The sequence below is a fragment of the Muscardinus avellanarius genome, assembly GCF_963383645.1.
Source record: "Muscardinus avellanarius genome assembly, chromosome: 13".
NCBI classification, from domain to species: Eukaryota; Metazoa; Chordata; class Mammalia; order Rodentia; family Gliridae; genus Muscardinus; species Muscardinus avellanarius.
In genome coordinates this window covers 26,742,494-26,886,672 of record NC_137799.1, presented here as the reverse complement: position 1 = coordinate 26,886,672, position 144,179 = coordinate 26,742,494, and the positions used below count along the sequence as shown (strand labels likewise).

Genomic DNA, 144,179 nt, shown 5'->3' with positions numbered 1-144,179 from the left:
TGCTGGTGTGAACTTGGGGCTCCTCAAAATAGAAAAATAAATGTGCAGGTCTAGACGAAGCGGCAATTTTGGTTTCAGGGAAAGCTGATACCCAGCAGGATGAGAATAACCTTGAGAAAGTTTGTGTTCAGTAATTTGGGCTCAATTAGGCAGGAAAAGTGCCTATGAAGGCACAGAAACCAAAACCAGGAGTAGGCTTCGGGGCATTTGTGAGGAGACTCCGGCAGATTCCCAGACTGCCAATACCAGCAACACACTGAGGGAAAGAGAGGCAGCCTTAACTCTCTTAGAAGACGCCATCTCTGCGCCCTATCCCACTCCAAGCCCCAGGGAAATCCAGTCTGGACCTGCATATCACCTCCCACCTGCCTCTTCCACTCTTCCCCACTGTTCATCACAAGGAAAACTAAAGAAAACCCGGGGGAGGGGGGGCTGCATCTTTACTCAATTCCCAGCTTCCTACTCCAGATAGCACAAGATGCTGGGGTGATTGACAAAAGACGCCAGCATAGACAAAGGGACCCTTGAACTAACTCTGGAAGGAATAGGTAGAAAGAGCATCTCTAAAGATGTTTAAGCATATTCATCATGGGAAAACTAAAACTAAAACTACAAGGAGAGCCATGCATTTTGGTGCACGCCTATAATCCCAGTATTGGGAGTCTGAGGCAGGAGGATTGTAGGTTCGAGGCCAGCCTCAGCAGCTCGGTGAGCTCCTCAACAATTTAGAGAGACCTTGTTTCAACTTTTTTGTGTGTGTGTGCGTGTGTGGTACTGGAGATTGAACCCAGAGACATTCTACCTCTGAAATACACCCCCAGCCCTTTATTTTCTTTTATTGCGGTACTGGGGGTGGAACCCAGGGGCATTCTACCTCTGAGCTACACCCTCAGCCCTATTTTTTTTCTTTTATCTTTTAAAACAGGGTCTCACTGAGTTGCAAAGGGCCTCACTAAGTAGCTGAGGCTGTCCGCGAACCACTATCATTCTGTCTCAGCCTCCCAAGTGCTGGGATTACAAGTGTGCGCCACCTCTTCCGGCTTTTCTCAACTTTTTAAAAAATTGTTTTAAATGAATAATCAGGGGTTAGAGAAGTAGCCCAGAGGTAGATTGTCCCTGGGTTCAATTTCCAATACCAAAAACTTAGGACTAGGGGTGTAGCTCAGAGCTAAAATGCCCCCAGAATTCAATCCCCAGTTCCAGCGGAGGTGGCGGGGAGGGGAGTGGACAGGGAGAATTAAAAGGCCACACTCTCTGACCCAAACAACAACAAAAAACAATTGACAGAATCCAGACTTCCTTGGAGACCATCAGAGAACCCAGCTAACAAGACAACCGTGACTACATTCCTAAGAGTGACAACCCCCTCCACAAAAAGAGAACACAGGAACTCTTCCACCCTTGCCAGAGGAAGTGGTGGCTGCCATAAGAGAGGATAAAAACTAGCATTATAATAATTTTTAAAAGAAAAGTGTGGGCTGGCATGAGAGTTAAAAAAAAACTCCACAAGTCCCCAACACAGGAAGGTCGGACATTCAGGCTCTTTTCCACAACCTCCTCAGGTGAAAGATGAGGCAGGCAGGAGACCTAGACCCCTTGCTATCCCATTTTCTAGAACCTTTCCTCATAAGAAGCCAAACTTTAATCTCCTAGAGTGAAGCAACTTCCACTCCCAAATTCCAGGCAAAGACCCACCGTTGGAGAAGCGGTAGAAGTCAAGCCATCTGGCTCTGGGGACAGAGGAGAAAAGCTCCCTGTGTCCACGCTGAGCCTTGATGCTGAGCACAGAAGCACAGGCCCCCGCAGTCCCACGGGCCCCACCAGCGTGGCCAGTCATAGATTAACGATGCCTAGGATCAGCAAGGATGAAGAGGGACAGGAAGGCTCAGACACTCCTAGCAGGATGTGGAGTGGTGCCAACACCATGAAAAACATTTGGCAGCACCTGCTAATGCTACACATGAAACATGATCCCAGCCATTCTACTTCTACATATAAATCCAAGTGAGATGGATATATACATGTGCCAAAAAGCGTGTAAAAGAGTGTTCATGGCTGAATGGGAAATGGTCCTGCACTGCAAACAATCCAATATCAATGGTATTTGTGTGGACTATAAAACCGGGCCATCTTCATGCAATAGGGAGCATAGCACACAACAGAGACAGTAGGTACACTGCTGCCACCTGTAACGTGACTAAGTCCAGCCAATGCTCTGTATAAAGAAGCTTGTATTTTATTTAAAAAAAAAAAAAAGAAGAATCTTTGAGTTCATGTATGTGAAGTTCAAGAACAGGCAAGCCGGGCGTGGTGGCGCATGCTTGTCATCCCCGCGCTTGGGGGGCGGAGACAGGAGGATCAGGATCACACAGGTTCGAAGCCAGCTGTGCGCGCTGACTTAGGAGACCCTGTTTCTAAATATAAATATAAAATAGGTCTGGGAGTGTAGCCCGGAGGTAAAAGGGCTTCCAGGAACCCAGCACCACCAAAAAAAAAAAAAAAAAAAAAAAAAACAGGCAAAAGTAATACATGATGATGGAAATCAGACCATAGGAACTGGGAGGGAGGCAATGCTAGGGCCCTAGCAATGTTCTACTCTGTGATCTGGTTCATGTGACAAGTTCATCAAGCTGTGCTTTTATGATCTGAGCCCTTTTATATTTCAGTTATATACTTCAATTAAAGAGATTGTTTCAGCTGGGCATGATGGTGCACACTTGAGAGACTGAGATAGGATTGCAGGTTCGAAGGTTCGAGGACAGTTTCAGTAAGCAGTGAGACTATCATCAATTAAGCAAAACCCTGTTTCAAAATAAAATAAAATAGGGCTGAGGGGTGTATTTTGGAGGTAGAATGCCCCTGAGTTCAATTCCCAGCACCAAAAAAAAATGAAAAAACTTTTCCTTCAAAGAAAAGTACAAGATATGAGGGAAAATTTAGAAGGTTAGCAAAGAAAGAGTAGTAACAGAGAAGACAGAGTGCTGGTAGGGGGCTATTTTACAAAAGATAATTGTAGGTTGGTTTTTTTTTTTTTTTTTGGTGGTACTGGGGATGGAACCCAGGGGCCTTCTACCTCCAGGCTACACTCCCAGACCTATTTTATATTTTATTTGGAAACAGGGTCTCTTAAGCCAGCTGAGGCTGGCTTTGAACCTGCGCGATCCTCCTGTCTCAGCCTTCCAAGTCTGGGGATTACAAGCGTGAGCCACCACGCCTGTACTAATTGTAGATTTATATGCAATTGTAGGAAATAATAGAGAAATCTTTCATCTAGTTTTTTACAACATTCACATTTATAGAACTGGCATCCAAAGTAGAAAATTAACCTTGATACAAGCCATCCACCTTACTCAAATTTCACTTGTTTTACATGTACTCATGTGTATTTGTGTGTGTGTGTGTGTGTGTGTGTGTATACAGTCCTATGCCATTTTAATCATGTGTATAGATTTGTATATCTACCACAGTGATACATGTGTTAGTCAGCTTTTCATTATTGTAACAAATAATGGAGGTAAGTAAACTTAAAAAGAAAAATGTTTATTTTGGCTCACAGATTTTGGAGATTTCAGTGCTTGATTGATTCACTCCATTGCTTGGAGCTTATCGTAACCAAGTACACCATGGCGGGAGAAGATGGTTGAGGAAACCCATTCACCTCAGTGGCAGGTAGGAAAGAGAAAGGAGAGACCAGGGTCCCATAGTCCCCTTCAAGGGTATGACCCCAGTGACTAAGATCTCCCACTAGGACTCACTTAAAGGTTCTCCCACCTCCTAGAGGCTCCACTATCTCCCAATAGTGCCACGGACGGGAACCAAGCCCTTAACATATGGGCTTTTAGAGGCTATTTCAGACCCAAACTATAGTAGCACAGCACAGTGTCATCACAGGGGTCCTCCCTGCCACCCTCTGATGGCAGTGTACCTACAACACAGAATACTACTCAGCAACAAAAAAGAAAGAATGCTGACACACCAAACAACTTAGATGGATCTCAAGGACATGATGCCAAGTGAAAGACCCAAGCTCCAAAAGTCACACTGTTTGATTCCATTTATATAACATTCTTGAAATGACAAAATTAGAGAGATGGGAAGCAGCCTAGGTGGGGGAGGGATGTGGCTATGGCTGTGACAGGCTGGCACCAAAGGCTCTGGAGCAGAGGAGAACCATGAACAATACAAGCCAGGGAATCTGACTTTCCAAGGCTTTAATCTTCCTGCCTTCTCCCACACCACCCCTGCACCACCCACTGCAGCCTAGCAGCTGCCTCTTCTGATTTAACATCTAGGATATGAGCAATGGCCTGGGCCTTGATTAAAAGACCCTATTGATAATGGACCCTCTCCATTGGCAGCCCAACCTGGTCATCTGTCCCCTGGGGAAGGGAGCTGGCCTCTGCACTCTTTGATGCCTGCTAGTTCCCCTGCAGCCCCCTTGAGTTGCTGAGAGCTCGCAGATACCATGCACTATCTTCTTGTGAGCATGGGAGGGTCATTTGATGTTTTGCTTTGTTTTCTTGCCCATTGGTTCTTTTTGGATATAATTCTATAGACTTATAAAAATAAATATGCTGTAGTAGAGGGTTAGGGTGATTTGTATAACATGTCTGTGTTATTTTGAAATTAGACCCATGGGAAGCCTCCAGGCACACAACAAAGTCTGACATAATCCAGTTACAAAGGAAAATTAAGGGGGCTGGGGAGCTCACAAAAACAGTCAACGCCCTGATGTGTTAATGGATGTGCACAGGGCCCCAGGAGCCAAACAAGGAGAGATGGTGTGCACTCTTAGCGGAAACATGACTGCAGGGAGAAAATGCCTCCCTCGCTGCAGGGAGACAATGCCTCCCCTGCCTGGAGAGGCGCATGGTGCCTCTGGAACAACCAGTCCCCGAGAAGCACGTGGAGTCAACATCCACGCTGTGAGCCAGGCTCTGTGCTTCTGTGCAGGATGCCCCCTGTGTGGTACAGATGCTGCCCGAGACAGGAGGAAGCAAGGGCGGCTTAGTGGAGAGGACACTTGAGCTGGGTCGAAAAGAGCAGGACAGGCAGAAAATGGAAAGGGGTATTCTGGGTGAAGAAAATGGCATGAGGAAAGGCACGGGCATCTATCAAGCCTGGAGAAGTCTGGTGTGACTGGGAGCATGATGTGCTGCTGCAGAAAGTAAGGGGAACTGAGGCCAGGAAGGGCCTTGTCTGGCATGATGAAGAACTTGGCCTTTAGGCAGCGAGCAAGCATTGGCAGTTTTGAAAGCAGAGGGGTAACTCATTGTTTTATTTTATTACTTGGTACCTTGTAATTTTGCATCGTATTGGTGTTACAGAGTGCCAAAAAAAAGCACATGCACACAACTTTTGGTGCCCTTCCCCTGGCTTCCCCCACATCCACACACACTCCCTCAACCTCCTTCCCCCATGTCTTTGAGATTAGAATTGTTTATGTTGTATACAGTCATAGCATTGTTTCAACTATTGGATTCCTTGTCCTCCCCTTCCCTCAGCAACTTAGTGAGACCCTGTTTCAAAATAAAAATTAATTAAGCAGGGCTGAGAGTATAGCTCAGAGGTAGAATGTCCCTGGGTTCAATCCCCAGTAGCAAAGAAATGTTGCTGGGGGTCCAGATGGGAGCAGTCAGGGCCAAGTGCAGTGAAGAACTCATGACATGTGCCTGGTGCGAAGGAAGAGTTGCCTCACCAGAAGTTCTCAATCTTCAACTTCAAACAAAAAGTATTAATACTTTTGAGATGGTCTAATGTTTTTTTTTTGTTTTTTATTTTTTGTGTTTTTGCGGCACTGGGGATGGAACCCAGGGGGCTTCTACCTCCGGGCTACACTCCCAGACCTATTTTATATTTTATTTGGAAACAGGGTCTCTTGCCAGGCGTGGTGGCGCACGCTTGTAATCCCAGCATTCGGGAGGCTGAGACCGGAGGATCGCGGTTCGCGGACAGCCTCAGCTACTTAGTGAGTCTCTCTGCAACTTAGTGAAACCCTGTTTCAAGATAAAGAATTAAAAATCAGGGCGGGGGATGTAGCTCGGAGGTCAAATGCCCCTGGGTTCCATCCCTAGACCCGCAAAAAAAAAAAAAAAAGAAAGAAACAGGGTCTCTTAAGCCAGCTGAGGCTGGCTTCGAACCTGTGTGATCCTCCTGTCTCAGCCTCCCAAGCGCAGGGATTACAAGCGTGCGCCACCACGCCCGGCAAGATGGTCTAATGTTAAAGCAAAATCAAAATTTAGTGAGGGGAGGCAGAAAAATTCAACAATGGCACCCTTTTCCACACTTAGAGCATCAAAGTTGGTGTGTGTGTGTGTGTGTGTGTGTGTGTGTGTGTGTGTGTGTGTGTTAGTGGGGATGGAATCCATGGGCATTCTACCTCTGAGATATACCCACAGCCCTATTTTTTATTCTTTATTCTGTAATAGTGTCTCACTGAGTTGCTTAGGGCCTCACCAAGTAGTAGCTGGGCCTGGCCATGAACTGCGATCCTCCTGTCTCAGCCTCCCGAATGCTGGGATTCCAAGCATGCACCACCATGCCCAGCTTGAACATGAAAGTTCTGAGTGGCATACATTTGTGTTATGATTTTCTCTGTTCCTATTGTTCCCACTTAGACAAAGGCTCCCCCCCCCATACCTCTGTTATTTCTTACATTCCTTCTTAGATACCAACTAGCTTGTATGTAAATGTTTAGATAACTTGGGCTTTTCAACATATGGTCATAATTAGTCTTAGAATATCAAATACCAAGATTAAAGCCTTGGAAGAGATAGGAAGAAGGACTTTTTTATTTAGTGGATTGTTCTGGCAATGATAGGTCAATGGAGAAAATGAATCTAGAAATAATCTAGGGAATGTGTGAGACGTTATGAAATCTCCAGGAAAGTCCCCGTGTCTTCGCTGGACGTAGATTGGGATCCTCCCCATCTTCTATTTGGTGGACACTGTGTGATCAACAAAACCGCCTCTGAATTTCCTCCTAAGAGTCCTTGTTACTTCATTCTACTTTGAGATCTTAAGGGCCCAGCTTAATGATGATGGGTCTGGAATAGCAGTTATAACCAAATGATGCTTTTCTTCTAGACCCAATCTGGAGACTGTGTCACAAACACAAAACAAATACCACTGTGCCAACTCAATAGACTGAACAATATTGGCCTTCCTTCCTCTTCTGTAGCATGCCAAGTTCTTCCTCTTGCCTTCTCAACCATCCTCTTCAACAGCAACACTATAAACACAGATTCCTATTTCACTTTCAGCTCTCAACTCAGGCCATGGAGTAGCTCAGGGTATCAACAAGGTTCTGAGTGCATTGTTATCCTGATTATGACAAGTTTGCAAAAGTTCATCCATCTATACATGTGTCCTTTTTTGGTATGTATTTTATACTTCAAAGAAAAAGTTTATTTTACAAAATGTGACCCCCTCAGAGAAGCCTTTCTTGATCACCCATCCCGATCTTCTTTCTCTTGTATCACCCTATTTATTATCTTTATGGCATTATAATTACTTCTCATTAACTTGTCTATATAAATGTTTATTTCTTGTATACTTCACTGGACTATAAGCACCAAGAAAAAACAAACATCTTGCTGTATCTTGTATCCCTAGTATCCACAACAGTGCCTGGCAAAGTGCAGTTAACCAAGAAAGAGTAGATAAATGCCTGGCAGTTTTCCTCCTGTTCTATTCTGAATTATCTGCAAATTTACAAGTCTCTGAATGAAGGATGGAGATGCTCTTTTAGTATGTCACTTAAATCAGGGATTCAAGGTCTGAGACTACAATGCGCTCTGGTCAGTAAGGGACCATCCATCTCTGCTACTCCTGGTATAGAAGCAAACACTCTGCCTAGAGTCCCTCAGCCCTGGGTATGAGAACAGCTGGGTGGGATGTCATTTTTGCGACCTCTCTAGACACCCCCCCCCTTGAGTATAGGGTGGCAAAAGTAATCCCTACTTCAGTGGTGGTTGTAAAATACAAGAAAGAAAATGAAGGGAAAATTGCTTTGAAAGTAATATAAATGCAATATAAAACTTTTAAACTGATTATTAATTTGTTATTATTAGTAGCATAATTCAAGGAACGGCTTTGCCTTTTATAGAACTCATTTACTTCTAGATAGTCTTAAATAAAGATGGAGACAAAAAAGGATTCCATTATTTCTGTGCCTAAAAAATGTTATACTTGCACATCTATCAAACAAACCTACAAAAACCAGTGGTGACTGCCAGGGAGACATGAGGAAGGCTTCTAGGCTACCAGTAAGGCTTCTGTTTCTTAATCTGACTGCTAATGACATGGGTGGGCTCCACTTATGTAAATTCAAGCTATATATTTTATATTTGTATGAATATATATTTAAAGAACTTCGAATTATGTGACAAATCTGGCTATTTCTCTATAAACTACTATTTTTAAGAGCCATGAGAAGGGCTTCTTCAAGGTGTTCCTAACTATTGATATTTCTTAATTAAAGAATAAAAAGGATGTTCCCCAAGCAATAGAACTAACTTGATGGAAATAACCCAGTTTGTCGATTAACAAATTCAAGATTCCATTTTACTGTCATTGTAGAAAATCACTTATATCTCTACTTAAGTAAAAAGTTCCCGATTACAATTCTCTCTGTAAAATAATTTATTAACCTTGGATCCTGCTACAATATATATGATAGAGATATATAAACTGAGTGTAAAAGAAGTCAACTACATCTATGATCTCAGTATTTGGGAGTCTGAGACTGGAGGATCACAGGTTCAAAGTCAGCCTTAGCAAAGTAGCCAAGCTCTCAGCAACTTAGCGAAACTCCCTGTTTCAAAATAAAACAGGCCTGGGGGTGTAGCTCGAAGGTAGAATACTGCTGAGCTCAATCTGTAGCGCCACAGGGGGAAAAAATAAAGTCAACTCTTTTCATTTGTTTATGGGAATTGACTCTAATGCAGGCTAAAAATATCTGCTTATCTGGGCATAATAGCACGTTTGTAATCCCACCATTGTGGGGAGGCTGAGACAGGAGGATAACAGGTTCACTGCCAGCCTCACCCACTTAGTGAAGCCCTAGCAACTTAGTGAGACCCTGTTTCAAAATAAAGAATAAAAAATAGGTACAGAGGTATAGCTCAGAGGAACAATGCCTCTGGGTTCAATCCTCAGTACCGAAAAAAAAAAAAAAAAGCTATAAACAACTAGAGTTGAAAACAATTATGCATGAGAGCTTAATTAATTAACCAGAAATCTGATTCCCCTATAGAATGGCCTAAAGTCTAAATGTTTAGATATGTATGAATTAAATCTACTAGTGAAACTCTTTCTGCTATTGGTGACACTCAATGCAGACACACTGGGCTCTTGATTGCGCTTGTCTCTACACTAGGCACTAAAAGTACTAAGTTTAGGAGCCAGACATGGTGAAGCAACCCTATAATCCCAGCACTTGGGAGGCTGAGACAGGAGGATCATAGGTTCAAGACCAGCCTGAGCATTTTAGTTAGACTTTTAGCAACCTAGTAAGACCCTGTTTCGAAACAAAAATAAATAAATAAGGCTAAGGCTCAAAAGTAGAATGTCCCTGAGTTCCATCCCCAATGCAAAAAGAAAAGAAGAAGAAAAAAGAAATACTAAGATGAGCTTGATACCACAACCCTGCCCTGCAGAGGAAGACTTACAAAAGCAAGCCTGCCCTCCAAAGACCAGACAGCTCAACTTCGAATAATGGTGGGCATTTGTATTAACTGGGCTTCAGCAAAATCACTCATTTCCTGATTTTTATTTTTTTATTTACTTATTTATTTGTTTATTTTTAGTGGTACTGGGGGTGGAACTCAGAGGCTTTCTACCTCTGGACTATCCTCCCAGATCTATTTTATATTTTATTTGGAAACAGGGTCTCACTAAGTTGCCGAGAGCCTCACTAAGTAGCTGAGGCTGGCTTCGAACCTGTGCGATCTTCCTGTCTCAACCTCCCAAGTGCAGGGATTACAAGCGTGTGCCACCACGCCTGGCTCATTTCCTGATTTTTAAAAAAGAATGGATTTCCTATTTTCTTATTTATACATTTTTACCTATTTTCACATTAGGTCTGGTTTTTTTTTTCTGAAATAGTCTCAAATAAGCTAAAATTAAATGTGTACATTCACATTTCCTTTGGAAAACAACTGCAAAAGTCTTTGGAAATTGTCCAAATTTTGCCAATTCCCTCAAAGCCTTCTTTAGAATCAAAAAAGTATCTGGCAAAAAAATAATAGTAACAAATAAAGAGATGGTTTTTTTAAAGAGAAGTATTTTTATTCTAACCACCCTCTCAGATTTCATTTTCAAATAGGCTAAGTATATCAGAAATACCAACAACCACAACACCAAAAATAAAAACCACATGGGCTCACTGGGAAGAAAGGGGGCAGCAGTGAACTCCCACCCCTTCTGTGCCCCGGCTCTAGCAATGAGGTGGGCACAGGCAGCACACTGGTGGGCTGTTGGCACCATTCTACGTAAGGAGCTAAAACCCAAGTCACTTCAAGTTCCAGGCAAACCCAATGTCCGTGACAAGAACACCCACTTCCACCTTTCCCAATGGAAATGTTTTTCTTTCCTGCCAATAAGGTGAAAATGTCTTTAGCTCATGTTTTAAACAGGCCAGGGAACCTGTTGAGACAGGAGGAGCACAGGATGGAAGGGACCTCACCTCAGATGTCAGAGCCATACTTCCAATCTTGGTCAGTGGCTGGGAGTGCCTCAGGTGCAGTGAGGACACCACTCCTGACCTCACAGGAGAATTTCCAGGAGACAAAAGGAGGGACCTTCCTCTGTAGAGGTGTCTGCCAGGTTCCGCATTCAATGTGTAGAGGTCACACACACACATGTGCATTGGGCCAGATTAAAGGAAAAAAGGAATAGAGGGGGCTGGAAAATGTGTGTTTCCTGAAGGTACTTAAAAATCCACATTTCTACAATGCCCTATTTAGAAACTAAATACTAAATTTTCTCCCCAATATCTAAACTCCTCTCCTTCCTTAGCAATAGAACCCAGAGTAAGAGCAGAAATTATCTATTTTAAACACTACATTTCCCAGACTCCCTTGTAGCTAAGTATGGTCATGTGACTGTGTTCTGGGCAATGAGTTGTTGAATTGTTTCCTCTTCCTGTTGGTAAGGAAGAGGAAAACAGTGGCTAAGGGCCAGAAAACCCAAAAGTATCTGCCCAGTTCCCTAGCAGCAGGGAGTCTACATATAGTGAGGGAGATAAGACAAGTCACAGTACATGTCATATTCTATTCTGTACACAAGCTATAGGGAGGCTAAATAGAAATTATCAATTCTAATATTTCCAAATGGATTTTAGTGCAATGCCTAGGTACCAGCTGTGTGACTTTCAGCAAATTGTGCTCTGTGTCTGAGTTTTCTCATATTTGAATATAAAAGTAAATCCCATTCCACAGAACTGACTACGGAGATTCAATGAGGTTATTTAAAACATTCAACCACAGTCCAAACATATGGTAAATCATCTAACATGGCATTCCTTTCCTATATTTTCCATAGGTTGTTCAAGAACTAAAAGTCATTGTCCGGGGACAGAGGTTGAATACTGAGAAAGATAGTGTCCTATAAACCATTTACCTGTTTCCGTTCACGAGACAGTTTGATAAATCACCGATTTGCCCAGGAATCTTCATTTCTACCCTCCCAATGAAACAAAACTTTGAGAAGTGGGAATTTCTTTAACATGACTAGCGTCCTCATCTATTAACATGGCACCAGTCACGTCCATCTGAGATGCCAGAGCTGTCTCCTCTCCACCAGCAGCCCACACACGCCAAGTGGGAGGGATGGGATGGGGAGTGGGGAAGGAGGGCTCAAAGCTTTCAAGTCTATTCTCTGTGCTTGGCCAAAGTCCCACACACTTCACCATCCTGATTTACAAGGCAAACTTAGCCAGGAAAATCCTCTATGTTCTTCGGGGAGACCGATGGTAAGAGAACAAACCCAGATTGTTGAGCGTGGACTAAAGTATCTTTCTCTGTAGCTCTCTCTTAACCCCTCCCCCACATTATAGGCATGCTCTCATAGGAGGAAAAAAAACCCACAGGGCCTCCCTCCAGGACCACCCAGTGTGAAATTCAAGAATTCACCAGGGGACCAATCAGGCCTCGAGGAACAAGCCCCACTTTTGTACATTACACAGTGATCGCCTGAAGCCAGTTTTCCATTTCAGGCTCTTATATATGAGCCCCCGAACATTGCCAATTTCAGGCTATTATACATCAGCTCAAAAACACCACAGTGGCACCCGCTGGCAGCCAACAGTGAATTCAGCAGCATGACCTTTGCCCCACAGAAGGGTATGTGCCTGTGTGAATAGCTCATCTCTGTGACTTAGTGATTTTCCTCAAGGTAAGCTGAAGCTTCCAGTAGATTTCTGCACTCCCTTCCCTCCTGTACATCCACATGGGCCCTGCTCCAGAAACATGTTGCATGATCTGTCTTACTTCCTGGGTTTACACAGCAAGGCTACTTACCCAAAGCTAAACTCTTTTTTAAAAGCATTGTCTCTTTACCCTAACATTTTCAAAAAACGGTAATGAAGAAATGAAGGTATCAATACTATTGATGCAAAACATGAGATGCAAAAACAATATATTTGAGCAATATGATTTAGGGTATTAGGGGTATAAAAAAAACATCAAATGTTAACCCTTACCACTTCGCTTAATTTTTCAACTATGGATATAATAACAAAATTAAAGAACATGAAATGTTGGAAAGGTAGCATCAAAGAGTGGCTAGACAAGAATGTATGATTTAAGATGATAAGACATTCCAGCTGTTGGGTTTACAATCATCACCTCGTCACTGGTGTTGAGTGTGTTGGACTTTCACGTATGCTTTTAGGAATGTACATTCGTAGGAAAGTAAGGGCTTATCTGCAATCCAGCTTTATTGATAGCTATGCCCAACAGTGTCCTGCTGTTTTGCTTGGGTGCCCCCCAAGGAAAGAGCCAAGCCAGCACAGACCCAGATGGAGACTTAACAAGGAACACAGAAGCCAGGCGCGTGTACAGTCAGGTCAGAGCAGGGCCCAAGTCAGCACCCAGGGGCTTCAGGGTAGGAGAGAAAATCCAGAAGCTGCTCCTCCCAGGCCTGCTGCTGGGACCAGGAACAAAGGGGCTCCAGGAAGTCTTCATCCACAAGATCAAAGGAGCCCCAAGTAACACTCATAAGAGAGTCTCTGCTACTTTTGAGGGATCATTAATTAATTGGCACCTAGTAAACTGAATAGGTCGGTCCAGAAATTCCTTCTTTAAAACAAAATGTGAAACTTGAAATGTGATTTGCACTAGTCTGATCTGAAAATCCCTGGGTAAGAAATCACTGCTAATTCTAGAGCAGTGGCTGTCCAAGAGAAATATAAGGTACATACAGAATTTTAAATATCCTAGCAGCCACATTAGCAAAGAGAAAAGCAGATGAAATTAATTTAATACGTTTATTTTATTTAACCCAATATATCCAAAATATTATCATCTCAAAACACATCGACATAAGACAATTACCAGTGGGATATTTTGCATTTGTCATACAGAAACTCAGTGTAAAGCTGGGCTTGGTGGCGCACGCTTATAAATCCCCGCGCTTGGGAGGCTGAGACAGGAGGATCGCACAGGTTCGAAGCCAGCCTCGGCTACTGAGTGAGGCTCTCAGCAACTCAGTGAGACCCTGTTTCCAAATAAAGTATAAAATAGGTCTGGGAGTATAGCCCGGAGGTAGAAAGCCCCTGGTTCCACCCACAGGACCACACACACAAAAAAATTCCAGCTCTGACACGTCCTACTGCACCTTCCACCTTAGCCTTGGCCAACCTCCGTTTTCATGCTGTGTAGACAAGGGCTGGTCATCATGGCTCACCGAGCTAATGGGGTTGATCTGAGGGTCGAATAGAATGATATGTGGGGAAAAATGACTGCAAGTTATAATGTCATTATTATGATGTTATTATTAGTAGTAGTAGTAAAAATTCATGAGGTGAATAAAATTCTTGCTTGCTGTACAGTAAGAAAATTCAGTTTCAGGAATTTAATAGAATAACCCAAAAATGCAACCAGGACCTGACACAGGAGGGAATCAAAATTCTATCTTCTAGAGCCGAGTCAAGTATCTTTTTTACTATCGGGACCACGAATGCCTTACATAAGAGCTAAACAAATCCAGTTTGAAGATACTTAGAGGATAAGGAAAGGAAAGGAATTTGAGTTGGGTGTGGTGGCACGTGCTTGTAATCCCAGTACATGGGAGGCTGAGACAGGAGGATCACAGTTTGTGGACAGCCTCAGCTACTTAGTGAGGCCCTCAATAACTTAGTGAGACACTGTTTCAAGATAAAGAATAAAAAATAAAAAAAATAAGGCTAGGGTGTAGCTCAAAGAAAGAATGCCCCTGGGCTCCATCCCCAGTACCAACCACACAAAAATATTTGAATCAAGAAATTGGAACTCAATATAGCAGAGGATAAATCAAAATGTCCCAGAATGTTCTAAAAATAAATACTGACCATGAAGGAAATTATTCGTTCTACTGGTTTACCAAACTGTTTCTCAGGATTATTAGAAAAATGGCAGTGATTTCTCAAGTATTTTCTGTGGGGGGGGGGTACTGGGAGAGAACTCAGGGGCATTCTACCTCAAAGCTACACCCCTATCCCTATTTTTTATTCTTTATTTTAATAGGTTCTCACTGAGTTGCAAAGGACCTCACTAAGTAGCTAAGGCTTGTCTATGAACCGTGATCCTCCTGTCTCAGCTTCCCAAATGCTGGGATTACAAGTGTGCACCAACCACACCTGGCTTTCTCATGTATTTTCAAATATGGTTATCTGTTTTCCCTGACAGGATATCAGTCATTTCTGGGAAATGCACAGACATTTGGGGATAGGTCAGAAAAAAATATTTCTAAAGCCTCCTACACCTTTAAAGACCAATACTGAACCAGGCATGGTGATGCATGCCTATAATCCCAGTGCCAGGGAGGCTGAGATAGGAGGATCGCAGGTTTGAGGCCAACCTCAGTAATTCAAAGAGATCCTCAACAACTCAGCAAGGCCCTATTCCAAACCAAAAAGTAAATAAAAATAAAAACGAGTAGGGACTTAGTTTAGTTTGGAGATAAAATGTTCCTGGGTTCATCCCCATTAATATATATATATATATATATATATATATATATATATATATATATATATATATATATACATACTGTTTAAATCCTGGGGTTTAAATATAGCAATAGTGAAAACCTTCTTGATTCAGTTTACTGCATTGATTTATATTGGAGCCAAGGGTGATGCTTCATGGGTCAGTCTTCCTGTGAAAGTAGAGAATCGCCCAGTTATCAACAAAATGGCTTTCTCCCGGGGTTCCAAAGCCAAGATGTCTTTCCTGCTGTCTTTTTTCCTCTTTTTATAGGGACACCAGTCAAATTGGATCAGGGTCCAGCTAATGATGCTATCCTAGCATATTACTAGGATGTTATCTCAACTTGATACCCCTGCAAAGACCTTATTTCCAAATACGCTCACATCCACAGATGTCCCGTCTTGGGCCTTCTCCGTACATCCAACCACTTACTGTACATTTCCATTGGATTTCTCGTAGGCATCCCAAACAGAACCACAGCATTGAATTTCCATCACAAAAACCTAGTGAATCACTCCACTATTTACCCCGTTGCTCCGGCCCAACATTTTACGGTCAGAACCATCAAAGTCATGCTCCCTACTTCAACTGTACCTCCCAAATCTCCAGCAAATCTCCAGTGAATGCACGTGACACGTGGAACCTGAATTCCATCTAGAACTCCAGCTACGGGGGAGTCAGGGGCCCTTATTCTTCTACCTACATACAACCCAGAGTAAATGCTGATGGCTGCATCTTCAAAACATTCTGAATCCAACTCCTCATTCCTACCGAGAGACAGCATCCTAGTCCAAGCCACCATAATCTCCACCCCCATGGTAAGCGGCTGCTGACAGGCTTTGGGTCGCAGTTACGCCCCCTTATGATCTATCCCCCACCCGGGAATAGCCAGTGTGGTCTTTCTGGTTAGAGCACATCACGTCAGGCCTCTGCCCTCATCCCCCAGAGGGCTCTCATAGTCTCCTAAGTGGCAGAGATAACTAAGTAAATAGCCATGCTTCCTAGGAGAAATGCAGGAGCAGAGCATTACTCTGCCTCACTTATTCCTTCCAAGACACTGGCGAAGCTACATTGTATCTAGCACTCCAGCTGCAAGGCAGGCTGGGAAAAATGTGGCCATATATTACAGCCACGCCACCATGCACCCACGGTGTTCACTAAAGCAGCACTTAAAGGGGCAACCAGTCAGTAAGAAATGGACTAAATGCCTCAAGGTAAACAGCTGTTAAAATGGAGTAGACTATATCCAGATTTTAAAAAAAGTAACGCCGGGCGTGGTGGCGCACGCTTGTACTCCCCGCGCTTGGGAGGCGGAGACAGGAGGATCGCGCAGGTTCGAAGCCAGCCGCGCTGGCGTAAGAGACCCTGTTTCAAAAATATAAAATAGGTCTGGGAGTGTAGCCCGGAGGAAGGAGGGCTTCCAGGAACCCCAGTACCACCAAAAAAAAAAAGAAAAAAGAAAAAAAAAAGTAACGTACTCTTTTTTTTTTTTTTTTTTTTTTTTTTTGGTGGTACTGGGGTTCCTGGAAGCCCTTCTACCTCCAGGCTACACTCCCAGACCTATTTTTACATTTTTATTTGGAAACAGGGTCTCCTAAGCCAGCGCGCGCAGCTGGCTTGGAACCCGCGCCATCCTCCTGTCTCCGCCTCCCAAGCGCGGGGATTACAAGCGTGCGCCACCACGCCCGGCTTAACGTACTCATTTCTGCAGGACATTTTATTAGTGAAGTGAAAAATGTTATAATGGATCATTTGCCAAAATAAAGTCTAGTCAAAAAGTAGTACATTTAATCTGATCCCGATTTTAGGGCTACCTGGGAAAATCTGAATATGGTTCATATGCTATATGAAAGTTTCAAATTTACATCAATTTTGCAGTATAATGGCATTGTGATGATATAGGAGAAGGTCCTAGATATTAAGAGATGAATGTCAAAGGGTTTTTAATTTGTGCATTACTTTTAAATAATTCAAAACGAAAGTAAAGAGAGAAAAAAATGTCAGCACTTAGCAAATTTAGGGGAATGATACGTAGGCATTGGTGATACTATTCTCTTAACTTTTCTGTTGCTTCAAATTTTCTCAAATTTTCTCAAAAATTTTTCTCAAAATTTTCTCAAATTTTCTCAAATTTTCTCAGAAGGGACAAAACTTCTGGGGAATAGTTACTAGTTTTATTTATTTGGAAAGCTATTTCCTTTGCTCATACCACATCTTAAAAATTATATGCTTTTAGATTGCATGTATACAATGTTGTTTCCAGTAACCCAGTGTGGGTTTCAGCAACTCTTTCTTCCTTTCCCCATTCCTTTAATATATACTGAGAAACAACAGCTGTTCCAGGAAATGATTCTCACACACACACACACACACACACACACACTCACGCACGCAATAATTAAATCAGTGACAGCAAATGCATAGCTAGCTACATGCCACCCGTACCCCTTCTCTACCAGCAACAGTCATCACTAATCAATCGCGGTACTCTTTCCTACCAAACCTCATTATCCCTCAGAATCCTTCTCAACATAGCTTGTTAGGTACCTTTGATCAGTGTGTGGGAGCTGGCATGTAAGATGAAGCTTTGCCATTCCATTATTACATAATATACCTTAGTAAAGTCAAAATTTCTGAGCTGGGCATGATGGCGCACACTTGTAATCCCAGTACTTGGTAGGCTGGATTAGGAGAATCACAGGTTTGAAACCAGCCTCGGCAACTTGACAAAACCCTCGCAACTTGGTGAGACCCTGTTTCAAAATATGAAAATAAGCCGGGCGTGGTGGTGCAGCCTTGCAATCCCCTCGCTTGGGAGGCAGAGACAGGAGGATCGCACAGGTTCGAAACCAGCTGCACTGGCTTAAGAGACCCTGTTTCCAAATTTAAAAATATATAAAATGGTCTGGGAGTGTAGCCCAGAGGTAGAAGGATTTCCAGGAACCCCAGTACCACAAAAAAAAATTATGAAAATAAAATTGGGTTGGGTATGTAGCTTGGAGGTAGAATGCCTCTGGGTTCCATTCCCAGTACAAAAAAAAAAATTGAAAATTCTGATTTTCATCTCTCTGAGACAACCATGAAGAAAAAACAGACGGACAGAACCAAGTTCAAATCCACACTGTGCCTTCTACTTCTGGAACTTTGGAAAAGCCTCTTAAGATTCTTTGGCCCTCAGCTTCCCCATCTGTAATGAACTGTCCTCACAGGGCTTTTTGGTGGTTAAGAAGAGACAAAAGACACTTTGTGAACACCAGAGACATTTACCAAGGAAGAACAGGGTCACATGATGAGCAGCTTCATAAAAAGTGGAAAATTCACTCTCACAAAAGCTGTTAAGAGCATGGATTGTAACTCAGGACAGAAAAGACGTTCAAGGCGCCTGCCGTGGGCCCGGTGCTCCTCTCAGTATCCTCAGGTGGTCCTCATCCCTCCAGATTCCTAAAGCCTCGGGGCTCAGTCCTCGGCCTTCATCCCGTTTGTCCCACGGGCGATGCTCTCTGCTCTCCCGGCTTTAAGTCAGATCCCTGTGCGGCCGACTCCAGACTCCAGAGTGAGACAAGAGAATAAAGAGAGTTTCGTTGAGTCTCCAACACGATATATTATCATATTAAAGTGGGTGACTGATGTGAATGAATATTTTCAAGGTGGATAGCTGAGAACAATTTAAGCTGGGCCCCTATGATAATCAAAGCCAATTATCTAATTACTAGAGATTGAGGGGCAAAAGGAGAACTTGTAAAAGTGTTTCCTTGGAGAAAGCCTTGCTGTGAAAAACTCCTCTCTGTAGAGAATTGAAAGTGTGGCGAAGGGTCCTCCCCTGCCTGGGCTCAGATCTAGCCGCAGAGGTGACTTGGGCAGTTAAATGTGTGCCCTGCAGTTGGGAGAGGGAGATGGAGGAGCTGTCCAGTGAACTGGGCAGAGACTGCCACCTGGGGGAGCTAAGAGTGGCAGGCTATGGTAGGAGTGGCGGCAGCAGACAGGAGACGATTCCCATCAGCCAAGATGCAGGATGCGACGTTCCTGGGGACCAGAGGTGCTCTCGAATGACCCGTCAAGTGTTCTCCTTGGTGTGGGACTAGGAATGAGAGAAGCTACGTAGGGTGAGCTACAGGAAAACCAGCAGCAGCTGGAGGCACAGAATGCATCTCCCAGGCCAGGGATGTGCAGACAGAGGAGCCACCACAGGGGAGCAGCCCTAGAGGCCAGAGAAGTAGCAAGGGAGAGCCAGGTATGGTGGCGCTCACCTGTAATGCCAGTACTTGGGAGGCTGACATGGGAGGATCACAGGGTTGAGGACAGTCTCAGCAACTTAGTGAGGCTGTCAGCAACATAGCAAGACTCTGTTTCAAAATAAAAAGGAAATGGGACTGAAGGGCATAGTTCAGAGCTAGAAGGCCTCTGGGTTTTAATCCCGAGCACCACAGAGAAAAATCAAAAAACAAGGAGACTTAGCATTAATATTAGTCAGACCTAGAGCAAGTGAACTCGTGTCCAGATGGCACCGGCCAAGTAAGAACTTCCTGATCTCCTTCTCTTCAGCCCTCCACAGTCTCCAGCTCTGGAGGATTAAACTGTAGCTCACACGGAGGAAGTAAGAAAGAAAGCAAAAAAGCTGGCCATTAACTCTGTCCATGGCGTGAGTGGCCGGCCTGCTACCAGCACTAGCTTGAGGTTTGCGGTGGTGGAGGGAGCCGGAAGGACCATGACCTCTTAATGATGATGTAAATATTGATTAATAAATTGAAGGACATTTATTTCTGAATCAAAGCTATGGTTTCCTAAGAGGAATGTGGGGCTTTCTGATACATAAGAGTGACTGGAAAACAACCATGGTGCCTGCCAGAGTTTTCATCCAATGGCTAGAAAAACTCTGTCTTCACTGAATAAAGTATTACAGGAACACTAAGACAAAATTCAATTACAGATTGGGACCTCGGAGCCTTGCTTCTTCCTGTTACCTGTTAGAGTGATGCACTAGGCATCACAGAATTATCAGATCCAAAGAGGAATCCTTGACTTCCATCCCAGACACCTGCTCTTCCAGAGTACCCCCCATTTCCTCAAACATATACTCCACCTTTCATTTGGTCAGCCAAAATCCTTAAAGCCATTCTTGAATTCTTTTTTCCTTCTACATACAACCTAGATTCAAACTCTTAGCCAGTCCTACAAGCTCTACTTTCAATGGTTTGTTTGTTTTTTAGTTTTGGGGGATTTTGTTGGGGTTTTTTGTTTAGTTTTGTTTTTATAGTACTGGGGATGGAACCCAGGAGTCTTCTACTTCCATGCTGTACCTCCAGATCTACTTTATATTTTATTTGGAAACAGGGTCTCACTAAGTTGCTAAGAGCCTCACTAAGCTGCTGAGGCTGGCTTCAAACCTGCGATCCTCCTGTCTCAGCCTCCCAAGTACTGGGATTGCAAGTGTGTGCCACCACACCCAGCTCAGTTTTTTGTTTTTGTTTTTGTTTGTTTTTTTTAATCAGTAGGAATCTAGGCATGATGGTATGCCCCTGTAATCCCAGTACTTGGGAGACTGAGATGGGAGGAATGTAGGCTCAAGGACAGCCTCTAAAGAGACCGTGTTTCAAAGTAAAATAAATAAATAAATAAATAAATAAATAAATAAATAAATAAATAAATAAATAAATGCAGACATGGTGGTGCATGCTTGTAATCCCAGTACTTGGGAGGTTGAGACAGGAAGATCGCGGGTTCAGAGCCAGCCCCAGCTACTTAGGCCCTCCGCAACTTCGTGAGACCCTGCTTCAAAATAAAGAATTAAAAATAGGGCTAGAAACTATAGCTCAGAGGTAGAATGCCCCTAGGCTCAATCCCCAGTATCTCAAAAAAAAAAAAAAAAAAGAGGGGTTGGGGATGTAATTTAGGGGTAGAATGCTCCTGGGTTTGACTCCTAGCACCAAAAATAAGTAAATAAATCACTAGGAAATAATTTAATCACTAAGAAGTATTGTATTTTATTGGCCATTTTGACAATTTCAAAATATTTTACAATAATAAGTGTTTTTTTTTTAATTCTTTCAACAGTTACTCCAACTTTTAGGCCTAATTGCTTTTTATCACCATCTGATCTAAGCCACGATTACATCCCCTAGATTACTTCAACAGCCTCATGACAAGTCTTCCTGTTTCAACTCTCGCCCTTCTACACCTATTCTCAGACAGTCGTCAAAGGAACACGGGTACATCATGTCAGAGCTACTCAAAATTCTTGGGTGCCTTCACTTTTTTTTTTTTTTTTTTTTTGGAGTACCAGGGATGGAACCCAGAGGCATTCTACCTCTGAGCTACACCCTCCGGCTCTATTTTTTATTCTGTATTTTGAAACAAGCTTCCGTATATCAAGGAGAGCATCTGATTGCTTATTTTTTGTGACTGACTAATCTCACTTATCATAATGTTCTCCAGTTCCATCCATTTCCCTGTAAATGACATAATTGTGTTTTTTCTTTATGGCTGAATAGAATTCCATTATGTACATATCCCATAGTTTTATAATCCATTCGTCTGTTGATGGACATCTTGGCTGGTTCCATAGTTTGGCAATGGTGAATTGTGCAGCTATGAACATATATACCCATTTATTAGTTTGATAGTTAAGGTTTCCATTCTTTTGGGTAGATACCCAGAAGTGGTATTGCTGGATCATATGGTAAGTTCGTTTCCATTTTTCTGAGGATCCTCCATACTGTTTTCCAAAGTGGTTGCACTATTTTGCAATCCCACCAACAATGTATGAGAGTTCCTACTTCTTCACATCCTCACCAGCATTTGTTGTTTGTGGTTTGAATTATTGCCATTCTAGTTGGAGTTAGATGAAATCTCAGGGTAGTTTTGATTTGTATCACTCTGATTGCTATACCTGACTTTATAACTACAAAGTCATAGTAATAAAAACAGCATGGTACTGGCACAAAAACAGATACATAGACCAATGGAGCAGAATAGAACACCCAAAAACAAATCTGTACACTTACAGCCAATTAATTTTTGGCAAAGGGGCCGAAAACATACACTAAAGATAGCCTGTTCAACAAATGGTGTTGGCAAAACTGGCTAACCATATGCAGAAAAATGGAGATAAATCCCATTTTCTCACCCTACACAAGAGTCAATTCAAGATGAATCAAAGACTTGGAAATTAGACCAGAGACCTTGAGGCTCCTTGAAGAGGGCGTAGATCTAATACAGCAACACACAGGCACAGATAAAAACTTTCTCACCAAGACCCCAAAGGCACAAGAAACTAAAAGGTGAATCAATATGTGGGATTGCATGAAACTGAAGAGCTTCTGTATAGCAAAAGAAACTATCAAGAACCTCAACCAGGAGCCAACAGAATGGGAGAAGATTTTTGCCACCTACTCCTCCAATAGAGGACTAATATCTAGAATATACAGAGAACTCAAAAAACTCAGCACAAAGAAAACAAATAACCCAATCAAAAATGGGCAAGTGAATTAAATAGATGCATCATGAAAGAATTCAAATGGCCAATAAATGTATGAAAAAATGTCCAACATCATTAGCAATCAGAGGAGTGCCTTCACTTGTAGCTTAGCATCTAAGCCAACATTCAGAATGGCAACACCACCTCGCCCTGCATTCTTGTCCAACCTCCTCTCCCGCCGCTTCCTCCCTCCTGGTCCTCATCGGGCCCCAGGGTCTCCTTGCTTCCCCTCAAACACATCCAGCATTCTGCCAACTCGGGACAATCACACATGCTGTAATTCTGCTGGAATCACCCTCCCGTTTTAGGTTTGTGCTCAAACATCACCCCAAAGAGAAACCACCCCTAAAAGCCTGATACAAATCCTCTCCCACAGTCCCTCCTGAATCACCTCCTCCACACTCACCGTAGTTATGTTCACGTCATTCAGGTTCTCCTGGAATACCATGTTTGTTGACTTTTTTTTACACCTACCCTGACCAGTATGTAGGCTCTCCAAAGACTTTGCTTTGTCCAAGGTAGGAGGCACTCAATATTTTTGCATAAATGATTGATTTATATTAAAATATTTATAAGAGCTCCTAAACTCTAATTATTTTGTTTTTTTTAAGCCCTCTATGGTCACTTGCAGTATTTGGAAACAAACTCTGAGAAGAACAGGAGCTGAACCCCAGATGCCTCCTGACTCTTCTTTCAGGCCTCGGCTTCCTACCGCATCTTTTATGAGGCTCTCTTATGAGCTCCTTCTGTCCCTGAGAGCTCTTCCAGGACCTATGGGGGAAGAAGGAGCTGTGGGTCCCTCCTTGGCAACTGTGGCTACACATCGGGACTAGACTCTGACACATGCAGCCACGGGGGCCAGATCCAGGGCTCCCGGGGCCTCTGTTCTGACCGCCAGACAAGAATGTCTGTCTCTGTTAATTTGACTTAAGCTCTGTCTAATTACTGACTTGGTAGTTCCTGCCTTCTGCCTAGCTGCTTGTCGAGTATGTGGCACTTTTGATAATTTAAGGGTTGGAATTTAGTCTATTTTTACAATCCAAATCAGCCTGGAGCCAGAGTTTCCCTTTTATTCTGAAAGACGGAACAGACAGGACATCAAAGACAGTCACACTGTAATTTCGTCTTTTCTGATACATTAAAAGCGGGTCTTTGCTCACTGGCTGTTTGGTGTCTTTGGAAACCTCGACTGGGTCTAGAAATATGAAATCTAGTGCTTTCTTATCAATTGTCTTTCTATGGCCAGCTTTGTCCACAAAATTAGCAAGCTATGTCCGACGGCCATATGAGAGGCAGCCTGGGGAGTATCCAGAGAGCACGGAGACTGGAGAGGGACGCTGGGCTCTTCACAGCCTTTGCGTTCACTGACTCGAAATGCGTAAGATCATTTTAGATGCATTTCTGAATTCTACAAGTGTTAATCCAAACCAACATTTACTTGGTACCTCATAAGCATACGCAGTGCCTCAGAGATTACACAGAGGCGAGAAGATGGGGTCCCTGTCCTCGGGGGGCCCTTGGTCTGGTAAGAAGACAGAGGAAAGAGACAGCTCAGTCCATATAACCGCAGTAGCCAAGGTGTGCAGAAAGTAAACCGGGAGCGTGGGGACAAAAGGGAGTCAGCTGGCTTGAGGGCGTGGGTGGAATTCAGGACACCAGGACTCAGTTAAACAGGGGATGTTGGAGACAGAGAGGAAGCCTGTGCAGAGGCCCGCGAGACAGCCAGCGATGAACAGGAAGAAAGCCAGTGCCGCTGGTGTGCAGGGGAGTGAGGCTGAGGAGGGCGTGGAGGCAGGGGCTGAGCGCAAAGGATGATGGAGAAAAGCTAAAGAAAGGGAGGCTCGACTGTCAGGTTAAGTCAGATGGTGTGGACACACTTGAAGTCCCTGGTAGAATGGGCATGAGAGAAATAAGAGCTAGAAGTTATTGAACTCTTATTTCCACATTCTAAGTGCTTTCTTCCCAAATCGCTGGGGCTCAGAGATGGTAAACGACTCGTCCGAGATGATTCCGCTGGGAAGAGTTGAAGACGGGAATTTGGATGAGTTTGCAACCTGCCAACTCCAGAGCCCAGGCCTTAACCATCGCATGGCCCTGCCAGAGCTTGGCAAATACTGAATAGGCTAGTGGACAGGAATGTACTTTGCAGGCTGTGAAGCGCTGCCCAGATGCAGCCACTGCTATCTAAAGCTGTGCTACGTGATCCCCCAAAGAGGAGGTCTTTCTTCGTTGCTATTTAGTCCAACCCAGAGCCTTTTTTTTTTCCCCAGGCTCAGAGTGACAAACAAGAAAGACTGTGAGAGACAGAAATCACTAGGGATAAAAGGAAAGGAAGTCTGGGCTTTCATGAGTCACACTGAGAGACTCAAGAATGTTAAAATCTAGTTAGAAAGCCCTTCCAGAAGCTTAGCCTGTGCTGGCACCTACTGGTGCCCCAGGCAGATGTGCCAGCTTCTCTTCATCCAGGAATTAAATTATCCCCCTGGGGGCGGGGGGGAATGGCTCAGGGCAGTTGTATATGTGAAAGGCTGTGGGTAGGGACGCAGGCTGCAGATGGGAGTCTTTTTTTTTAATATATACTTTTATTGGTGCATTTTAGTCTCACGTTATAATGTAAATCATAGTGATGGTGACATCCATGCACACAGCACTTGGTGGGCTTTCGGCTGGCTCCCTCCCCAACCCCCCTTTCCCCTTACAGGCGCCATCGTGCCCTGAGTGTCAGATCCCAGCCCCACGCGGACTGATCACGGAATCTCCAAAACACTGTGAGCAAATAAACCTTCCTTCCTCTAAGTTGTGTGGTCAGGCTTTAGGTTATACCAGTGAGAATGCCGACTGCAACCCTCCCACAGTGTTTATGGGGAGCCTGAAAAGATGGTCGGTTTGTAAAGATAATTAATAATATAACTACCTTTAAAAACTTGAAGACTTGCCAGGCATGGTGGCGCATATCTGTGCCAGTACGTGGGAGACTAAGACAGGAGGATCACAAGTTCGAGATCAGCCTCAACAACTTAGCAAAATACTCAGCAACTTAGTTAAGACCCTGTGTCAAAATAAAAACTGGAAAGGGCTGAAGCTGAAGGTGTAGCTTGGAGGTAAAATACCTCTGGGTTCAATCTCTAGTATACCTCCCCGCAAAAAAAAAAAAAAAAAAAGAAAAGAAAAAGAAAAACACTGAAAATCTGCTACCTCATAAAATACATCTTTGAACTTTGTGGCTCCAAACAGCAACAAGAATTCCAAGGAGTCTCCAAAATGGTTTCCAGATTTACAGATATGGAAACCTCTACCCTAAATAATGTATCAGTTAATGTCTACACCTTGGATAATTCACCCTGAGTGTGTCCAATCAAAGATTTAGAAAACTCCTATCTAGAACTCAGTAGAAATGTAAAGAAAACAGAGATACTAGGTCAAACCATGTAAAATTGCCAGAATTGGGCTATTTGAACTTATAAAAATAGAAACAGCAAATTGATGAGATTCAACATAATATATGCAAAGCTTCAATAAGACATTTCTTCTCTCACTGCAAAGTGGCTGGACAGACCCACCATGGGCCAGACATCCGCAGGTCAGCATAGATCTGCCTAGTGCTTAGTGCTTACCCAGGCTCCCCATACATCTGTAGAATGCTGGCTGGGTCCTGGAGCCGGGGTGGGGACAGATCAGAAATTTGTCTTTTTAAGTAGGCATCCCAAGTATCTCCGTGCAGGGAGATGTGAAATACTGCCTTAATAGGGGGAACCCTCCTCTGGACTGAAGACTTTTCTGTTCCCGAGTCCTCAGGACAGGACACGAGGGGCACCGTCCATCTCTTGTGGGAAGGCTTTAGGACTTCTGCTGTCAGAGCGGGCAGGAGATGGAAGAGACACCGTTCCCAATCTCATCACTATAACTTTTCAGCTGTAAGAAGTCTTCTGAGTACCAGCTTTTTGTTTTGGTGTCTCCACTTTTTAAAATTATTATTACAGCCGGGCGTGGTGGCGCACGCTTGTAATCCCCGCGCTTGGGAGGCGGAGACAGGAGGATCGCGCAGGTTCGAAGCCAGCCGTGCTGGCGTAAGAGACCCTGTTTCAAAAATATTAAAAAAAAATAGGTCTGGGAGTGTAGCCCGGAGGAAGGAGGGCTTCCAGGAACCCCAGTACCACCAAAAAAATAAAATAAAATAAAATAAAATTATTATTACTTGTTTGGCTTGGTTGCCTGAAATTAAAGATGACTGTGAGGGGACCCGGGACCACTTCTCCAACCGCTGCATGTGAGGGACCCTGCCCAGCCCCCATCCTCTACCCTTCAGGAGAGAACTATTTCCGCCCCACTTGCTGGTTTGAGACTATTTATAAGTGTGCCCATGCTCCACATCCCAAATCCAAACCAAAGCCTCCTTATTTCCACTGTGTTTGTTTTGCTACGGGAATGGTAACGTTTACATGGAAATGGGTCTTTTTCTCTATCCTGTAATTTGTATTGTTTAGTTTTCCTTTTTGGACTTCTTTGATGCCGCTGAAGAAAGAAGTCCCGCAGGAATCTGGAGAAAGGAAGAGAGTGGGCCACAGGGGGCGGAGGAGGCAGCCACGTGGTCTGCGCCTCTGCCTCTTGGTCCCCACCACCTCTCCCCCTTGCCCGACAAAGCCATCTCCTTCCTGGTTCTGCTTTTCCACCACCTATAACTGGACTGAAATAAGCTACGGCTCTTACCACTAACTTGGAAATTGGACCTAGAGCCAGGCTGTTTTGCTCCTGGGGCCTTGCTTCCATGAGAACAGGGAAGGTTTAACCAAATGATATGATTACTTTTATAAGCCCGCTGGGCTGGCATCCCCTCCATGGCAGGTGACAAGAATATAGGCCCTTTATGATCCATGTCACCCTCAGCGAGTTATTAACCCCCCTGGTGACAGACCATCAGCATGACTCATTCCTTCCTTTTTCTATCTGATGAAGTTAAAGTTTCTTCTGGATGCCCAAGGTATAAAAATAACTAACCATGCTCTCTCAGACATCTCTGAATTCCATTATTATATAAGACTTCCCAGAGACATTCCAAGGCTTTCTATCCTCTCATTCCCCTTCCTCTCATACCCCCCTTATCCCTGCTACCACCTCCCACTAGCTCCAACCTTAGAACTTGTCTTAGTCAGTTCATTGATGTCATGACAAAATGCCTGAGAAAATCAACTTAAAGGATGAAATATTTCTTTAGGCTCATGGCTTCAGGGGTGTCGGTGCCTGGCCCATGGTGAGGCCCAGTGTGGCAGAGAGGGTATGGCAGAGCAGAGCTGCTCACTCACAGAGTCTGTGAAACAAACCATGAGAGAAAGAAGAGGTCCAGGACAGAACATAGCCTTCAAAGGCCACCCCTAATGGCCCACTTCCTCCAGCTAGGCTCTGCCTCCTCATAGCCCAGGCAGTATGAACTCGTCAGTAATTAATTCACTGATGGGATTAGTACCTTCAAGATGCAATCACCTTCTAAAAACCCCATCCCTGAACACTGTTGTGCTGGAGACCAAGCCCTCAACACACAAGACTTTGGGGGATATTCCTGTCCCATACCACCACAGAATCTTCTAGGCTTAATTTCTGCCTCTCCCCTTCCCTTTGTTTTTGTTTGGTTTTGGTTTTGGTTTTGCTGGAGGGATTTATGAGAAATATAATTCCACCTCTAGCTATATATGTTCTAGAGAAGCACCTGCAAATGTCTTTAAGAAGACATGCAGAAAAATGTCTTAATCAGAAAAATACATTGAGGCCTCATTTACCATAATGAATACAAAACAAATGTTCATCAACTTAAAAACACTGGGAAGTCATTTAATGAAATGCTATGTAGAAGTTCAAAAGAATGAGGTAGATCTACATGGACTAATAAGGCATACTGGTGAGATATATTAGTGAATAAAAGGAACATACTATCTTTATTGTGAAAAAATAAAGTATACATATTCTTCTAACCAGGTGTGGTGGTGCAGGCTTGTAATCCCAGTACTTGGGAGGCTGAAACAAGAGGGTCACTGGTTTGCCACCAGCCTGCTACTTAGTGAGGCCCTCTGCAAATTAGTGAAACCCTGTTTCAAAATAAAGAATAAAAAATAGAGCTGGGGATATAGCTCAGAGGCAGAATGCCCCTGGATTCAGTCCTCAGTACTGCAACAACAAAAAAAAAAGTATATATATTCTAAGTACATGCAAACACCACATACACACACACACACACACACACACACACACACACACACACCAAAGTTTGGAATAATTTATAAAAAGACACTAACATTATTTACTTTCAAAGAAGGGAATAATCAAGGGAACTTTAGGTCATGTGAAATTTGGGGTTTTTTGGGGTTGTTTTGTTTTGTTTTGTTGAGTGTCTGGGGATGGAACCCAGGGGCATTTGACCTCTGAGCTACACCCCCTGCCCTATTTTTTATTCTTTATTTTGAAACCGGGTCTCACTGAGTTGCAGAGGCCTAAGTAGCTGAGGCTGTCCACGAACCGCGATCCTCTGGTCTCAGCCTCCTCAATGCTGGGATTACAAGCGTGCACCACCACGCCCGGCTCATGTGAAATTTTAATATTCTTACAAAATATAATCATGTATCACTTGAGAAACTTAAAATTGATTTGAATAGACATAGCCCCTAAGTATATGACAGCAGTACAGAGGAAGAGGGGACACCCTATCAGACACCTGTTATTAAGTGTTGATTCTACACATGATGTAGTATAATTGTTATTTACAGATGACTATTCAAAATAAATGATATGTTAAAAAAAACCACAAAAAAGATTAATATGTTAGATACTAAGACATCTATACCAAATGAGGCTTAACATGTAAGACCTGAAAGAAGATAAAACTAAATCATAAAATATATTCAATCCAAGAATAAGTAAACAAAGAGAGGGGGAAATGACAAATGCAGCAAATAAAAAACAACCAGAAATTTATAGATTTAAATACAATCATAAGGATAATAGCACTACAAATCATCTATACACCTCAGTTAAAAGGCAGAGACTGTCAACTTAGATTAAAAAGCAAGATCTCACATGTCCTGCCTACAAGAAACCCAAGCTCAGGAGTGTTTAGTAAGCATTTGGATGCATACACTTAAAGCAATGAAGAGAAGCCAGCACAGAAACAACTTAACTCCCAGGTAGATCCCTCCCCTGAAAAGAACACAAGAGAGAAGACAAGTGACCCAAGGCTGGAAGTTCAGTAAAAGCTCATGGTTTGGGAATAATACAGTTTAAAAGCAACTACAATTATGCACAATGATGTTAAGCAACATCTTATAAATGTCAAAAACCTAGAAACAACCTAAACATCAAAGAAAAGTGAAATGGCTAAGTTAACCTGGTAGTCATTAAAATTTATGTTTAGGAAGCCAGGTGTGATGGCGCACGCTTGTAATCCCAGTACTTGGGAGGCTGAAACAGGAGGATCGCAGTTCACGGACAGCCTCAGCTACTTAGTGAGGCCCTCCACAACTTAGTGAGACCCTGTTTCAAAATAAAGAATAAAAAATAGGACAGGGGGTGGAGCTTGGAGGTAGAATGCCACTGGGTTCCATCCCCAGTACCGCAGGGGAAAAATATTATGTTTAGGAATAGAAAGAATGTAAATTAGGGTAGAAAATGTTTTTGATGAAATGTTAAATGACCTTCTACATTATAAAAATATACATGTAGATATGCATGTGTGTTATATGTGTTTATATATTATTTAAACACTAAAAGTAATCATAGAAAAGTCCAAGGGAAAAGTGCATCAAAATGTTAGAAATCAGGGTTGTTTTCAATTTAAGAGTCTAGCCGGGTGTGGTAGCGCACACTTGTAATCCTAGAGCTTGGGAGGCTGAGACAAGAGGATCGCACATGTTTGAAACCAGCCTCAGCTACTTAGTGAGGCTCTCAGCAACTTAGTGAGACCCTGTTTCCAAATAAAGTATAAAATAGGTCTGGGAGTATAGCCTGGAGGTAGAAAAGCCCCTGAGTTTCACCCCCAGTACCACACACACACACAAAAAAAAAGAGTCAATCGCACACTTTCATCCACTTTTTTTTTGCAAATTTGGTATGTAATATTTATGCAAGAAGAAGAAAACATATCCAAAATACCCAAATGGTAGTATTTTCTTCCACCTACAACAAAAATCACCATAGTCAGGAGGTCCTGCCCCAGGACCTGAGCTACCCTGGAGACAGATGCCTAGACTCTGGGCCCTGGGACTCCATCGTTTCCTCTGGAGGACTCACCTAGGGCCACTAAAGATGCCATCCTGGTGCTGTGCAGTGGAGATCCAGAGGTCTGCTTCTACCCCCGCTGGTTCCAGCCTCACCTCCGGCCGCTGACCCACCGCCCTAATAATGCCTCATGTAGTCCCGCCCCCAGGCCAGGTGAGGCAGGGCCGCTCACCCGGAGATTCTGCCCACCTGGCTGCTTGGTAGTTCCTCCCAACAGTTCCTGACACTTAACTAGATGCAGTTAACAGTTAACTAGATGCAAGGCACCGGACCAAAGGTGAGATTAAGAAGGTCCCAGTCTTCAGAGAAGGGAAGCCAGGTAAGTAAGCCAACATCATGACACAGGGAGCAGGGACCATGACAGGAAGGTGTCCAGGACATCTCTTCTTCTCTGCAGTACAGTAGAGAGGGAGAAAGCTCACAATGGATTAGGAAGCTTTCATGATGGGAAGACCCCATCCGAGCACATTGTTCCTTTCAGAAGTAGGGAAATCTGCTGAGGGTGAAGGATAGGCAGAGGCAAAAGAAGAGAGAAATGTGAAGGTTCCACCTGGTTCTGAGTAGGATGAGGGCGTTGGCCCTAGGACTGTGGTGTAAGCCCACAAGGACCGAGGCTTCGTTCTCCTTTCTGGTGTATTCCACAAGCTTGGGACAGCGACTAGCCTACTTCACCCAAAGACTAGTGCTGCCTGCACATCGACGATACACAGCTGACTTCGTTTTTTGCAGATAACCTTTTTGTCCCTGACCTTGCATCCTGGTCCAGGTGACTGAAATGAGCATCTCATGCTTTTCCGCTGAATTACTTGTTGTAGAAGTCTAATCCATCTGGGGCAAATCCTAGGGGTCTTGTTCACTAAGAGGCTAGCTCGGTGTCTGATCTGGTTTTGGATGTCACTAATCCTACTCTCCTCCTTGATACATCGATGCTTTGCATCTCCTAAGATCCCTCCTCATTGGCTACATTCTTCTCCGAACTTTTTCTTGGGGCCTATTATGTCAGACACAGAATATCCCCTGAGGAGCTCAGGGCTGGTATAGTTAAGGCCTGCGGCTTGTAATCTCATCAGTAGATAAATCCATTATCAGGGCTTTATCTGCATGGCAACCTAGCTGTTGGGGTGCAGCTGGAGAAGGTGAGTCCCTGGGGGTGTGGCCTTAGGGACTGTTCTTGTGTCTTTGCATCCCCTTGCTTGGTGGCTTGCTCTCTCTGCTTCCAGCCACCAGGATGTGAGAGCAGAGCTTTGTGCATGCACTCTGCTTTGGCACTGGGCCTCAGACACCAGTAGACTGAACCCCAAATCTCCCCCCACCCAAAAGCTGTGAACAAATGAATCTCTCTTCCTCTAAGCTGTGTGGTCAAACATTTTGTTATAGCAGTGATGATATTGAATGAGACAGGGACTGAAACTTGGGGACAGAGGCTTCTGATGACCCAAACTGCTCCAGATCTAGGGAATTCCTTGTTCTTGATTATCTCTCTGCATCGTCCAACTACAGGAAGAATTTCTATTATTCTCAACTTCATCTCTCTCATCATATTCCTAAACTCATCCTTCTTTGATAAGCTCCATTGCTCTGGAACTTTCCCCCAAGGGCTAAAGCTGGGCTTTCAGTGAGGGGCAAGTATTGATTCTAAGTTAACAGTAGGATAGTCTTGAGCTGCATTTGGATTGGGTAAGGAGAACCTTCGATAAAAGAGAGTGATGGGTGACATTCATCAGAGATGATGGGAACTGGGCATGGTGGCGCACATTATAATCCCAGTACTTGGGAGGCTGAAACAGGAGGATTGTAGGTCGTAGGCCAGGCTCAGCAATTTAGTGAAATCCTCAGCAATTTAGCAAGACACATTCAAAATAAAATATTTTTAAAAGGCTGAGGGGTGTATCTGGGAGATTGAATGCCCCTGGGTTCAAGCACCAGTGCAAAAAAAAAAAAAAAATTAGTAGGGACATCAGTCAAGAAGTAGGAGGTAGCCAGATGGACGTGCTTGCAGAAAGAGCAACCATCAGAAGATCTAGCTACATCTTCTAGGATCCCCCAAGGTTTGGGGAGTTGTATGCTTCTACAGACTATATGCTACTAGGAAGGCTGACCTTCATGTCTCCAGAAAGGTTGTGAAACAGGAGCCCAGCTATGTCTTTTTTTGTTTTGTTTTGTTTTGTTTTGTTTTGCAGTACTGGAGATGGAACCCAGGGACATTCTACCTATAAGCTATACCCTCAGCCCTATTTTTAATTCTTCATTTTGAAACAGGGTCTCACTGAGTTGCAAAAGGCTTCACTAAGTAGTTGAGGCTGGCCACGAACCGTGATCCTCCTGTCTCAGCCTCCCAAATGCTGGGATTTCAAGCATGTGCCACCACAGCTAGCTCCAGCTATGTCTTTAAGATGACTCTTAGTTAGAAACCTAGAGACAAGTTAGAAAAATAAAACCTTTTCCCCAGACTCCCTCTCAAAGTGAACATAGCTGGGCCTCTCTGGGAAGTTGTAACTGCAAGATAAGACACATAACTGCTAGAGAAAAGAAAAGCAATATACAGGCTAAGTGCTGTTCTGCTTTTGCATCTTGCTCAGAGGTAGAATGCCCCTGGGTTACACTCCAGTATCACACACACAAAAAAAAGAGAGCACCGCAGAGCCAAGCCAGAGATGAGCCAGGCACAACACTGACGGCTCCTGGGCAGAGGCCGTCAACAGGCCAGAGGTAGAAAGGACTCAGATAGAGGGGCCGTGATGTTAATGGTTTGAGATGTAGACACGTGTTCTTGTTCTTAGCTATTTTAGAAAAGAATAGCCAGAACTCTTCTGCTATAAGGTTAGCAATTTTTATTACAAAGGTAGACAAAGGGACAGAAATTATTAAAGCACTACATCAGAGAGAGGGGGTGACGTAGTGGAGTGCCTTGAAGGTAAGACACTGGGGTTTTGAATACCGAACAGTTCTTATAAAGATCATTATCTTGGATCTTTGCTTTAACCAGTAGTCTTCCTGACCTGACATAGGTGTCAATCCCTTTTGATGGCAAGTCTTTTGATGTGATTATAAGGATTCACAATCTGATATCCTGTTTGATCAAAAGGCTTCTCCTGTAGGTATAGGCCTGCCCTGTCTCCAGTGGTAAGACCCCAAACTGTATTACTTGATTATCAAAGTCAGGGATCTCATGATATCTGCCCTCTTTGAAGGCTTGTACCATCCTCCTGCATCCTTGGGGAATTTTAGCCTATCTGCTAGAAGTTATTTAATATGTTAATTGTCTTTAAAATACAAAGGCCCTGGGCTACAACTCTTCTGTGTCCTCGCTAATCACTTTTGGTGCCAGGAACTCTGCAGGGTTCCTTCCCTGCCTGAATGCCTGCACTGCACCCAAGCTCTGACTTTCTATATTTTGAAAATTAATACCAAAGTTATTTTCAAATACATCTTGAAACCATTTCCCAATACCGGCACAATGGGGCAGGGGTTAAAGAAGGCAGGTATGGGAGCTGGGGGACCAAAGGATGTCCCAGAGCAGGCATTCGGCTGCTGAGCTTTCAGCCCTCACCCACCTGCACATATCTTCACCCAGTTACCCCAGCCACGCTGATCAGGGAGCCTGTCCAGATGGCTGCTGGAGGCTTCAGGCTTCAGCAGGAACACAGTTGAAATGAGAGGGCCTGGCACTTTTAGGCCACCTGGGGCACTCCGTGCTTCCCATGCCCGGGTATCTTAGACTTCCTAACATTGTCAGCCCTCGCCCCAGGCTTTTTCTTCCATTTACTTCCTTAGGGCGCCTCCTTCAGGAGCAACCCCAGGCTGCACTGGGGCCCTAAAACTGCACAGCCCATTCCAAGAAGAGACAACAAGAAAGAAGGGAAGATTTAATTACTTCCAGAAAAGGTCCCATGCCACCCCAGCTTCTCTCTAGCAAGTTCTGCATTCAGACACAGCAGGGGACTGAGTTAGATACTGAGAGTGAAAATTGGTTCAGCCTGAGAAAATCAAAGCACACCGTGCCATTCAACAGGCTGGAAAAGCAGATGCAGAGGAAGCCAGCTGCAAAGTTAGCCAAAAAGTACACTTCTCCCCAGGAAACGCTGCCACTGGAAGGTGTTCCACTGACACTTTAGAGCAGACTGCTGCCTTGGTGCTGAGAAATCTGGGTTTTTTGTTTTTGTTTGTTTGTTGTTTTTGCAGTACTGGGGATTGAACCCAGGGACATTCTATCTCCAAGCTATACCCTCCAGCCCTATTTTTTATTTTTTACTTTAAAACAGGGTCTCCCTAAGTAGTGGAGGGCCTTAAGTAGCTGAGGCTGGCCATAAACCTGCACTCCTCCTGTCTCAGCCTCCCAGTTATTAGAGTTACAAATGTGTGCCACCACACCTGGCTGAAATCTGGCCTTTAAAATCATGATTTATCAAGAACTTCTTCCTTAAAAGTCGCCTCAGTAAGAACAAAGCATATGGGTCTTGGCTCTAAGATTGAATTCACTTAGCCACAAAGAAGCAGCCTTGATTTCTAACAGCAGATCCTGATAAAGGGGTTTCTGTATGTAGCAACCCACATCTTAATTTGTAGCTTCTGACACACAGGCTTCCTTTGCTTCAACCCATTAAAACCCTGGATCATCTAAACTTCACCTAGAAACCACTCTCTCCCAAAATTTGCCATAACCTTTCTATTTCTTAGTTGCATGCCCCATGGTCCCTCCACTGAGTAGACTCCATCATTGCAATGGGCCAATGAGCCCAACTTGGTCAGATGAACTGGTGACTAACTCCTGGTGAACAGAGGCTGGTTAGTTAGGGCATTTAAGAGTTCCTTGAGATTTGGTGAAGACCCTTGATACCACAGAAGGTCCTTCTTGACTCTGCAATAGTGTGCATCTCAGATTCTTTGCCTCTTAAGACATTCGGTCTGTCTTTAGTTGTGTGGTTTTACACTGAATTAGACCCTTATTATGTCTAAGTTCAGTTGATGTTGTGTATAAATTCAGATTATGTTGACCTGTCAGTATCAGATTAACTCTGTGTCTTCTGGAATTTTGGGTCTCCAAGCAGGCTTGGTTGTCTCCTGGTGAAATGTGACTTTTAACGCTCTCTCTGCCTTATGTTTGTCTATGAGAACGCCCCCTAGGTTCAATCCCCAGTACCAAAAATAAAATGAAATAAATTCTGAGCTAAGTATGGTAATGTACACCTGTAATCCCAGTACTTGGAAGGCTGAGACAGGAGGATTGCAGATTTGCAGCCAGCCTTAGCAATTTAGCAAGGCCCTCAGCAACTACGGAAGACCCTGTTTCAAAATAAAAAATAAAATTGGGCTGGGGGGTGTGGCTCAGATGCAGATGCCCCTGGCTTCAATCCCCAGCATCACAAAAATTAATTAATTCTGTTTCCTATCTGTCTATCATTGAATAATTTTAACATGAACTTCCTTATTTTTTAAGTATATGAATCAGACATTAGAGAAAGACCACCATTGAACCTCCACAAGAAGGCCTTACTCAGCACTGTTGATGATGAACACAGAGGTGAGGTCCCTGCCTCTCAAGGACCAAGACAGAAGTCAGGCTAATGCTGCCAGGAGATGTCCTGAGAGAGAACTCAGACAGAGGAAACAGAGGGACTGTTCAGCCACATATGGTCTCAGAAGAGACACCTTGTACCCATCAGGACAAGTTAAGCTTTAACTTGTCAACACTTCCCTGTTAACTCTGATGCTTCTCAAGTCTTGATCTTTAATATGGCTCTTTGTGGCTTTAGTCACCGCTTGGTATGAGGCCAACACCAGGCTGCAGGCGGCTCATGATCTGGCTAAAGCAGACAATGATGCTGTCTGCAGATTTTCTACTCACGTTCCTCTGCATGACACCCAGTTTCCTTTTGCTATTGATTTCTTGAAATCAATCAGCTAATTTCCTAGGCAATAGACTCAGCCACTAAGTGACTTTGAGATAACGAATGCTAGAATAGGCCCAACGACTGGAATTCTAAAGCCCCCGTCACATCGCCTAGGGAGACGACAGTTTCAGTCTTACCCGAAGCAGTGCTCTCACCTCTTGTGAACTGGGCTTTTCCAGACAAACTCTGACAAAAGAAAAGTCAGTGATGGGGATGAGAGGAGTGAGGACAAGAGGCTGTGAGGAAACAAGACAAGAAACAGCAAGAATTGAGGGAAGCAAGAGGAGCCTCCACAGCATACTCAACAAAGAGACTAAAATGGTCAGCAGACGTGTACGGAGCCCATGTGTTCTAGAGTCAGTTGATATCTGGAACTCAGGCCTCTGGGGACCCAGTAAGAGGAGGAAAGCAGAGGTAAAAGGCTCAGAGAAAGCCGAGTGTGGTGGTGCACGCTTGTAATCCCAGCATTTGGGAGGCTTAGGCCAGAGGATCACGGTTCGTGGACAGCCTCGGCTACTTAGTGAGGCCCTTTGCAACTGACACCCTGCTTCAAAATAAAGAATAAAAAAATAGGGCTGGGGTGGAGCTCAGAGGTAGAATGCCCCTGAGTTCCATCCCCAGTACTGCAAAAGGGGGGGGGGGCTCAGAGAGTGAAGCTAGCGATGGGTCTTCCGAGAGCCTGGTGAGAGGCTGGCAGCAGAGGTGAGCTCACTCTCCCAGGGTGTTGGGAACCATGGGACTCCAAGGCACACGCTTCCCAACAACAGAGCATCAGCTTCCGTGGCCACCATAATTCCCAGTGCACAGCAGGACTCTTGACTCAACCGTGTCACAGACCGCCTGCCTTTCTGCATCTCTGAGCTCAGCCATGTGGCTGCAGAAGACAGGAGGGATGAGCTGAGATTGAGAAGGCAGAGACGCAGAGCGATGCTTCCCTTATGCTTCACTCCAAGGCTTGCTTCCACCATCTCTTCCCCATGGTTTTCCCTTCCAAAGTCAACCCAGGCTGCACTAATCCCTGAAACTGAATAGCCATCCTGGGAAAAGGGGATACAGGAGGAAGGGAAAGATATCGATGGTCTGTCCCCTGCCACCTCAGATCCTTTGGGGCAGCCTCTCCAGTTGCCGACCTGTGGTGAGAGAGACAGGCTCAATGGGATGATCCTCTGGTGGAAACTCCTGGGAGACTAGAGACAGAAAGCACCCAAATGACCATGCCAGATGGAATGGCCCGTGATGCCAATAGTGAGGCCTTCACGACATTAGGTCAAACAACTCTCACAACAGTCCTGAGAGGTATGGAAGGCAGATAATGCCTCAGAGGAGGAACCTGAGCCTTGGGTAAGTTAAATAGTCTGTCTAAAACTGGGACCTGGAAGTTCTGCCCCCAAAACCTATAGTGATTTCAACATATCTCACACCACCTGCCACTCCTGGCACAACTTCGGGTCCAGCTCCATCACTATTCCCTTGATGGACAGGATAGGCCTCCTGCCGGCCCCCTGTCTGAGCATTCTGCTCCTAATAGGACTTGCTCAAGGAGCTGACTCCTCAGATACTGCAGGCCTGACCCTCCGGGGAAAATGAGGTCAAAGTTAACCCTGGGGCAATACAGCATTGGCCAGATAGAACCTTAGCTCTTAATGCTAGACTTGGTCTCTCTTTTTTGACTGCACAGATTGTGAAGGACTGGAGTTGGCTGGAGGAGCCCAATTCTTACTTTGCTCTTTCTAAACAAGCAGTAGTTATTCCCTCTGTTGGATAATCTGATTTTCTACTTTGAATGACTAGAGCTCTGTAATTCATAACTGTTACTCACTTTACAGTGGATTAAAAAAAACTTTTCCATTATTCCTTATTTGAAAATTGCAAGAAAGCTTTTTCTACATGTCATGCTCAATTGATATTAAGTTCCTACCTTCCTGTAATAAAGGGCAGAGTCACAGAACTGCAGGAGTGTGTGTACTGATAGAAGAGGGTAGGGCTCTGTTCCATGGAGATGCTGTGCTTCTTACTGACCCAATCCAAGGCCAGTGGGCTCTGTGACCAGGGTTTTATTCTGGAGCTCCGTAGCACATGCAAATGGAGGATCTGTGAGCTTCAATTATAAACCCCACAGCCAGACGTGGTGGCGCATGCTTGTAATCCCCGCACTTGGGAGGCCGAGACAGGAGGATCGTGCAGGTTCAAAGCCAGCCTCAGCTATTTAGTGAGGCTCTCAGCAATTTAGCGAGACCCTGTTTCCAAATAAAATATAAAATAGGTCTGGGAGTATAGCCCAGAGGTAGAAAGCCAGTGGGTTCCACCCCCAGTACTACCAAATCAATCAATCAATCAATCAATCCCAGGTCTCACTCCATTCACCTTGAAGATATGCTGATCTTTCCTGACAGTTTCCCTCCCACACGGCTCTTGCATCAGCATAATTGATTTTTAAAAAGTAAGAAGAGGTCAGCCTCTGCTGAGGTCTGGCCCTCCAGCCCCTTTGTCAGACTGATGTGTCTGTTTTTCCCAATTGTCAGTGATAGGTTGATTCTCTATATATAGCAGGGGAACAACAAACAGGAGCCCTTGGCACATACACACACTACAAAAAGTATAAATGGAACTAGCGTCCCCCCAAGACTCACTGAGATGCTTCTGAGGCAGTTTATCTGAGGTGTACAAACGTCTCACACAAAAACTGAGTGCTAGCTGAAGTCCTAGACGCACATCCTGGAGCGGTAGAACAGTGACAGTGTCCCTGAGGGTTAAAGAGTCCCCAAAAAGGGAAGAACCCACAGTCCCTCCTAGAGCTTCTAGGTCCTTTCATCCTCCTGTGAATCTTACTATTTTCCAACTTATCCTTGTATCAAATCTTAAGCTCACCAAAATGCAATTTTCCCTTTATTTTACCTACAACCCAGATAGTAGCTGGGTTGTTCTTTACCCTCTTGGTCATCTCGGCTTTGACCTTACGCCTTGAATAGCCTTTGAAAGTCTGAAGTTCTCCCAAGAATTCTTGCTAATTCTAAGGGACTTACAAGTTCAGGTTGTCCTCTGTCCTCCAGCCCAGTTTTCCAGCCTGCATCAATCCAGATGGAAGATAAAACCCCCTCTTCACCTTCACCCCAAAGGACTTGTGTTCATATAAAATCATTAACGAACAATTATACAGCCTTTACAAAAGATATTGTAAGGGTCATGAAGAGACTCAGCAAGAGAGACCCCTGGGCGAACAACTTTAAGACCCCTAACTGCTGAGTTAAGCACCAAACTGTTTCCCTACCTGAAGCAGGCTTGGCCCGGGACACCCAACCTTTCCCATTCAAAGGATGAGGCTTTGCTGTCAAGCAAAACTAGGCTTCAGCTTCTGTTACTCCCCTGGGCCTACTTTGACTAAATTTTACTCTTCTCCTCCAGGAGCTTCCCCAACACTATCTGGACCCTCAGGTACAAGACAGATGCTCTTTCCGGGGAGCCCCATCGCACCTGTACTTCTGATTCCTGTTACTTCTCTGTCTTTTCTATTAAATTAACTTCTGAGAGAGAAGTCTTATCTGTGTTCTTCGGTACTGTATTTCAGGTTCCTAGCTAGGTACCTAATATGGTAGTCATACAATATGTTTATAGATGTTTGGATGGATGGATGGATGGGTGGATGGATAGATGAGTTGCATTTGAGGTGGCCATTAGATACCCAAGTTAAGCCATCTAGCCGAGAGTTATGTGGATATCAAGTTCAGAAGAAAGGTCTAAGCTGTAGAGAAGCCAAGTTCAGCCAAGTATGTGTCAGTAGCTTTCTCTTTAAAAAAGGCATATGTATCTATATTCATAGTTGCACAATTCATAATTGCCAAACTATGGAACCAGCCAAGCTGTTCATCAACAGATGAATGGATTACAAAACTATGGAATATGTTCACAATGGAATTTTACTCAGCCATAAAGAAAAACACAAGTGCAGGAAATTGATGGAACTGGAGAACATTATGCTAAGTGAGATTAGTCAGTCACAAAAAATAAGAAATTGGATGCTCTCCCTAATGTGCAAAAGCTAGGGAGAAAATGGGTCATAGGAGGAACTCTAGATGAAGAAGGAGATACTATAGATGAGCAAATAAGGCGACCTAAGGGGATGGGAGGGGGGAAGACACTAAGCCAAGCATGAGAAGGCAGGAGGGGGAGGGAGTGGGGTGGGAATTGGGTAAGGGCTAATTGGGTGATGTGTGCATGTATGCCTCTACCATCTTGTGCTCCAATAAGAACTATGACTACAATGCACCAATAAAACGTTACAAAATATATAAATAAATTTAAAAAGCCAAAGTGCCTCACTGTCAAGAGTTCTGTGACAGACCCTGGGTTCAACTGTAAGAAGGGATGAGCCTCTGGGATCATCCCTTCCACCACATCATAGTCTCCTGGTGTTCATGGTCCTGAACCCATTACTAGCCAGAAACTGTTTTCCAGCTACTTTCTCCTCACACTTCCCTCAGAGGTGGCCATCCTCGCTGTACTGAGGAAGCGGAGGCCACAGGGTGTCCTCCACGGTGACTCACAAGGATTATAACCAGCGTTGTGGAGATTGTGGGTTGTCTCACTCGCCCTCCTCCCACCCTCCTGCTAGAGCTATGCTGCTCAGTACAGTAGCCAGTAGCCCCATTATTTGACTTCAAATAATTACTTAAAATTTAAAACTTTGTTTCTGAATTGCACTGACTACATTTCAAGAGCACATTTGGCAGGTGACTACTGTAGGGGCCAGCACAGCTAGATAAAACTTTTCTCAAGACCAGAGACCAAACAGCGTGCCTTCCTGTAAGACAGAGGTCACAGAGCTCAAACCACACCTCCCGTACGCCTTGTGTGTTTACCTATTCAAGCCAACCTTTCTAGGTTTGGTGGGATCAAATACAACAGGCCCAAGAGCAAAAGCTCCTCTGCAGCAATAACAGTCCACTGTCCGGTCCTCTGGAGGCCAAAGGCAGCCGCAGCATTGATTTTGGCCATGCTAGCAGTGACGGCCACTTCCAATTTCCACTTCCTCATCCCCACTCAGAGCTGCAGCAACGGGTTCTTGAACTCTATAGTTTTAAGTGGCTTTTTCAGCGAGCCATCTCTTTAGTATTCTGCAGGTCACACCTAGAGACCCAGAGCCACAGCCAACTTCCCCGACCCTCACCACTATTTTGGTAAAAGCAGAGTTTGGTAAAATTTCATATGTTAATGTTTCTTCCTGATGAAACTAGGCAGAACAGATTCTGCTTCCTGGATGAAATTCTCATTGGTATGATGGCAGAGCAGGATTATAATATTCTTCTTGTGTTCCCAGATCATTCCTCTGGTTTCCAAACTCCGTAAATACAATGCCATCTCGTAGCAATTGGACTGGGTAGCCAAGTATCTGACCACCTTACAAAACTGTTTCTCCACCTTATTCCTCTTCAAGATACTATTTATGCCTCCATATTAAACTTAGTCCATCTGCAAAAAAAAAAAAGAGTTGATGTGATCGCTAAAATATTCTAATCCCCTGGACCAAGCCACACGTGTTTATTGATCGCAGCTGAACTGTCATAATAAAAATGTACTAGATGGAGTAAAAATTCCACCAGAGTGAATAGTATAGATTTTCTTAGATAAGAATCAAGTCAGTGTAAATCAGTTCAATCAGGTTGCTTGCGTATTTATTCCTACATGAAGCGAGCTATACCAAGGAGTTAGAGGATTTGGTTAAATTGTTAAGGATGGTGGCAACCCAAGACCCGGTGTGCAGCAACTTGAAGGCGAGACAGGCCAGAGCATGGGGCAGAATGGGCCCAGACCACCTGGTCATTGGAGAATCATAATCTCTCCTCTGATTCTCTTTCCTTGATCCTGTACTCAGGCTTGAGACTGTGAATTAATACAGGAGCTTGGGAACTAGGCTGGACATGTTGCCATGAATCACACCGAGTATGTGGAAAATCATGGCCTGAGTCCCAGGCAACAGGAACATAAATACATCGTCAAATCACTGGTCATTTATAAGTTCACTACAGCCTAAAATTATAGCTTTTACTAGCCTCTACCTGTATGGAAGAGACAAACCCTTTTTGTTTATGAACTTAAAACTTTAAAAGCACCATGGGCCAGGCATGGTGGCACATGCCTATAACCCCAGTTACTTGGGAAGCTGAAACAGGAGGATTGTAGGTTTGAGGTCAGCCTTAGCAGCTTAGCAATAACCCCTCTCAGTAATTTAGACCTTGTTTCAAAATAAAAAATAAAACAGACTGGAGTTACCTTGGAGATAGAATGCCCCTTGGTTCAATGGAGGAGGAAAAGGAAAGGAAAAGAAAGAAAAGAAAAGAAAAGAAAAGAAAAGAAAAGAAAAGAAAAGAAAAGAAAAGAAAAACACCATGGCATAGTCAGCACCTGTTTTTAGAAATGTGTTCATAGCTATTGGGGAAAGGTAGCCTGCTGCAGAGTAAAGATACTGGATTCTGAAGCCACCAAGACCCAAGTTCAAATCACAGGACCATCACATATTAGCTGTGTGATGTGGGGTACATTTCTCCCTTAAATCTGTTTTTCTTTATCTTTTTTTTTTTTTGGCAGCGGGGTACTGGAGATTGAACCCAGGGTCATTCTACCTCCAATCTACACCCCTAATTTCATTTTATTTTAAAATAGGGTCTCACTAAGTTGCTAAAGATGGTCTTGAACCTGCAATCCTCCTGCCTCAGCCTCCCAAGAAAGGGAATTTCAGACACACCCAGCTAGTCTCAGTTTTCTAAACCTTAAAATGGGAGAAAACATAGAATTATTATAAATGTTATATGAGAAAGCCAACTTTTTTTCACATAGGAAGTTGTCAGAAAAAGAGAAAAAGATAGGGAGTCATTCTATAGAAAAACTTAGTGCCCAGACCAGTATTTTCCAAAAGTAAGAGAATTCTACCTGCACCAGCCCAAGATCCTTGGTGTTATGCTAAAAAATACCACCCACTTTCTATTGTGCTCTTTCATGAAAAGTCAGAAAATATGATATGTTTCCATTTCCTAAAGACACCCCCTTCCTCTACCCCACCGCTGCCAAAAATAAAGTAGTTTAAGAAAGATGGGGCATGTTTGTTTGTTTTTTGTCACTAATGGTCCTGAGGTCCAGATCGGTGGTTTTTTCTCCATGCAGTCATTGAGGAGACCAGGTTCCTTCTATCCTGTTTCCATCACCAAAGGCCTTATCCTTGTTTGCATGGTCAAGACTGGGTCACAAGTATCTTTTAGTTCAAGGAAAAAGGAAAGAGAGCTCCAGGACAAAAAGTTTTTCTTACTTGAAGATAACTCAGGAGTTGCACAAAGGACTTCCACACACACACACACCTCATTGGCTGGAACTTAGACATATGGTGGCATACAGCTGCAAGGGAGGCTTTCAGATGCAGTCTACTGGGCAGCCATCTGTCCAACTAAAAATCTATTACTATGAAGGAGGGAAAGTTTTTGCTGGAAATCAGTCTCTGCGGTGCCCTTTCCCCTGCCTTACACATCTTTTTAGCTTGTTCAGAGTCTAGGTGTGAGCCTTTGCCATTCATTAATGTGGGTCTTGATTGCCATTAGACCTCCTGGTGAGATACATTAGGCTCCTTAACATTGAAGGAAAAGCTGGAGCCCAAAAAGATATTCCTGGGATCTCACAGGGGTGTTCAGCTCAAATCTGGCTGCTTTCAAAAGAGGATGTGTGGGGCCTTTTTCTCTAGTATCGTGAGATCCTGCTGGTTATTATTCATAACTGCTCTTCATAAACGAAGCACAATCACACTTTTCCTACAAAGGGTGTACTCCTGCCAGGCAGACAAGTCTTAAAGGATTAAAAAGCACATAATGTAAAGGCCCTGATTGTGCCGCACTGCACGTAGCTGAACTAAAGAGTCTAATGGAGTGGAGAGAGTGCAAGAGGAGAAACAGGGAAATCTTATGGGTGGCCTGAGCACCTCTCTTTGCCAGCTGTGCGTCCTCGGGCAATCATTTCTCGTTTCAGTCAACACTCTCCCTGCTGTGACCCCTAAACCTGACAACAGCAACTTAGAGGAAGGAAAATTTATTTGCTCATCGTTCTGGAGATTTCAGGGGGTTTAGTGCATGTTAGGCCAGGTAAAGTCTTCAGCAGGGAGGAGAGGGCAAGAACTCTGCTCTCACATCATGAAGGCCAGAAGCAAGAGACAGAAAGCAAAGAGAGGAGGGTCTATACATCATCCCCAAGGCCACAGCTCCAGGACCCCTCGTCAGAACCAAGCCCTGCCTCCAACCTGGCTGCCTCATCTCCGTGATGTCTAGGGGACATTCTGAATCCAAACCATAATATTTTCCAACCCTGGGCTTCTGTGTTTTTTTATGTAAAACACTTTGGTCAGATTATTTCTAGAGCTCCTTTCCTGTTCTAATTTCCCAGTTGTCTGCTGTGATATAATAAAAATAAATAAATAGTTGGTCTTGTCCCAGGGTCCTGACCACACAGCTCCTTAAACCCTTGAATCTCTGGAGTCATGAGTATTTTTTTGTGCTGATGAGAAAACTGGCTGGGGATGGGGCCTAGAGAGCTTCAGGATGTTGACTGGTTTTCAAAAAGACCAAGGTTGGATTGGAGGTTTGGAATTCCAGCCTGACTTTCTTCTCCTCAGATGGAAAGGAGAGGGGCTAGAGAGATTGAGTCAGTCACCAATGGCTAATGATTTGATCAATCATATCTAAGTAATGATGCACCAGTTTAAAACCCCTAAACGACAGGGTTCAGAGAGCTGGAGCTGGTGAACACAGGGAGGTGCTGGAAATCTCTCTGGGTATAAAAACTCCACACCCTGTTCCTAATACCTGGCCCAAATGCATCTCTTCCATCTTGCTATTTCTGGATTGTATCTTTCATAATAAATAGTAAATAAAGCACTTTTCCGATTTTGTAAGTCATTATAACAATTTATCAAACTTTAGGAAGTCACAGGAACCTCTGGGTTTCAGTGGTCAGAGATACAAGTAGAAACTAGGAACTTGCAACTGACATCTGAAGTGGGAGCAGCCTGGAGGGACTGAGCCCTTGACCTGCAGGGTCTGGATTGAGTTGGATTATAGCCCCCACGTAGGGCTGTGTGGAGAGAACTGGAGAATTGCTAGAATGTCCCTGGTTCAAGGGTGTGAGGGGAAAAAAATCACACATTTGGTGTCAGAAGTTTTATGAGTAAGAACAGTTCACTTCCAGGACCTCCTTTGTTTCTTGTTTGACCATTTCATTTCCAGGACCTCCTTTGTTTCTTGTTTGACCATTTCAGCAGCGACTCTAGTCCCTCCCTCCTCATTCTGTTCTCCCACATTCATTCCCAGATATGGAGAACCAAGGTCCCCACACTTCTTGGACACCAGGGCCCCGGGCTGACACTCTGGGCCAATCTCAGACAGATGTCAAAGGGATTTTAGCACAGCATTCTAAAGTCCTACAGTTCCAGTCCATGAAGACAGTGAGGGAGCAGGCACTGACAGAAATGAGACCGGTGTACAACAAAGGCAGCATTTCCTCCTGAAGCCGAGTCTGTGGACACACCAAAGCCTGAACAGAGACGTCCTGCAGTGAAAATGACCAAAGCCACAGGTGTCCACAGAACTCACCCGGGGCGACTAAAGAAAGAACGAGGTACAAATCAGGGCCACCAAGCCAGGCGTGGTGGCGCACGCTTGTAATCCCCGCGCTTGGGAGGCCGAGGCAGGAGGATCGCAGAGGTTCGAAGCCAGCCTCAGCTACTTAGTGAGGCTCTCAGCAACTTAGTGAGACCCTGTTTCCAACTAAATATAAAATGGGTCTGGGAGTATAGCCTGGAGATAGAAAGCCCCTGGGTTCTACCCCAAGTACAACCAAAAAAAAACAAAAAACAAAAAAAAAAAAAAAAAAAAAAACAAATCAGGGCCACCATTTGCAGGATCTTGCATGAATTTAGCAGTTTCTAGTTCCTAAATTTTCTTTAAAAACTCGTTTGAATCAGTTGTTCACGCTTGGGGGAGGGACAGAAGTAGTTAGCCAGGCATAGTGCTGCACACCTGTAATCTCAATACATGAGAGGCTGAGACAGGAGGATCACAGGTTCCAAGATGGCCTCAGTAACTAAGTAAGAACCTGTTTCCAAAAAAAAGGGTCAGGGAGGGAAGCCAGGTGTGATAGTATATGTTTGTAATCCCACTACTTAAGAGGCTGAGACAGGAGGATCGCAGGTTCAAAGCTAGCCTCAGCAACACAGCGAGACCCTGTTTCCAAATAAAAAATAAAATAGGTCTCGGGGTGTAGCCTGGAGATAGAATGCCCCTGGGTTCCATCCCCAGTACCACAATAAATAAATAAATAAATAAATAAATAAATAATAGGGGAGGGGTATAGCTCAAAGGTAGAATGTCCCTGGGTTTAATCTCCAATACCACACACAAATGAAAAAAAAAGATAAGTATAAGGTCCATAGCACAGTGAGCTTTTCTCCTGGTCTCAGTTCTCCCAGGCCCCAACCCACCCAAGTGTATGTGTGAGTCTCTACCTGTGGGGGAATTTCATGCTTGCCCCTATTTTTATGGGACTGCCTTACCCGGTACAAATTTAATTAAGTATTAAGAACATCTAAGCTGCAAGTGGAGCAGTGGCGAGGTGGTGACCTTCACGTCTCTCTCTCCCCTCTTTCAGTCTGTGGGTGGTTTTGTTGGTGCCCCGGCTTTCCTCCCTGGAAGCCTTCCATGTTTCTGCCTCTGGCACCCCTGTCTTCCTAGAGTCTGTACTTAAACTCCAACCACAACTCTTCACCTGCACTGGGAGCTCAATTGCAGGGGAATCGCCCACTTTCCCCTCGACCCCACCTGTTCCCAGACTCTAGTCCTTCCCGCTCACCCCCATTAGGAGGGCCATCCACCAGGCGTGGTGACATGCACCTGTAATCCTAGTACCTGGGAGGCTAAGACAGGAGAATTGCAGGTTCGAGGACAGACTCAGCAAGTAAGAGACTCTTGTCAACTTAGCGAGTCCCTGTTTCAATATAAAAAAAAGTTTTAAAAATAGGGCTGGGGATGTAGCTTGAAGGTAGAATGCCTTTGGATTCAATAGCAACACACACACACACACACACACACACACACACACACACACACACACCAAACGCCATTCCTCTCCTGCCCCACTGTTCTTCCAGACACAGGAGTCCAGAACTTGTGGAATGTCCCTTCTCTTCTCGTTTTTTCCTCTGCCCCAGGTAGTTTTTGTCACCTGTCACTCTGCACCAGACACTCTCCTAAGTGCCTTGAGCTCACAAACTCACTTTATCCTCAAAACAACATATGTATTACCACTCTACCTATTTTACAGATGAGAAGACTGAAACCAGTGTAATAAAAGCTCTATTCCCTAAGTGCACCAGGCTCGATTGTGCCTCCCGGGTCTTGATCCTCTTCCATGGCCTCTGCAGCCTTCAAGCCCCAGCTCATGGTTTCAGACATCTTCTCTCATGTAGGACTATCAGAAAAATTAGTATTAGCTAAAATGGCACTGAGCTGGGTGTGGTGGCGCACGCTTGTAATCCCAACATTCAAGAGGCTAATACAGGAGGATCGCGGTTCACAGACAGCTTCAGCTACTTAGTGAGGCCTTCTGCAACTCAGTGAGACCCCGTTTCAACATATAGAATGAAAATAGGTCTGGGGGTGTAGCTCAGAGGTAGAATGCCCCTGGGTTCCATCCCCAATAACGCAAAAAAAAAAAAAGTAAAATGGCATTGGGACATATTTAAACTGAAACATAATTGATTATGCCTCGAGGTTCCAACTGAACTGGGCATCCTTCTCTTCATTTGCTAAATATGGCAGTCCTACTCTCAAGAAAAACCATAAGCAGCCAGGCATAGTGACACATGTCTGTAATCCCAGTACTTGGGAGGCTGAGACAGGAGGATCACAGGTTCAAGGCCAGCCTCAGCAACTTAATGAGACCCTCTGCAAATCAGTGAGACCCTGTTTCAAAATAAATTAGAGCTGGGGGTATAGCTCAGAGGTAAAATGTCCCTAGATTCAATCCCCCTAATATCACAAACACACACACACACACCATTATACACCTTCACAATGGGACTTAGGCATTTTGCTGTCCACCCACCTTCCTCCGGGAGCCAGCATGGAGCCTGAGCCAGGTGGCTGCTCCAGATTCTATCCACTGTAGAGAACAGAAGTCCAGTGTGCTGAGGTTTCCTTTCCCCACTCATTTTCACCATCCTCCCCAGAGGGAGCAGTAAGTCCCCAGGCCTCCTACTGCTAGATGCAGCAAGATGTGCATAATAACTAAGTCCAGCCCATCTCTGAGCTCCAGATTCCTCCCCTGCGGGAAGACAACGCCACTGAAAACCCACACTCCTTAGTCTTCTAGGCTACGCGTGAGGGTCAAATGCCACGAGGGAGTGCAGTGGGGCTTTGTAACAGGAAAGAGCTCACAGTTGTGAAGGCTGATGATCATCACATCAGTGATTCTAATTGAATGGGAGGGAAATGCACCACCTGTACCTAGTGCAGTTTTAACAGTTTTTAATATTTAAAGAAACTAATGATTCACTAAGGAACAGCCTAGCAGTTGGCAATCTAAGAGCCAGGGAGAAGTTCAGATAAGAGAGGAGAGGGAATTTAGAAGGTGAGAAGAGACAGGACTTCACTGATAGCAGAAGAGAGGAGCAAGAAAAGCAGAGGGGAAGGAGCCACAGTAAGCAGAAACAGGGACTGCCTAGGTCCTGCCCCGATGGGGCAGACCCAGCTGCCGGAGCCAGCCGGCAAAAGTAGGGGTTTCTGAAGAGAGACGTGAAGATGGAGAATTTATCTCTAAGAATTTGATTCTCAGAATATGTAATTTATTTTATCGTGGGGGAGCCGCCAGCTTACTATCTCTACTGGCCAACCCCTGTTCTTGGGTCAATATTTCCTACTGGTCGACGACTACGCCTGGGTCAGTATTCTCTATTGCGCCGACGCTGGGTTTGTTTTTCCAGAGGTATTTACACAGTCACAGGTCAATCAACATCCTCGTGCTACCACCACCAGAATACAATAAAGACCAATCCAAAGCACATATATTACAGATAGGTTAATCAGTACCCTCGTGCCATCACCATCTGATCTTCTCCCCAAACCTTGTTGACTCTGGGCGAAGGACAGTCAGCTGAGTCAGAGACACTAATCTAGGGGAAAGCCTTAATGGCTCCCCACACCCAGCCCTCAAGGACTTGCACCGATGCCGGGAAGCTCACCCAAGACTGCCAGATGGGTTTCCATACCCACCATGTCCCTAGTTAGAAAAACAAGACCAACTTCTATAAGGCCCACACTTCTTCAAGTTGGGACTGAATCCAGCCATTTTTCCCCAAGATCTGGCCCAGTGAAAAGGTTCATTCTTGATTTTAAAGGAAAAAAATAAATAAATAAAGCTAGACATGGTGGCGCATAGCTGTGGTCCCAGTGCTTGGGAGGCTGAGACAGTACAAGTTTAAGACCAGCCTCAGCAACTTAGCAAGACTCAGCAATCTAGTGAGCCCCTGTTTCAAAACAAAATAAATAAATTAATTAATTAAATAAAAAGGGCTGAGGTGTTAGCTCAGAGATAGAATGCTCCTGGGTTCAGTCCTCAAACACCAGAGAAAAAAAGAAAGAAGGAAAGAAAGAAAGAAAGATGAAGGAAGGAAGGAAAAGAAAGAGAAACAGCTGCACACAAGACCCTACTGTCTTTAATTATGCCTTCTCCATTCACTGAAAGTTCATTTGGCAAATTGTCTCCAATTCACTAAACCAGAACTTAAAAATTTAATTTAGAAACAATCTGCACACTCAATCAGAGATTAAAATGGATAGAAAATGTCCTTCAGAGGTAGAAAGTTTGTGCAAAGCTCAGAGGCTGAGACAGGAGGATCATAGGTTTGCAGCCAGCCTCGGCTACTTAGTGAGGCCCTCTACAACTTAGTGAGACCCTGTTTCAAAATAAAGAATAAAAAATAGGGCTGTGGGTGTAGCTCGGAGGTAGAATGCCCCTGAGTTCCATCCCCAGACCCACACACACACACACAAAAAAAAAAAAAAAACTAATGTATGCATGGTCTATCAGTTTTTCCTTTCAACTCACCTATGTCACAGGATTTGAAGTACATGCCTTACACATATGAATCATGTTTTCGTTTTCCACTCTGCCAATCTGTCTTTTAATTGTATTTAAGCCAATTACATTTATAGAAATTGATGTCAGGGCTCAAGTTTGCCATTTTATTAGTCATGGATCTCCTGGCATTAATGTGTAATAATAAATACAACTATTGCCCATCGGGGGATTCCATCCTCTCCCCTTGGAATCAAGACACATTATTCTTTTGGCATCAGTGTACAAAAATGCATACGGAGTATTGCCAATAAAGGAAGCTTTCGCAAGCCCTAGTGTTCAAAGTTTTACTAGGGCTTCTTTCTGTAGGTATAATTGACAGATTCAGTGCCACATGGTTGATCAAAGCCTCTGGGTCAGCTGCCACAGTGTGACTCAAAGCTCCCACCCTAAGTCACCCTGTTGGTCTTTCTGGAACAGCCATCAGCCTAAGACTATTGGGTGTGGTCAACCTTATCCTCAGATCCAGTGTGACCAGCCCAACCCAATTTCTATGAGGTTTAGATATAAAGGGCAAACGCCAGGACATCCCTTTGGGCAAGGCCAGTTTCTTTACTACATGATCAATAATATTTGGTTAAATTTGGGGCATGATGCATGAGACTCTGAATCTTACTTAATATTTTTTATTTCACTAGACATCACCCCCTGTTGAGGTACAGCTCAAGTGCCGAAGGTTGGGGAGGTTCAGTTTCCTACTCGGCCTCACTAACATCCACATTGCAAAGATGGGTACTGACTCACATGACCTTGAAGGTCGGCTTCCCTCCTACCCTGCTAACATTTTCTTAGCCAAAGCCAGTCGTTGACTCCCAGCGTCTCATTCTCTCCAAGTGGGGGTTACAAGATCAGCTCCTCATGGCCCCTCACTGTCACCAGAGGGGCCAAGGTCTGGAAGAGCCTCACCTCCCATCAGCAGCGTGACATCTCACCTGCACTGTGTGGCGATGGAGGGTCAGCTCATCACCAGGCCTGCCAACACTGCGCTGCTGGGGAATTTGAACCCAGTATCCTCTTGTATGGCATGGGAGGGTAGGGGACAAGACCAGTTCTTCACACAAGATTCTTCACTGAAACCACAGTTCTAGTGGAGGAACTGGGCATGGTGTTCCCATTAGTGTTTGGCTAGAATATAGCAGGTATTACAAAAAGAAATTGTTATCTGGCCTAGTTTGCTCTCGATTTCTCTATGTGCAATTTCCCAAAGGATATCCTTAGAGCATTGCTTTCTTGCCTGACTTTTCCCCAGAACTCTTGCTTTTCTCTGACTCGTTTGGTTTCTAGTTGTTATTTTACATATTTATGCAAATGCAGAAGCCAGGAGGGATGGAACTCTTTCTGAAGCCTCAGGAATGCTGAAGGATCCGGAGCTTGGCGCCTCAGGAAAGGAACACTTTTCTAGGCTTTCCAGATGTAGAAATTAAAGGCCAAGCCCTGCAGCTTCCCTGGAAAAGAGGTTCTCCTCTGAGCCACGCAGAGAAATCCCCTGGGAACCTTTTTAAATCTTACCAGTGCTTCTACTCCGCCTCAGACATTCTGATTTAATTCAAGGTGAGTAGCAACAGTAAAAAGAAATGATTTAAAAACTCCCCAGGTGATTCCTGCAGTCAGGATTGAAGGGTTGAGTCAGAACCCTAAGGGGAATTCTGGGAAGAAAGAGCAACAGAAAGTCAAGGCTTAGCAAATCCAAATTGAGGCACCTGTGGGCATCCATTCAGTGCACACTGCCCTGGACCCCACCTCAGCCGGGATGCAAAGATGGCAAGAAAAGGTCTCCATCCTTTCTGCAGAGGTGTGCCCGGCCACAGCAGTGTACAGGAGACCCAGGGAGGACGTGTACTGCCTGGGCTTGTCAGGGGACACGGTCCGGCAGGGACGACGGTCAAGTAGCACCTTGTAGGATGAGTGGAGTTTGCGCAGTGGCCCGACCCCAAGGAGCAGCACCTTAGTTACCCAGCACCTTTGGCTGTTCCATGCACGTCACTGCTTCTTGTTGGCTTCTAAGCATTGACATTGTACTTAGTATGTGCCACACATTTTTCTGAGCAAATTAGTTTCACAGGAGTGTCTAGTAGAATCACCCAGGGGATTTTTCAAATGTTGGTTTCTAGTTTCCTCCTCCGACCTACCAGATCACAGTCTGGGGGAATGTCCACATGGGGTCGGGTTTTGTTCTTACTTTGTGTGTGTGTGTGTGTGTGTGTGTGTGTGTGTGTGTGCGTGTGTGTGTGTGTGTATGTGGTGGTACTGGAGATTGAACCCAGTGGCAATTCTACCTCCAATCTACATCCCCAGCCTTTTTTTATTTTTTGTTTCGGAACAGGGGCTTGCTACGTTGCTGAGTCTCACCATGCTGCCGAGGCTGGCTGCAAACCTTCTGTCTCAGCCTCCTGTTTCAGCTTCCCAAAATTACAAGCGTGTGCCACTACACCCGGTTTGATTTTACTTTTAGAACTAGTCCCCTAGATGATTCTGCTGCCCAACATTTTTCTCACACTCTCCTGCCCCTATCATTAAATAAACTGAGGCATGGAGCTGATTTGTAGAATTTGCTGATTTCTATGGGGTTAAATACACCCACCATGGCCAGTTTCAAGCAACCAACAGTTCATCCCTGAATATTTAACCATCAGCTCCCATTAGTCATTAAGAGCTAGTTCTAGCCTGGTGCGGTGGCATACGCCTGTAATCCTGGTACTTGGGAGGCAGAGTCAGGAGGATCAAAGGTTCAAGGACAGCCTCAGCAACATAGCAAGATTCTCAGCAACTTAGAGAGACCCTGATTCAAAACAAAAACATAAAAAAGGCAGAAGGTGCAGCTCTACTCTTACCTCCTCGCTTACGGTAGCTATGTTATAGGAAATTGTAGTGTGTGCGTGCGTGCGTGCGTGCGTGCGTGTGTGTGTGTGTGTGTGTGTGTATGTGTGTAACAGGCCTCTTGCCATGTCAAAGTAGTAGGATTCACCACTTGATGTCACTCTAATACTTGCTTTTGTCTCTGGGAATCTCAGGCAGGTAAGTCCCTGCTAAAATCTTGGCATTATTAACTTGGAAGTCTCCAGATGATGCTTATGAAGTTATATAATCCTCATTCATTATTTGAAAAAAAATTATGTATTTTTTTCCTAGAGAGATGGATAATTTGCAAAAAGGCGAAAACAAGGGCAAAGAGGCATTTTGGAATCACAAAACTTTGAGTTAGGACAAGACTGATTTACCAGGCAGGTGAACTTGTATAAGATTCTCTCTCTCTCTCTCTCTCTCCTCTCTCTCTCTCTCTCTCTCTCTCTCTCTCTCTCTCTAAGGTACTAGGGATTGTCTATTTTTTATATATTTTATATTATATATATATATATATATATTTTTTTTTTTTTGGTGGTACTGGGGGTGGAACCCAGAGGCTTTCTACCTCCAGGCTATACTCCCAGACCCATTTTATATTTTATTTGGAAACAGGGTCTCACTAAGTTGCTGAGGCTGGCTTCGAACCTGCGCAATCCTCCTGTCTCAGCCTCCCAAGCACGGGGATTACAAGTGTGCGCCACCACGCCTGGCTATGGTACTAGGGATTGAACCCTGGGGCATTCTACCTCTGAGCTATTCCCTTAGCCCTATTTTATTTTATTTTATTTTTGAAGCAGGGTCTTTCTCACTAAATTGCTGAGGCTGGCCTTGAGCCTGTGATCCTCCTGCTGTCTCAGCCCTTGCCAGTACTGGTATTTCAGATGTGCACCACCACGCCCGGCTTGGACAAGACTCTTAACCTCTCCAGGCCTCAGTGTCCTCATTTATAAAATCGGGGCGAATACTGGTAACTTCTACCTCATAGATTGGGAATAAATGAATCCATTTGTCAGGGACCAAGGACCCACTCTATGCCATGTTCTGCACTCTGAGGAAAACGGAATTAGAGAGGCGGAGTTCCTGCCCTCAAGACACCACAGTCTCACTTCAGAGACAAATACCTAATGGTCATCCAGGTGGGCGGGTGCGCACCTGTGATCCCAGTACTTGGGAGGCCGAGACAGAAGGATCACAGGCTCAAGACCAGTCTCAGCAACTTAGCAAGACCTAGTTTCAAAATAAAAGATGAAATTGGACTAGGGGTGTAGCTCAGAGGTAGAATGCCCCTGGGCTCAATTCCCAGTACCAATAATAATAGTAACAATAGTCAACTGACACCCTCAGGTCTCCGCACTTCAGTGTGAGTATGTTGGCCTTGATTCTTAAAACCTTGATAAAGATTCTTATGTAGTAGCTTTTTTTGGTAAGGGAATAGTGGAGTGTGGATTTTATTTCAATTCTAAGAGTTGTCTCCATCCTTAGCCTCTTTTCCAGACAAATTTGTTCCAAAGAAATACTATAGTCAGGAATAAAAACTGAAGTAGCTAGAATGTCCTCTAGCTGGCATGGAAGGGTTAGATGCATTGGCTCAGGAGCTAAAATATCTTGCAGAGGAGCCCATATAGGCACGGTTTGACTCAGGGGTTCCCCTTCATCAGGGCGGCAACTCTGCTTCGCTGAGATTCTCTGAGCCCCCTAGTCCTTGATGGGTCAGCTTCAAGCTGGCTTCCTTCCTGGGGGCAAAGATTGCCCCAGCAGCTCTAGGACCCAGCCCTCAGCTCACGTCAACCTCCCACACAAAGTCTCACTCTACATGGCTGGACTGTCACTCACGCACTTTGGAGTCAAACATAATGGCCAGGGAGAGGCTTGATCCCAGGGGCTCAGACTAAATTGCAAGCTCTGCCATCGGAACTGGAAGGGACCGTCAGCCCTGGACCACATCCGACACCCATGGAGAAACTGGGGTGTCAGGAAGAGTTAAGAGGGAAATGGTGGCATCAATCATTCTCCTTCAGGAATATAATATAATGTGCTAGACCTGAGCATAACTCACCATTTGGAGGAATGTGAGGGTGCAAGCGGGGTTCATGAGCCTCTTCACATACCGCCTCCACTCTTCCCTGTACTAGCTCGACCTTTAGGGAGAGGATTCAATTTTTGTTTTTTTGTTTTGTTTTTTTCCCTGAGTAATACACAGGTAGAAGTTGGATTCCTGGGAAGATGTGGCGGGGGATGCAGAGGGCTAAGCATCCAAATATAAACTGAAGTTAGTTACCACCTCTGTTTTGCGCACACACACACACACACACACACACACACACACACACACACCACCCCACACACACCACCCCTGTGTCCCTCTTCACTTGCATTTCCAAGTCCCAAACCACTTCCCATTCTGTAGGATGGGAAATGCCCTCCCTGCACAGACCAGGCCTCCACCTTTCCGCCCTCTCCTTCCATGATCAAGTGCAAGTGTCTAGCTTCCTGCAGCTCCCCCGACATCCTCTTCATGTGCAGTGGTTATGAATTTATATCTCCTAGTGTCACTTCACTGGCATCTTAGGAGAGAAAGAAGATGGAAGCACGTTCAATGGGTTATCTTAGGCTAACCACCCGTTTCCTCCCACCCCATTAAATTTCCGGTCATGCCTGTGATTAGCTTAAGTTTGTGTCAAGGGGTAAGTGATTTTTTGTTTTTTTGTATTCCAACAGCCCTTGCCATACAAGGGGTGCCTTCAGAGATGATCAGGCCAAAAGCGGGCAGAAGCTGCAACCAGACGTGGCGCAAGTTGCTGAGGGGGCAGCAGAGACACAGATGTGACTTGGGTGATCTCTGCAACCAGCGGGTGGAAGTACATTCACATATAGCACCTGCTGACGGCGGTGGACTGTATGTCATGTTCTCTTAAAATGCTCTATCTCCTCAGGCCTTTATGATCAGCATTTGTCAAAGGTTCGGGGGTTGAAACAGAAACTAGTGCTAATTAAAAGTTATGTTAGAGCTGCAGATAGGTAACCTTTCTCTGTAGCAGATACTGAGTTCTATGTGTGGCGGTGAAGCCTGGCCAGCACCCAGGTACTAAACTTCAGGTCAGAAGAGCCAATGTCTGTGCAATGGGGGAGATCTATGGGCAAGGCCTCAGGAGATGGCTGTCTTGGTTTTTTTTTTTTTTATGTTTGGTTGTTCGTGGTCCTGGAGATTGAACCCAGGGGCATTCTACCCTTGAGCTACATACCCAGCCCTACTTTTTTATTCTTTATTTTGAAACAGGGTCTTTTTAAGTTGCAGGGGGCCTCACCAAGTAGCTGAGGCTGGCCAGGAACAAGCGATCCTCCTGTCTCAGTCTCTCTAGTACTGGGATTACAAGTGTGTGCCACCACGCCCGGCTCATGTCAAGGTTCTTTCTCAAGTCCGCAGCCCTTATCATTGGCCACAGAAACAGAAGACTGAAGTCATCTGCTTCTAAGTCTCCTCCAACCCACCCATTAACCACGTGGTTTGATCTCTCAGAGCAACACTTCCCCTTGGCTGGTGGCTGAGCAAGTCAAGTGTCCTGAAGGAGATAGAGAAGGATGCTATGCTCTGAGATGATCTCCACCTCAGGAGGTGGACAGAGGAGGCAGGACCAGAAACGAAAGGGTTGTCCCCTGCTCCCCACCCCTGCCTTGGACACCCAGCAGAGCCAGCGAAGCTGATGCCTCTCAGCCCCCCTCCCCACCACCGCCTACAGTCAGATTAGACCAAGAAATGCACACCAGACGCGAGCCTTTACATCGCTAAACTTTTATGTGAAATTCTGAACTGTATAGCGCGGCCTGGGGGCCTGCCCCTCAGCACTTGCTGTAGATGGCCGAGCTGCCCCGCTCCTCGAACTCCTCCTTGCTGACCCAGAGCTGCTGGAAGGCCTGCAGCGAGGCCAGGATGGAGCCGCCGGTCCACACGGAGGTCTTCCTCTCGGGCGAGGCGGCCACGGTGGGGCTGTCCCGCGGGCAGAGCAGGCTGAGCTCCCGCTGGAAGCGCTCGGGGAAGCCGTCCAGCATGGTGCAGCCCCCGCACAGCAGCACGTTGGCCGCCATCTCCTCCTTGAAGCCGGTGTCCTGGCAGCGGCCCAGGCAGGCGGCCGTGAGCTCGGGGAGGCCGGGCTCGCAGGAGCCCACCAGCGAGGGCTTGAAGAGCACCTCGGAGCAGCGGAAGCGCTCCTGGCCGATGGTGATGACCTTGCCGTCCGGGAGCTCGTAGTCCACGCGCAGGTCCTCCAGGCTCAGGCCGCGCTCCTCCTCGGGCAGCAGCGCGGCGTAGCAGCACTTCTTCTTGATGTGCTCCACGATGTGCAGGTGGTCGTCCGTGAACGGGTGGCCCGCCTCGTTGAGCAGCTGCATTAGGTAGTTGGTGAGGTCGCTGCCCGCGTAGGCGGCACGGCTGGTCAGGCCGGGCAGCACGTCGCCCTCGGAGATGGGCACCGCGTGCGAGACGCCGTGGCCGCTCTCCAGCACCAGCCCCGAGGTCTTGCCGTACGAGTAGATGGACAGCAACGCCTGGGACGTCACGTGCATGGCCGGGATGCCGAAGGCCTCGAACAGCAGCTCGGCATACTTCTCGCGGTTGCTGGCCGGGCTGAGCGGCGGATCGGACACCAGCACGGCGTGCTCCTCGGGCGGGATCTTCATGGCCGTGTGGAAGATGTACTCCCAGATGCTCTGCACGCAGTCCCAGTCCACCACGACGCCGTGCTTCAGCGGGTTCACCAGCTTCAGCGGCGCCTCCATGTTGAGCAGCTCGTGGCCCACGAAGGTCTCCTTGCGGGTGTCGCCGGCGTCGGCCGCCGCCTCGGGGCTGCGCTTGCCCACGGTGGAGGAGATGAAGTAGGTGGGCCGCGGCTCGCCCGCGTAGCCGCACTTGCAGTACTGGGAGCCCAGGTCGATGATGAGGGCCTTGATCTTGCGCACCTTCTTGGGCTTCGTCTTGAGCTGGGCGGCCGCGCTCGCGTCCCGGACGCCGGCCTCGGGGCCTGGCAGGGCTCCGGCCTCTCCAGGGTCGCCCTGGGCCGCGCCCACGGGCATGGGGCTGGGGCTGCTCCTCGTCGCCATCGTCCCTCCTGACTCACATCCACATCCCACGGCTCCTCGGGGAGGAATGAGCCCACCTCGGCCGCGGCTGGGCAACCACCTCGGATTGTGACGTCACCGGGCCGGTCCATTCGGCAGCCACAGGGAGGGCTACTGGTCAGCGGCCACCCCTGGCCCCCTAATGGGTCTGCTCCCGGCTGGAGCAGGTGGCCGGCAGTTTTAGAAACCCAAATACACCGAAGGCTCCAGGGTTTCTGCTCGATCCTGTAACATCCCCCTGCCTAGGCAGCCCTGTCTACTGACAACATCTTTTCTTCCTCTGCTCCTTGGCAGAGATGGTGACCAACATTTTAGCCCCTTCACAAAGCCAGGCAGGTACTCAGGTTATTTTGCAGACTCTCGGGAGGTAGCCAGGGCTGAATAAATAAGAGGTTCAGCATTCATATGACTCGCCTAAGAATAAACTGCCCTTGAAGTGATTAGACTTTAACTCAAGCTCATCCGGTCTCCTGAAGGAGCTTGAGGGTCCTGAGTTCTTTCCCATTCACTGCCCCCACCAGTAGCAAAGCTCATGAGCCGCACTTGGTCCTTACTGTTCTCACACCCCAAAGGGTCAGGCATCCTGGCACCTCCCCAAAGGAGAATGCCATCACTGCAGCGTCTACCTCTCTTTTAGGGGAGGGGGGGATTCTGGAGATGGAACCCAGTGGACTACCTTTCAGCTACACCCCAATCCAATTTTTTAAATTTGGAAACAGGGTTTTGCTGAGGGTCTTCGTAAATCGCTGAGGCTGGCCTGCAATCCTTATGTCTCAACCTCCCAAGTACTGGGATTACAAGCATGAGCCTCCATGCCTGGTTAGCATCTGCCTGTTTATGAAGAGCACAGGGCTGGAGGTGAGGGTGAGTCCAAGGTGTGCTTAAGATTGGATTCTGGGTGTCCTGAGTATGAGGGGCATCAGCGCCCAGGTGTCCAGCCTCAGAGGTGGCATGTGAGCCAGTGTCCGAGCAGCCTCCACGATGCAGGCTGGCACCATCAAGGCCTGTCCGCAGGCCCTGGGAGGAGGCCCTTGGAGGAGAGCTGGGCCACTCCTGGCTGGAAACCCTTGGGGGAGCTGCGCACCCGTGAGCCTCACTGGCCCCACTGTCATCCAGCCTTTGTGGGTCGTAGTCTTTGCCGCACTCAGTTCTGCTGTTCTACCGCCAAACCCGCCATAGGCAATACACAATGTGACCCTGTTCCAGAAGCTTAGACACGACCATGGGTCACAGCTGGATCTGGCTGCATCCTGATCATCCTCCATCCGGGCTGCTCCCCAACTCCAGGCTCATCCCTCGCCTCTTTCAAGTCCTCACACAACTGCCACCACCTCAGGGCCACTGCCCAGGCCACACTGGCACTGCAGCTTGCCTTGTCCTGCTCCGCCTTCATTCTAAACACATTCTAACAGGTATTTGTTTTGCTTAGCACTTATTTATGGTCTGTTTCCCCCTAACCCCAGTCAACAATATAAACCCTACCATGGCAGATCGTCTCCCCCCCCACACACACTGCTATCTTGCATGTTGCAGGGACTCAGTTAATCTTCACTGAATGAATAATCAGTTTATCACAAATTTAGAAAAGGAGGAGTCATTTCTAAAACAGCATCTCAAATGTCCTCAGGACAACAGTCCCCAATATCTGGAAAGGCCTGGATTACTGGATGATGTCACAATCCCTGATGTCATTGTTGGGAACATTCTCAAGTTGCCCTCTCATGCAGGCCTTTCAGGCCTTGAAGCCAGCGGGATTGAGGAGCTTGCTGAGAGCAGTATGGCTCTGGACAGTATGTTTGCTCCACAGGCAGCAAACATAGGGGATGGGCCTGCCAAGAAAGCAGGTGACCAGGCTGGATGCCCGCACACACAGGTCCTCCAGACTGCCTCCTTAAAGGACGGCCCTGCAAAGCGGGCTGTGTGGGTCGGCCGTAACAGTGCCGAGCCAGAAGATTCTACCAAATCAACAGTGCCCAAGGAGAGGGCCAAGCTGGAGGTGACCAAAGCTGTGGTTGTAGACCTTGGCACTGGCTACTGTAAATGTGGCTTTGCTGGCCTGCCAAAGCCCTCCCACAAGATCTCAACGACGGTGGGCAAGCCCTACATGGAGACTGCCAAGACTGGGGATAATCGCAAGGAGACATTCGTGGGGCAGGAGCTGCTCAAACCAGAGGTTCGTCTCAAGCTAGTTAATCCTCTGCAACATGGGATCATCGTGGACTGGGACACAGTGCAAGATATCTGGGAGTACCTCTTCCGTCAGGAGATGAAGATCTCCCCCGAGGAGCATGCGGTCTTGGTTTCAGACCCTCCGCTGAGCCCACACACCAACAGAGAAAAGTATGCCGAGATGCTGTTTGAGACCTTCAACACACCCGCAATGCACATTGCCTACCAGTCCCGCCTGTCCATGTACTCCTACGGAAGGACCTCCGGCCTGGTGGTGGAGGTTGGCCACGGTGTGTCCTATGTGGTCCCTATCTATGAGGGTTATCCTTTGCCCAGCATCACTGGAAGGCTAGACTATGCAGGCTCTGACCTGTCAACCTACCTGATGAGCCTGTTGAATAATTCAGGGAAACACTTCACCGAGGACCAGATGAACATCGTGGAGGACATCAAGATAAAATGCTGCTTTGTGGCCCTGGACCCCATTGAAGAAAAGAAAGTCCCTGCCACCGAGCATGAGATTCAGTATACTCTGCCTGATGGGAAGGAGATACAGCTGTGCCAGGAAAGGTTCCTCTGCTCTGAGATGTTATTCAAGCCATCTCTGATCAAGTCCATGCAGCTGGGCCTCCACACCCAGACCGTGTCCTGCCTGAACAAGTGTGACATCGCCCTCAAGCGGGACCTCATGGGGAATATCCTGCTCTGTGGGGGCAGCACTATGCTCAGTGGTTTTCCTAACCGCATGCAGAAGGAGCTGAGCAGCATGTGTCCCAATGACTCGCCACACATAAACGTGCTGCCTGAGAGAGACACTGCGGTGTGGACCGGCGGCTCTATCCTGGCCTCGCTTCAGGGTTTCCAGCCATTGTGGGTCCACCGCTTTGAGTATGAGGAACACGGACCTTTCTTCCTCTACAGAAGGTGCTTCTGAGCTTGGAACAGGCATGGCTGCCGTGGTGGTATGTCAGCTTTATAGGCAGGCACCCGTCCTCCACATTGGAAGCTGAGCCAGCACATTCGTCACTGTTATCATTAAACACTCCTCATATTTCCCTCGAGCTTGTTTCTTTATTTCCTGATTTAAGAACAACTTCATATATGCAGTGTCAGCCTTAAAATATGAATTTGTAAAAATAAAAGGGAAGGGGGAAGATGGAGTATGTTATATTGATTGGCAAAATATTTTTATCTTGGGAGAAACTGGTCCTAAAATTATCCTGTCCATATAGTGGGTACTCCCCACTGTAGAGACCACTTTATTGTTAAAATCGGCTTGGGAAGGGTTATGGAAGGCTCCTTTTCCATAAGCACCAGTAGAAAGTATTTTGTAAAAGTTCAATCTTCAAGACCACGCCTGTAATCCCAGTATTTGGGAGGCTGAGACAGGAGGATCAGGGTTCACAGCCAACCTCATCTACTTGGTGAGGCCCTTTGCAACTCAGTGAGACCCAATTTCAAAAATAAAGAATTAAATAGGGCTGGGGGTGTAGCTCGGAGGTAGATTGCTCCTGGGTTCTACCCCCAGTATCACACACATACAAAAAGTTTAATCTCCCACAAAGCAGCAGTGTGTATCTCATATAAAACCAGCAACTCTGACGGCTTGGAAATTGCTAGCAGCGGTACTGGACCCTGGCTTTAACTGTACCTTCTTTTAATTCCAGTAGACATGTATACCTCAATACCAATTCTTATTAAGCCATTATGGTATCTGACCACCGAAGGCTATATATTATGAGCAAGGTATGTGCATGTGTCTTAAAGGGGCAACTCTTTAGAAAATAGATCTCCCTTTTAAAATAACTGGAGTAAGACTTACCCTTCAGTGAACAGTAATGAGGTTGAGGATGCAAGCCACAGTCATTTTATGGATAACAATCCAGATTCTCTATCAGCCTGTATATCGTTGTAGAGTCTGAGGTGAAGGCTGCAGGTTCTAGGTCTGATGGTGTGGGTTTATGGGAGGCTGTCCTGTACTGGTTATTCATATCCAGCTGAGAAACATACAGATCTTTAGTAGCTAAGGGAGCCCCTCCTAGGCCCTGCAGGTTCTATGGTACTGCTTACTGATAACAGTACCTCACATAGCTGATTTAAAATCAGAGAGAAACACCTAAATACCAGTATATGGCCTCCAAGAGGAGCTCATAATAGCTGGCTAGTATCCTGAAGACTTCCACTTCTTACACAGAAGGCCCAAAGTCTCTTACTATGCTCCTTAGCCACGTATGCACACACGCAGCATTCAGAAGGGAGCTTGTCTACAACCTTTGAAGACATTTACAGTTACCCAGCATCTAAAATTTCCATCGTCACCCTGGCCCAACACATACAGCAGGAAAGGATGGACACCTAGAGACTGCCGAGGACTCTTGCAGATGGCATGTGTCGTGTTTAGTACTGGCACACGAGGAGGAAAATCTAATTATGCTTCTCAAATTTGCAGGCTCCTTAAATTACTAAGAATGGACAGTTCTATTTATTTTTCAAAAGATCTACCAGTTATGGATATAAAAAATTTCTTACACATCTACATGTATGTCAGTATATATATGTGTGTGTGTATATATTTCTATTTAAAAATAAATAGAAATTTATTTTTAAACTTGTGCCAGTGCTAAGAAATTATACCAACCTATACTCATAAAGACACAATGAAAACATTAGCTACTGCCTCAGTGTTTTAAAAAAATGTGTGACTCTGAAATCCACTTTGATTGGAGACCACCCTCCGCCAGCTCCCTCCAGATGTTTGAAGATCTGAGCAAAGCTATCTGACTCAACGGCGCCGAGAAAGTAACTGAAGACTTCGGCTTACTGTAGCATAAACCTGCTTTGAGAGAGTACAAATCTGGGGAAAGAGTGTGTGGTCTCTTCTAAAACTCAACAAAATCCTCTCAAGTGAAGCTCCCATCACTTACACGAGTTTCTTCTTTCTCCATATGCTCCGTTTCTTCCCTGTGGATTCCCTGTGGCTTTGCCTTCAATCTGGAAACCCTGTTGCTTCTCAAAATGACCAAAATTCAATCCTGCTCAGATAGGACAGTAACTGACAGTAATCTGCATTCACATAAATTCTTTCCTGCCACAATATATTATTTTGAAGAAATTAAGCATCCAATGACAACCTACACTATTAACAACAGATACATTTACTTCTACTTCTAGTCTATTGGTATGGGTCACTTTATTATCACCCAAAGCACTCAAGCACTGTAATATATTAAAATGCTATGTAAGTTACCATGTTCATTAACCCATTCCAAATAGTAATCACAAAACACAAAGTTGGATATCTAGTTACAGCAAATCCATTTTGGGTATGAGTTAAAGAGTAGATTTCTCAGCTGGGTGTGGTGGCGCACGCTTGTAATCCCAGCATTTGGGAGGCTGAGACTGGAGGATCATGGTTCGCAGACAGTCTCAACTACTTAGTGAGGCCCTTTGCAACTCAGTGAGACCTTGTTTCAAAATAAAGAATACAAAATAGGGATGGGGGTGTAGCTTGGAGGTAGAACGCCCGAGTTCCATTCTCAGTACCGCAAAAAAAAAAAAAAAAAAGAAAGAAAGAATAGATTTCCCCAGTGCAAGGTATTTCCTTTTTATATTTATTGTGAAAATGTTCAAATATACAAAAAAGTTGAATTCTACAGCAAATACTCCTAGGTTCTATAGTTAGCATTCTACTAGAGTAAGGAAAATCTTCCAAAGTTACTACGTGGGGTAGAGCTAGATTCCAAGGATCAGCAACAGCATTTCCTACTATTTTGTACAGGATAATGAAAGTCTGGTACTAAAACACAGGAGGAATCTTTAACTCGACCCAAGATTAGTCACAAAATAAACTGGGGTTTTTCTAGACTTGTCAAAAAGAGAAAATATTCCCATTTTTCCAAAGAAAATAACTGAAAGTTCTTTTGAGAAACTGAATGAAGCAGAGGTCAGTTACACATCATAAAAATGAGTGAATCTCTTTTATTTGAAGTCTCTTTTGTTCCCTAATTTCTCTCCAGCTTCCACATGAGCTAAAACATACTACCCTTCACTTCTGAGACAGGCGAATCTCAAACTTGGCATAGTACTCACTAGCGCCACCCATTTTCCTGCAAATGAAATCCTTTTGCTCTTTATGGCTAAGTAAAATTCTGTTATACCGTAGGTTCATTATCCATTCACCTCCTGACAGACACCCAGACTAGCTCCATAATTTGGCCATTCTGAATTGTACTACTAAACATGGATATGCGTGTACCACTAAATGCTTTTGAAATTCTCTGCCCTGAAACTCGGAAAGACATTAGACTTATTCTGGGTTTTGTTTACTTTCCTTTTAAAGTGGTTAATGTAAACTAACATTTCATGTCTACTTTATTAAATTCTATCCGTGCTTTTGTTTAGAATATTCTTTTGTCTTACAGCACTCTTGGATAACAGATGATTGAGTAATGAAAATGAAAAAGGGAAGAAAAAAAATGAAACAGCCTCAACACTGACAAAAGCATTTCAGTTAGAGGAGTTATTTGGAGAATAAAGAATTTTCAACCACGCATGCCACATGACAGGTACTGCTCACTCAAACCAATGGTGCTGTTTCAGAAATTCTGATTTGTTCCAGCTCTAACCTTGTTGATTCTCTAGCAGAAAATACACAAGTGATAAAATAGTCCACATAACAAAGTAACCAGAAGGCTTGGTTCAATGAAAACTGGAAGCATATAATAATAATTAAAACTAGAAGCATATAACTTAAGACAATTCATTTGACTTTTTATTACGCTTTTTTTTTTTTTTTTTTTTTGCAGTACTGGGGATGGAACCCAGTACCTTGAGCTATACCCCAGACCTATTTTTTATTCTCTGTTTTGAAACAGGGTCTCACTGAGTTGCAAAGAGCCTAAGTAGCTGCAGCTGTCCACGAAAATGCGATCCTCTGGTCTCAACCTCCCAAATGCTAGGATAACAAGCATGCGCCACCAGCCCGGCTTTTATTACGCTTTAAAGCAAAGAGACGCTAGTAAACTGATGACATCTGACTATTGGTAAGACTAGTAATCTGTTATTTATATGTATTGTTACATTGTTTTACTTGCCTTCATGTTTTTGAGGTAGAAGCCTTGAAACATCACTCCCTATTAACAGACAAGCATGGAGGGACACATCAGTTATGTGACTTGTCCAAGGTCCCAATAAGAATCAGACCTGTGGCTGGGAATGAGTCCCGATTCCATGATTACCATAAATAATAATCATTTACAATAAATAATCATCTCACAGAGCACTAAATAGCAAAGATTCTAGAAAATAATGTGATATACTAGCTAAAGCTTGAAGTTTTGCTAATGATTAAAATGTATACCCCCCCAAACAGAACCGCCTGGTGTCTGCCGAGGCCTGGTGCACACTGTAGCTCTGGGTGATGTGTGAAGGCAGGCCCGCACACCTCCCAGGTCTCAGCTGCCAGGCTTCGAGGAGCAGGGGGGGCAGCTAGGCACGAGCGGAACAGTCTTCTCTGTTGGCACCCTCCTAGCTCCCCTCAGTCACTCCAGCAGTCTCAGTTTCCACTGGGTTCTTCTGTCCATTTTTGGCGGTAGAAAAATATCAGCATCTAAAGGTAAGAAAGAAATGGAAATTATGACAGGCACATTCTCTTGCTGGTGGGAGCTCTGAAGCAGCCTCTCTGCACTAAACAATCTAGGTAACTAAGTTTTATAAGCTACAAGAAGACCATCACATCCTGGAGGCCCTGCCCAAGAAGAGGGACTGCACTGGTTGTGGGTACACGGCAATATATGCTTTCTAAAACTCATCAAATTGTATGCTAAATGCTACATCTTTTACTATATATAAAATTCAAAACAATTTTTTTGTAGTAATGGATTGAACTCAAGTGCATTTTATATCCAAACTACACCCTCAGCCCTTTTTTAAATTTATTTTGAAACAGGGTCTCACTATGTTGCAGAGGGCCTCATTAAGTAGCCAACATTGGCCATAAACTTGCAATCCTCCTGTCTCAGCCTGACAAGTACTGGGATTGCAAGCTTGCGCCACCATGCTCAGCTTTCTATTGTAGTTTTTAATTAGATACAGGGTCTTGCTAAGTTGCTGAGCGCCTTGCTAAATTGCAGAGAATGACTTCCAACCCGCAATCCTCCTGTCTCAACCTCCTAAGTACTAGGATTACAGATGTGTGCCACCATGCCTGGCTGACAGCCTACTTTTTCTAATACAACCCTGTAACCACAGGACATTGATCATAAACGTGCAGATGATGAAGAGCCCTCCAATATTACAAAGTGTCTTTAAGATTTAGTTGGAAAATGGAAGTGCTCTTTGATGTGGGGAAGCCATTTAGAATATCCAGGGGAAGGTGTGACTGGACCTGTCCTGAGGCCAGCCTCGCGTCAATAGCAAGGAACAGAGATGAACTATGTAAACTAAACAATTACAAATCACCTCCGGTCCCAGATGAATTTTTAGCATCACAGAAATAAGTGTATATGTTGGAAAAAGCAGGCTGGCAAGCACCAGGAGCGAGGGAGCTGGGCTACCACAGTTACTGTGCAGATGTACAGGTTCCATTTGGATGGAAGCAACCCAGGTTGCCAAAGTTAAATTTAATCTCAATCCGCAAAGGCTACTTCAAGTGTCATCAAATGCTATCACACTGCAGCGACAAAATTTCAGAATGTTGCTATTACGTGATACAAAATGCAAACAAGAACAGAAAAACTGCCAATTAGCTTAGAACTTATCACCAACTTTTCAAAACTAAGAGAGGGTTGGTACAGTTGAATGATTCACCTGAAGGGCAAATACCCAGGCACCAAATGTATCTCAAAAGTTTCTAGCCAACCTTCAAAACAAAAGCTTTTGGGCTTGTAACTTTTAAAAATATATAATCTGATTGAGAATCACCATCTGCCAACAAATAAGACATTTTTGGTATAATAGAAAATATAAATACTAATATTCTTTGGATTTGCCTTCAAAATATAGTCAATCATTAAAAGTGATAAAATGATCTAGTACTGCATAAACAACTATTATAAAAATATCTCCAAGATATAGGGCTTAACTTCCAAGAGCCAAAAACGATTCAGAACAAGCTTTCAAATGTATATGCAAATGCAGACTGTTTAGATTCAAACTGTAACTGTGATGTGTATGAACAAGTATAGGCCAACGTCACTAAATATTTATAAAAAGTATACATTTAATGTCACGTTGATTTTCCATTACTAAAGATATAGTCTTAAAATGGAGGGGAACTGAAGCCAATACTCAATGCTCAGAACTGTGATAATTTATAAGAAAGGGATACTAACCCAGAACAGGAGTAGACGTCTTCTGCTGTTGATAAGAGGCCATGATACTGTTTGCAGTAGAACTGGGACCTAGAACCTAAGTAGTAAACAGAATATATCAGCAAAGATTATCTTATATTTCTGACAACTGCAAAAACCAAAGGCCAAACCTCTAGCAGCAGTAAATTGCCCACCACTTCTTTTAGTACCATATTGACACAGTAATTCTTTTTCTTTATAATTTTTTTTAATGTACTGGGGGTTAAACTCAGGGGAATTCTACCTCCTAGCCCTTTTTATTTTGAAACTGGATCTTGCTAAGTTGCTGAGTATCTTAATCAAATTCCTGAAGCTGACCTGGAACTTACATTCTTCCTGACTCAGCCTTCCCAGTAGTGTGATTACAGGCATGCCCCACCATACCTGGCTTCTTTGTGATTTTATTTATTTATTTACTTTTTTGTGTGTGGTACTGAGGATTGAACCCAGGGGCATTCTACCTCTGAGCTGTACCCCTAGCCTTATTTTTTAATTCTTTATTTTGAAACAGGTTCTCACTAAGTTGTGGAGGGCCTAAGTAGCTGACACTGGCTATGAAATCTTGTCTCTACCTCCCAAGTATTACTGGGATTACAAGCATGAGCTACCAGGCCAGGCTTCTTTGTGATTTTAATTTGCCAGTTTCTCAGGTTTCAGTTTAGACCTTTAATTCTCCTTTCTCCCAGAAGAACAGGGCAGAAATGGGGAGGGGAGGACAACACTGTGGCAGCCTACAATGATATAGGCCTAGCCTTTTCCAATGAGGAAGCCACATCTCAGAGGAGGGAAATACAAGAGACCATAGAATATACTCGGAGTTGGGAAATAGTCATTTTTATGTTAAAACAAATAAAAGTATATGTATCTTTCAAGTGGAATGCAAATGTGGTGCCCAGGTTAAAGGTAAAGCACAAGACTTCCCCAGGGTTTGGGGTTTCGTGTCTGCAGCAAGCCCCTGGGCAGAGGCCAGCCCTCTGGTTGCTCCACTCATCTCTGCAAGCAGTTTCTGCTGGAACACTCTTAGAAGTAATACTGTTACTTCGAGAGCACTTTCAACCACCTCCTGATATCCTGAAGGGAGCCCATCATCATACCAAACAGAAACACAAGTTTCCTGAGATGACTGCCACCTCTGGTCTCTAAGCATAAAACCCCCTCTTCTGTTGAAGCTGGGATGGGATTCCTCTGTCCGCTGGCTCCCTGTTGTGCTCCACTAACAGGGGGCCCCAGAGGGACAGTGCAAGGCTGGAGGAAGAGGAAGGAATTTGCTAGTTTTTACCCCAGCAGCTTCTGTCCATTCCCAATTTCTGTACACTGAGAACCAGCCTCGCCATGCTCCCTGGAGGCACAAGGTCCAGCTAGCAGCCTCTTCTGGGAGGCTCAAGAAGCTAGGTCTTGGGGCTGGGGCGAGGGTCAGTGGTAGCACCAGCTCAGCATGGGTGGGTTTCATCCTCAGTACTACACAAACACAAAAACAAAACCCAGGCCTCTATGTTACAATAATCCCCGAAGCTTTTCCACTATTCCCCTTGTTGCCTCAGCTGCAGGGGTAGAAGCTGAGTCCTCTGGGTACTGTCTCAGCATCCCATTCACCTCTGTGGTCCCTTTTGCCTCTTTAGTCTCTTCAATGCTGATTTAAGCAGTCAATGTATAATTCTCTGTAAGGAAGTAACAGGTATGATTTTTGTTTTCCTTACTGGACCCTGACTAATAATACCAGCTTTTCTGAATCTAAATTAAAACTGTTCACAAAAGACTTGAGGGTTAAGAGAGTAGGCTGAGATACAAACAATAAGTGAACAGATGATAGCATGGGAGACTTCCTGAAGAAACAAAGCTGTTTCAGTCCCATCCATGATTCAAAATGGGAGGTGAGAGGCCAACTCTGAACCTATCTTTCCCCTCTCTGCACTTCACTATCTTCGCGGATGACCTCTTCTTATCCATGACACCTACTCTATCTACAAAGGAGAAATAATGTCACTTTACTAGCCCCTGACTAAGTGATATAAAATCTTCTTATACTGTTTTTTTTTGAGGTACTGGGGATGGAACCCAGATGCATGCTACCTCCGAGCTACACCCCAGCCCTGTTTTTTATTCTTTATTTTGAAACAGGGTCTCACTGAGTTGCAAAGGGCCTAAGTAACTGAGTCTGAACTTGAACCACAATCCTCCTGTCTCAGTCTCCCAAATGCTGAGATTACAAGTGTACGTCACTACGCCTGACTTCTTATACTGTTTAGATACCAACCTAAGGTGATTGAACTAAGGCATATGATGTTTTAAAAATAGTTAAATTTTTGCTTTGACTTTTAAGGGCGTGTGTGACCCTGTGAAATGATGAAAGAACTGCATGCTAACTTTGAGAAAACTTACAGGTGTGGCTGAATTCTGCTGGGGAGTGAGAGTCCAAATTTCTGGAAGTGACTTTTCCATCAGCTGCAGAGCACTTTCAAAGGCCTTCTGTAAGTCCCTGCCTTGTTCATCAAGCCCAAAGAGGAAGAGCACCTTTAAAATGTGGTGTACTTCATCTAGAAAGAAGAAGGTGAAGAGTTGTCCCCAGCTCCACTGCAAGACTCATACCATAGTTTCTCAAGCAAAAAATTTCTATCTCACTACTAAAAATGTGCTTTTTCCCATATTTTCCTCTTTCTTCCCAAATGCTGGAATAATTCAACATATCTACAAAAGGAAAAACAACCCCCTGGGGCCAGGCAGGAAGCGGTGGCACTCAACCCTTTATCCTGGCTTAAGCGCTTGCCTCTCATAGCTCAGTCACATGACACCAATGAGGGAGGCTTGGAGGTCACTGGCTGCGAAGGGCGGTTTCTGCAACATGAACTAAAAAGACCCTTCCTGCTGAAAATTGTCTTTTCTCCTAATACTGGAAAAATTGTACCGCAATTACCTACCGAACTGTCTGTGGTGCCCATTTTCTATTTTCTTGGTATCAAGAGCCTGAAAACATACCTTTGAACCTTTCAGTGTTCTGTACCAATTCCTTCAGTGCCTCCAGCAGGGCCAGATCCTCTAGTGGACTCCCCTCTTTGAGGCTGTGCTTCTTCCGCTCTGCTTTGCGACGATTCTTCGATGATCTCCTGTCAGCGATTAGACAGATGTTCAAAAGGGGCTCTTCCTGTGCAGAACAGACTGAAACACATATATCCACTGGCCACCAACTTTCTGGGAAACCAGAGAGTCTACAGATAGTATATGTAACGAGGGGGAAATGGCAATAAGGAGTTCAATAAAATAAAGGGAGGTACATAAGAGTTACAAGAAGGAAGCAAGAAAAAAATCCTAGAGTAACATTTTTTCTTGAAGTTCTGATTAAAATATTGACTAAAATGAGTACATGGGTAATACTGAGTAATACTGAGTACTATTAAGTAACACTGAGTAATGTTGAGTAAAATGGTTATTACCTCATAACATGCTAGCATAATGACCAGAACAACCAATTTGAATTTTATAACAAACTGAATACATTGAAAACCAACAAAATAAAATTTAAATGAGATACACACTACGAATCTTACCAGAGGTAAGGACAAATGGGTGGATATAGTATAATACACCTAGTGATACATGACTGTACAAATGTGCCAGTTTGAATCTACAATGTGTGACTACAATGAACAAAAAAAGTATAAAAATAAAGAGATCCGCATCAGATTAAAACGAGTATAACAAAATGTGCATGAATCCCATTCCTTCCCTCCTTAGTTTAAGTATGTGATGTTTTTTCTATAAATTTTTTTTCCCAATCTTCAAATCCCAATTCTAGCTACTTCTGTTATAATTTCTGATCACCCTAAAAAACTTCATAGACTTCCATTATGAATTCCTAAAACACAGTTCAGTTTAAGTATATAACCTTCTATTGTTTGACATCTTCCAAACAAGACTATAAGCTCTTATAACTCAAACCTCCTTAGTAAGTTTTTGGTAATTTCAACTTGTATTCATAGCATATGCATATCCAATGAATACTTCTGATAAACTGCTACACTAAATATAAATGTGTGCCTTATTTTATGTATAATCTCTGCCAATCTTGATTTTGACCTGAAGAAGCATGAGATGTTTTTCTTCACAATGTTTTCACTGCAGTCACTCAGTTTTGCTCCATCAGTAAAATCAGATGTTATATATAGTTCGCTCTCAGTGGAAGTGTCTCATGGGCACTAGGCAAACACACAGGCCACAATGCTGCACAAGCATTCCAATGCCGAGTCTAAACCATCCACGTGCTGTCAAGGTCCTCATGCAACTTCACTTGACTTGAGCACCTGCTCCCTCCTCGTTCCCACCCGTGCTCTCTGCAGGGGCCAGCACCGTGCTGAGCAGAGGCTACGTACGCTGATATCCTGGAGTTACTGTGGGAGTATCTGCCACTCAACTCACTGCCACTCACAACGCTGCTGGTTTCAGAGAAGAGGTCTGACTCTTGACAGTGGGGCAGCTCCTCATCTGGAAAAGAAGGACCAGATGCAGATGAAAACATTCCCTGCTGATGTGGGTTAACCTTCCCAATTCTTCAAGGTAAATGACTAGGGTCAACCAGGATATATCAAAGGATAGGTAAAAATTCTGACAAAGTTGATCTCAAAATGATTGAGATATTGAATACAGTTATTACTTTAAATCAGCAATTTACCAAACTTTATTTTGGAAATGAGGGAAGCTGTTTTATAAAAGACAGAGTAGTCACTGGTCTGGCTGAATAGGGATAGGTGGAAATATTTGGCAAAGTTCTTCTGATTCATGCTCAGCCACGATCCCAAGCCCTTCTCCAACACACACAAATATAGTCCACAGAGCCCCTATGTACTCTTAGACTTTGCCATGGTACAGTAATCAAACTGCAGAAGGAATACTGCTGTGGCCTGAATACAGCTTGTCCTAACTCAGCAACTCGTGTGGAGGCTTGATTCCTCAGTGCGACTGTGGCGAGGAGGTCAAGGGGGAATGAGTTTTCCATGTGGGAATGAGTTCTAGTTGCCATGGACTGAGCTGCTTGTTGAGATGGGCAGTTATGAAGCAAACCTCTTGCTCTCCTGCATAGGTGCATCTCTTTGCACATGCCCATCTGCATGTCATGAAGTTCTCACAATAAACAGGCAATTGCCAGTGCCATGCTCTTGTAACTCTAGAACCCTGAGCCAAAATAAACCTCTTTTCTTCATAAATTACCCAGTCTTTGGTGTTCTAGTACAGTAACAGAAAACAACTATGACAGACAACAAGCAGCTCATACAATGTGCAGTGAGTGCTCCTGTCCCACATCCTACAAGTATCAACAGGCTCCCCGCAGGCACTCACCCAGCGGCACCTGCTGCGCTTGCTCCTTCAGCTCTCGAACCACCAATAAGCGGGCTTTATGGCGATTGAAGGTGGCTGTCTGAGAGTCCAGAAATGCCATGTAATTTTTCTGGGCTGGGGATGCAGAACAAAAAATAATTTGAGCATGATGTTTAAGCAAAGAAAAAAACACCAAAGGGAAGGAGAAAAGAAGTGAGGAGGGATTAAAATTCAACAAAAAGACTAGGTCTTCCAAACAAGATTTTTTTCCCCCTTAATGAGGATTAATAAGCTGGAAATTGGGATTCTAGACCTTGGAGTTCATCAATATCATTCCAGAATACTCTGTAACAATTAAACTTGCAAAATAATCTAAATGAAGACTTAGTATTTAGCCCAAGAAAAAAATGGCAACAAAAGAAAGCACAAAGAAAGCTGTTAACAAAAATAGGAGGAAAATCACTTAGATGTTTCTACTTAAACAGTCACCAAAATGCCTATGAATATAAACAAATTTAATGATTTCTGAACATTATTATCCAATGGAAAATTAAAAAGAGAAAGTTTACCACTGACACGAAACTATTATCTACTGTAGTTCATATTCAAATATACCATCTATTCCCAAATGCAGATTACTCCACTCTTATTACCAAATGGGGAATACCACCTAAAATGCAACCCTCACCTTCTAAAATGGAAGGTTTTATGTTGGTTTCTATAATATCCAGTCTGTTATATTTGTAGACCTAAAAGGAAAAATACAATAGTTTTAAGATACTTAGAAAGAAATGAATCAGTTTCAAAGGTGACCAGGACATTTTCCTGGGGAGTGGGCCTCTTGTAAGGTGGCCAAGGAAATTCAACTCATTTCAGCAAAAAGCAGTAATATTTTACATACGGAACACTAATTCCAAACATACACCTCTCCCTCTCCCTCTCCCTCTCCCTCTCCCTCTCCCCCTCCCTCCCTCCCTCCCTCCCTCCTCCCCACCGTCTCTCTCTTGGACACAACACAGGAAAGATTTATAATGTTTTCTCACCAGTCTCAGAGCTTCCTCCCAGGCAGCTCCTTCTAGTAGCAAGAGCACAGCTTCTTCATAATCCTGACAAGGGAACAGCAGACAACAGGTGAATAAAGCAGGCATGTCAGTTGTCCCCATAACCAACTGTTAAGCCGTCCACAGAACAGCCTCCTCCTCCCCAGCCAGCCTTATCCCCTGCGATCCCAGTTTTCAGCATCTCTATAAGCACTGATAAAAAAGACAAATGAGGGGTGGTATCTTCTGAAATGACAACAAAATACAAGGTAAATATGATCTCTTTACAACCCTAGACATCAAAACCACCAGGTAGGTCTATTAGAGATGCCCATTGGGTTCAATCTCAAAATAAAATAAACCTAGCAAATCAGAATAGAACTCCTCAGGGCCTTTTTGTTCTTTTCAGTGTTTATTTTCCTTCAAAGTCTTCTTTTGAAAAACATCAAATCTCTACAAAACTGAGAAATGACCAATGATATTGAACTTTTCATGTGCTTCTTGGCCATTTATAAATCTTTAGAGAAATAGTGAAGTTCTTTGCTCATTTTGTAACTGTTTTTATCGAGGTTTTTGTTGCATTATAGTTCTTTATTCTGGGTGTTAAATACTTAAGAGCCGGGCATGGTAGCACACTTTACAAAAATAAAAATTTTTGTTTATCAAGAATGTGAAGAACTGGGTGTGGTGGTGCATGCTTGTAATCCCAGCATTTGTGAGGCTGAGACCGGAGGATCGTGGTTCATGGACAGCCTTAGCTACTTAGTGAGGATCTCCGCAACTTAGTGAGACTGTGCTTAAAAATAAAGAATAAGCCGGGAGTGGTGGCACATGCTTGTAATCCCCGTGCTTGGTAGGCGGAGACAGGAGGATTGTGCAGGTTCAAAGCAAGCCGCGCTGGCTTAAGAAACCCTGTTTCCAAATAAAAAAGTATAAAATAGGTCTGGCAGTGTAGCCCGGAGGTAGAAGGGTTTCAGGAACCCCAGTACCACCAAAAAAAAAAAAAAAAAGTAAAAAATAGGGCAGGGGGTGTAGCTCAGAGGTAGAATTCCCAGGGATTCTATGCCGAGACCTGCAAAAAAAAAAAAAAAAAAAAAGAAGAAAGAAAGAAAGAAAGAAGGAAAGAAAGAAAGAAAGAAATAAAGAAAGCTCCTTAAGAGATATACAATTTACAATTATTTTTATTTTATTCTATAGGTTGTCTTTTTGTGTATGTGGTTCTGGGGATTGAACCCAGGGACATTCTGCCTCTGAGCGATACAGCCCTATTTTATTATTCTTATTTTGAAACAGGGTCTCACTAGGTTGATGAGAGCTTCACTATGTGCTGAGGCTGTCCTTGAACTTACAATCCTCCTGTCTCAGCCTCCCAAGTACTGGAATTATAAACATGTGCCACCATACCCAGATCTTCACATTCTTGATAAATAAAAATTGTTAATTTTTATAAAGTCCAATTTATGAATTTTTCTTTTTATGTATGCTTTTTGTGCTAATTCTAAGAACTCTGATAAATCTAAGGTTAAGAAGATTCACCCCATGTCATCTAAGAGATTTGTAATTTTAGCTCCTAAGTTTAAGTTGTTAACCCATTTTGATTGAGTGGCTTACAGTTTTTTAGAACTCAGAGAAATAAAATAAAAATCCATATTGCTAGCTTCTCTCGAAAAAAGAATAAAAAACACTTTTTGGGCTATTTATTTGTTTTGTGGCACTTGGGATACAACCCAGGGACATTCTACCTCTGAGCTACACCCCCAGTCCTATTTTTTATTCTTTATTTTGAAAGAAGGTCTAAGTTGCAGAGGGCCTCATTAAGTAGCTGAGGCTGGCTGTGAACCTGCGATCCTTCTGTCTCAGCCTCCTAAGTCCTGAGATTACAAGTGTTTACCACCACGCCTGGCTTTTTGTTGGATCATTTTAAAAAACTCCTTACAAAATAATTTCTCACACAAAGCAAAAGCATAGAAACTATTATGGAGTTTATATGTAAATTCTAACATTGTGAATTATACAAATGACAAGAAAAGGAAATAATATCTTGATAAGGTTCTTACATTATATATGAAGCGATAAACTATTATATGAATGTACACCATGGCAAATGAATGGTATTTACTGTAAATTCTATTAAAAACTTCTAAAATATTGAATCAAAGAAGTATAGCTAAGAAGTCAGTAGTGGAGATAAAATGAATTTATGAAAGATACTAGATCTAGCCGAGCATGGTAGCACATGTAATCCTAGTACTTGGAAGGCTGTGACAGGAGGACTGCAGGTTTGAGGACAGCCTCAGCAAGTACTGAGACACATCAACCGAGCAAGATCCTGTTTTCAAATAAGAAATAAAAATCGGTCTAGGGGTGTAGTTTAGAGGTAAAATGCCCCTTGGTTCAATCCTCAGCACCACAAAAATAAATAAGTAAACGCAAGTGGCCTGAGGTTAAAAAAATTCCAATAAAAAGAATAGAAATTTAAAAAAAAAAGAATATCTAAAGTTCAATTACTTTGTTATATAATGTTTCTTTTCTCACAGTTTCTGTTTTGGCAAAGTTAACATAAAAAGTATAACTACCTTGAGATTTAATTTAGTACTTTCTATGAAGGTCAAACTACTAGTATACATTACAGTAGAGCCTCTATAGTATTCTGCCCACGAAACTAACAATTACAGATTGACTAACAATTACAGATTGACTTTATCTGAAGTGCTTGGGAGTAGAAGTATTTCAGATTTTGGAATATTTGCAAATAAATAATGAGATCTCAGAGGTAGAACCCAAGTCTAAACAAGAAATCCATTCATATTTCTTTTTTTGGGGGGGGCAGTATTAGGGATTAAGCCCATGGGCATTCTACCTCCAAGCTATACCTCCAGTCCTATTTTTTTATTCCTTATTTATGAAACAGACCCTAAGTTGCAGAGGGCCTGACTAAGTAGCTGGGCATGAACCTGCAATCCTCCTGTCTCAGCCCCCCAGTACTGGTATTACAAGTGTGTGCCACCACACCCAGCTTCATATATGTTTCATATATACCTTATACACTTAGGCTAAAAGTAATCTCATACAAAATTTTTAGTGCACCTCTATTTTGCACCACATTACATGACAACAAATGTGAATTTTCCACTGTGGCATCTTATCGATACTCAAGAAGTTTCCAATTTTGACACTTCCAGATTTGGGACTAGGCAGTGCTCAATCTGCATGTAGAGATGTATTGTATTGAGATTTCCAAGTGAGGCTAGCAAGATGGAAGATGTTTAGGGAAAACACTATCTCAGAATCCAATAATCCCCCACAGGTCCTTTAACTTTTGTTAATTTAAGGCACAACCAAGGCCTTTCTTGGTGACTGTGGGTTCTACAAAGGAAGAGCGCGTTCACCTGGGCATACTGCTCCAGAACCATGGCTGCGTCACTGTGCCGCCTCTGCTCCATGAGTTTTCCTGCAAAGATAGCAACAAGCATTTGACACCAAAATTAGAAGTTTGGGCTGAAGTGCTTCCTTAATATGACTCTATGATGGATCAAACTATGAATTTTGTAAGCTTCCGTGAGGGGAGTAGGTGTACATACCACACAGTTCTATCTTAAATAGTAACTGGAATCTAAATTGAGCACAGAATTTAAAAATCATGTATAGTCGCCGGGCGTGGTGGCGCACGCTTGTAATCCCCGCGCTTGGGAGGCGGAGGCAGGAGGATCGCGCTGGTTCGGAGCCAGCCTCGCTGGCTTAAGAGACTCTGTTTCCACATAAAAATGTTAAAAAAAAAAATAGGTCTGGGAGTGTAGCCCATGGGAGTGTATACCGGAGGTAGAAGGGCTTCCAGGAACCCCAGTACCACCAAAAAAAAAAAAAAAAAAAAAAAAAAAAAAATCATGTATAGTCAAAATAGCCTTAAAAATACCTCCAAAGGCATGGGAAAGTGACATAGCTCTCGATAATCCATTCCTCCCTTCACCAGGAAGACTGCTGTTTCTTTGGTTGAGCACTAGATGGAGGTAGTTGGCTTATTTTGAGTCATGCAGTGTCTTCAGGTCCTAGAGTCAGTCATCCCAGATGAGACAGACACGCTGACAGGCCTGCAAAGCCTGACTCTTGCCAAGGGGCAGGCAGACCCACTTCTCCAGTGTCATGCGTGCTCTGGGGCATATTATCACTCAAAAAATATAGGTAGAATCGCCTTAAATAGTTACCTTTTCTTTTTCTGGTTTGTGTAAAAACTACCAAAGTTAAATGTGCACATGGAGTGACTTCTTGGTTCAACATTACTTTAGAATCTTTGATCACCGTGCTCCCCACCTTTTTCACTTAACATATGAGGAAAGTACGTATGTTTCATTATAAGACATGGTAAATAGAAAGCTAGGCGCTGTAAAGAATATTAAAGAAGCTTCCAGATCCCCTGGAAGCAGACTATAAAGTATAAATTACCAATGACAAGTCTCTAAAAGACAAAAATTGCAATGGAGCCAGAATAAATATTTAAAAGGCTTAAAAAGAAGGAATTCTCAACATTTATTAAAAAAAGAAAAGAATGCAGTCTGGAAACTGAGCGCCTACAGATCTAATAATCAGAAGAAGTGACAACTTCATATACTTCTATACGCCCACAGAAAAAGGAATAACATAAATAACAAAAGAGGACAATATATGTTTAACAAGCTATAATTTGGAATTTTCTCAGGACTTTTTTTTGTCTTTTGAGATCTTAACAATGTTTACAGTATTTTCTAAGTATAGTTTTCCCCTCTGAAACTCATGTTGGAGTCTAATTTCCATTACAAGGTGTTAAGAGGGTGGATTTTTTTTAAAAATATACTCTCATTGGAGCAGTGTAGTTTTTTTTTATCATAATGAAGTTCAGAATGATGAGAAGTGCATGCGCAATGCACTTGGTGAGCTTCCCCTCCCAGCTCTCTCCTCTCCCCCATGATATTGAGATTGGCACTGATAAGAGAGTGGTGTTTAGAGGTGAGGCGTTGGGGACATGATTAGGATTAGATAAGGTCATCAGGGTATAGCCCCCATGATTGAATACTGGTTGTTTTATACAAAAAAAAAAAAAATCACACACACAGCCACACACACATGTGCTCTGAGCACACTCCATCACTCAACATATAACAGATGCCCTGCACCACTTCAGGATTCTGCCAACAAGAAGGCTATCACCAGATGTGGATCCTCAACTTTGAACCAAAATTGAGCCAGGACTTAGCAAGTCTGTGATAATGTGCTATTAGCAACTAAAAATGGACTGGGACCAAAAAGGCAGAGAAAAAAATATCAGTCATTTCTTTATTTCAACCACTGCTGAGAAGGCCAGAGCCCTACTTATTTCTTCTCACAACATTCTTAACCTTCCATCCACATTAAAAAATAAGACCCTGGTACTAGTCTCACCTCTGGTTCAGACAATCCCTATACCTGAAGCCACTAAACTGCTGGAACATTTGGCCTTTTCTCCCACCGCATTCATAGCAACTGAAAGTATGGTTCCCAATCATCTATTGACTATACCAGAATACCTCCAACCCAGAATTCATCTTTATATTCTCACAGGGCACACACAGCCACCCAGCTACACCATTAAGTGTAGCCAAAATTATGTTAGCAAATGATGTGAAGTAAAAATGACAGTGTATTTTCAAATCATTTCCAATTTAAAGACAAGTATTTGCCAGTAAAGTACTCTGGCTCTCTCCCCTTCCCAAGAACTGGAATGCAGATGAAGAGATAATCAAACTACAAACACCTGTGACTGCAGAGCCACACAAGAGAGGATGTATCAGTCCTCTGTGAGGGAGAAATAAAGTGCTTCTGTTAGTACAGCACAGCATTTGGGGGCTCATCCTTTGTCTTGCTTAACAGACCATTCCATATTAGGTTTTCTCAGTGAATATGAAACTGTCTCAGGGTATGCTGCCATGAATGTATTTGCAAAATTACTAAATCAACCCAACAAAAATCCTTTTGGAGAAGTAGAAAATAAATGGCCATGCTTACCTGCCAGTGTTCTGCCGAGGCCAGCCAGCTGGTCTTTGGTCAAGTGAAGCTGGGCTGCCACACAGAGAGCTTGCTGCCAGCTGCCACAAGTCAGAAATGCCGAGAGAGCTTTCTCGTGGGCACCACAGCGAGCGAACACAAGCCCCGCTTGCTCGTGCAGATGCTCCTGCATCAGGTAATCCCCATAAGCAAGGCTGATGGCCTGTGACGGATGAGAGGAGATGCAGAAGTGAGGCGAGGATTTCTTCAAAACTCCAGTACAGGCTGCCTTTACCACCATTCCTATGAGTCTCCTGAATTACATGGGAAAACCCTATGAGTAATCAGTTAGTTTAATCACCTTCCATTCAAAACCTCACTGAGGTGTATCAATCATTCAGTGAAGAGTAACTGAGTACCTACATATACACTACTCTAACCAGTGGGGATAACACAGCTTTGCAAAATAAACAAATGAAAAACTGAATGAAAATGTTGTTATGAGGACCACATTTAACTTATAAGCAAAGAATTTAGTATATAAAGAAGAGCAGACATTTGTTTAAAAAAGAAACAAAACAACCCTAAACATTCTCCCTCTCTCCTCAAATGCATGGGAAAAATCTGTACTTTTCAGCCTGTTCATGACTTAGTACAAGCTGGACCAGAGGAGGGCAGGGTGGAAGCGTGTGGCTGTGTTGCTTCCGGAGGAGGTATGGGCAACTCCTCGGGTTCTGCCCTGGGTGGTTTCCTCATAAGGAGTCAGGACCTTCCTCCAGGTAGAAGTTCAGGATGGGGCTACCGAGTCTCAGGACAAACCCTGAAACCAAGGACGGTGTCACAGACTTGGGATCCTCAACTCTTTACAACTAATGCACAAAGCAAAATCAGGAGAATCTCACTTCATAAACCACACACCTTGTACTGCTGTGAGTTTGGTGAATATAGCTTCAGAGCTTCCTTATATAAGTTTTTATCTTTTATTAAATTTAAGCATTCTGGGAAGTACTCGAGTCCTGTAGAAACAAGAGTCACACAAACGCAGGTTTAAGACTTTGAAAGCATAATGGAGTTCACATATATCAATGGTCCTCAAACTAAATTAATGTGGAGCTTTTAAAATATCTATATAATCCAAGTATCTGGAGAATGAACTCCAGGAATTTTTAATGAGTACCACTGCAGATTCTGAGCTGGGGTAAGCACTGACTGGGACCAGCATTCTCCTAGGAATTCTTTCTGTACTCTAAAGCTCCATCTTTTCTCAGCCTTCTGATGAGAATCACCCAGGGAGCTTATTAAACTCAGGAGGCTTTGTTCCTCCCTCAAATCAGCCAAATCCAACTCTCCACAGGAGCCTGGAGCTGCATGCCTAACAAGCATCCCGGGGGATTTGTCCTCCCTCCTATGAGCCCTCAGTGAAGAATCACAACTCTCCAGCACAGCACAGGGAAGGAGTGAAGAGACCCACGGGCACCTTTCTTGTTCTGCTCTTTCACTGCATATTAAAACTGAGTCTTGCTGGGCGTGGTGGCGCACGCTTATAATTTCTGTGCATGGGAGGGAGGCGGAGACAGGAGGATCGCACAGGTTCAAAGCCAGCCAGGCTGGCTTAAGAGACCCTGTTTCCAAATAAAAATAATATAAAAATAGGTTTTGGAGTGTAGCCCGGAGGTAGAGGGGTTTCCAGGAACCCCAGTACCACCAAAAGAGAAAACAAAAACAAACAAAAAAACTGAATCTTTTGGGTCACTGGATCAGGAACTTGCCACCCTCCACCCTGACATGCCAGGGTTCCCCTCGCTTGGAGGCAAACACCACAAGAAGGGTCATTATCAACCCATTTTGACTTTGAGGCTCTGAAGTGAGCTTAGGAGGTATACTCAGCCTTAACCCCAAAAGGATCTACTCTACATTCTTAGCAGGAGCACCAGTCCATTGGAATTGGTTTGCTTTACCTTTAGCTTTTCAAAACATATGACAATACAAGGTGAACACACATTTTTATCGGCTTTAGTGGTGGAAATTGAAAAGAAACCCGTCTTCGCCTAAAATAACCTTTTATTTTATTTTATTTCTTTATTTTTTTGTGGTACTAAGGTTCCTGGAAGCCCTTCTACCTCCAGGCTACACTCCCAGACCTATTTTGTATACTTTTTTATTTGGAAACAGGGTCTCTTAAACCAGCGCAGCTGGCTTCGAACCTGCGCGATCCTCCTGTCTCCGCCTCCCAAGCACAGGGATTACAAGCGTGCTCCACCATGCCCAGCAACCTTTTATTTTATACCTTGCCCAGTTCCATACAAGATTTGAAGCAGAAATGAGCATACTAATCCTCACACTTACCACACTTACTGAGGTGACCAATGGCTTTTTCATATCGCTTCAAGTATTTGTCTATAGTGAACCGCTGGTAATTAGCTTCCATTTTCTTAAGTGTATTAAGAAATGGAAGATATTCTTTGGGATCCTAAAAAATACGAGAATGTTATTACTTGTGATATTTACACATAAAAATAAACATGTATAACATTTAATTATAACAGTAAATATAGAGCAATACAATTCAAGATTTTACACTAATATAATTGTAGATTATATCATATATAAAGTAAAACTGTATAAAACAAGTTTTGGCAAAGCATTTTCATGTGTGGTGCTTCAGCTCACATGTGAAACAGTAACGACTCATCTCACAGGCTGACAGGGAACAAGGCTGAGATGCCGAAGATACTCAACAAGTGCACAGGAATTTCTCCTAAGACTGCAAAGAAAGGCTCTTGGTGCTCTTTCCATGATGTTCGGTGTCCTCCATTCACAAGGAGCACATATCAAAATAAAGGTAAACTACACTCAGTTGAAAACAAATCTGAGGTCCTGCCAGTCTAGTGTTTTACATTCTGCCATCTCTAGCTCTGTGCCATGCCTTGTGAGCAGATTGCTTTTCTTCCTAAAGAGATGCTTCAATTTCACTGGACAAACAGGATGAATACACATTAGAATGATATGGGGGAAATAACCAAGACAGAAACAATTAATGTTCATGCCTGTGATGTGGAAGATAATTGTGGGCCAAAATATTCAATCAGCAAATGTTTATTAAGAATTGGACAAGTATAAAGAATGCAACATAACCCTTAACTTCAGACAACCTCTACTCTAGGAGACAGACTGTGGGATGCAGGGACAGGCCTGGGTACAAGAGACGCACATGAGACCGTCTCATCCAGGGCCTGGAGGGGGCAAGAATGGCTGACTAGGACAATGCCACGCTGGCACACTTCAGCCCAGGGCAGAAGCAGCAGGGACTGTGGGCCCGGGGGTCAGAATGCTGCTTCTCATAAAGGCATGTGGCAGCTGGCGTGGTGAGGGCGGAGAAGTGACAAAAGCACTGCCTACCCCCCAGGAATGAGAAGGAGAGGAATACAGAGGCCAGGCCATCACAGGCTTCCTATATATCACTTGGTATCTGAACTTTATTCTAGGGGCTGTGGGAAGCCCATGAAAAATTTTAAGTAGAGGAATGAAGAATCAGATTTTCCTTTTGGAAAGATCAATTCTAGCAAAAGCAACAAAGGACTAATAGGGGAAGAGATTGAGACTTAATAGAAGATAAGTATGTAGACCAGCAGTGCTGAAATTTTTCTGACTGTAGCATATGAACCAAGGTGGAAAAGAGGCCCTGAGTCTCTATCCTCCATATTTGTACTTTCCACTAGAAAAAAGAGCTACACAATAAAGCTGGAGGTGAACACAAATTGCTTGTTCTATTTCCCTTATAAGAGAGGAATTAGTTTCTACATATGCCTATTATTTTAGAAATAACCATTAATTTTTATTTCGCTTCCTTACCTGAGCCATCAAAAGAGGTTTTGATACCTCAGAGTGGTTCTGACAGGGAATGGGCCCTGGAGACTCACAGGCCTGCCTCCAGTCCTGTGATCACTGCCTACAGCCAGACAAGATACTGTACACTCAGAAGGAAGGGGCCATAATACTGGGATTATATTAGCAAGACCCAAAATGATGCAAAATCCACATACCTTTTGTGATTTCTCAGCAACCATGAGAACCAAATCAAAGTCATAGGTCCCAAGAGAATGATCATATAATTCATTAACATCTACTAGAAGCAGCAAATATTTCAGAGCCTCTTCTGCACTCACAGCATCAGGAACAGAGGGAGCATTTCCTGATGGTGTTTAAGAAAACAAAACATATGAGGGGTGTGGTGGTGCATGCCTGTAATACCAGTACCTGGGAGGATCTCAAGTTCTAGGCCAGCTTCAGCAAACATTGAGACTCTCAGCAACCTCCCAAGACCCTGTTTCAAAACAAAAAAATAAAAAGGGCTGGGGGTATAGCTCAGAGGAAGAATGTCCTTGGGTTAAATACCCATTACCACAAAAAACAAAACAAACAAGCAAAAACCATCATAATAGCCGGGTGTGGTGGTGCACGCTTATAATCCCAGCATTCGGGAAGCTGAGACTGGAGGATCACAGCTCACGGACAGCCTCAACTACTTAGTGAGGCCAATGCAACTTAGTGAGACCCTGTTTCAAAATAAAATAATAAAAAAAAATAGGGCAGGGGGTATAGCTCAGAGGTCAAATAACCCTGGATTCCACCCCTAAACTTGCAAAAAAAAAAACAAGAAAAACATCATAATAGAACCTTTTTGGGGAAAAAACTCAATCCAGCAACATAACAAAAAATACAGTGATAAATCTGATAGAAGTAGATACGAAAAGATTATAGGTACTTCTGACTCTTTTATACATGCTTTGAAGGGCAGCATGTAGAAATGACACAGGATGCTGGGCATGGTGGTATACAGTTGTAATCCCAGTACTTGGGAGGTTCAGACAGGAGGATTGAGTTCATGGACAGCCTCAGCTACTTAGTGAGGACTTCTACAACTTAGTGAGACCTTGTTTCAAAATAAAAAGAATAAAAATAGGGCTGGAGGTATAGCTCGGAGGTAGAATGCCCCTGGGTTTCATCCCCAGTAAGGCACACACACAAAAAGAAATGACACAGGCTTTAAAATAATGACGAAAGGGCCATGTTAACTGCTATGGCAATGACATGGTAATGGTCATCTGCAGAAGCCGGTGAGTGTGGAGGCCAGGTTAAATTAGAAGCAGGTTTCTACCTTGCAACTCGTGTACCTTCTGCAGAGCAATTTCCAATTCTGGGGTAGTTTTCTTCACGTGCGACGTGAGTATTGACAGGCAGTACCTGAGGTGATAAGAGCACAAGAACGAGAAGGATGCCTAAGCTGGTCGAGCACAACCACATACCTCTTACCCAAAAGACAGCAACAAAGACGGCACCATACTTGTGCGGATTGATGTTCTCCATAGCTGTTCTCATAGCATCACAGACAAGGTCAAGTTTTTTCCCAACAGGGTCCTTGGACAGCTGGACACTGCTGGCAAAGGGTGGAGGGTACATGGTCTTTGTGACATCTTCTTCCCTAAGAACAAATGTGCATGACCAGGTCACCAACTTAACATATGGCCTAGTGATCAAAATAATAACATATACCCAGCATGCTTATGAGCTAATAAATAAAAGTGGCTTTAGAAAACAGTTAAAGTATTAAAACACTGAGAAATAAAGCACACCTACAAAAGATTTATGTAATAATGTTCATAGATGTTTTATTCCTATTAGCCCCGAACAGGGTACAATCAAGATGTTTTATTTACATAAGAGTGTATGACTCCATTTATATGAAGTTCTTAAACAGGCAAAACTGATCTATGGTGAATACTGAGAAGGAATTTGAGGGAACTTTCTGGGGAGGAAGAAATGCTCTTTGACTTGACAGTTCCGGTTACATAAAGTATACATTTGCCAAAACTCACTGAACGGTACACTTGGAATTTGTGTTTCACTACAGACAAACTTTACCTTAAAGGTCAAAACTAGTCCATACTCTGATAGTGCACTCTAGTTAATGCTATGCTAGTTGAAGTACTTACTAGACTGATGTCTACAACTTATTTTGACTTTTGTCTAAAACAAGACAAATGATGGTTAGACAGATTATAGACAGTGATAAGACCATCTATAAAACAAGAACTAGAGAGTATTATGGGTGGTGGTATAAACACGTTGTGGATAATTCTCTCAACTTTTCCATTAAGTATAAAATGCTTCACTAAAATGTTGGAAAAAATAATCACAGAGTAAGACATGATTTGATTTCAACCTCCTAAAAAAGTTTTATATGTATACCTAAAAATCAAGTCCAATAATTCTTAACAACAAATTTTAAAGTAATAGTTTTAAACAGGCTGTTTTTTAGGGTGTGTGTGGTACTGGGGATTAAATCAAGGGGCATGCTAACTCCAAGTTACACCCCCAGCCCTGTTTTATTTTTTATTGGTAAAGAGTCTCACTAAGTTGCTGTGTTCTTGAAGCTAGCTTCAAACCTGCGATCCTCCTGTCTCAGTCTCCCAAGTACTGGGATTACAGATGTGTGCCACCATGCCCGGCTTAGACTGTTCTTAAGAACAAAAAACCTACTAGTATCCAAGAGTCACAGTGATTTATACTCATAAATTATAAAAATACTTACTTCAATTCTGTGAAAAACAAATTAATATGATTTACAGAATCTATCTGTCTTATGAAGGTTTCCACATTTTCAAGAAACACCTACCAAAAAAGTGGACAAACATTTTAGTTCTGATAACATTAGTTAAATTAAAAGGTCAGGTAGGGTAAATGTCAGATTTAGAAAGTTACCTTAGGGTTGTGATCATGAATCAGATTGAGATTAATTCTCAGTTTTCTCATGCACTCAAATGCTTCTTTAAACATAAGCCTGTAAAAATATAGAAAAGAGATAGAAAGTGCATTAAAAAAAAAAAAAAACCCACAAGCTCCCTGGGCCCACGATATTTTCATTTGGATTCAAACCAGTTATAACCAGATTATAGCCCAAAGTACCTGACTTCTACTCTAAAATTAGAGAATGAAAAAAGAAGGTACTACATTATTTACTTTCTTAAAGATGTGATTTTAGTTATCACGGCTGCCTGAGGACTACATTCCCACATTTACAAAGCAGAAAATCATCAGAGGACGGAGGCTTACTGTTTTTACAAAGTATTTACATAGATATTTCTAGACAGAATTTGTTCTGAATGGATTCAGAAATTTGAACACTTCCTTCAAGACAATGGTTCAGGCCTTTCTGGGTAAGTGAGCCCTCTGTAAATCTTTTGAGAGCCTGGGCTTTTTATGTGAATAAATACACATTGATAAAAAGCAGTACCTGGTTTCCTGGGGTCTTCCACAGGCCACCTAAAGTTCATGGGTTAAGGCCACATATCCCTTTAGGTTAAGAGAAGCTCCCTTCTGGTAGGAATATCTACTACAATAATGTAGTATTAACATTTATAATAAAAGAAAAATCTCTGAGAATTTGCTTCAAGATATCTATAATGAAGTTCTTCATACTCTGAATTTTATTTTGGTACTAGAGATTAAACCCTGGAGCATTCTACTTCTGAGCCACACAACCAGCCATTTTTATTTTTTATTTTGAAACAGGTTTCTCAGTGAGCTGCTAAGTGTCTTATTAAGTTGCTGAGGCGGGCCTTGATCTTCCTGTCTTAACCTCCAAAGTACTAGGATTTTAAGTGTGCATGATTGCAAATGGCTATATGCTTAATTTTAAAATACTCATTACCTCCCCATGAAAGTCACACGCTCACTGGCCATATACATGGTACTTACTTATCCAACCACTTCCGAATCTGCGTCAAAACCAGGGCTCGATGATGAACAACTTCTAAGTTTCCCCTTGGCATCTTAAAACAAATATATAACAATAGTATGTAGAAAAGATTTAAATAGCCAGAACACACTATTTTATCTAATTCTTTATTAAAAAAAATCATAACGCTATAAATGAGTATACTAGTAGCAGAGTCTAGTTGTGCCCAACATTTATCTTAATTTACAAAAAAAGTTTCGCTTTAAACCTTATCGGTTATAGCCTATATCAATACTAATTTTGTATAAAGCTAACAGGCCAATATAGCAGGAAAGGTTTATAATTAATGACTAAAAATGATGAGAGTCCAAAATAAAATCTGCAAGACTTCTGTTTGGTATTGAGTGAATGAAAATCAGAAAGCTAAAAAATCAGCTTACCTGTAATATAAGCTTTGTATCCTGGGGCACAACTGTGACAATCCGTGAACCCCTCTCCACCTTCCGCAGAATTTCCCCATTAGAAGCATGATCACTGTGCAGACCTGCCTGTAATGCTAAAAATACCATTGGCCTTGAGAATTATCAGGACAGTCACTCTAACTACAGTTAAAACTGGATACTTTATTTGAGGCAGAGTAATTAACAATTGGGTTCCTTTTTTCTCCCACCCAACCTCAAGATCATAAGCCCTTCTGACAAACAATCTCATTCATGAAACTTGCCGTCTCTCGTACAGAATCCTTGTGCATATTCACATACACAATTGCTCAAAGAATTTAGAAATACACGAGGGTTGGGACAGCTTCCCAATTTCTTAGAATACCAGTATACTATAATTCCATCAGTGGAAGAAAGGTCCCTAGTTTCCAAGTTAGCAGAAAGAAAATAAATGAGGATTAAATAAGAGACTTCCAGGAAGATGGCAACTGAGGGAAGCAACACATATAAGTCCTGGTGACACCCAATCTCCATTATCTTAAAAATAGCATTCTTACAAAAGCAAGAAAACACCATAACTTTAAAGAATACAATAAATGAAGAAAGCTAGAAGGCCAATCAGAGAGCAGAAAAGAAACCTGCTCGCCTTGCGGCCAGGGGCCACAGCAGCACCATCTCGCCTCACTGCACCAGACTCCAGAGAATCACAGAAGCACAACAAAGTAAGTGGGCTTGAAACAAAGTAAGTGGGTGCAGAGCACCTGAATTGTAAGCTATCAGTTCCTCCTGCACAAACACCACCTATGATTTGCAGCAGTGGTGGCCAAGCTCACCATACTCTCCAGAGATCCAGAGCAGTGCTCAACAACACTATAATTGAACCCGCCATCCCCATGGGAGAACACCCAGTGCAGCACCCCCAGGGACTCCTGCAGCTGCGATAAATTCCCTGGGTCTGAGACTTTGCAGTTCAACCTGGCAAAGGTGGGAATGAACACTGCTGCTGGACATAGCAGAGGCTTGGACAAACTCAGGCTCTGCATTGCTAGAAACCACGGAGGGAGACCTACACTTAACACTACATCAAACTAGCAGGATCTCCAGGATCACCACAGACCACCCAATCTTGGTGAATGGGGAGAAGTCAGACCAACCCAGCCCTAGCTGTGAAGAACAGAGACTCTGAGTTTAGTCCCAGAGGCAACTGCCACCTACGCAGGTAGGGAGAGACTCAGGCTCCACATCCTTGGAAAGCATGGAGGGTGACCCACACTTAATATTAGGTCCAGCCCCACTGATATCAGCCATCTGCATAGACCAAGAAAGACTCAGAGAACCAGGCTTGCAACAGGAAAGGTGCTGGTTGCACTCAGTGTCTGCACAGAGACACTCTGCAGAGGCCCAGTCTGCTGAATATTCATATATTTGTAGAGTTGCATTATTTTGTTATTGTTGTTTTGTTTTTTTGTATGAGTGTGTATGCTTGTTTGCTCTCTTCCAACCCTTCTCCCAAGCTTCTTCCCTTGAACATACCTTCTCTCTTCTCTCTCCATCCCCCTTTTTTCTCTCTTCTTTACCTTATATTAATTCCACCTCATATTACTATACTATATATCCTACATTGGGTTACAAGAGTACTACTATGTATTATCTCTAATCTCTACTGTATATTACCTTACCAAACTTGTACCCTCATTCTATTTGACCCTATCTGAGGCTTTTCTTGCATTTATGACTTCACTTCCCTCCTCACTCAACATTCACTGTTGAATACAATACAACTTGCCCTTGGAAATACCAGTTGAAAGTTAGAAACTGAAAAAGCAACAGATACAAATTTCTGAAATCATGAGAAAGAGAAATAACAAGGAAGCAATGAGCTCCCCAAACCCCACATTAATAGAACCTGACAGAATTGCAGAGATTGCCAGAAGGACAAATCTGGAATGTGACTGTAGAAATAATACAGGACTTCTGAAAAGAATTTAGAGAGAGCCTGAAAGAAATAAAGGATGCAATTATTGAAGTGAATCAATTCAAACTATAAATAATTGATTTGACCACGAGGAGAATAGAACCTTGCACTTAGAAGATGATCACTACAAAAATGAATGCATAGTACATAATTTTGAAAAGACAATTTGACAACATGAATTGGACATAGAAGAGATATGGGCTCATTTTAAAAGATCTAACCGAAGCATAATAGGAATAGAAGAGAGAATAGAAAGTGAATCCAAAAGGATCAACAATCTTTTCAAAGAAGTAATATCAGAAAACTTTCCAAACATAGAACAAGAGATCCATACACAGGTACAGGAAACTTATAGACCCCCCACTTTAGACAAGATCAGAGAAAAGGTTCACCACGCCACGTAATAGTCAAACTGACCAGCATAGAGGCCAAGGAGAGAATCTTAAAGGCAACAAAATCAAAAGACCAAATTACATTCAGAGGCAAACTAATCAGAACCACTAAAGACTTTCCAAACCAAGTCATAGAAGCCAGAAAGGCCTGGAGTAACATATTCCAAACTCTAAAAGAAAACAACTTGCAGCCAAAAATTTCCTGCCCAGAAAAAATATCTATCAAATTAGATGGGGAAATAAAGCACCAAACAGAAGCTTAAAGAATGTATGTCTTCCAAACCAGCACTAGAGAAAACATTCAGAGATTAATGGCAAAGAAGAAATAAGTAATACACACCAGAACCAGACAAACAAAAATTTCCATTAAGCAAACAACTAAGTACAGAACAAACACTACCTCAAACAAGTTAAAACTCAAAATGTTAGGAATTAAAAATCATCTCTCAATAATTACACTGAACATAACTGACCTCAATTCCCCAATAAAAAGACATAAGGTGAAAAAATGGAACCAGAATCCATCTATCTGCTGCCTGCAAGAAACACACATTATAAGTAAAGATAGAAGCAAACTAATGTTAAAGGACTGGAACAAGGTAATCCATGCCAACAGAACTCGAAGACAAGCAGAAGTAGCAAATATAATATCAAGACAAGTTAGACCTCAAGCCCAAGCTAATAAGAAGAGACAAAGTAGGTAATTTTTTAATGGTAAAAAAAAAAAAAAAATTCAGCAAGGGGAAATGATAGTCAACATTTATGCCCCAAACACAGGTGCAGCTACTTTCATAAACTCTTTGTGACATTAAGTCACACATAAGTCCCAACACAATAATACTGGAAGACTTCAACACCCCTCTCACACTGTTGGACCAATCATCTAGACAAAGGTCAGTAAAGATGCTTCAAATCTAAAGAACACCATCAACCAAATGGACCTATTAGACACATATAGGATATTCCACTCAACTACAGCAGAGTTCATATTTTTCTCAGCTGCTCATGGAACTTTCTCCAAAATAGATCCATCCTGGGCCACAAAGTGAGCACCAGCAAATTCAAAATATGTGACATACTTCCCTGTGTCTTTTTAGACCATAATGGAATAAAACTAGAAATCAACTATAAGGCCCAGATAAACCACAGAAACACATGCAGACTGTTTAACTTTAGAATATACTACTTAAGGAAGGATGTCCTTCTTTGGGAGTCTCAGATGACTAGTATGGAAGGAATAATTTAAATGATATACTACACTGAGGTCAGAGGTTAAGTAAATGAACCCTATTGGGTTTCTCTAGCTGAGGACTCCAGGATAAAATGCCAAAGTAGGTGAATAATTTAAAATGAATCAAGACCCCAAAAGATAAAAAACTATTTCCACTTTATACAGTAAAAACTTACTCTTAAATGAAATATCCCTCAACGAAAAACACTGGCACGTGTGGGAATGGGTTGTCAACAATAAAAATTCATCATATATTGCAAATGATGTGATATTTGATGCAGCCTGCAACAAGCAAGAGAAGTGAAGGAAAAAGTTAGTTATATGACTTGGAGCCAACACTGTGAAAAGAATCCAAAACCAAATCAAGCCTTGATACCTCAGTGTCATTGATGAAAAAGCGACACCTGTCAGTCAGACCAAGGACACATTCCTGCAAAGAAAGAAAACTGAAATTATTAGCAAAGCTATTTCACCTTATTTCTTTATTACATAGTTCTATTGCCCTGTGAGTTCACATTCAAGTTTTTATAATCAGGACTGAACACAGATTCCAAACATGTGACTGGTCCAATGCAAAACGGAGTGAGATGCAACTCCATCCATCAGCAAGCCCTGCCACCTCTATCTCCTGTGTTTGTCTTGAATACATCTCCTTTCTCCTCTCACTGACTCCACTCCACATGTAGTATGGGTGCTGATCCCATTCTACTCTGCTCCCTCTCCAATCCACTCTTCTGGGCAGCCAAAACCATCTCTCAGCCTTGAAGGAGAACATATTGCTCTGGGGTTAGATATCACTAATAACTTTCTAACCTTTATTTAATACAAAAACCCAAGCTCTCTCCTATGGCTCATCACTCAGCTCCAGCCACAATTACCTCCATTCAGTCCCCTCAATAAGACATGGCCTTGCCAAGCTCAGGGTATATCTAGTACCTTCTCACTGCAACACTCTAAGGCTTTCCTGTACCATCCAAAGCAGGGTTCCCTTCCTGATAGCCACCTTCCTCTAATTACCCCCAATACTTCACTGATTCTACCATTATATCCTGCGCATTACATTCCTTTCCCATCGGATGGAATAATTCCATCTGTGCCAACAGAATTGTCTTGCTTTGTAACCACTGTGTCTTACCACTCACCCTAATTATAGAAATTCTAATACTTGCTGCATGACAACCTACTCAATACAATCTTCAAGATCATATTTCTTCTTCTTCAAAAGACATTTAATAAAGCTAGGAATAATTTTTGCCAATCAAATAATTATTATTTTATTTAATTCTCCCAGAACCCTGAAAGACCTTGATTTTCTCATTTTATAGATAGTCAAGTAACTTCCCATTGTAGCCTTAAAATTTCACGGAGACCCAGGTCTGACTCCAAAGTCCACGATCTTCCCACCCTCTACCGTTGGTTACTGGGCCACTATTTTAAAAGGTAAAATTTCCTGCCTTATGTTCACTTACCTCTCCTCCAATCACAGCCAGCTCAGTCTGCGTGCACGGATAAGGAAATTGAACAGGAAAACCATCAGGGTTCTTCCATGGTTCAACAGCCAGAGATGGTGACTCTATAAGAGTGGCAAATCTGGTTTACAAATCACTAATCTGCTTTTTTATTAATACCATCAACCCAATACTTGCTAAAATACTTCACATGAAACATGAGTCATTAGGATACTCTGTTCTATACCTGCCAATTCTAGTCAACAGCTTAGTTTTCTAGGGTAAAGATATACAATTGGGCTGATGGGATAGAATAATGTTATAGCATGTGTGAAGCCCTGGTTTGGATCCCCAGCATTGGAAAGAAAAAAGAAAAAAAAAAAGATCTAACACATTGGAAATAAAAAAGAAAAAAAAAAAAGATCTAACAGTCAAGAGCCAAAAATGGTGGCGCACGCTTATAATCTCAGTACTTGGGAGGCTGAGACAGGAGGATGGCACGGGTTCAAAGCCAGCCTCAGCTACTTAGTGAGGCTCTCAGCAACCTAGTGAGACCCTGTTTCCAAATAAAATATAAAAAAGGTCTGGAAGTATAGCCTGGAGGTAGAAAGCCTCTGGGTTCCACCCCCAGTACCACCAAAAAAAAAAAATAATAAAGAAAGAATAAAAATTGAGTCAGGGGCCCAACTCAGAGGTAGACTACTTCTGAGTTCAACCCCAAGTACCACACACACACACACAAAAAAGATCTAATAGTCAATAATGCACTGACAAGATATTCACAAGTACACAGTGTCAAGAACTAAAATTTATTTAAGTAAGTCATAAATAAGTTCTCCTAAAATCTTAGTACTCACCCCAAAGGTACTTAAGAATCTCGCCATCAGCCAACTGCAATGCTACTGATTTGGTCTTAGAACTGCAACAGAGACTGATTATCATCCCATCCACTGTCACAGATGAACTGAAGAAAGTCAAAGAAGACAGTGGGGATTATTCTCAAAAGTAATGACATTTCACTGATTTCTCAAAGCAGAAAAAGAAATAAGCAACTGCCCTTTGGTGTTATACTACCTATTTTGATACTTATATAGATATATAAATATAGATATATGGAGGGAGGAGAGAGAGAAGAAGAGAAGATGGAAGGAAAGAAGGGAGGGAGGGACTGAATGATTCAAAGTTGTCTAGACTCAGAAAAAGCAGTTACTTATTTTATGACACTATTTTCCACAAAGGCAATAAGCTAATTGTCAACATTATTAAGCCATAATTTTTACTCTGGGAATAATTACTGCAATTTGTTGCTTTTTTTGTGTGGTATTAGGGATGGAATGGGGGGGCATTATATCCCCCCACCTCCAGCTCTATTTTTTTTAATTCTTTATTTTGAAACAGGGTCTCACTGAGATGCAAAGGGCCTAAGTAGCCGAGCTGTCTGAGAACCACGATCCTCCTATCTCAGACTCCCAAATGCTAGGATTATAAGTATGTGCCACCATGCTGGCTAATTTGTTGCTTTAGTTAAATATAGATGGTACCAATGTCATTTGCCTTTTTAAAATATAAACTGTATTAACAAGCAATTAGTTTGTAGAAAAATGGGTACATTCAGTATCTCTACTGCTATCATAAACATTCATGGAAAAATATTGGCCTTAATTGTGCAAAGAGGGATCTGTTATTGCCATTAGAGTTTTTCCTAAGTCAATGAAGAGAAAGAAATACAATTTTGTGAACAGCAAGAGTTAGTTATAAGAGCAAATTATACCAATGCTAGTATTATAATTGAGTTTTTAAACTAATCTGTAAGAAATCTAAAATTTATAACAATGGTTAATCCCTATGCAAACGCCTCAGAGCTTATTACTGAAGCAGAGGTTTAGAGGTCAAGCTCTGAAGCTGGACTGTCTGGGATTAGATCTGGCTCTACCTGCCCAGCTTCAGGCAAATCCCATATCTGCTCTGTGTCTTAGTTGTCTGTTCCTAAAAGGATGGTGCTGACAGCACATACTCCAAAGAGAAACTGAGAAATCACTGAGCTAATATGAGGCAAGCACTCAAAAGGACAGTTACAGTGAATGTAAACGAGCATCAGTTATAACCCGAGAGGGACTTTACGCCCCTCAAAGATAGTAATATTTAACATGAACAACACAGTCTTTTGAGAAACAAAAGTCAAAGTAGCAGAAATAAATTGTAAATGACTTTTCATTTCCTTTACAGCAAAGGAGATGACTACATATAGTTTCTCCTTCAACAGCTTAACAACAAAGAATTTCAAATTTGAAGTTGTTCACAATTGAGTCATTTCTAACATAAATTTCTAATATTTCTAAGTATGGTGGCACACATATGTAATGGCAGTACTTGGGAGACTGAGACAGGAGCATCACAGGTTTCAGGCCAGCCTCAGTAACTTGGCAAGACCCGCAGCAAGGGGCCTTCAAATTTAAAAGGGGGCTGAGAGCATAATCAGAGGTAAAATGTCTCTGGGTTCAATTCCCAGTACCACACAAAAAGAAAAACCTAAAAACATTTCTAATATAAATAAATATAAGTACTATTTTAAAATAGTAAGTTCTGCTTTAATCAGTAAATGTCTCCACTTTCTGGATTAAATTACCATTAGCTCACGCATATAATTATATGCTGCCATCTTAAAGATTTAGTGGGTTAACCAGGTCATAACATATTAACTTGATAACAAGCATTACTGTAGTGATTGTATATAGGTATCTATTAGCTGTCAGGGTGTTTTTTTTTTTATCCTGATGTGTATGTGTAGAGGAGGTAGGATCAGGAAGGTGAACTGGTCAGGAATTTTCTGCACTAGTCAAACAATCAAGATTCACTATGAGGAATGACTACATTAAAATGTGTTTCATAGCTGGGCACGGGGGGCGCACACCTGTAATACCAGTACTTGGGATGCTTAGAAGAGGATTGCAGGTTTAAGGCCAGCTTTAACAACTTCTGCTACTTAGTGAGACCTGTTTCAAAATAAAAAAATAAAAGGATTTGGGGTATAGTTCAGAGGGAGCGTGCTACTGGGTTCAACCCCTAGTACCAAAATATATACACTTATATGTTTAATGTTTGCAATAAGAAAAGATTTCTGGTATTACAAAAAGGGTTCTCTGAATATAAATCTAACTAGTAGGGCTTTAATAACAAATGAATCTAAAGGTTAATTTCAGTGAATGACTAAGTAGTCAAGTTTTTGTTTTGTTTTGTTGTGCTGGATTTGAACCCAGAAGCATTCTACCTCCAAGTGAATCCCCCAGCCCTATTTTATTTTTAGTTTGAAACAAGGTCATGCTATGTTGATGAGAGTCTCAGTACTTGCTGAGTCTGGCCTTGAACCTGTGATCCTCCTGTCTCAGCTTCCCAAATACTGGGATTACAAGTGTGTCCCACCACGCTTGTCTGCCAAGTTTTGATATTGGAAACCTGAGGCGCCTAGGAGCTGGCCAGAAAATGCTATCTGCTGTACCAGTGGGCTCAGATGACCAGAAGAGCAGTCATTAGGTGATACTTGCTTCATAATCAAGTTACAGTCAAGAATCAACACAAACTCAGTCCAGGGAGCAGTAAAATTTCAACAAAGAAAAATGGGGGGGGCCTTTCAATTGTGTGAAACAGATGTAAAAAAGAAGCCAGAAGAAGCATTTTGATGGCATTAGTTCAAAATAAAGCACATATAAAAAAATTTCTTCCCACTGCATTTATCTATGAGAATTAGCCACTCTGGCTGCCCTACAGAATTATTAAAATCAATTATAAAAGCTAGGCATAGTGGTACACACTTGTAATCCTAGCATTTGGGAGACTGAGATAGGAGGATCGAGGTCCACAGACGGCCTCAGCTACTACTTAGTGAGGCCCTTTGCAACTCAGTGAGACCCAGTTTCAAAATTAAGAATAAAAAGCCAGGTGTGGTGGCGCACGCTTGTAATCCCAGCATTTGGGAGGTTGAGACTGGAGGATCGCGGTTCGCGGACAGCCTAAGTTACTTAGTGAGGCCCTCTGCAACTCAGTGAGACCTGGTTTCAAAATAAAGAATAAAAATAGAGCAGGAGGTGTAGCTCAGAGGTTGAATGCCCCTGGGTTCCATCCCCAGACCTGCAAAAAAAAAAAAAAGAATAAAAAAAAGGGCTGGGGGTATAGCTCAGAGGTAGAATGACCCTGGGTTCCATCCCCAGTAACTAACACACACACACACACACACACACACACACACACACACACACAATTGTAAGATACAAATCAATTATAAGGTATAACAATTATCATGACGAATTGTGAATAGTCACTGATTTTTAATGTTTTACAGCTGAGCATGGTGGTATATACCTATTACTTTGGGAGGCTGAGACAGGAAGATCACAAGTTCAAGGATATTCAGGGTAACTCAGCAACACCCTTGCTTAATGGGAAAAAAAATAACAAGATCTTGAGGTGCAGCTCAGTGGTAGAGTAGCCCCAGGTTCAATCCCCTGTTATCATAAAAATTAAAAAGTTGTGCCTCAGTAACTGAAATTTGCCCTACTTTTCACTACTTCTTGATACATTCTGGTTTATTATTCTGATGAGACTAAAAACTTGAGTTATTATCTTTCCTTCTTTCGTTTTTATTTTCTTGTTTTTTTACAGTGTTGGAATTAAACCCAGGGTCTCATGCCTGCTACACAAGCATGGTACCAACTGAGCTGTACCTCGGCCTATACTTAACCCTTCTGCTAAATGTGTCTAACAAGAAAACCTTGCTCAGTAGAAACCCCCACAATCCCTACTCTCAGAAAAGACAAAAGCACCACTCCATGTGCTTATCTAACCTGGGGAAGACAGGGAAGTACAGTACCTGACAATGAGCTGCCCTTGCTCCTCGTCCACCTCAGATGGGGCCATGGTCAGATGGTGAATTACAGACTGTGGGGTGGACTGACTGTGGCATACAGCCAGGAAAATGTCTTCTTCAATCCAGGTCAGGAGGCTGAGCTTCAGTGGGTTTACTTCTTGATCTTCGCTGTTCTCAAACTGAATTCTGTTTTAAATATTAAAGAACACCCAAGACATGAATAAAACTTAAAATCATTAAACCTTTAAAATCTTTTCTAAATAAAACATGAACTGTCTTGTATATAGTCAACTCCTAATAATTTGGAGGAAAAAATCTGAGCTAATACCAAATATCAGAAAATTGAAAAATAATATTTGTCTGGCTTAAGAATTTTTTGTATTTGTTTCAAATTAATTTTCTGTTATCTTGAGAACTTTAGATTTGAAGAGCTCACTTCAGAAAACTTGACTATACAAGGGAAGGGTCCTGAGGCCCTTTCCACTGTCAACACTTCTCAGCATTCAAAGAGGATGCCAGCAAATACTTGGACCTCAGGAGAATGGGCCTTTCCTAAGCAGCTCCCATCAACATGCCTAGTCAGCCTGGGAGATGGTTTCTGTACTTTGTTTAAGGGGTATCTGACACCTGACCAGGCCACTGTCTTTGCCACTTCACTTAAGGACCCACAAAGACTACTTTCAGCCTTTTAACATCCAGTGGCAAGTCCTCGCTCCATTTAAGATGCTTGTCACGGTGTGTTCTTCCGACTCGACCACTTCTTTCTGAATTTGTCTCTCCACTGCATTCATCCCAGAGTATTCTCACCCTATAGGATTACTCCCAGCTCTGATTCTCAACAATAATCCCCCATCCTTTGCCAATCTCAAACCCATCCTTTCCTCAAGGATCAGGGAAAATATTCATGTCCATCATGAATTCATCTCTGAATAACTTGGAAGTTAACCTTCTCTCAAACTCTGAAAATGAAACTAGCTGGGCATGGTGGCGCAAGCTTGTAATCCCAGCATTTGGGAGCCTGAGACAGGAGGATCGCGGCTCACGGACAGGCTAGGCTTAGTGAGGCCCTTTGCAAATCAGTGAGACCCTGTTTCAAAATAAAGAATAAAAAATAAAACTGGGGGTTTCACTCAGAGGTAGACTGCCCCTGGGTTCCATCCCCAGTAAGACACACACACACACACACACACACACACACACACACACAAGAAAAGAAAAGGACTAACCAAATACAAATAGAACAGAATCAAATCCTGGATTTGCTAATTATGAGGTGCAGGCCCTTGGGCAAGTTACCTATCCTCTAAGTTTGTTTTCTTATCTGTAAGTACTCAATATGTAGTACTTTAACAAAACACTTTCTCACAAAACTGGTACTGCAATTTGGCTTCTTGGATTCTGCAAATGCCTATAGTGGATCTGAGGCACTCAATTATACCCACTCATCTTTAGTAATGTTTCAGTGGGAAAATGCATTCTGATTTCAATCTGTGAATCTCAAAATACAACTCCCAGGAGTTCTGGAGTCTGGGATGAGGCAGAGGGAGAGAATCAACTAGACATTCCCTCCATATTCCATGAGAGCCAAGAAAGAGAGGAGAGAGAATCAAGGGCTACTGTGGGGACTGGGTTCTAGACCACCTTATGGCTTTCCTTCCTTGCCACCATTTGAATATATGGCACTCAGATAAACTAAGTGACCGGCCTCCCCAACCAGTTTCAAAAACCAAGGCTGGGCTGCTATACCTGCTTCTTGTTCCACTGTACAAAAGGGAGAGACCAAAAAACAGTTGGCTGAGTTTAGGACAAAATGCTGGCTTACTTTGCTCCTAGAGGCCTAAGATAGTTAAAAACTTACATGTATCTCTTTTCCAAATGAGGTGTTCTAAGGGAAACTTTAAATCCATTTCCACCTACAGCTCCCAGTTTTACCGTGGGGTCTATACTTGGACTATCACCTAGAAAACAAAAATGCAAATATTATCATTTGTAAACTACATATATTTCTCCTAATACTGAGGGGATAGGGTCCAGCAATGAATAAGGTCTAGAAGGCAAACAAAACAATCTTATATAACAGCCACATTTCAACCTCTCTCTTAAATTTCTGCATACCTTTCAGATTTAACCAAACCCTGCTTTCCCTCAATGTATGTCTGCCACAATCCTCACCAATGAAGCCCACACCTCAGCAAGACCAAGTAGTGGGCTACCATCTCGCCCCAGTGCCACTTCCTCCATCATCCCACCGTCTCTCAGTATCTTCCTATCCTCTGAACAACTCAGCACTTGCCTACAAGACATTCTCTTTCCATTCCTCAGTCACTGCGCCACAAACAACACAATCCTTTAAAAGGTTCAGTCAGGACTCTGCATTCCTCTCTTCCAAGCCCTCTGGTGGCTTCCTAACTCACTCAGAGTAAAATCCTTCAAGGCTCTCCTAGTGTGGTTCTCTGTCTTCTCTCTGACCCTGTCTACACACTCGCCTCCAATGCTCTGCAGCAGTCACCCTGACCTCCTGATTATTCTGAAATATAACAGGTATTCGCTTTCACTCTGCTGCAATGCTCTTGCTCCACATGTCTGCGTGGCTCCATTCTGACTCTCACCAGGTCTCTGCTTAAACATTACCGTCAGAGAGAGGTCTTTCCTGATCACTTTAAATACAAAAGCCACCTTCTCCCAGCAGACCCCATCCTCAGATTCTTCCAAAACCACATCCTCCTTAATCTTTCACTATAGCACTTGCCACCTGAGAGATTATATGCCTTGATAATAAACACAGTTTTATATTATTTTTAAAAGTGTAAGGATTGTGATAGCATTTTACAGAGTGAAACTAAAATCAGAGAAACTGATATATATTCAAACAGCATTCATATAAACAGGCTGCTGATTTAACAGAAAAGCTGAAGTGAAAATGGGGCTATTCAAGCAGAGCATGGTGGCGCACACTTGTAATCCCCGTACTTGGGAGGCTGAGATGGGAGGATCATGGTTCATGGTCAGCCCCAGCTACTTAATGATGCCCTCTGCAACTTAGTGAGAGCTTGTTTCAAAATGATGAATAAAAAAAAAATAGGGCTGGGAGTGTAGCTCAGAAGTAGAATACCCCTGGGTTCCATCCTCAGTAGCACACACAAAAAATAATAGTAGTAAATAAAATTAAACTAAAAATGTGGTTATTCAGTATGAATTATTTAGGTTTTTTGTTTTTGTTTTTTGGTGGTACTGGTGATGGAACCCATGGGCCTTTTACCTCCGGGTTACACTCCCAGACCCTATTTTATAACTTTTTATTTGGAAGCAGCGTCTCTTAAGCCAGCAGAAGCTGGCTTCGAACCTGCACGATCCTCCTGTCTCCGCCTCCCAAGCGCGGGGATTACAAGCGTGCACCACCACACCCGGCTGAATTACTTAGTTTTGATGACTATCTATCAGCTGCTATCTAGGCTTTTTCAGGTAAGGCTACGACTGCCATATACCAGTATACTTTATGATATGACCATAAAAATCACAAATAAAAACAAATTTTGGGTTTCCCAATACATTAGAAAGCAAAAAGAAATGAAGAGCAATAGAACTGTGGAAGGTCAAGCACAGCGGAGGCTGGGACACAGGTGCTGAGGTGCTTGCCCATTCTTGCTCAAACAAATTGCAAACCCTTTGGCACTGAGAGCCCTACACCTAATCAAGAAAAGTGCATTTGGCAGAGTTCCCCGGAGAGGTGATGATCAACTAAACACACGTATATAAAGGCAACAGAAATACTAAAATACGTTAAAGATGTAAGAAGAACTTATCTCATGTCCAGAGTTGAATTTTATTAAATAACTGACTCTTCAAGTTCAGCAAAGCAAAAGGAAATATTTTTGTAAGTCCGGGTAGCAGGGAAAAAAGCCAGTTAACTATGAAAATGATAATGAAACCAATTAGACTTCAACAATTTCTGGAATAATACAAAACTATAAATTGCTTTTGTGTAAGAGTAGGAGGGGCTTGATTCAGAATACATCAGTAACTGTCTTTTAACATACCACATTTATAAACAGAAATCTGATTGCTGGCATCTAGAATAGCAAGGTCGTTACTCTTTTCTGGGTGTGCAGAGAACGTGACTTGATTCACTGGGTGTGGGAGCAGCAACCGGTAGGTACACAGCGGGGGTGGAATCACAGTCTGCCGGAAGACTGTCATCAATACTCTGTCTGCACAGGAAAGAGGACGATTAGACTAATAAGACTCTGAAATCAAGGTATCTAAACAGCACTGTACCTGAGTACTTACAGTGATGGAAAACAAACAGGCTTTTTTTATTGTTGTTGTTTGCAGGTCTGGGGATGGAACCCAGAGGCATTCGACTTCTGAGCTACACCCTCTGCCCTATTTTTTTATTCTTATTTTGAAACCAGGTCTCACTGAGTTGCAGAGGGCCTCACTAAAGTAGCTGAGGCTGTCTGCGAATCACGATCCTCCAGTCTCAGCCTCCCAAATGCTGGGATTACAAGTGTGCGCCACCACACCCAGCTCAAACAGCAATTCTTAAAAATAATTTTTGGTGTTGGGTGTGGTGGCACACACTTGTAATACCAATACTTGTTGGGAGGCTGAGACAGGAGGATTATGCAGGTTCAAAGCCAGCCTCAACCACTTAGTGAGGCTCTCAGCAACTTAGTGAGACCCTGTTTCAAAATAAAATAGGCCTGGGAGTGTAATCAGGCAAGAAGCTTCTGGGTTCTATCCCCAGTACAACAAAAAATAATAAAAATAATTTTTGGTGTTTTCCTCATGAGTAAGACCCAAAATGTTATGGTGGCAGAGAGAAGAGGTATCCTAACTTCTGTCTATATTTGTTTACTGTCACCCCCAAGCTCAGAGAAGTCTATCTCTGGGCTTGGAAGTCTAAGGTAAACAGGCCTAGAGACCAGAGTTCTAGCTTAAAGGTTCTAGCTTTGGATCCATGGCCAAGCCAGACTAACCCAAGGGAATCAACACCTTCAAAATCCTTAAAGCACTATGTGTGAATGTGATAGTAAGACAGAGCTGATTAAGCTCTCTATGCAGAACACAAGATTATACAATCATTATGACTATTACATGGAACATGAATTTATGTATCAACTCAGATTATAATCTTATGAGCAAGAGTTCCTTTGTTATCAGTAATAAGTAAACTATATTCAGGTGACTACTTGCCAATTCAGCCCCCTCCACCTAATTAGAAAACACTAACCTAATCCTCATGCTAAATAGATGTCTATGACTTGATATAATTCTGAAATAAATCAATGTCTGTGACTTGATATAATTCTGAAGTGTTTATACTGGAAACAAAGCAACACAGTAGAATGTTGCCAGGGTCAACGTAAGTGTACATCAGGACAAACAGACAAGGCTAACACAGCCAATCCCACAAAGACTTTACTGCTGTCTTCTCTACAAAGTCAACAAGTAAATGTTTGTGCAAAGCCAGACATGTAAATGTATGAAAGCCATGGATACAGTACAACTGGGAATGGGGAGGGGTATGGTTCTCAGAAGAGCATATACCCTACCTAATGGCATTCCTAGTCAATCAAAAACAGAGTAATCAATGAGTAAAAATAAAGCAACCAAACAAAACAAAGATTTCCCTACTGTTCTATTCAAACCACCATCTTGCAAGCCATGGGCTCAGGAGCCCTTGCAGGTTCAAGGACACACTTCCCAGCGGCTTACTTCCATCAATGACAGCCACATTTGCCATGTCACTCCAAGTATGTCCTGAGCTCCGGTCAGTCGTCCAGCACCAGTCATAGCAGAGGTAATGCCAGCCCTGACAGAAAACATGGAGCCGGTATGGAGCCACCGGATCCCACTTCAGAGACACTATCTTGCCTTTCCCGCTAGAGCCAAAGGGCAGACTCTGCTTGAGATACCAGTGATAGTTTCCAACAGTCCAGAGCTGAACTGCAATAGAACATGGGAGAAAAAAAAGGCCATTAGAAGCCAGTGGAGCAGACTTTATACAACTTGCTAGTCAAGACAGGAGGATTCCAAGTTCAAGGCCAGCCTGGGCAACTCAGTGAGACCCTGTCTCAGAATAAAAAACAAGGGCTAAGGGTGTAGTTCAGATGTAAAGTACTCATGGAGTCAAGATCTAGTACCAAGAAAAAAAAATGTTTAGCTAGGCATGGTTCTGAATGCCTGTAATTTCAGTACCTGGGAGACATGGACAGGAGAATTGAAGGCCAGACTCAGCAGCTTTGTGACCTCAGCAATCTTGATTCAAAAGTAAAATTAAAAAAGGGCTAGGGGGTGTAGCTCAGAGGTAGAATGCCTCTGGGTTCAATCCCCAGTACCAGGAAAAATATATATTAATGATATATACAAGTTACAATCTTAGTTATACTAAGGGATTTATTTCCTATTTATTTTATCATTTGTGGTACTGAGATTGAACCCATACTGAACTACAACCCACGCCCTTTTTTTATTTTTTGTTTTGAAATAGGGTCTCACTATATTGCTGAGAGTCTTAATACAACGCTGAGGCTGTCCTCATGCCTGTAATCCTTGTTTCAGTCTCTCCAAATACTGGGATTACAGGCATGTACCACTGTGCCCGGCTAGGAATTTCTTAATTTCCCTACCTACTGACCCTTAGTTTCATGATCAATGCACATACAGCCTAACTCTCTAACCACAAGATCACAACACTCCTATGTAGCCATGAGTTGGTAAACTAGCCCACAGGCTCATGCTCCAAGAGGGCAGATGCTATGGCTATTGTTATGCTATGTATTTATCCTGAGTATACCACAATGTGTCCTTTGACATGCTGGTTAACCAGTAATTGTTACTTATACCTAATCACTTTCAGGGTTTGGGTGGTAGTGTCTGTAGTACCAGGGATTGAACCCAGGGGTGCTACACCTTCAGCTGAGCTCACCCCATCCTTTTTTACTTTTAGACAGTATCTCACTATGTTGTTCAGGCTGGCCTAGAACTTGTGATCCTCCTGCTTCAGCCTCGGGAGACTCTGGGAATACAGGAATAAACTACAGACCTGGCTTCCTTAGTGTTTTGACTGTCTGCAGCAACACCACTGCAGAAGGGTGGCTTGGCTAGGCTATGGTGCCTGGTGAGATATGAGTCTAGATATTGCTAAAAGGGCATTTTGTAGATGTGATTAACACAATCAGTTGACTTTATTTTTTTTTTTTAATTTTATTTTATTGGTGCACTGTATTCATACATCATAGTGGGATACAAACTTTTGTAGACATACATGCACACATCGCCCAGTCAGCCCCCACCCGATCCCCACCCCATTCTCTCCCCATCCCTCCTTCCCATGCTTGGCTTATTGGTTGACATCTAGTATTATAGCAATTTATCCAAAATTAAAAATGATAATCTCACATAACAGTTTCATTTGTCTGATACCAAGTGTTTGATGATTTAAAGATAGCATTTCAATATTTCTTTTTTTGCTTTCTTTCTTACTAGAGCATATTTTTTTCTGTTTTTTTAGGTGAAACTATCATATATTTATATATTTATTTTTCAGAAGAAAATCTATCCTAATATGGAATATGAATTCTAGATACCCAAAACGATCTTGAAAAAGAACAAAGCTAGCAGATATATATTTTCTGATTTCAAACCATATAAAGCTACAATAATTGAAACAGTGTAGTACTGTTCTAAAGGCAGATATATAGACCATTGGAGTTAAATACAAGCCTAGAGCTAAATTCTTCCCTATATTGTCAAGTTATTTTTGACAAGGTTTCCACGAACATTTGGTGGTGGAAATAATAATCTTTTAACTAAATATTGTTGGAAAATAATAATAACATGGAAAAGAATAAAATTGGACCTTTACCTAATCCCATATACAAGTATTAACTCAAAATAGATAAAAGACCTAAATATAAATCTTAAGACTATAAACTTTTAGAAGAAAATCTGGGTCATAAAACCTCACAACATTGAAATTGGCAGTGATTTCTTGGATATGATTTCAATGGCACAGGCAACAGAAGAATATACAAACTCCCTAAAAAATAAAAGAAAATATTGTATATCCAAAGACAATGTAAACAGAGTTAAAAGTTACTAATAGAATTGGATAAAATATTTCCAAATGCTATATCTGAAGGTATATTAATATTCCAACTAGAAATCCTAAAAATTAACAACAATAAAGGCAAACAATACAACTTAGAGATAGGTAAAAGACTAACATAAATAATGAATCTCCACAGATAACCAATCTTAGTTGTCTGTTGGATGGAAACTCTTGTTTCTCTGGTTCTGGTGAGTGTTACCTATTTCTTCTTTGTAGTTAATCTCTTTGAGTATTTTCTCTAGCGCTGGTTTTGAAGACATAAATTCCTTCAGTTTCTGTTTGTCATGGAAGCTTCTTATTTCTCCATCTAATTTGATAGAAAGTTTTGCCGGATAGGAAATTTTTGGCTGGAAGTTGTTTTCTTTCAGAGTTTGGAATATGTTACTCCAAGCCCTTCTGGCTCTCATGACTTGGTTTGGGAAGTCTGGAGTGATTCTAATTGGTTTGCCTCTGAATGTCAGTTGGCCCTTTGTTTTTGTTGCCTTTAAGATTCTCTGCTTGGCTTCCACATTGGTCATTTTGACAATTATATGGCGTGGGGATCCTCTTCTCCGATCCTGTCTAAAGGGAGTTCTATAAGTTTCCTGGATCTGTGTATCAACCTCTTGCTCTATATTTGGAAAATTTTCTGCTATTACTTCCTTGAAGAGATTGTTGATCCCTTTGGTATCACTTTCTTTTCCCTCCTCTATTCCAATTATTCTTAGGTTAGCTCTCTTAAGATGGGCCCATATTTCTTCAATGTCAGATTCCTGCTGTTGGATATTTTTTTCTAGATTAGAAACTATGCATTCATTTTTGGATTGCTCATCTTCTAAGAGCGAGAGTCTGTTCTCCATGTGGTCTAATCGGTTGTTTGTGCTTTGAATTGAGGCCTTTACTTCATTAATTGCATCCTTTATCTCTTTTTGGCTCTCTCTGAGTTCTTTTCGAAGCACCTCTATTATTTCTACAGTTATTTTCCTGATTTGATCTTCTAGAAATCTCTGATTTTCTGTTTTATCAGGTTCTGATGTTGTGGGGTTGTGCACATTCATTACTCCAGTGTTATTCCTCTTTCCCATGATTTCGGAGGTTTGTGCCTTCTCTGGGTTCTTCCCTTGGGTCACTATGGCTTCACTTAAGGTGCTCTGGATCTCGAGTCTGTATTATCTCAGACCCCACTACTCCTTTACTGGGTTGTATCACAGAGTCTCCGACCCAGGGAGTCGATAGAGGCTGCTTTAAACTATGGGGGGTGCCAGGTTGCACGTTCTCCTATGGTGTGATATCTCTGCCACCACCACTCCCTCACTGGGTCAAGTCCCAGGAGGCCCAATACTGCGATTTCTCCTCTGTGGCCCGCAATTTGACTCACTGTTCTTGAGTACGCAGATGTAGCTGTACTGGACTCGGTGAATTCACTGCTGCTGCCGCCGCCGGTGGCAATATGGCGCCTCTGCCACGCCCTCGGCCATGAGGCTGGCGTATTTTTTCTTCTCTGCTTTTGATTTCCACTCTGAATCCCTGCAGCGTGTGCTGAGCTCAGCCACTGGGAGCTTTAAATGCTGTCTGCGCCGAAAGATCCCGCCTGGCTGTTCCGCAGCGGCTCACCTGGCTTGCTGTAGCCGTCTGTTGAGTTCGCCACTGCCGCCGGCAGTATGGCGCTGCTGCCGCGTCCTCGGGCTCGTGTGTCTCCTCTGTGGCCCTGAGCTCTGTTCTCAGTCCGCTTTCTCTCTGGAGCCTGGTGGTTTTTTTTGTTTTTCTGGTGATGGTGTTTTCTGGCTATGAAAGGCGCTCTTTTTGTGGTAATGGAGATTGGTTGTTAGCGGGACTCTTAAGCCCCGCTTTTCTCGGTCGCCATCTTCCCGGAAGTCCTCAGTTGACTTTAAATAAAGCATATTACCCATAATGGTATTCTCATTCAATAAAAGTAAAACTTGAGGTTTCCCAGAAAAGAAGAAATTCTGTCTTGAGACCATAACATAGAAATCCTGCCTGCGTCTCCTGCCTGTCAGCCACCTCTACAAATTTCAAACTTCCAATCTCCTACAAGTGCATGAGCCAATTCCTTAAAATAGTATCTCTCTGCTCTCCCCATCTCAAACATCTACTGGCTCTGCTTCTCTCGAGAACCCTGATACATGGCTGAAACCCACAAATAATCAAAACCCCACTCCTCACTCATCCACCTATGTCAGCTATTCTGATTCCACAGAGACTAAATAGAAGGAATGAGAGAAATCCCACACCTTCTACTTTCAACTATTTTTATGAAGCAAAAATCAAGATGCCATACTGTCTTACCATAAGCTTTCAGAGCAGAATTTTCATCCCTCTGAAGTTCTTCCAGCCAAACAGCAAGTACAGAGGAATCTGCATTCCATACCAAGTCATTTATCTTGTAGAGAAACAAAGTGACTGAATGTTAGCTATGCATTTACTTCAGGTTTTTTGTTTTGTTTTGTTTTGTTTCTTTTTTGGGGGGCAGTAATGGGGATGGAACCCAGGGGCATTCTACCTCCAAGCTACACCCCCAACCCTATTTTTTACTCTCTATTTTGAAACAGGGTCTCGCTGAGTTGCAAAGGGCCTCTAAGTAGTAGCTAAACCTCAATCTTCCTATGTCAGCCTCTCAAATGCTGGGATTACAAGCATGTGCCACCATACCCAGCACTTCAAGTTCTTTACAATAGCTAAATGTCCAGCTCTCACAAGCTAAACAACCCCACACTATCTGAGCTGATCCATAGCTGCAAATTATTTACTAACACCATAGTGGTTAAATAAATCTGTAAAATGTTATTATATAAAAGGGACATGAAAATAAATGGATTAAGCAGGGCATGGTGGCGCATGCTTGTAATTCCAGTACTTGGGAGGCTGAGACAGAAGGATTCAGGTTTGCAAGCCAGCCTCAGCTACTTAGCGAGGCCCTCCACAATTTAGTGAGACCCTGTTTCAAAAAAAAAGAATAAAAAATTGGGCTGGGGGTGTAGCTTGGAGGTAGAATGCCCCTGGCTTCAATCCCCAACACCACATATACACACACATAAAAAAGATGTTTAAAGATTAAAAGTATCCTAAAAAACTTAACCAAATACAAAGTAACATTTTCAATAATAAAAGAATTCGAATATGACATGGGTATTACATGGTATTAAGATAAGGTGTAATACTGGAATTGTTTATGCAATAAAATTATCTTATATATTAAGATTTTACTAATTAAACATTACCACTGTATGTGGTTCCACCTTAGTAGGATTTCAATGGCATACAAGTTGCTTAAGGTTTAAATGTTATAAATAAAAATTATCTTGAGCACTAGAAAAATGGTTTTTTTCCAAATAAATGATAAAAACGGGCATTACGATTTCCTTTCTATGTTTTATCTAGGATGAAAAAGAAATTCCACTTTTTTTTTTATTTGAAAAATCTTGGAAAAACAAATTCTCTTTCATTAAAAAAAAAAAAAAAAAAAAAAAAAAAAATTAAGGCCGGGCGTGGTGTCACACGCTTGTAATCCCAGAGCTTGGAAGGCTGAGACAGGAGGATTGCACAGGTTTGAAGCCAACCTCAGCTACTTATTGAGACTTTGTTTTCAAATAAATTACAAAATAGGGCTGGGGTGTAGCACAGAGGCAGAAAGCCCTTGGGTTCCACCTCCCAGTACCACAAAAAAATAAAATATATCAGTTACAGAAGCCACCATTTTTATTACTATCTATTTTAGCGTTTCTACTCATTCAACCATATCAGATATAAACTTCCTCTATAGCTGAGAAAAGTCCTTAAATTTGATGGCAAATACCTCAGATACTTACCTTAACCTCATCTTTGAGGAAAGGAAGTGTAAAGTGCCCATGAAGAAGTCCATTTTTCTCAAAAAACACAACATCTTGTTGGTTGGGTTTATCTTGTGTAGACGCAATCAAACTACCTGAGGGCCTTAAATCAAACACAGAGTGTTAAAATATTCAAAAGCTCATCCAGCTAGCCAAAGAACAAAACTAATTCAGTTAAGAGATTTTTTTCAGCAAAAATAAACCAAAATCATTATCTAAGGAAGTTTTAAATTCCATTTAAAGTTTAAGTTCTTGTTTCCTGGAAAGAAGTTCATCTTGGTGTGGGACTACACCTTTATCTACTTTGAGCTCTTCAAAGGTCCATTTGCCCATAAATCCTTACAGATTTAAGTTATACCTGCATGGCATTTTTAAAAACCAGTAAATTTTCTAAACCATTCCAAGTACAGTATCCTAAAAATCATAATCTATTTCTCCTTGTTATAAGATGTCAGCAAATATTTCATACTCAAGCAAGCATTTTTCCCCCAGTACTGGGGATGGAACCCAGAGGCATTCTACCTCCAAGCTATACCCCCAGATCTATTTTTTTTTTTAAAGAGTTAAAGGAGTTTATTAAAAAGATAGAAATACAGAAGACAGTCATAGCCCCATGCCTTTCAGGAGTGGCACGAGGGAGTGGTTCGAACAAATTCATGCCCCAGCCCTATTTTTTATTCTTTGAAACAAGGTCTCACTGGGTTGCAAAGGGCCTCGCTAAGTTGTTGAGGCTGTCCATGAACTGCAATTCTTCCGTCTCAGCCTTTCAAATGCTGAGATCACAAGTGTGCACCACCAGCCTGGCTCAGGCAAGCATTTTTAAGACTTCCGTACCTACTGAAAACACATTGATCCCTTTGTTTTATTCATATATGTTTCTAGAGTTTTAATGCAAATATATTTTTCTCATGCTCTATAATCCAATGCTACATAAATATTGGTAGAAAATAAGATATCTGAAATCCAAAGAACTAGGGGTGTTGCATCTAACAGATGATACTGAGAGGTGATACTTCTTTTATTTATAATCTATATGCAGCCACATAATAAAGGCAAGTTGTGAACGGCACAAGGGAACTGGACCAAGGAAGTGAATGGAAGGACAGCCCAAATCCAGCCTGCAAGTTCCTCAGCAAGCAGATCCCCTCTGTGGGAATTTGTACAAAGGAAGGGGCTCTTTTCCTAGTTGTCACAAAAGGTCCATTCGCCCCACAGAGCCTTGTAGACTAGGGCTCTCCTTCTAAGCACCATTTTCGTTTCCTACAGTGGCCTTGCAGATGCCCTGCCTTTAAGGAATTAGGAATGAAAAAATGTGTGGGCCTTAGTGATGAGATCTGAAAGATGCCCAGAATCAAATTCAATTCGGATTTCAGAGAAAGGAGAAAAGGAGGGAGGGAGGGAGGGAGGGAGGGAAGAAAAAACAAGGTAAATATGCTCCTGTGTTATATAAACATCAACATTCAATGGGCACCTCCACCCCTACCCTGGTTGTAAGAAATTCTATAAGGAAAGAGTTCCAAGGTTTTTTCTTCCACTCACTTCCAGGCCAGGGCTGGTCCCAGTCCTGCCACGGGCTCACTGGTCGACTGCAGAGCAAACTCTCGGTTCCACACTCTCACCTTCCGAGCGCCTGTGCAGGAGGTAGAGTCAGAAACAATTAAAATATTACATATGTTGTCAAGTCACAAGTTTTCTAACATTTTCCTTATAAATAGAACTGCCATGGCTTTACAGAACCAAGTAGATACATCTTATTAAAAATCTGTTATCTACCAGAGCCACAAAGAACTGGGGTGATTCCTAATCTGAACTCACTTAACATCTTTACCTTCTCTATGTACTTTAAACAAAAGAAAGAACACTTCCAGAACTTCAGTAAGATTAAAAAAAAAAACACACACACACATTTTATTTAACTGCAATTTATTTCCATACCTGTTTCTGGGCAAACAGCACTCACTGCAAAAAACTGTCCATCCCCACGCCAGGTAATATGTGGTTTATGGTCATCCCAGGGCAAAGCTGACTCATACTAGAGAGAGGGAAAACCAGTATTACCGAAGGACCTTACACGGCCAAGCATCAACCCTCAACCATTAAATATAAATCTTTTATATGAAGTTGAAGCAATCTAGGGAACCAGCTTCAGAGAAGCCTCAGGAACCCTTCTAGTGGGGCTCTTAGACCCAGAAATCATCAAGGAAAAAAAAAATCTTTGAGACAAAAAAACCAAAAAGTCTTTCTTTGGCATTAAAAGAGCTATGCATCTAAATATTAAATGTAATGAACTAAGGAACTTAGCAGGTAACTATGCAAGGAAATAAAATGCAGTGTTCAACTAAATTTAACAGGGAAGAGTTTCATTTCATTGTTGTCTAAGCTTTAAAACAGGCAAGAGTAACAGTGAGAGAAGGGTGAGCAGGAAGAGTCAACGGTGGTAAACACAGCAGCAACCAAGGATGAAAACATTCTTCGTTCTGCAATATAGGTAAGTGCCTCCCGCATCTCAACAGAAAAGCCTTGAAGACAGGAGCAACTCTGGGGTAGCAGATAATCAAGCACCTGAGCACACATCACATCCCAGCATTAGCCTAAGCAGAATGCAGCGGGCTCTGGTCTGTGTGATACGGAATACACAGAAAACCTAGCAAGATTTATTCTCAATGCAACTGTCCCATGCATGGAAGAGAACAGAAATGTCCTTTAGTGAAGGTTAAGGGCTGAAATGAGTATATGAAATGTAGCTGGAAATAATAAAGGGCAGAAAAATGACAAGCAGAGTACTACTAAGGTATCTCTCCTAGAGGCAGTACATAGAAATGTCTACATATAATTGTGTTTCCAATTGATTGGACCAAACCTTGATATAAGTGCCAATTCTTCTTCCTCTCACCCACCCCTGATTTGTGATATTAAAATCCATAGCTTCTCCTCCAAAATGTATCCTGAGTTAAACCTCTTCTCTACTCTCTCCATAGTCCATACGTTTAACTGAAAAGGCTTCCTACACCCACACATTCCCTCAGTCCACTGAATACAACCTCCAGAGTGATCGACTGAGAACTCAATCAGACCTTGTTGCTCTGTGGAAACCCTCTGGTAGTTCTATGTCTACTAGAGAAAGTGCAAAGTACTAACACTGGGCTACAAGCATACCCACCCTTATAACATGTCGGACTTCATATCCTATCACTCTCCCTTTCCCAAGCATACACTGCCACACTGGCCCTCTTTCTGTCCCCCCATGCCCCCACCACACACACAGAAGGAGGGAAAATGTGACTTTAGGAACTTTAGCACTGGCTGCTCCCTCTGCCTGGACTTTTCTTCCCTGGGTATTCATAGCTCACGCCTCCCCCTCCACTTCCTTCAGGCCCATAATCAAAGAGCACCTTCTCAGTGTGGTCATCCCTGACCACCCCACCTGCTGCTGCCTGGCACTCCTTGTCTCACTCCTCTATTTTCTCCCACAGCATTTTTCACTGCCTGGCATGTTTGACATTGGCAATATTTCTGGTGGGTGGCAAAACATCCACTTGTTCCAGCCAAGGTTTTCTACACTCCGGGCCAATCTTACCATTTGCACCTGAAAGGCTGCTTGCCTGCCTTCTGATCCATGGAACTGTGTCTCCTTCTTGCCCCATCCAACAGTGATAAACTTGCCTGGAGAACAGTTTATTGAGAACATGTAAGACAATCAATGAACCACATAAAATGAAATAAAAGCTGTTTTTTCTAATTCATGAAGTTAGTCATTGGCAAATACTTGGACCCTCTAAGACCTTGCAATAAATTGACCAACAGTTAATATTTGGGGGGAAAAAAAAACAATTTGAAAGAATTTGAAAAGCCCTTATTTTGGAAAGCAGTTTACTGTCAGCTTATACAATCTAAGTTCTTTTGATGACACAATTCAGCTATCTCACCCTCACCTTACAAGACAAGTGAAATATGAAGAAATCCACATGTCCATGGATGACATATCAAAAAATTTATGACAAGAGCTAAGACTCTTACTTTCAATTTTAAATTGACCAAATGTATCCACCGTTCTGCTGGTGGTGAAGAGGAAAACAGGTCATCAAGTCAGCTCCTCACGTAGACTCAAAGACCAAACCCCCTTGTTTTTTGGTAAGTAATAATGCGTCTTTTACATAAAATATAAAGTCAGCACTGCTGAAACAATGGAGCTGTCTGTTCTAAAGGTAGGTCTGGAGTCCATCTCCGAGAAGGTAGTGTAGACATATCAGATCCAGGACGCAGTACTTCCCTCCTGGCATTTATTCTGATTCTGATAAAGCAGGGCTGTTTGTGATCTCTACACATTATGGATCGGCATGAACATTTCCTGTCTGCCATGACTGGCATGTATATTCAAGCACTATGTACTTCTAGCACACTTTGCTGCTTTAAACTAAGAGCAGAGCTTATCCTAGTGTACATCCCTGGGCTTCTATATGCAAGTTTCCAGCGAGGTAAAGGAACAAGGCGTGAAGAGGACTTTTCTATTGGGATCAGACAATAGAAGATGGGGTTTACCAGGGATCTACAAACTACAGCTACACATTTTTACAGATAAACTTGTATTAGGACACAGATACACTTATTACTGTCTACAATTGCTCAACAATCAGAGTTGTAGCAGCAACAGAGCCAAGCGCCGACGCCTATCCTTAGTTAAGAACCAAGTTTTTCCTGAATCCAATCCCTCTTCTAGCCCCACACTGTGTCCTTCCCTTTCATGTGGACCCCTACAGCAACCTCACACCTGATTACTGTGCCTCTAATCCCTTCTCTCTCCACACATACACAAACAAAAAATATATATATATGCCATCAGAGCTATCTTCCTGGTAAGAAAGTCTTTAAACCTCTCATCATCAAAACTCTTTAATGGCTAACCACCTATGACTCAATGCTCAAATTCCCACAACATATAAACAGAACCAAAATACAGAGCACTTATTTATTCTGCACTCATGTCCTACCACCCCAGTACACTGACATACTCACGGGTCCCTGAAAAAGCTGTGGTGTTTCTGTGAAACATCTCTCCTTTGGAGGGGACTCACTGACTTGGCTCACTCCCCGCCCTCAACCCTCATCTACCCAATACCACTGCAGCTGAGACTCAGCCTAAGTTAAACTCCTCCGGGAATCTTCCCTCCCCGGCTCTCCTCCCTTCCCTTACACTACCCTAATACCTACACAGCCTATCTCACTGCACTTCTGACACTCCAAAAGGGAAAAGCCAACTTAACCATTTTTAAACCACCCACAGCATCAAACACACTATTGGGTACATAGTACTTACTCAAAAGTTTACCTCTGAACACATAACTTATTTATTTTTTTTTGAATGAATAAACAAGTAACAGTTTTGCTCAGACTTAGCAGAACAAGAAGGCATAAGGTTAGCTCTCAGCAACAGCAGCTATATTCTCCCCTAAACGCGCCAGCACCCAGTGCTTTCCAGTTGGCCAGGGCTTTCTTTTTTGGTACTGAGATTGAACCCAGGGGCATTCTATCATCTTATCTTGCTAAGTTGCTGAAGCTGGCCTCAAGTCTACAATCCTCCTGTTTCAACTGGGATTACAGGCACATGCCACCCCACCTGGCTTGGCCACAGCTTCTTAAACTCAATAAGAATCTCCTCTCTCCTCCCACTTCAATACTACCACAACCGCAATGCTCAAATAACCTTGGCTAGCTCTTAGTAGAAAATCGATTGTGTTCATGAAAATGTAGATAAAGATCTAGTGAGTAGGAACAAAAATTAGTTTTCTACCCCACCTCTCTTGTTTTCTTCTCCCCAAAACCACACTCTAGATATGTTCTTACTCTAGCTGGGCCAGTCCCTTTCAGAGTAACCCCAGTGGAAAGTAACCCTTTCATAGGGTTTGGACAACTCTCTAGATAATCTCAGGCAGATTTCTAACCCCTCGGCCCACTGGCAAAGCCAACCCTCAGATGTAGAGAGGCACCAGATGTAGAGAGGCACCGCTTATCTTCATTTAACTGTGTTGATCCTGCCCCTCAAGACAGCAGTCATGTTTGATCCCCTTACAAAAACTCTTACTGTCTGTTCCCAAATTGCCCTTCAACCTCTGCCTTTCAAGATCTGGGATGGGCTAAAGGACCTAGGATATAAAATATTTACTAAACAAGGAGTTAAGCTTTAGGGTTCTCTGGGCTTATGCTAGAGTGGCCAGTGTATTAAGAGGATCAAAGGTGAGGAGGAACTTGAGGTCACAATGTCCCAAAGCTGTACTCACTTTCACCAAAGTCATCTTGGTGGATTTGCTGCTCCATGATTGGGTCGAAATCCCTCGTCATCATAATCATGGTCTGTTGACCTAAGAGGGACACAAGAACAACTGTTTTCATGTAACAACTTACCACTAGAGTGCCATCTATGGCACTCTAAGCTACAGAACTGGAGGGGAGAAAGCAGAAAAAATGTTCTGAGTTAAAAAAAAAAAAAGAGAGAGAAAGCTTTTCTTTTTAAGTAAGTCATCTGGCACTTATTCTCAGGTATTTTTGTGTGTAAAACTTAACATTAAGTCCACATAGCCCTCCTCCATTAACCTCAACCTTCCTAGTTTCCAAGACATCTTTTCAAATATATACCGAAGCAATAACACTGGTTTACTGAAGCTATCTGGAATAAAGAGACTCAAGGGGAAAAACAGGACTGCAAGAGGGATTTTTAGAATCTGTTCATGCCAACTCTTGCTCGTAGAATAGATTAAAATAGACACTGCTAACATTTTTAACTTCAGCCGTGAACTTGGCAGCCTCCTTGGGCATCATGATTCATTTCCCAGTCCCCAAAACTGAAAAAAGTTATAAGAAACAACTTTTTATAATAATAAACACAAGTAAAACAACACAGGAAAAAAAATACATTATAGTATTGGTATCATTTTTTCAAAGAAAATCTTTGGAACTTGAGAACCCAGTAAATTATTAGGAGTAAAGTTTTAGAAAAGTCAGGCAGTCGCCAGGGACAAGCTTACCTGTGGCAAGAAGCACCAGCTCTTGGTCAGGACTCCAGCTCATGGTGGAGATACCACTGGCCACACTCCCAACACAGTCAAGCTGCAGAGAGAAAATTGAAAAGAGAAGCTCAGAACACCAGTGTCCAGGGAAAGACTCACTATTGGCCTCAATCAAAACAGTACAAAAGCAATTTATTACTGAATTTATTCAACAAGCATGTCTTCAGTAACAAGTATCAAGAAACTAAAGAGCCAGGCGTGGTGGCGCACGCTTGTAATCCCAGCATTCGGGAGACTGAGACCTGAGGATTGAGGTTCGCAGACAGCCTCAGCTATTTAGTGAGGCCCTCTGCAAATTAGTGAGACCCTGTTTCAAAATAAAGAATAAAAAATAGGGAAGGGGGTGTAGTTCGGAGATCAAATGCCCCTGGGTTCCATCCTCAGACCCGCAAAAAAAGAACAAAAGAAAAAAAGAAAGAAAATAAACTAGACATGATATTAGGTGCAAGAACTGGATTAGGCACCCACTATGCCCAGGGCTGTCTAATGAGGGAGATAAAATGACTCTCCAGCAAGATTAAGGCTATAACTGAGCTATCCAGAAAGTAAAGTAGGTCTCAGAGCAGGCAGAGACAAGCAACTTCGGAGAGCACAAGAAAGTTTTTCTGCACGAGAATCTCAGAGTGCCAACAGGGCCAGAAGAGAGAAAGAGCAGGAAGAAAAACAAAATTGTTAAAGCACAAATGCATAAAAAGAGAAATTAAACACTGGCTGCAACCAGAACCCAAGCTACACATATCCACAGGAATTTGGGGGGCATTAGGCTGAAGGGCAATTTGGGAACAGACAGTAAGAGTTTTTATAAAAAGATCAAACATGAATGCTGCCTTGAGGGGCAGGATCAACACAATTAAATGAAGATAAGCAGACTGGAGATCAGTAAACAGGAAAAAGGTCTAATTCTATAAAATGTTTTCAAAGGGATACCAAACTTTTAAATGTAAGAAACACTAAATAAAAAAGTGATAACTTGCTTTAAATGGGATGGTAAGAGTGAAGGTTCCACTTTAAACTGTGAGCTTTCAAACTCCATGTGGTACGTGTATAATCTTGGCCTGGATACCTGAGCTCTCTGCCTCAATTTCCTTTGCTGAAGAATGGAAAACAACAATCTACCTTATAAGACCATAGTGAAGAATAAATAAAATCTTCTGGGGAAAGCACTTGAAAAAGTACCTAGCACACTGTAAACATTTAATAAATGTAAGTTTCTATTATTATGTTACTATCAGCAATACTTTAACTCTTGTGGTACGATCAGAATTGAAAAGATCACAACTAACAGGCTAATCAATGATTTGAAAAGGATCAAGTAATTATAATGTTAATTCTTGTAGTTAAGGTGGGAATGAAAAGTCAGAAATTCAGCCTTATTTTAAGAGTTGAGAAAGAAGCAATTGGTTGAAATATATCTCTCTGATAGTCTTAAAAATATGTTTGTAATAACAGTGGATTACTTAAGGACAGGTATTTCAGGGACTCTGGAAGTGGCTGCAATTTCAGCTAAAGCCTAACTAAAAACATTCTATGAAGAAATATATAATTTGCAAAAGTTTAAATAATATGGCTATGGATCTGAAAACCTCAGCACCAAACAAGTGATTCGGCTGAGGATGCCTGAGACCTGCTCCTCAAAGGAATTCTACTTACCTGGTGTGTGCTGAGATTGCAGAGGACAACGTCTCCAGAGGCGGTGGCCACACACACAGACTCCTGATCCAGCAAATCCTGAACACCAACAATGCAGCCACTTCCATCCTCTGGAAGAAAGCCTTCTGCCACCAAAGAAATTTCATTCTTCACCTTTCAAAGCAAACGCATAAGCAAATGAACCCAGACTATTTTTGAGACCAATGATAATATTTCTAGAAACAAAATACTTTCTATGCATCTTTCATAACAAAACTCTTCAAAATGGCTTTTTCTAGATGGAAATTCAAACTTTCATTTGAGAAATATTTTAACTCTATCACTTTAACAACAAAAACAGGTAATATAGCAGGGCACAGTGGCACATGCTTGTAATCCCAGTACTTGGGAGGCTAAGACAAGAGGATCACAGGGTTGAGGCCAGCCTCAGCAACTTAGCAAGACCTGGTTCCTTTCTTTTTCTTTTTTTTTCTTTTTTTGCGGGTCTGGGGTTGGAACCCAGAGGCATTTGACCTCCGAGCTATACCCCTTGCCCAATTTTTTATTCTTTTATTTTGAAACAGGGTCTCACTGAGTTGGGAAGGGCCTCACTAAGAAGCTGAGGCTGTCCGCTAACCATGATCTTGCGAACCATGATCCTCCGGTCTCAGCCTCCCAAATGCTGGGATTACAAGCCTGCGCCACCACGCCTGGCTAAGACCGCTTCAAAATAAAAGATAAAGCAAGGCGTGGTGGCGCATGCTTGTAATCCCAGCTACTTAGTGAGGCCCTTTGCAACTCAGTGAGACAGGTTCAAAATAAAGAATAAAAAATAGGGCGGGAGGTGTAGCTGGAGGTCAAATGCCCCTGGATTCCATCCCCAGACCCACAAAACAAACAAACAAACAAATATAAAAGATAAAAAAGGTTGATGGTTTAGCTTGAAGGCAGAATATCCTGGGTTTAATTCCCAGTATTCCCCTCTCCCCAAAAGGTAAGACTCTTGCCAAACAAATACTAAACAAACAAAAACATTAAGTATGGGTTTTTTTTTTTTAAATGCCAAAAAACCATGAAATTAATGACTGTGACCTCTGTTTTGTTTCTTAGTTCTGAGGATCAAACTCAGGGCCTCCACTAAGCTAAATCCATAGCTCTAGAATTACAATTTTCTAAGATTTCTATGACATGGAGAAAAGGCAATAAACACACTCACCTAAATACATTAGTAGCAATCCATAATCAAGGGAAGATATCAAGATCAACCCACAAAACTTAGACGTACGCTTGCTCAGATCTAGCACTGATAATTGGCTATGGGATGGGGTCCTAAACATTTTTAAGAAGTTCCACGGGTAGAGGGTGGGGAAGGGTAGCTCAGTGACAAAGCAAGTGTTTAGCATGCAGGGGCTCCCCGAGTTCAATTTCCAGCATCACATACACACACAAAAAGATGATAAAGAAAGAAGCTCCATTGACAATTTTCATATGCACACCTAATTGAGAATTAGTGTTATAAAGAATACCTATAAGCCGGGTGTGGCTGCGCACACTTATAATTCCAGTACTTGGGAGGCTGAGACAGGAGGACCACAGGTTTGCCACCAGCCACAGCTACTTAGTGAGGCCCTGTTTTAAAGTAAAAAATAAAACAGGGCTGGGATGCATGTAGCTCAGAGGTAGAATGCCCCTGGTTCCAATCTCCAGTACTGAAAATAAATAAATAAAAATAAATAAATAAATAGTACCTACATTGTAGAAAAGGTAACATGCAGGCCACACATAAAAATAAGGTCAGAGCTTTGCCACCTTCGTTTAACATAATCACAAAGAGTACTATTTAAGCTACTTTGTGTGTGTGTGTGTATGTGTGGGGGAATTGAACCCAGGGCATTCTACCTTCAAGCAACACCTCCAGCCCTAGTTTTTATTCTTTATTTTTGAAACAGGGTCTCACTTGTTACAAAGGGCATCACTAAGTAGTTGAGGCTGGCAGTGAACCTGCAATCCTCCTGTCTCGGCCTCCCAAGTACTGGGATTACAAGCCTCTGCCACCATGCCTGGCTTAAGCTATTATTTAGTAAGCCATTAACATAAAGCAAAGGGAATGTTTATTTAGGAAGACATAACTTCATTAAGTCATAAAAGAAGACTATCTGGAAGAAGAAAGTTTAGAAGAGAAGTGAAGGGCCACTCCAAGTGAGAGCATTCTCCATCAAACACTTACTTCTCTTGCAACAGGATCTACTTCGATCAGTCCACGTTCTGAACCAACGAGCACTGTCCCCTGTTCAGTTCGGAGACAGAAGCACTGAGGTTTCCCTGGTGCTTGAATATCTCCGAATTCTAGAGTCCGAAGTAACTTTAGATTTCGCATGATGAAGCAATTCCTGGGAGAAAAATACAAATTTCCTTTGATGAAGCATTGATTTCTAAAAGAGAAAGAAGCCCCTTAGCAGTGATAAATGGTCACACCCATATAAAATATAATGACTTAAGGGGTAGAGAAGTGGTAATTAGAAGATGGGGAAAAAAACCACTCCTACTTCTCTGAACACACACTCATACAGATGCATGGCGGCAGCCTGACTGTGGAGCTATGGTGTAAAACGGAGGGCTCTGACATCTGCATATGCTCTCACTCTGTAGGAAAGGCAAGAGTCCTGACTTCAGAGTCTTTTCTTTCAAAAGTTAGTATCATTTATCCCTCAGGAAAAATAGAAAAGAACAAAATGGACAGGAAGATATTCTATTTTTGCATACAGAATACATTTATAGAATCAAAAGAAAAAATAAACAATTACCCCCATTGATTAAAACTATTAAAAATCCATGTATAGATACTGGTAGTTGACAGGAATACGGAATAAAATTACTTTAATATCCACTAGGTCCATTATTAATAAGCTGGTTTTACATGAACATAAAAATTGAAATAAAAGCTAGAAACAAAAGCATGTATTATTCTCAAAGTAAAAAAGAAGACACTGGGAAATAAAAGTTTGAGCCGGGCGTAGTGGTGCATACTTGTAATCCCAGCATTCAGGAGGCTGAGACAGGAAGATCGCGGTTCACAAACAGCCTCATCTACTTAGTGAGGCCCTTTGCAACTCAGTGAGACCCTGTTTCAAAATAAAGAATAAAAACTAGGGCTGGAAGGGGTTAGGCTGGTGCTGGGGCCAGTGAGGCCGGCATCGGAGCCTGCCGTGCGGCAAGGCCGGTACTGGGGCCTCCGAGGCCAGGATAAGAGCCTGCCGAGGGGTTAGGCCGGTGCTGGGGCCAGTGAGGCCGCCATCGGAGCCTGCCTTGATGCATGACCAGTGCTGGGGCCTCCAAATCCGGGATCGGAGCCTGCCGAGGGGTTAGGCCGGTGCTGGGGCCAGCGAGGCCGACATCGGAGCCTGCCTTGAGGCAAGGCCGGTACTGGGGCCTCTGAGGCCGGGATTGGAGCCTGCCAAGGGGTTAGGCCGCTGCTGGGGCCAGTGAGGCCGGCATCGGAGCCTGCCGTGAGGCAAGGCCGGTACTGGGGCCTCGAGGCCAGGATAAGAGCCTGCCGAGGGGTTAGGCCGGTGCTGGGGCCAGCGAGGCCGGCATCGGAGCCTGCCTTGAGGCAAGGCCGGTACTGGGGCCTCGAGGCCAGGATAAGAGCCTGCCGAGGGGTTAGGCCAGTGCTGGGGCCAGCGAGGCCGGCAGCGGAGCCTGCCTTGAGGCATGACCAGTGCTGGGGCCTCCGAGGCCGGGATTGGAGCCTGCCGAGGGGTTAGGCCGGTGCTGGGGCCAGCGAGGCCGGCATCAGAGCCTGCCGTGAAGCAAGGCCGGTACTGGGGCCTCCGAGGCCAGGACAAGAGCCTGCCGAGGGGTTAGGCCGGTGCTGGGGCCAGCGAGGCCGGCATCGGAGCCTGCCTTGATGCATGACCAGTGCTGGGGCCTCCAAATCCGGGATCGGAGCCTGCCAAGGGGTTAGGCCGGTGCTGGGGCCAGCGAGGCCAGCATCGGAGCCTGCCTTGAGGCAAGGCCGGTACTGGGGCCTCTGAGGCCAGGATCGGAGCCTGCCGAGGGGTTAGGCCGCTGCTGGGGCCAGTGAGGCTGGCATCGGAGCCTGCCGTGAGGCAAGGCCGGTACTGGGGCCTCCGAGGCCAGGATAAGAGCCTGTCGAGGGGTTAGGCCAGTGCTGGGGCCAGCGAGGCCGGCATCGGAGCCTGCCTTGAGGCAAGGCCGGTACTGGGGCCTCGAGGCCAGGATAAGAGCCTGCCGAGGGGTTAGGCCGGTGCTGGGGCCAGCGAGGCCGGCATCAGAGCCTGCCGTGAGGCAAGGCCGGTACTGGGGCCTCCAAGGCCAGGATAAGAGCCTGCCGAGGGGTTAGGCCGGTGCTGGGGCCAGCGAGGCCGGCATCAGAGCCTGCCATGAGGCAAGGCCGGTACTGGGGCCTCGAGGCCAGGATAAGAGCCTGCCGAGGGGTTAGGCCAGTGCTGGGGCCAGCGAGGCCGGCAGCGGAGCTTGCCGTGAGGCATGACCAGTGCTGGGGCCTCCGAGGCCGGGATCGGAGCCTGCCGAGGGGTTAGGCCGGTGCTGGGGCCAGTGAGGCCGGCATCGGAGCCTGCCTTGAGGCAAGGCCGATACTGGGGCCTCTGAGGCGAGGATAAGAGCCTGCCGAGGGGTTAGGCCGGTGCTGGGGCCAGCGAGGCCGGCATCGGAGCCTGCCTTGAGGCATGACCAGTGCTGGGGCCTCCGAGGCCGGGATCGGAGCCTGCCGAGGGGTTAGGCTGGTGCTGGGGCCAACGAGGCCGGCATTGGAGCCTGCCATGAGGCTAGGCTGGTGCTGGGGCCTCCGAGGCCGGGATTGGAATCCTGCCAAGGGGTTAGACCGGTGCAGGGGCCAATGGCCAGCATCGGAGCCTGGCGTGAGGCAAGTTCACTCCTGCGGTCTCCAAGGTCGGGACCAAAGCCAGCTTAGGGGTTAGACCGGTTCAGGGGCCAGCGAGACCAGAACTGGGGCCTCCCATGAGGCAAGGCCGCTGCTTGAGCCAGCGAGGTCTGGATCAATCCACTGAGTAGCCATGCCACTACTGGGACCATCAAGAGTGGGATTGGTACTTGCAACGCAGCATGCACAGAGAAATATCGCAGAAAATATAAATCAGACGCTTCTCTTAATCAGCAATAACTAGGAGTAAAAGGGCAACAGGAAGAGGTTGAGCTATAGAAAGGGCCCTATAGTGAAGCAACTAATGTGACCAATCAGAGGGTATGTAATACTGGAGGACGGAGCCTCTTTAAAACTCAGGAGGTACATAAACAAATATATCAAAGTAAATCACCAAAGAAGTGTGGGATGGAGGGAGGGGGAGGGAATGGGATGGGGGCTGGAGGAGGGCTAATTGGATGATGTGTGCTTGTATATCCTCTCAAGTCTTGTACTCCAATGTGATTGATATATGACTACAATGCACCAATTTAAAAAATAAATTAATTAAAAAAAAAAAAAAACTAGGGCTGGGGTATAGCTCAGAGGTAGAATGCCTCTGGGTTCCATCCCTAGTACTGCTAAAAAAAAAAAAAGTTTGCTTCAAAATTTTGAGAAATTTGATGAACTGAAAAAACTACTTCAAGAAGCTGAGCGTGGTGGCACAGGCCTACAACTCCAATACTTGGGAGCCCGAAACAGGTGGATCACAGGTTCAAAGCTGGCTTCAGCAACTCAGTGATACCCCGACTCAAAATAAGAAATAAAAAGAGCTGGGAGTGTAGCTCAGGGGCAAGACGCTTCTGGGTTCAATCCCCAATACCACAACAAACAAAAATTAATTCAAGAAATTTAATTTCCCTGGCCATACTTTTACCAGTACAACAGAAAAGGTGAGAAAGAATGCTAAGTAGGAGAACTACCTTGGTCTGGGAAAATCAGATTTGCTTTTATACATAATATTATCTAAGTAGGAAAAAATAAATATAATGTGCTGGGTATTCATATTCTGATTTCTTTACGGCTTATGACTGAAGTCTCTAACTTTTGTTAGGGATGGCAATTGTACAAACTATACTGGCCCTATTGTTATTTTATTCCAGGCTAAATTCTCTTGACATTTCATGTAGATGACATTGAAAGAAGAATCAATCTTTATAGCACACAGCAGATAATGTCAAGTGCAATAGGAATAATACAATAGAACATGGGTTAAGAGGAAGACATGATCATGCCTTCCAGAAAGAGAATCCAGGTAAGCAATGGTCTTATTAAGTCTCAGAGACATTAAGCACTTGTGGAAATTATTTGAACCAAATTATACCATGTGGGCTTCTAATATAATTCCATATAGAAAGTTAGGATTTTCAAATCATATAAAAACACCTACTTTTCATTTTTAGGAGATGACTGCTGACATATAACGAAAATGACAGGTAAATATGAGATTCAAGAATGCCTGACCACAAAAGAGTAGGAAGAAATGAGGACGGGCAACAGAGGGTCAGTTGTGTTTCCTAGTGGATTTTCACAAAAGTTTATCTAATAATAATGTCACTTTTTTTGTGGCAGTACTGAGGATTGAACCCAGGGGCGCTCTATCACTGAACTCTACCCCCATTCCTATTTATTGATGGATTGGTTTTTGTGGTGCTTACAATTGAACTCAGCAGCATTCTACCTCCAAAATATACCCTCAGCCCCCTCCCCCTTTTTCTAGAAACAAGGACTCACTAAGTTGCTGACAGCCTCAAATTGCTGAGGCTGGCTTCAAAACTGTAATCCTCCTGTCTCAGACTCCAAAGTAATGGGATTACAGACAGGCACCACAACACCCAGCTTATTTTTTCATTTTGAGATATGCCCATGCTGGCCTCAAACCTGAAGTGCTCCTGTCTTAGCCCCCCAAGTAATGGGGTGACAGGCATGTGCTACCACATTTAGCTATAAGGTCACCTTCTAAAGGTGACATTATTACATTGGGGATTAAGATTCTAACAGATGAATTTTGAGGGACATGCCTGAACTATAGCATATGCTGTTACTCTGCCATGATCAATTTATTATGTCTCCACATCCCTGTTAACTTGAATACTATTCACCAACAACCTGTGGATCCCTGGGGTCTGTGGTTCCCTGATGTTCAAGGACCAAGGATAAGAATGTGAGAGAGTAAAGGCAAAACAAGTGGACTCACTTTTCCTCATCATCTTGCTGTACCTGACACTGTCACCCCAGCACGGGGCCTTCACTATTGCCAAAGGGCCTTCTGTCCCAGTCTCTAGCACTCTTGGGACCAGCCCCAATAATTTCAGCCCCAGAGGCAGAAGCATCACTCAGACTGGCACCAACTCCAGACATCTCAAATCCAGCCCCGTGCGCCTCTCCTCTGACTTCCTGAGTATCAGCATCTAAAGTCTGAGGCTTTACAAGCGCCTTTCCTCCTGGGTTTAGGTTCTGATAACCCCAGCATCTTCCCCACTTCGACCCTGCCCTAGATAAGCCCTGTAGCTGCTTCCATCAGTTTACCTTATACCTTACCTCACTACTTTGTTCATTCTTTGTTCCTCCAACAGCATTTAACCCATTCTTCACATTCAATTCTGTTCAAATAGTATGTGGTTTCTATTTTTCTGACTGGACCCTGACTGATAAGAACAGCCTACAACTTGAGTTCTCAAGTCACTGAGTTTTCTTTTTTCTTTCTTTCTTCCTTTTTTTTTTTTTTTTTTGGTGGTACTGGGGTTCCTGGAAACACTTCTACCTCCGGGCTACACTCCCAGACCTATTTTATATACTTTTTAAATTTAGAAACAGGGTCTCTTAAGCCAGCAAGGCTGGATTCAAACCTGTGAGATCCTCTGTCACCCCCCACACACACACCAGCATCACTGTTTTCAAAATCCCGGCTTTCAAGTGAGCTGACCCTCCTTTCAACTTTGAGGCCTTTAGCCTGAAAACCAACTCTTTTGAATTCTCTTACCCATTACCCTTATTCTCTTAACTTTTCAAGGAATACATATCCCCACTCCTTCTGAAGCTGGGAAAGAAATATCCTCCAGCTCCCCCAGGACTTTGGCCTGTTAGTCTCTATGATATCTGCAATCTCCAGCTCTCCTGCCTCCACTGATTCAACTTTTTCAGCCCTTCATACCACTGGTCATCCCTGTATCACCTCTGAATTTTCTCTGACAACTCCTCCATTTTCTTCCCTTGCCCTTCATTTATTCACCTCTGAGATAATCATCATGCCCAGGACTGCAAGTACCACACAAACTGTTAATATAATTAGACTGACTAAAAGTCTAGCCCAGATTAAACTAGTCTAAATTGAACATTCAAGCCATCTCCTGATATTATCACAAGAATATCTCACAAAGCATATCAAATGCAACCTGAAAACCTAAGAACTTGCTATTCTTGACCAGAAGACAATTCACCTTATTTGGGGGCTTGGCATTTATACTCTCTGTCTCCAAGTTAAAAACCATTTCTGAGAGGGGTGTGGTGGCGCTGGCTTGTAATTTCAGCACTTGGGAGGCTGAAACAGGAAGAAAGTAGGTTTGCAGCCAGCCTCAACAATTTAGTAAGACCCTATACAACTTAGCCCCTTTTCAAAATAAAATAAAACCGGGCTGGGGGTATAGCTCGGGGGTAGAACACCCCTGGGTTCTAGCCCCAGTATCACAAAAAACATTTTCCCCTCTTTTTTGCTCACCCTGCCATATTGAACTATACGCTGGTTACCTCCGTGGCTATCAATGTCCAGCTGAATCCTTTACACAATACCTAATCCTGTGTTCCAGTTTGTGACATCAAAATTTTCCACGTGCTAGGATCTGAAGGCAGATATTACACAGTCACTGCCATCACAGCTTAGCGGCGGAGAAAGCCACATAATATGCCACGCTGGAGGGTGAAGCACAGAAGACACTACCTCCGCGAAAAAGTCGCGAACGGGAGAAGGAACCTACAGCGAAGCACCGGAACCTCCGGTAACCACCGCCTTCCAAGGTGAGCTAAGGGATTCGCTTAGGGCGGTGTTATCTACCTCCTGCAAGGGAATCCATGGGTTAAGCGCCGCTGGAGCAGCAGCACGTTCTGCCCGAAGGGCCGCGGGTGACATGTCTGCAGAAGGAATTTAAGGCTCGAGGGAAGAAGCGGTGCCCGCCCCCAGCCCCCGTACACCGCTGGGCGGAGAGGGCCGATCCCGCGCCCCAGCCCCGGGTACCGACGCTCACCTGCGCTGCGCAGAGGCGATGCGTCGTCCTCGCCGCCCGGCCACGCGCAGTCGGCCTCGGGAGCCCGCCCGGGTGCACGAGCCTCCTTTGGAGGATCGCTCTCTCTCGCTCCGAGCTCTCCGCCTTTGGGAACAGAGCTCCCAGACCCCGCGCACAGAGACTGAAGCGCCGCAGAAGGACTAGCCAGCAGCGAGGCGGCGCGGGCGTGACGTCACGCGGCGTGGGGGCGTGGCCTAGCGGGGACGCTTTCTCCCTCACTCTCCTTCTCTGTAGCCCCGACCTGATAGAGGTAAAAGAGCGGCACTGGCTACCGCCTCCGGTTCCCTTGTCCTTCTCCACACTTTGTAGTACTCGATCCCCAATTTGGGGTCGGAGCTCTAGCGCGGTAATTGGCGATCGTGGGCGGAGCTAGAGGGCTGGGGAGCAGCGCGCATGCGCACAACGCCGGCCACGTGCCGGAAGACATCTCCCCTCCCCTCGCCGGCCCGGACCCTGCAGGGAGGCAGCCTTTGGGTTCCGTAGGGTGGGGAGTAGCGGCGCCCGGGGTCGCCATGGCTACCGAGCCCCCAGCCGCAGAGCCCGCGGTCCCTTCTCTCGTGGATCGTTACTTCACACGCTGGTACAAAGCGGGTAAGAGCGGGATGAGGGCGATCTCTGCTTGCCCGCGTTGTCCTGATGCTGCGGGGAGTACTGCAGCAGACACCAGCCACGCTGCTCCCCCAGGCGCTTCCTCCCCACGTAGGAGCCAGACCTGTGTCCCCTGAGGGCCGAGGGGGCGGCGTTCGGGAAGCTGTCGGGGCCAGGAACACAGCGCGGCGCTTCCTGGGGTTGGCGAGCTCCCGGGGCTGCTTTTGGGGTCTATCTCAGCCCCCCAGTTAGGCGGGAGCTGGAATGCAATATTACAGGAGTGCCTGGAGGGATTGGAGGGGCTCAATCCTATAGGAAGTGGCTGGTAACTTAAAATTTTCAGGAAGAGCCATAGAACTGGAGAGAAGAGGATGCGCTAAAATAGAGACACTTAGAAAGCAGTCTAAATTTTACACTAGCAGTAGCACCTTGTGTCGTTCATTTGACATACAGAAGTAGCTCTCCTGTTGTACTGTTTTGTGTCTCCTCTTTTGTGGCAGAAACATTACTGGTGACTCTAACCCCCTACTTTCTGCATTTCATTTATTCAAGGATAATGAGTGTAGTCTTTTTTTTAAAATAGCATATTTTCTCTTCACCAACTTTAGGATAACTAACTGCCCTGGTTCACTCAGTACTGAGGAGTTTCCCAGAACGTGAGACTCGTTGCTAACATCAGGACAGGCCTGGAAACGACCAATAAAAGATATGCTACTATATGCAGTGTCAGTCACATTTTTTTTTTCTTCTAATAGAATGGGTACTCATTTTAAAGTGAGGAGAAAGCAAAATGGAGTAAGGAGTAATCACCTGAACACTGAATGAATGATTCTGTCTAGGTCAGATCCATTTGAATACTTTATAGGAAGATTTTATGTCTGTGTGTGTTTGTGTGTGTGTGTGTGTGTGTGTGTGTGTGTGTGAGAGAGAGAGAGAGACAGAGACAGAGACAGAGACAGAGACAGAGAGACAGAGAGAAATGGAGAAATACTAGTTGTTTATGATTGTAAATGGTGCTGTGGGCTCTTTTCCTTATTCAACTGAAGTTTGTTGAACAGGAAAATTAAAACTAATAGGCAGCTTGGTGCAGCTTTAACAAGCCTTTATTACAAAATCAGTAGGAACTAGAGAAAGGAAGAAAAGGAAAAAGCAGCATACTGGCACGCAAGCTTGGAGAGCCTGAAAATGGAACTCTGGAACTCTGACTCCCCCTTGGAATCCCAGCCTTTAAAGAGATTTTGTATTGGTATCTTCCTATCAGCGTTACCAAGGCAATAGGCTAGTAACTTCTTAGCCGGGTGGTGCCTCTTTGCCTCTGGACAGTGTACTTACTAAGTGCCCAGGTCAATAATCTACCTGGTTTCCACCTTTATTGTATTGGGCAGTATTGGTTGCTCATCAACTCTGGGTACTTTGAAGCAGCACAGAGTTTACCTTTCCTATACCCAGGCAAGGTCACAAAGGAGAAAAGGTAAACAGAGGCACTGATGGCCTCTACTTATTTTTAGGGCTAAAGGCTTCAATTGTCTCTAAGGCTTTTAAGGCTAAAGGCCTTAATTTTCTTTACATCTTTACGATAGGTTAATCATTAGAACACAGGGCAGAGAGGGGGGGGGGACTTTGCATTGTAACAGCTGCCGCCCCTCCCTGCCTGAGTGCCTGCAAAGCACCCAGGATCTGACTGCTTTTTACATTTTGTAAACTAATACCAGAGCAATTTTCCAATACCGGCACAACTAGTGATCAGCATGAATCTGATGTTTATGATTACCTCTGTGAACCAAAGAAAGTATCACTTAATGGTAGTAAAAATTCATTCAACAGCCAACAGATTTATTTATTTTTCTTCTAGATGTGAAAGGAAAACCCTGTGAAGACCACTGTATACTACAACACTCTAACCGGTAAGCTAAGCAGGCATTGTAAATTATCAAAATCTTTTTTTTTTTTCTGGTATTTAGTCTGGTATGGTTTTGGATTAAATCATAGTTGATTAAATGAACAGTCACTAAGTTATCTACCACTATGTTGAAATAATATTATTAACAGCTTGGCAGGAATGGGTCTACCAGTGCCTAATCATTCTGAACAAAGAGTCTTTTTTGTGTGGGGGTGGGTACTGGGGATTGAACCCAGGGAGATTCTAGCTCTAAGCCACATCCTCAGACCTATTTTTTGAAACAGGGTCTCACTAAGTTGTTTACACTGTCCTTGTACCTACTGATCCTCCTATCTCAGCTTCCCAAGTATGGGGATTATACACCCAGCTTGAACAGAGAATCTTGATTGCCCAAATGTTCACATGGAAGACCACATCCTCAGTCATCTACTCCCTAAAGTAGCGGGCCTCTTCCTAACCATGGAGCTACCAAAGCGAGTGGAGATGGCTCTAGTGGAGGCATAGATAGTCTCTTGTATACACAGGCATGCCTTGCTTTCCTCCCCTCCACCCAGTGCTATGCAGAGACCTCTGGTACTCTTCTCTTTCCTGGACAGTTCAATCCCCTTTTCTCCTATTACTGTATTCCCCATGCTATAGTTAGGCATCAGTAGTAGCCAAGGGGAAAAGGGAAAATGATAATTTGACTAAACAAATGTTAGTTCAGATAGTCTTGCGCTAATAGGAATACCATTACAGGAAAAAGAATGGCACCATGAAAAAACACAGGATCAATTTTTTTCTCTCCTTGTAGAATATGTGTCATCACATTGGCAGAATCTCATCCAGTTCTTCAAAGTGGAAAAGCAATTAAAAATATTTCCTATCAGATCAGTACCAACTGTAGCAGACTTGAGAACAAGGTCTCTGGGAAATTTAAGCGGGTACGTTCCTGTAATTCTGTGATTATTTACCAAAAATCTTCTAGATTGATATGATAGATCCAGTTAGCCTTAGAATCCAGTTATGTATGCTCAGCACATTTCTCTGGCAGCTCTAGGTGCTGGTTTTAACTATACTTTAACCCCAACGAAATTTAAGAATTTTTTTTCTTTTTGTTGTTGTTGTACTAGGGATTGAACCCAGGGGCATTCTACCTCCAAGCTACATCCCTAGCCCTATTTTTTATTCTCGTATTTTAAAACAGGGTCTCACTAAGTAGCTGAAGCTGGCTGCAAACCTGTGATCCTCCTGTCTCAGCCTCCTGAGTACTGGAATTACAAGCATGTGCCACCATGCCTGCCTTCCTCTGGTTTTATTAAACCAGTATCTCAAGTTCCATAAAATTTAGATGATCAACTATTGTGTGTGTGAGGGGGTACTAGGGATTGAATCCAGGTGCATTCTTCCTCTGACCTACACCCTCAGCACTGTTTTACTTTTATTTTTATTTTGAAACAGGGTCTTAGTAGTATCATGAGTGTCTCACTCTTTGCCGAGGCTATCCTCAAGCCTGTGACCCTCCTGTCTCAGCCTCTCAAGTACTAGAATTATAGGTGTGCACCAACACGCTCAGCTGATGATTGACTATTCTTTTCTAAACATTTTCACAAATAAAAGGAAAAAAGTCATGAAAGAATAGGAAAAAACAGCAGTCTGAGAAAGCATTATGGTATTTGGCCCTTACCATTTTTATATTACCAAAACATGGTCAATCTACTACATATTTACCCACATCCTCCACCTCTTCACAATGCTCAGTTTTATAAAATGTTATCTCTACAACTCTAGGCAAGATGCACATGTTCTTAAAAATAGGGACAATTCATGGACAATTTAGTTACATAGTAAAGTATCCTGACAAACCGACTGTGTTAAGGAAGTTTCTGTGGATGACTGAGGTCCTTTGTTCACTGAGTTCATACTAAGCTATATTCACTATAAGAAAACCTCCTGGGAAAAGGAGAGCAACACCTGAGACACACCTGCACTGGCTCCCAGGGGCCGCCTTGTAGATAATTTGTCAAAACCTCCTGCAGCATTCACTTAGTGGAGTACGTGAAACAGTAACCATGTGCCATCAAAACATGATATTGACTGATGGGTTACAGGATAGTGGAAAAATCACTTTTATTTTGCTACTTAGAACTTTTCTGTACTCCAGTTTTTCCTCGATAGGCATGTTTTTATTTTTATTTTTTAAATCAAAAAATATAACTTCTTCAGCCAAGTGTGGTGGCGCTCGCTTGTAATCCCAGCATTTGGGAGACTGAGACAGGAGGATCCCTGTTCGAGGACAGCCTCAGCTACTTAGTGAGACCCTTTGCAATTCAGTGAGACCCGATTTCAAAATAAACATTAAAAAATAGGACTAGGGGTATAGCTTGGAGGTAAAATGCCCCTGGGTTCCATCCCCAGTACTGAAAAAAAAAAAAAAAAAAAGAACTTCTTCAAAAATTCTTACTGATTTGCCCTGATAAAAGTAGGAACCTTAATAAAAAAAAAAAAAAAAAAACTTCTGTAGTATTGCTGTGATACCCTGTTGAATTTTATAATATTACTTGTTGGTAGATTTTCCTGCACTTTGTAGTGAATGTGTGTGTGTAACTTTTTAGCCATCATTTGGGAGAATGATGAATGGCGTCTAACTTCTGTTCTTTTAAGAAAAATTACTGTAAAATTTTTTCCCTGAAAACAATTCTGCGTGTGTGCGTGCGTGCATGTGTGTGTGTTTTACTGGGGATTGAATGGAGGGGCATTCTACCTCTGAGCTACACCCCCCAGCCTGATTATATTTTCCTTTATAGTAAAACAGAGTTTCGTTAAGTTAGCCAAGGCTGGTCTCAAACCTGCAATCCTGTCTCAGCTTCACTAATACTGAGATTACAAGCATGGGCTACCACACCCAGCTCTATTTTTTAGTTTTGAAACAAGGTCTAAGTTGCTAAGGTGGGCTGTGAACCTGTCCTCCTGTCTCAGCCTCCAAAGTACCAGAATTATAGACATACACCACCACACCCAGCTCATTTTGAAATCATTATACCCACCTTTATACTTGAGAAAATAGTTGTAACTAAATCATCCATCACCACATATATCTTAAATTGTTTTCCCTAGATCATAGAATGGTACATGACATATAATAAGCATTTATATAAATGGTGTTTATGTATTTAAGTCATCTTTATTTCTAACACCAGTTTCAGAAATAGATCCTGTTTTAACACAGAGCTGTCCTGCAAAGGATAGTAGAGATGTAAAACAATTAATTATTTTCCCTTCTCATTGTCCAGGGGGCACAGTTCCTAACAGAACTAGCACCTCTGTGTAAAATTTACTGCTCAGATGGAGAGGAGTACACTGTATCGAGGTGAGTAACTTTTTAGCCACCATTTGGGAGAATGGTGTCTTAACCTCAAAGGCCTCTGTTCTCTTAAGAAAAATTACTGTAAGATTTTTTCCCTAAAAACAACTCTTTTTTAAATAGCTGTGTTAGAGGACGGTTAATGGAAGTGAATGAAAACATTCTTAATAAACCATCTCTTCTTCAAGAAAAGGTAAACGAGAGGGAAAACGTTATGATCCCACGTATGTACCTTTTTTCAAACTTTTAAGAAATCATTGACAGTACTAAGAATTCTGGTTTTTTCCAGCCATCTACTGAAGGCTACATTGCAGTTGTGTTACCCAAGTTTGAAGAAAGCAAAAGCATAACAGAAGGGCTGCTGACACAAAGACAATACGAAGAAGTCGTGGGGAAGCGCATCAACACCGCAGCAGCTACATCCTGAGGCTCATGATGGAGCCCGGTGGGCTCGTACGTGGGCCCAAGCATCAGTGCACCAGAGGAGAAGCAGCATAAATGTGAAGCGTACTGACCACCCAGCCATCAGGCTTTGAACATGGAATCATCCTGTCTCAGCCTCCCAAATGCTAGAATTATAGGTGTGTGCCACCACACCTGGCCTCAGAAAATGTTTTTCTGATTAAAAACAAAACTCTTTAAGGAAAATTTGGAAAACAGAAAAGTTTTAAGAAGTAAAAATGATTTACCTATTATGCCTATTATCCAGAAGTAAATATTATAGTTGACATACTTCTGTTTACATGTTATGACATGCGTATTGGTTTTCCTCAGCTCTCTATAAGTTCAGTAGAAAGGCTGCTAACTGGCCTTCAGCGTGACACCACCAAAAGGTCGAGTCCCTTCTGCCTCAGCTGCTCTCTGGGTAACAGGGAAGAAGCAGGAGTGACACGTGTATCTTCTTAGCTCCATATTGCAGATGAAATGGCCTTTCCCTTTAAAACAAAGTAGAACTATAACTGATTTCTTAGAGAGACACAGAAAGGCTGAAAAATACAAAGGGCTTTCCAAGCAAATGGAAGAAATACAATGCAGTGTTAAGCAGGTTCCAAGACCCATGTTGTAGTCACTCAGTCTCACGTGTTTTAGTCACAGTTATGTTTAGTTACTTCTAAAATCATGATGAACAAGTTATTCAAAGGCACAGATGCCTTTGAGCAGGAGAGATGGTTTCCTATCATTTAAACTAGGGAATAACCGGGCGTGGTGGCGCACGCTTGTAATCCCAGCATTCGGGAGCCTGAGACTAGAGGATCGCGGTTCGCAGACAGCTTCAGCTACTTAGGCCCTCTGCAACTCAGTGAGACCTGGTTTCAAAATAAAGAATAAAAAATAGGGCTGGGGGTGTAGCTCGGAGGTTGAATGCCCCTGGGTTCCATCCCCAGACCTGCAAAATAAACTAGGGAAAAGACACATGATTTTATCATTTAAGATGAGACACTTGGGCTGGGGAGACCGCCTAGCATGAGTGAGGCCATGGGTTTAATCCAGCACCACCAAAAAAAAAAAAAAAAAAAGACAGTTAATTTACATTGAATTTCAGGATTTTAAGTATTATTTTTTTCTTAAGGGCTGCAACACATAAATTGAAATGTCCCAGTTTTAAATAAAACAGTTTTACAGAGAAGAAATTGCTTGCTGTGTAAAATCCTCACGTTCTCTATCTTATGCTGCTGAAGTCATGCTATTCCTTATATACCCTTCTTGTGCTTTGCTTTAGAGAACATTCTCAGGTATGTAAGGATTCTTGTAAATGAAAAAATTATTTTTAATTCACACCAAAAAATCGTTTTAACCTGAGTGGCAACATGATTGTCCTTTAAATACACCCACTACCTGGGATGGGTTAGTACCTCGAGAAACACCTACAGTGATGGTGCTGGGCTGAGAGTGGAGGCGTCAGCCAGACTACAGTGATTCTTCAAGACTTCATACGACAGTGATAAGAGTGTAGCTCAGAGGCAGAATGCTCCTGGGTTCAATCCCAGAACCACAAAATAAAGTACACCTATGATGTAGCTATTTTATATAATAACATATTCTCCCACAATTTCATTGTATTTTAAAATAATATTTTGGTTTTACACAAAATTCATGCTTGGAGATATGAACTCTATAAAGTAGTATATAATAAAGTTGATTAACCGATCTGAGTGCATCCCATTTTCTCCCTTAAGACTACAGTAAATGTTTTATTCAGTAAAATACTATGTAGGCTGGGAGTGGTGACACACAGTTGTCTCAGTACTTGGGAAGCTCAAACAGGAGGATGACAGGTTTGTGGCCAGCCTCAGCAACGTAGTGAGGCAGTCTGCAACTTGAGATCCTGTTTCAAAGCAAGTAAAATAAGAGTTGGGCATAGTGGTGCGTGCTTGTAATCCCAGCATTTGGGAGGCTGAGACAGGAGGATTGCGGTTTTGAAGACAGCCTCGGCTACTTAGGCCCTTTGAAACTCAGTGAGACCCTGTTTCAAGATAAAGAATAAAAAATAGGGCTGGGGATATAGCTCAGAGGTAGAATGGCTCTGGGTTCAATCCCCAGTACCACAAAAGAAAAAATACTGACTAGCTAATTGGGAATCATGGTCCTTCAGGATCCTTTGTGAACACTGTCAGCTGATCCCGATACAGGTCATCAGACCAGCTTACTACATGTCTACTGCCATAGGTCGACTGATGATAGGACTACTTCAAAGTGCTGGGATACAGGAACTATGATACAATTCCAAAACAAAGTTAACCACATAAGGAGAAAGTATAAACCAGATCCTTCAACCAAAAACCCATCCCACAAAAGCAAGAAAAACTTTAGACCCTAAAATTAAAAACACTAGAGAAAGGTGTTTATTGGTTGTATGATGAACATTCAATGCCACAGGTATAAATGTACAATTATTCAGAATTTAAACACCTAGTTGGTTCCGGTTTGTTTTTGCTTTTAATCTGCCATTCCATCAATCAATACTGAGAAGGGTAATTCAAAACTTTTTTAAGCCAGTAAGAAGCCTAGTAATGTAATGTGCCCTGTGTGCCATGTGTGGTAGGGCACATTGACCAGCTATGCTAGAACTAGAACCACAGCTGGGCGTGGTGGCGCACACTTGTAATCCCAGCATTCAGGAGCCCGAGACCAGAGGATTGTGGTTCGTGGACAGCCTCAGCTACTTAGGCCCCCTGCAACTCAGTGAGACCCAGTTTCAAAATAAAGAATAAAAAATAGGGCAGGGGGTGTAGCTCGGAGGTCAAATGCCCCTGGGTTCCATCCCCAGACCCGCAAAAAAAAAAAAAAAAAAAAAGAACTAGAACCAAGAGAACTCCTCGGGCTGGGAGTGCAGCACAGTGAGAGGGTTTGCCTAGCATGTGTGAAGCCCTGGGTCTGATCCCCAGCAAAAACAAAACAAAATTTTTTTCAACAGGAGTTGCCCCAGGTTCTGTGGAGCGAGCTCTATTACCCTGACTTGAGAGTAGGGAAGGGAAACACAGTGTAACATACAACCCTTACTATGGGAAACACCTGCTAGAAAACAACAGTGCTACTTACTAGCTTGGCTGGTGGTGGCGAGGCATGTGAGTGGCCCTGGTCATACTTGAAAAGAGGAAATGAAGACCAGTCTGCAGATCTAAGGAAAACTGGGTCACCCCGATGACTGCATAATTTCTCCTGAACTTACTGTTCAGGATGATAAGTTAAAATAAAACAGTTAAGGTATAAAATGCCAAGGTGATGACGTGCTCAAAATAGTTTCTTTGGGTTCAGCTGTTACTAAGACCGTTGAGATATTTGGTTCAACTTTAAAAAAAAAAATTAGCGCAATGTCCATTTTAAAATCGCACTGCAATTAGAATTCTAGCAGTTACAGTAGCATTTATTAGCTGTCAGCTTCACAATTTGAAGATCAGAAAATAAAGCAAGATTTTATTACTGTTGTTTTTATAAAACTCTTGAATTTCTGAAAATATAAAGAATAATTATGCTGTTTTTAACTGACAGCTTTGTCACACGATGTTCCAGAGATCCGGCCCCAAAAGCTTCTCAGCTTTTACAGTCCACTGCCGTGTCTTTATTTGTAACTGAGACCCATCTGTTATTTTCCATCTGAAGCTGGAAAGAGTTAAGACAATTAGTTTCTGTTTTAATCGAAAACAAAAGTTGCAAAAGTTAGTGTTATTTTCTTTTGCATTTTGTTTAAGCTAATGGAGTGAATTTAAGATAGAAAAAGGGTCTTACCTTCTCCAGCAGATTATAGCACAGAGAGAGAAGTCGGACCAAGAGAGCCATCATGGATCTAGCCTTTGTAATACACTGGTCCACCTGCAGTGATAGAAAGTGTGCAAATCATATTCTAGAAGTGGCATTTCTAAGAACTTTATCATGCATCTACTTTTAAAATGGTGAGATTTCTCCATCATGGAAATCTAACGTCTTGAAAGGTATAGATTAGTGAGCATGAGCTGACTCGGGGCCCCAGAGTCAGTGGTCACTGCCCACGTCTCGTGCCTATTTTCTGACCCCAGGGAGAACAGGTGGAAAAGTAACTCGTCTACTTCAGGCTGATGAGCTTCCCAAACAGCTCCGCGCAGTGGCGGAAGCCCTGACTTTGCAATTCCTGGCATTCTGTTTTGTGGGCAGAAGACCACATTTCCTCAGATGAATTAGAGAAGCCTCGACATCTGTGCCTTAGATGAAGACTTAAGGGTAGCCGCTGCTCAGGACTGTGGAATTAATCTATATTCAAAATGCTAATTTATTTGATTAACCTGCTGTTCTGGGGTCAGTCAGTTATAACAGATAATGTATGACTCAATCAAGGCATGCAAAATGGAAATACATTACCATTCTATGAATACTAACACTTTATTCCAAGAAAGAGGCTGAAGTTAACTTAGTAAATACAGAGATCTACAGGGCTCTCAAGTGTCTACCTGGGTAATCCCCTTTTACCTTTAGTAACACTTTATTCTGCAGTGATGATTTAGTTATTGTCTGCAGCTGGTGGCATAGAGGAATTAGCTTGTTTATTTCCAGAAGAAGCATAAGTTTGTCATCATCTTTCAGCTGAAATGTAATTTAGGAAGTTATAACAACCTCAACAAAACCACTTTTTTGTTGTTGTTGTTGGTGGTGGTGGGGTGTGTGTGTGTGTGTGTGTGTGTGTGTGTGTGTGTGTGTGTGTGTGTGTGTTTTGCTGGGGACTGAATCCAGGGGCATTCTGCCTGAGTTATACCCCCAGCCCAGTTTTTTTTATTCTTTATTTTGAAACAGGGTCTCACTAAGTTGTGGAGGGCCCCACTAAGTAGCTGAGGCTGGCTGCAGACCCAGATCCTCCAGTCTCAGCCTCCCAAGTACTGCTATTACAAGCATGAGCCACCATGCCCAGCTAAAACTTGATATTTTATACCATAAATACATTAGATCTTAATAATCTACTCCCAAAGTGGGTATATATGACATCATTACCAGCAGCAGGCAGGTGGACATGTGTTACCTGTTTTGAAAAGGCTTGTACACTTGAAGTAAGCTTTAAGCCCTCTGTGGCAAAAACCTGGTAGAAAGGGAGAATATCACCATTTTAGATTAATGTAATGGATAGTTGATAAGAAATATACTCACTAATTATTTTATATAGTTTTGTTTTGTTTTGCAGTACTAGGGATGGAATACAGGGCATCCTACCTCCAAGCGACACCCCAGTCCTAATTTTTACTCTTCATTTTGAAACAGGGTCTCGCTGAGTTGCAAAGGGCCTCACTCAGTAGCTGAGGCTTTCCATGAACCACATTCCTCCTATCTCAACCTCCCAAATGCTGGAATTACAATCGTGCACCACTATGCCTGGCTTTAGTTTTAAAAATACAGCCTAGACATTAAAAAAAAAAAAAACCTGTCATAGAATTCCTAAAGTTAGCCAGGCATTGGTGGCTCATTTCTGCAATCCTAATGCCTGAGAGGCTGAGACAGGAAAATCACAGGCTCAAGGCCAGTCTCAGCAGCTTAGATGTTGTTTCAAAATAAAAAATAAAAATAAAAAGTAATGGGGATATAGCTAGGTAGTAGAATGCTCTTGGGTTCAATCCCCAGTAATCCTCTAAAAAAAAAAAAAAAGAATTTCTAAAAATTTTGTTGTACCCAGGAAAGCACAAGGATTTCGCTGTATTCAATTTCCTCAGACCTGACACAAAATCAGTCCCTGTAGAGGTGCCTCTATAACGAGATTTCCAGTTATTCTGGAGGGTCACACAGACATGTAACACTCAGCCTCACAAACGATGTTTGGGTTTCTGAAGGGATCCTGAGCTCAACTCATAGACTCCCCAATGATAAAAAGGTGATGAATCCTGGAGAATGATTTCAAAAAAGTTAGAACTTTGCCACTTCCATCCAACTGCCTATAGCACCTGTAGTCCCAGCTCCTTGGCAGTCTGAGGTGGGAGAATCAGTGTGTCCAGGAGTTCAGGACCAGCCTGGGCAACATATTAGGACCCCAGCTCAAATAAAAGGAAAAGGAAGAAAATAAAAAAGGAGTTTTGCAACCAAGTTGCCAATCTAAAACTTCTAACTAGAGGGAGGATTGGCGATGAGCCTAGATGAAATTCCATTAAGACACACACAGCAAAAGAGTGGTGCCCACATATCTGCCTCTCCCTAAATTCCCTAAATCATCATGAATATGGAAGAAAACTATTATGTACTGACTACCTGCCAGAGGCCTTCAGCTACATCAGAAGCTTGTTTTGTTTTTTTGGGGATACTGGGGATTGAACACAGGGGCATTCTACCTCTGAGCTACACCACCAATGCTATCTTATTTTTTTATTTTGAAATGTGGTCAAAAGCTGGGTGTGGTGGTTTGCACCTATAATCTCAGTACTTGGGAGGCTGAGACAGGAGGATCACAGGTCCATGACCAGCCTCAGCTACTTAATTAGACCCTGTTTCAAAATAAAGAACAAAAAATAGGGCTAGGGCTGTAGTTTGGAGGTAGAATGCCCCTGGGTTTTATCCTCACTACTGCAGAGCAAGAGGGAGAAAGGGAGAGAGGGAGAGGGGGAGAGGGAGGGAGGGAGGTGGAGAGAGGGAGAGGGAGAGGAAGGGGAGGGGAGGGGAGGGGAGGGGAGAGGAGAGGAGAGAGGAGAGGAGAGGAGAGGAGTGGAAAGGGGAGAGGAGAGGAGAGAGAAGAGGGGAGGGGAGGGGAGGAGAGGGGAGGGGAGGAGAGGGGAGGGGAGGGGAGGAGAGAAGGAAGAAAGTGAAAGAAAGCAAGGAAGTCTCACTAAGTTGCAGAGGGCCATGCTAAGTTGCTGCATGCTCAAACCTCTGATTCTCCTGTCTCAGGCTCCCAAGTACTGGAATTACAGATGCAAGCCACCATGCTCAGCGGACAGAAGCTTTTGTATATTTTATCTCATTTAATTAACATCATTCATTCATCGAGAATGAAGAGGCTAAAACCTTTCTACAACTCTGGAAGGTATAAGGGATTTGGATCTTCTTACAGATTTATTTTCATCTACTTAGGCAAACCTAGAACTTGCTAATGCATTTAACTGACTACCAACAACGCCTATTCTACTGTATCCCTGCAATATTTAAGCTTCTTTCTAATAAGAGAACCAGGCAAATTCTAAAAAATCTTACTGAAAGCCCTCTACCTTTCTACGTTTCTACCACTCTGTAGAGCACACAGGTATATATACATGCAAGCATACACACAATATAATAAATCATTCAGAAAACCTACTTATACTCCACTTTTAGCCCAGAAATCAAATAGTAGTATAAATTGATAATAAAACATACCTCAAGGTGATAAATTAAATCCTGAGAAGTTTTCAGTGGCCCTTCTCCTCTAAAATAAAATAAGTTATTAATTAGGTTTAAAAAAGATACTGCTTGAATAATGGTTGTATAACAATCTTAAAACATTTGTGTATTAATAGATTCCATATTTTGAACAACAATATGAACAGACTACTAAAATTGTGACTTTATTCTTAAAGTAATTTTAATAATGGGCTACTACTTTGTAGAATATTTCTTCCAAAAAAATATCACATATGTCAATTTTGTAAAGAAATTTTAAATTGACAAGTTACACTCAAGTTCTATTTGTTCTTTTTAATATTTTTTTCATTTTGCTTCATGCATTAAATATATTAAATCTAATAATATGTCTTCACCAAAAGCCATTTGTTATATAATAAAAATGAGATCAAACCAAAAGTCAGAAAATTCTCTCTTCTAATTCTAATTCCAGCTCTGGTAGGAACTCAGTTGTTCAGCTTTGGTAAAACATATTTAAGTTTCAACTCTTAATGTATATAATATTCATAATATTACTAGTGGCTATCAGCTTCTCCAAGAGAATGGGAAATACCAGGTTAAGAAACTACCAAAACCAGGGTAAGCTCACCAAGTACTGTGTGCATTTATGTCACTATCGCTGTGAACTGCGTTGTGATGTGACACTATAATGCACCAATAAAAGTATTTTTAAAAGAGAAAAACAAAACTACCAGGAAAAATTAACTCTAAGAAACAAGAAGCAAATAACAGCAAAGAAAATGATAGGACGCATCAAGAACACAATGACTGAGGTGCAAGTCAGAAAAGCAGCACTCGAGAGCCACTGAGCAGCTCAAGATGTGGACAGCTAATTTCCCATCTCTGATAAACTCTTCACAAGATCAACTGAAATAATAAAACAAGAGGCATGTTAAAAAAAACTATAAAGCACTGGTGAGTTTGACATTCTCTCCAACTATAAGGCTGGAAAATCTTAAACATAGAAATTATCAAAAACTTATATAAATTATTACAACCACCTTACACAAAAGCATGAGAAAGGGCTGTAAAGTTGCCCAAGAAAACTGCAAAGCTCAATACTGTGAGGGTAACAGTCACAGAAATAAGTATGTAGATGAGGTGGGAAAATCACAGGCTTTGAAGGAATGACGACTGAAGAAACAAGTATAGAGAACGTGTACGTAGAAAACAAAACCAACCTGAGAGACTATCACAGATCATTACGTTACCATGACCCGCCTAAATGATAACAAGGTTTTTCTCCATTTCAAAAAAATCCATTTTCCTTTATTGAAATCTGTTGGCCCTGTCCCATCACAGCCCCTGACACTTCCCAGTCCTGATGGGATGCACTCTGTCCTTTACCCAAATCCTCTATGCTGACCATACCATCGTGAAATAACTAATTAAAGAGGAAGTTATATTAAAAAGAAAGTCTACTGCCAGATGTGTTGGCGCCTGTAATCCCAGTATTTTGGGAGGCTGAGACAGGAGGATCTCAGGTTCAAAGCCAGTCTCACCAACTTAGACCCTATTCCCAAATAAAAAATAAAATACGGCTGGGAGTATAGCTCAGAGGTATACTGCCTCTGCATTCAATCCCCAGTACAGAAGGAAAAAAATGAGAGAGAGAGAGAGAGAGAGAGAGAGAGAGAGAGAGAGAGAGAGAGAGAGAGAGAGTTTACTGATGAAACTTTTCCTTAGGAAGACTTTACATATCAAACTATTCTTTAGTGGGGGGGGGTACTGGGGATGAAACCCAGGAGCATTCTACATCCGACCTATACCCCCAGCCCT

General features: G+C 43.1%; 5 protein-coding genes across 5 annotated transcripts in view; 2 read left to right on the top strand and 3 right to left on the bottom strand.

The window, feature by feature from the left end:
• Nucleotides 1-57,656: 57,656 nt before the first annotated feature.
• ACTL7B (actin like 7B) lies at nucleotides 57,657-58,913 on the bottom strand (the record flags this gene model as incomplete). The annotated part of the gene is made up of 1 exon (XM_080709368.1): nucleotides 57,657-58,913. One exon carries the CDS (start codon nucleotides 58,911-58,913, stop codon nucleotides 57,657-57,659), a length of 1,257 nt encoding a protein of 418 aa, XP_080565494.1.
• Nucleotides 58,914-60,601: 1,688 nt separating this feature from the next.
• On the top strand, nucleotides 60,602-62,034 carry ACTL7A (actin like 7A; the record flags this gene model as incomplete). Its single annotated transcript, XM_080709253.1, has 1 exon — nucleotides 60,602-62,034. The coding sequence occupies exon 1, from the start codon at nucleotides 60,709-60,711 to the stop codon at nucleotides 62,032-62,034; it is 1,326 nt and encodes a 441-aa protein (XP_080565379.1). The 5' UTR covers nucleotides 60,602-60,708.
• A 4,606-nt stretch (nucleotides 62,035-66,640) lies between these two features.
• ELP1 (elongator acetyltransferase complex subunit 1) lies at nucleotides 66,641-121,891 on the bottom strand (the record flags this gene model as incomplete). Its single annotated transcript, XM_080709079.1, has 36 exons — nucleotides 121,736-121,891; nucleotides 119,530-119,682; nucleotides 117,838-117,919; nucleotides 117,094-117,174; nucleotides 114,396-114,481; nucleotides 112,754-112,850; nucleotides 112,358-112,448; nucleotides 110,798-110,921; nucleotides 109,278-109,371; nucleotides 104,594-104,824; nucleotides 102,913-103,083; nucleotides 100,734-100,833; nucleotides 98,879-99,061; nucleotides 94,872-94,978; nucleotides 94,036-94,139; nucleotides 92,943-92,996; nucleotides 92,743-92,848; nucleotides 88,969-89,084; nucleotides 88,549-88,622; nucleotides 87,553-87,631; nucleotides 87,383-87,462; nucleotides 86,135-86,272; nucleotides 85,949-86,034; nucleotides 84,834-84,982; nucleotides 83,137-83,260; nucleotides 81,709-81,806; nucleotides 80,812-81,013; nucleotides 78,186-78,247; nucleotides 74,800-74,862; nucleotides 74,445-74,505; nucleotides 73,778-73,891; nucleotides 72,814-72,925; nucleotides 71,423-71,550; nucleotides 70,829-70,983; nucleotides 68,432-68,507; nucleotides 66,641-66,708 (listed from the first exon to the last, which is right to left on the bottom strand). The coding sequence occupies exons 1-36, from the start codon at nucleotides 121,883-121,885 to the stop codon at nucleotides 66,641-66,643; spliced, it is 3,999 nt and encodes a 1,332-aa protein (XP_080565205.1). The 5' UTR covers nucleotides 121,886-121,891.
• A 7,360-nt stretch (nucleotides 121,892-129,251) lies between these two features.
• On the top strand, nucleotides 129,252-135,009 carry ABITRAM (actin binding transcription modulator; the record flags this gene model as incomplete). The annotated part of the gene is made up of 6 exons (XM_080708345.1): nucleotides 129,252-129,342; nucleotides 131,192-131,243; nucleotides 132,033-132,162; nucleotides 134,512-134,588; nucleotides 134,706-134,775; nucleotides 134,872-135,009. Exons 1-6 carry the CDS (start codon nucleotides 129,264-129,266, stop codon nucleotides 135,007-135,009), a joined length of 546 nt encoding a protein of 181 aa, XP_080564471.1. The 5' UTR covers nucleotides 129,252-129,263.
• A 3,605-nt stretch (nucleotides 135,010-138,614) lies between these two features.
• CTNNAL1 (catenin alpha like 1) overlaps nucleotides 138,615-144,179 on the bottom strand; it is a gene marked incomplete at both ends in the record, with an annotated part of 73,866 nt that continues 68,301 nt past the window's right edge. Inside the window, 5 exons of the mRNA XM_080708917.1 lie at nucleotides 138,615-138,683; nucleotides 138,810-138,893; nucleotides 139,524-139,637; nucleotides 140,068-140,124; nucleotides 142,377-142,425. Of these exons, the coding sequence (XP_080565043.1) occupies nucleotides 138,615-138,683; nucleotides 138,810-138,893; nucleotides 139,524-139,637; nucleotides 140,068-140,124; nucleotides 142,377-142,425 (373 nt within the window). The remainder of the gene's footprint in view (nucleotides 138,684-138,809; nucleotides 138,894-139,523; nucleotides 139,638-140,067; nucleotides 140,125-142,376; nucleotides 142,426-144,179) is intronic.